General features: G+C 36.6%; 1 protein-coding gene across 1 annotated transcript; it reads right to left on the reverse strand.

Annotated features, from left to right (window-relative positions):
* Nucleotides 1–14,643: 14,643 nt before the first annotated feature.
* LOC126811809 (proto-oncogene tyrosine-protein kinase receptor Ret) lies at nucleotides 14,644–121,380 on the reverse strand. The gene is made up of 21 exons (XM_056099175.1): nucleotides 121,049–121,380; nucleotides 89,810–90,052; nucleotides 86,135–86,410; nucleotides 73,822–74,075; nucleotides 47,719–47,905; nucleotides 46,136–46,248; nucleotides 37,187–37,291; nucleotides 35,571–35,808; nucleotides 34,722–34,934; nucleotides 33,325–33,558; nucleotides 32,680–32,954; nucleotides 28,419–28,566; nucleotides 27,817–27,924; nucleotides 25,896–26,110; nucleotides 24,223–24,345; nucleotides 23,032–23,102; nucleotides 22,339–22,379; nucleotides 20,638–20,734; nucleotides 18,691–18,790; nucleotides 18,137–18,187; nucleotides 14,644–14,777 (listed from the first exon to the last, which is right to left on the reverse strand). Exons 1-21 carry the CDS (start codon nucleotides 121,098–121,100, stop codon nucleotides 14,769–14,771), a joined length of 3,153 nt encoding a protein of 1,050 aa, XP_055955150.1. The 5' UTR covers nucleotides 121,101–121,380; the 3' UTR covers nucleotides 14,644–14,768.
* Nucleotides 121,381–121,896: the final 516 nt, after the last annotated feature.

The raw sequence follows: 121,896 nt of genomic DNA on the forward strand, positions 1-121,896 counted from the left end.
TATTCCAGATTGACCTTCGGGGAGGATTTCTGTTAAAGCGATCTAATTTTTTTTATGGCCGACAAGGCTTGGCAAAAAGGTCATCAAGACAGTGTACAAATTTTGATTGGTTATTTTGACAAAGAACACCGATTTTTTCAAACGAACGTTATCTTGTTGACACAACAATTTCCAGAGTCATTAATCATGTTATGCATAAGATTTGGAAGCTGTTCTATTGAGCTTAAGGACAACAACATCAACAGAACGGAATGTAATTGCACAAGGCTGCAGAAGTCAAAGCACAAAAACGCATCGCATGGTTTCCTTTCCTGTGCAAGCGACTATAACGAACAGGTATTTTATATACAATCAGCAATCGTCTATGGTCGATAAATTCCGGTAATTTCCGGCATATTTGAATTTATACAAGCTTTTTGGTTATTTGAATGCTGGATATTGATAGGGTGATATTGTACCATTTGACTAGATTACACCCAACATACCTAATAAAAGATTTATCATTTCCGATCTTTTTGATTAGAAAGAAAAGCTCATAGAAATGGTAAATAATACGACATAAAGTGGACATATGATACTATTTGTCACTATTACGATAAATAATACACCAGGTTCTACACACATGACTTGAATAAAATACCATCATACTAGAAAGAGTAAATTTCATCCAGACATCAATTTTTACATTCTTATACCTCATAAAATCAATGACACAAAACCGAAACTGCCCATTAGAGGGGTACCATCATGTATTGAGACAACAGGTGCCAGTCTATTGCTGGTATATAGAATCGTCCTAGGTTCTAATAATATAACTACAGATTAGAAAATATATCTAAATAGTCAGGAAAAAAATATTTTTCCTGGTCAATTTGTGGAGATTTCTTGCCTTTGCAAATCTAATTATACAGCAAGTAATTAGCTCGACTAACGACTTGAATGTGTATTTCTGATTCAGTAATGTGCTTTGATATGTTGCCCCCGTACGTAACCACTTTAAAACCTATACTGGTTGACAGGATAGGATACCCTTTTAAATCTGGCTACTTCAGGTATTTTGTTTTCATTTGTTATCGTGGCAGTGGTACTTGACAACCGAAAATATGAACAGTTGTCGGGTACAATTTAGATTCAAACATTCATAACTTCGCCCAGAATAATGTAATTTGGCAAAAGTTTTCAATATATTAATTTCATTATCGATTTGTAAACTGCTATCGAAATCTTACATAGTGCATCTTTAACCGTAGTCATCTATGGCGTATATTATTAAAGGTGTATTACGGAATATTATTTGGTAAATTAATTTATCACGCTTCGCCTGATATTATGCACATGTTTAAACTTACGCCTTATCTTAGACTGAAAAGGGGATCAAAGGCATGAGCTTTTGCTTAGCGGCAAGAAATAAAACTGCAATATAATAAAAGAGTTTTTAAAATACGATCCAATATTATCAATGTTATACTTGGTTTCATTTTTGATCATTGCTACAAACGGACGTCGTCATATTGATCTGATCGTTAGGTATATTATGGTCATTTATAACACAGATATAGCACCATTGCGACAATATAAAACTAATATTACTCAATATTAGAGTGTCAGCAGTTCGGCATTTCCCTACACTTTCAGACTTTATCTTTATAAAAATATATAATGATATTTACTCGGTGCCTGGTTTGACTCGGTGCCAGATATTTGTTTTTGCTATAAACGTTTAGCGATATACACCATATATTTGTCTACCCAGTGGGCGTTATAATATAAATTAGTACAATTGAAAAATATATAAATAAATAAGTAGCAGATACCACACCAAATCAAAGGTAAAGATTTGAGGTTGATTATATAATAAATACATGTAAAGATTTACATGAAAACAGGGTAAAGAAAGACCAACGGGATAAAAATGTTCTCGACTGCTGAAAAATCGATACCGAGGAATCAAATGACCTCGTTTGACGAGCTAGATACGGGTCCAACTCCAAATCATGGCCTTAATAACTTGAATTCTAAGGTTATTATTCGTGGTGTAATAGTAATGATGTCATACAACTTTTCAGTAATAGATTTCGCGGTTTTGTTTATTTAAGCATCAAATTACATGTACATATTTTTGCATTGATCGGGTATACTTGGTATTTTAGAAACAGTGTGGGGTACATAATTTATCAAACAAAAATGTTCCATAATACAATCAGTAAACTTGCACTTATGACCAAAATAATCTTTTGAAAGCAATCTAGGGTGAGATTCGACATATGTGCAAAGAACTCAACAGCATTTGAATACTGATTAAAGAAATAGCAAAGTTGAAAAATTCTCGACAAAGATAAGCAGCAAAGGCATTTTCGTTTTTCAAGAAGGCCCACAGCGACTGTCCAGCACCTTAAAGTGTCCATCGCCGAAACATAAATGGCCAAAATTAGTGTCATATGTTAATCTCATCTCTAATCTTTCGAATATACAATTGATCTATTATTAATTATTCGATCGATGAGCTATGAGCGAATTTCGGCCGAGTCGCTCGAACCAAACGTATTTGATATTTTCGGTCGATTTTCATTCGCCGCGTTTATATTCCCCGAGTGTGTCCAGTTCGCCGAAGACATCGTCCGATTGTAGAATTCATTAGCCAATCACTGATGTCGTTAAAGTCACCCGATTTTTTAAAGAAAAAATAGCGACGAGGAATTCTTTGTTGAGGACTTATAGCTTCATATATTGCTACAAAAAGGCGGTGTGTCTCGGCGACGGATCCATGTTTTCGCCCAGTCACCCCAAATCTCCGGCCTCTTTCTACGCCGACGAACACGTGGTCGCTGCCATATTTAATCATGCTACTTACGTAAAAGGTGATGCAATCGACTGGAGAATTCGCCAAGTGTGTCCACTCTATCGGCCGAATGAATTTGGCTGCAATTGTGTGCCGCTTGATTCGGCCGAATGGTTTAGGAAGAAATTCACCTAGTGGGTATGTCACTTAAGCAAAATATTATATAATACACCCGATATATTATCATATTTGTTTATAATAAAAAAAATATTAAATATTTTGGCAGATCTGGCTATCCATACAACCGTGGTGTTCCTTCGAGTGGATAGTGATTTCGTACGTCTTCAGGAACGTAGCTACCAGAAGAATTTAACCTATTTGAGTGTGTTGCTGAAAGATATTTCAAATATGCTCGTTTTAATTAATCTTTGTTGAAAGTTCACGTATATAAACTAAATTCTTGACACCCAGATCAGTCATTTAGAGACATATTGATCTAATACCTAACTCTAATCACGGAATTGCATTGGAGAGTGAGGGGGTGGGGTAGAAGCTTTCTTCACTTATACACGTTTTTTCGGTTAAAGTGGAAGCTTATTAAGACTACATATTTTAGATCATATATACGTTTTAATATAAATCATTTATAACTATTCTTTTTCGTCCAATGAAAATTATAGAGCGTCCACTTGACGCAAACACTAGGTCATTTCGGGACTAACACATGGTTCAATTTTATTTCAATAATTCCTCTGCGCTAGGGGTCTTTAGCATTGGGCGGAAACCGAAGAACCCGGCGAAAACCCTAGAGGTTGGACAGACGACCCTAACGCTAGTCACGTACAAGCGAAGAATTGAAACCACGGCACTTGACTTAATGAAAGATCGTGTGATTTCACGCACAGGCGTTAAAACACTAGACCACCCAAACCCCCCAATACAAAGAATTAAATGGTCTAAAGGCACGTTCACACTATGGGTTTAATCTGAATTGATTCAGAATAAAGTCTTATTCCGGTTGTAGGCGTCACACTCAATTTGCTTAAATCCGAACTGAATCTGAAATGACGAGTTCAGTCTGGAACAAGTTGCCAGCCATAGTTCTAAAATACCTACTTAATAGACAGCAGTCAGGGATCGTCGTGTGGAGTATTGGATTAGGGTCGTGGAACCTGGCACCCAGTCTCACCTAGGGATGGGTGTCAGTTGGGGCCCTTCTAATAATTTTTCAGAAATTCACCATTTTAAATGATGTAAAAAATGCTACTACAGGGAAAACATGCCCTCTTTGACCCATCTGGTCGGTGGGTCCTCGATCACACAGCCCATGCTGTCCAGCTCTGACATATATAAGAAAACATAAAAAGGATGATATATACAGTGCATATTATTGGTTATGTTCTGATATCTATCTGCCTTATTTTTTCTACTCACCAATTCGAAACCCGGAGACCGGCATTGAATGCGCGTGCAGTGTGAACGCAGCTTTTGTGTCCTTGATTATGTAAGATTTAGATAAAGAGCTGGCCATTTTTACTATAATAGTTCAAAAATAGATAATGCAAAATGAATTTATTGAAAATGTCATTCAAATTTCTCCCTTGCGAGCGGAGGTATTAACTTTTGAAGGCTTGACAAGATGTGTGCATTAATTGCAACCACCGCACTGGTTGTTCGTAGCTTAGCCTCGCTTCAACATTTTTAGATTAAATTTTAATAATTTTAATTTCATTTTCCACTCACTGTGTCGACAGTGGAAACATCACTGGTTTTATCTCGGCTATAGAATGTCAACAAAAACAAATCAGCATGTAAATGAAATAAACTCGACAATTAAATTTTTTGACCAAAATAACACAGTTGTATATCAATAATTGAACGTGGAAGGAAACCGGATGACCCGGAGAAAACCCACGATCCTACACTGTGACACGAATAAGCTTGGGAGCGAAACCACGCCACTTGGTTCAATGACATATCTTATGATCTACAGTGCACGCGTTAGACCACTCCACCCCACACTATCCTACCAAATGGTAGAAGTATAGTAATTTTAAATCGCACGCATTTACTTACACCCTATGTAATCCGATATTGCTCTTTAAACTATATTTTGGGAGCCAGGGTGCATCAGTGAGTAATACGCTGGCTCGCTAGCATGGCGGTCGCGGGTTCGCTCCCGGTGTTGGATTTTTTTTCCCGTCCGGCGTGGTTTACTCTTGTCAGTGATGCAGGATGGAGGGCCTATCATGGACAGCTGTCTAGTCGTTCGGATGGGACAAAAACCGATGGTCCCGTGCACACATTGGCGTGCACGTAAAAGATCCCTTGACAGTTGGAATTCGATATACGAGTAGGCGGTAGTGCCGCTGTCCGGACAAAATTTCCCTCATAGCTCAGTCGGGGCAGAACAGTAGGACGTTAAACCCTGTTTCATTTCATTTCATTTAAACTATATTTAGTATTGTAGTTACACAATATCTAAATGCGTTGTGTTACAATTATTTGTTTACTAGACCATATGGTTATCTGTATATTTATCTGTGCTGTATAGCTACAATTAATTGCCCTGTACTAATTTACTAATTACCACAATTGACCTTCTTTCATTCATTCATATAAAGGTCATCTCGACGGGGTAAACATGATTGAGCTGAGTATACATGCATTCGGAGTTAAAATAATATGCATATTATGTTTATGGTGATAGCTGTGTTTTTATTCGGAATATTGCTTATATTTTGTTTTCCACTGATGTCAGTGTATTTATATAGATTAATAATATGCTTACACAAAATACAAATAATTTTATGATATTCACCGAAGTATTTCCCATGAAAACAGAACAGTTTAAACAATGACTACTTCAAAACAAAGAGATCAATATTCGACATTTAATAAAAACGAAAAACGGGATAAAGTTTATCATTATTCTAATATACGACAATTATTGTCTTTACATTAAATATTATAATGTTATAATTATAATTATATTAGAAAACGAGTATCATATTATGGCCGTTTACCCTCTTAAAGATTGCGCGAAGGTGTCTTTGAGGTTTGTAAAATAATTATGTATCATTTTGACGCGAGTCGACAACGCAATTATGTTGGTGATGTTGAGATTAGAGACCAGTGTGCAGTCATCGCTGAAATTGACGTTTTAACTTTGTATATGATATTATTTAAAATTGTTTACAGTTAAGTAAAATTGTGTACATTTGATTAAAAGTGTTTACATTTAATTAAAGTTTTGATACATCGTTTGGAAAAACCCCAAACAAATCTGGTACAAAAGATTCCCTTTGTAAGTTGAGGTAAGCATAATGAACTGTTCAGAACAAAGAATGATAGATAAGTGATAATTCGGGTATTAAGGTCAATAGTTCATTAAACAATCTAAGATAATAATTTATTTGTTAGTATGACCTCTTTAATCTTGGGTCAGCATTTATTTCTTTTTTTTTCAAGCACAAAAAAGTTTAAGTAAATACGTCCCAAAGAAAGAAAAATAATTATAAAATTTTGAAATGTAATAAAAAAAATCGAATTAGATCTGGCTTTATCCATCTTCACCTATACATGGTTCACAGAAAAGTATTCTTTGAAATTATATTATCATGTTAAATATTTTACTATACGGATTACTGAATCTCGGTGATCTGTAGAAAGAGATCAATCATAGGAAGCTAAATGTTAAGGTAACATACGAAATCTAATCAGTATGTTCAATTGATTTAAGCTTGACCAACTTACAACACTTACTGGTTTATATAAAAGAAATGATAATAAAATTTGATCCTAAATAATAATAACGAAACCCAAAATGACTTGAAAACCAGACTTTAAACTAAGGACGACGTAAAAAGATGACGATGGTGTGATTGTGAATAACGTAAAGAAAGTTTAATATTCAGATGACATTTCAAAGGCGGTTCCGCACAGGGGATACGGTCGAGGGGTAGGTTGTTCTGCGGGGTGGGTGATATATGTGTATGTCAAGAAGTTGTGTTAGGGTAAAGGGTTGAATGGCCAGGTGCTCTGCTACGCCCGTAAACCAAATCAATGGCCCTTTACAATAGGATTGTTTTAATAATTTAGTGGATCCGCCTGGCTCCCGTTATTGTGCTTTTGCCTCCTCACCTACTTGAATTGTGATACAAATCAATTTCTATGTTTATTACTTTTATTATACCTGGAGGTAAGTGTGAGATTTTGAGGATAAAACTGTCTGCCATTTTCTTTCTCAAGATAACCTACTATTTTTACTATAGTAGTATTATAATATGCCCTGGGCCATAGAAAGTATCTTGCCCAGCACAAGTTTTGATAAAAAAATTTCAGTTACTTTGAGTTAGGTGCTAAAATAATAAGATCAAATTAGGATAATATTTTCCTTTTGATATAATGTATGTTATACCAACACTATCCAAATTTTAATAATTCTTCTTTTGTGATTTCGGTAATAAGAACAAGGTATAACAAAATCGTTAGATATATTTTCGATGTATGCAAGGAATTATGAGGTCAAAGTTACTGTTGGTAACCACTATTCGCCAACTACCCAATGTTCGCGATAGGCTTAATTTAAAAGATGATCGAATTTACATGTCAAACTATAGATTGATGAACTATACCATGTGTTAATTAAGAAGCTATTAATGTATAGTTGACCAACTTACTATAAAATACTCTATTTTTCTCAAAACCAACTGTCAAACATTGATTCTAACGATCAACCGTATGGCCACAACTGTGTGTGTAATGCGTTTTCGATATTTATTTCTTCAAACACCCCAAAAATCAAATAAGTAAACCTTTGGGTTTTTGATCGAGTACCAAGTACATCTCCTGTGGTTTACTGAAGGGCTCTTATTAATCCGATTGAATCCAAGTAAAAATAATTACCCACCGTTGGTGGTTTCAGGAACAAATGGATCTCTGAGTTATCGTTCGTGGTCGCGAAAACGTATACACGTTCTTTATATAATTTGCTGTGTATTTGCTTTAAACAACTAATAACCTTTTGGACTAGAAGCATGTTGGCAACTTTTGTTTAGTTGTACTGTAACGGAAAACGTATGTTTACATTTACATTAATAACAGGTATTTATTTATAGATTCATCAAAGACATGCTGTTCTGTGGTTTGGAAATAAATAGAAAACCAAATGTTTATAACATAAGGCACCTATAAACAACTAATACAACGTCTATATCTATTTTTTTGTATCTATTTATTACCACCAGGAAATTGGTATACAGACAGTGAAATGAATAGATTTCTATGGCAAAGCATGAATTATACTTTTTATTGAAATATAAAGCGCCGTGAAATTACTTTTTTTTTAATAAAAAGGAAACATTAATACGATTGACTCGACCGTCAAATTTCCGTCTTATAATGAGACGATCCGATATGAATCCAGTTTATTCAAGCGAATCTTGTCAGATATCATGTACAGAGATAAAATCAAAAACGGCCATAGGCGTACGGATCTATTTGCCCTGTGTGTTTGGGGGGGGGGGGGCTGTATCATTTTTGCCCGAAAAATGAACCTACATATCTTGACCACAAAATAACCGTAGTAAAATACCTGAGAAAAAAAAATAACGGCATATATACGGCCTAGCGGAGCGAATTTTCTGGAACTACAGTTTGAGTTTGAGAACTACACCCTGAATCAAATTCAGAATTGTGAGATTTTCTGAAAATCTGATACTCACTTGAGAATTGCATCACCCCCAGGGCCCGTGAAGGGGGTGGGGCAGCTGGGAAACTTGTTCAGGGGGCTAGAGCCTAAAGGGCCCGGAGGTATGCCAAGTATTTTTTTTTAAATTATTGGTATAAATTAATAAGAAAAGATACACTGTTATTAAAGTAGAAGAAAACCGGTGAGTTTTCTAAATTCAGGTACCTGGTGGCTTGGGTAAAATATTGTCAGTTGACCACGGCCCGTCCTTGTTCCGATTTTGGCTCTCGTCACCGTCAGGGTATCTGGACCCCCTTCCATTTGAATTCAGTTCAACGTGGGTATACGAATAGTTTCGGGGGAACACGTGGCTAAGTGGGTAAGACACTGGCTCGCTAGCCTGGAGGTCGGGTGTTCGATCCCAGCATTGGTCGAGAAAGTTCATCCAGATTTTCCGGCGTGGTTTCCCCTTGTCAGTGATGCGGGACGGAGGGACTGACAAGGACAGCTGTCTAGTCGTTCGGATGGGACGAAAACCCGAGGTCCCGTGTACGTAAAAGATCCCTTGGCAGTTGGAATTCGATATAAGAGTAGGCCATAGCGCCGCTGCTCGGGCAAAATTTCCCTCATAACACACTGTATGGCGTATGCCCGTCTTCATTAGCCCAGTTTAGGAGCAGAACAGTAGGACGTTAAACCCCATTTCATTTCATTTCATTTCACGAATAGTTTCTGTGAAAAAGTGACGGTTTTTGTTTTCCATTTGCTTATATACTTAGAATTTCCATTCAAAATCTATACATCTGATTATTATTGCATCAGTAAAACTAAAACGTAGTATATGTATTTAGTATGTCTTATGTTGTGTGAAATCTCAGTTTCTGTGTTTTAGTAAAGTGACCTTCAGTTACCCTAGATATACGCCAAAATCTTTCAAATTTCAAAAATTTTGGAGCCTGGGGGCCATAGACACCCCGACCCCCGACCTACCCACTTGTCGAGTTTCTTGTCCCAGGGCGTTGCCTCGGGCCCTGATCACCCCATACAATGGTCGGTAAAAGTCTTGGATTTCGGGCACTTCATATTTTGAGGGATGGAATAATTTTCACATTTTTCCTTTTATATACACTAAATTTAATTTATTTTGTCCCGACTCCGAGGGGGGTACAGAGGTTGCCCTCTATTAAATAACTTCGTCATAGACAATCCAAGTCTAAAAAAATGGCACATTACACATCGAACACATTTTTGTTTTGCTTTTAATGTATTGAATAATTGTGAAAATATTGTTTACAAGCTCAATTCAAGGGAGAGAAATCTATAATAGTAACCCATATCCAGGATTTAAAGCACCGTTCTTGCATATTAGCTTTTTTTTTGAATGGGAGTTGACTAGTTAGATTTGTTCATACAAATGGGACATGCATAGGCGTACGAGCCAGGGCGGCAGGGGGGCAGCTGCCCCCTAACTTTCGGGCAAGCTGACATTTCGGGCAGACGGGTAAAGTGAAGAAAAAAAAATTATTTCATCTACTTGGCAAAATAAAGTGGCCAAAATCTAATAAAACACTAATTTTACGGGCTGGAATAGCAGTAAAACGCGTTTACGACCGTCAAATATTCCAAAATTTTCTTTGGGGGGTCCATATAAGGTAAGCTCCGCTTCTTCGCCTCTCGAAGAAAACCAGCGCCGCTGTCTGTAAACCTGAAGTTTTTTCGGACATTTCTTGTTTTCCTTCTCTGTCATCGAGCCCTAATAAAACACTAATTTAATATTTATTTTAATTGAATACCACGAATTTGTACTGAGTTGGCTATGGATTAAAACATTTTTTCTGGAGCCACTCTACTTTGTGCGACATTTTTCGAGCATCGATTATTATTTGTGAATGCAGCTGCAACAGTCTGATTGGATGGTTGGAATTCAGAATGGGATTTCGGTTACAAAAACATTGGATACTTTTGGAGTTGCTTACACGGGTTACACGTGCTAGAATAGCAGAAAACGCATTTGCGGTGGTTAAATTTTCAAAGATTTCTCCGGGAGGGTGAGACACCCATACCCCGCGACGATTGATTGCTTGTTTGGAATTCGGGTCAGCCAGACAGGCTATATTGGACCAAATTGAAGTTGGTGTATTCACAGGCTGGAATAGCCGGAAAACGCGTTTGTGGCAGTTAAATTTTCAAAATTTTCTCCCAACGGTCCCGTCTCCGTGGACTGTAAAAAACGATTGATCTTTTAATTGAAATTCGAGCCAGCCATCTTAATTAGCTTATATTAGACCACTTTGAAGTTGCATTGTTCACGGGCTGAAATAGCAGGAAAACGTGTTTGCAGCCGTCAAATATTCCAAAAATTTTTGGGGGGGGTTTCTGTAAACCCGAAATTTTTTCCGGCATTTCGGGTTCCTCCCCCCCCCCCTAACTGTCATCGAGCCCGTACGCCTATGGGGACATGGATGCTCTAAACTATCGTATCGTTATAAATAGCATTATTCTGAAGTAGAATTGCAAGGTATAGTCTATAGATTCTTATTACTAATTTCATTTAAAACAAGAATAAACATGTTTATTACATTTTTACTATTAAGCACTATCGCACGCAAATTAATCATTATCCACTCGCTGTATGTCGGTGTCTAGTGCAGTTTTCTTTTTCATAAGGGATGTGGCGTTTCTTCTGGAAATACATTCAAACAGGCGCAGGGTCATTGAAATATTTGAATTGTCTGTGATTCTTATTACTATTATATTTGCCAAACAATCAAAAGTAGTAAAGGTCAATAAAATTCCAGCATAACCTGCCTCGTTCACGAAACCTGTCAATATAAGATACTATGTGTAAAATGTATGGATAACTATTCCTTAGGTTTGAGGGGTGTTGAGCGGCCAAATGGATTAACGGGTGCGCTTTAGATCATTGGGTCAACCCCGTGAGTTTTCTCCGGGACCTCCGGTTTCTTTCCATTTCCATCGCAAGCGAATTATTGATATTAAATTGAACCATATGTTAGAAACAAAATGACCTAGTTTGTGTCGAGTGGACGTTAACGCTCTCTCTCTCTCTCTCTCTCTCTCTCTCTCTCTCTGAAGGTTGACTGTGACGATAAACCAGATATAAATAGAATCAATACAATTTTATTTCTTTTAGCAACAATTTGTAACATATATATTTGTATTGAAGATGAAGAATAGATGATTACTTGTGACAATATAAACTAGAGATTCATTTTAATATTTAATGTAATTATATAAATAACTTTAAATTTATTACAACCGGTATCAGTAACAAAAATATAAGACATAACCATTTGGAATTATATAGAATGATGCAAAAGGGAATGTAAATAAATTTTCAAGATGAATGCGATAAACAATACACGTTGGTTGGTCAACATATCTTATATTTACAATTAAAATGAAATTTAAATATATATAATATTTCGGACAAATTTAATTGAATAAAAATGTATCTGTTAAAACAATGGCCAAAATGTCCAGCCAGAAAAAGAATTGGCTAAATATCTGAGAACACTGATTAAAAGATGTGTAATTGTGAACTTTAAAATATTCTAAGTTTGTATAAAGCAAGAAGGAATGCGAACGCATTTACTAAAATTTGTTAGCTACACCAACTTCTCAAATGAGACGATGTACTTGGGTTTTCTAGTACGAGGCAGATCTGAAATGGTATTAGTTATTCAGCTAAGTCAACTCCTATGATGAGAGATACTTCTAGTAAGGAAAAGATCTAGAGTGCTGGGCTACTTTTGTTTCCTTCTTGTTTCCTACAAACGTAATTCAAAGGTGTGATTGTCGTGTGGAAAGACTTCACCTCCTGACAATTATTTTATACGAAAAAAGCAAAATGGGAAACCATCCTAAGGCCTGGACACACCAAAGATTATTTTGCTAGTAGCCTGCAAATAATGATATTTGTTCGCCACAAAATACATGCCGATGGATGTCGGTAGTGAATTACCGACTCTATGTAATGTAATGTAATGTACTGACTTGGCCGAGAGGTCGTTAGTGTTAAGATGGTTATTTCCGAACACGTACTTTGAAATCGGTAAGATGAGAACTAAGTTTTTTGAGCGACTGATTGTTGGGGATGTCTCTTTGGTGTGTACAGGCCCTTATACATGTATTTCAAGAAATGCTTATGTGTGATTTAATTTCTACTTTTTTACAGAATAGAAGGCACGTGATAAAAGTTTGGTTGTATTCAAAATAAATAGAGTTAACTACAAACTATTCAAGTGACCCCCACCACCCACTCTTAATGCAACTCCGTTAGGTGAGATTCTATGCGTAATTTAGAATTACTTAAATATAAATTAATAAGTGAACAATTAACAAATAAAAAAGTTAATAACTAGTATACGATTCTAATTATCATAATATCCTTAATATCGGCACTTATTAAAATCAGTTAATGCATATTCCTTATTATCAAGGGTTGTACATTATCGTGACTTCAATATTATAAGTTTAACAATGTTCAATCATTGGTGATCATCCCGATCGAAAAGGATTATATACATTATAGTCCCGAGGGTTGTTATCTCATTAATCCAATAACTAAGTATTATTCACCAAACTAACTGCGATGTATAAGAAACCAAAAACATCATACCCATTGTGAAAAAGAAATTTATTTCAACACATCAGCAAGTCGGTCATGTTTTATTTTACCCCAACAAGGCACCCTCTATGCGTCTAGTCTGAAATTTATAATCAGCACCATTTCTACAATTCATTCTAGTTGGATCGTTTTTCTAATTGACAGAAAAGCGGTATATATGCGCGTGGGGTGGGGGTGGGGGTTACGACGAGTTAATAAATTGCAAACTTTACTTTAATTTGACAAAAACTCAGCTCAACAATAATGATATAAGCATAACGATAAATATATAACACTATGATATGCGCTTGGCTTGGCTTGAGAAGGGTGTTGGGTTGTTACTTGACAGACACTTATGTATTTCTTTAATGCAGTTAATTTGTAAAGCTAAAACAAGAAACCATTGATGACAATCCTGGTAAAATTATTGTATACATGTATTGCAGGAATTGATAATAATCCCCACATGACATGCTGGTGCACATGAATGAAAAATAAAATGGAAAAAAAATGCGGCCAAATTATGATTGCAATCGAAATGCTAACCCTATCAATCTGGATATCTTTTCATATAAATAACCATTTTAATCCACTCCATACACGATTTCAAATCGAATACAACCGTCCCACCCCTCAAACGACTACTCCAACAAAATCAGTCTACATGTACTTCAAATAAGCACAAAACTAAAAACCGATAGCGTTCCTGATTATGAACAAAATATTGGACCGTCACATTCATGGTTGAGAAGTAGCTTCGAATTGTAAGAACCAGTTATTATTAAACATACATTATGCAAGAGCTAAATCTGCCTATTGCAGGTCTTTCATTAGGCCTGAAATGTTATCTAAATTATTAATTAGACATCAGTTAACTTATCCAGGCCGTAATCTACTCGCTGCGATGTTTATTGGATTACGTTCCGATTTGCTGTTCAACTCCATTCATAATTAAATAAAAAAAGTAGAGAATCGAGGCTATGTTTTTTATCCTACCGATTTTAGTAATGACGATCGAGGCTAGCCCCAATATTCAATCGCTAAAATCTCGGTTCATAGTGGATCAATTTGACTGAAATTTACAGCAAATTGCCTTTACATTATTTAGTTTTTAACTATAACAATGAGAATTGCCAGCTCTTTATCTAATCTCCCATAATGTATCTTTAATTAATAATAAAAATCAACCACCATAACCATATAATTAATTATGTTATCACAATGGAATAGTCTATAAATTTCAACAAACAAAAAAGAAATATTAAAAATATCTTCTAAAAGATTATGGTGTATAACATCATAATATCAATCTGACAGTAATGGGAACACTTGAAATTGAAACAAGCCGCTCGGCACGCATTTGGCCCACCATTGGTATTAAACATCCCAAGTGTTCCGATTGCACTAAAATGATTTGAATTTTGATAAGGTAAGACACTAAACACTGTATACGTTAGAAATAGACGTGTCTTTTTCTTTACCATTAGATTGCAACAAACATTTTCTACTTTCGCTTTCATCATCGAATCTTAATTTATTGTGACTGTCGATCATGTCATCATCACTAAGTAGTTCCTCGCAAGCAGTATCAATGTTGTTTAGGTCTGGTTTTACAACAGTAATGCTACCATAATCGTCTTCATATAGATGCCATGGATTCTTCATTTCTATAGAACCTACAATATATTTAAAGATTTATTTTCTCGACAGACAAGATTCTAATATATAGTTGTTGCTAATCAAATCAACATTGATGTTGTGATCTTATCGGGATAAGGTAGGCCTCTGATATCCAATATTTAAGACAAAATAAACATTTTACCATTGGTACACGAATCGTGTTTTATAGTGGGTTTCAGCGTCACTTGTAACAAGTGACCAGAAAGAACGAGTCTAGACATATTCCACAACTCCTGTCAAACGGTAACGCCATATCTTATCTGGCGAGCATGCGCAATAGACTGGAATAACCAGACGCTAGAAATTGAAATTCGGTTGAGACTCATGCCGTATTTCGCCGGGCATAACTGATTTGAAATTAGAGTCAAAACGGAAACAATTGAATGTAAATCAGTTTATATACATTCATATTACATTATTATATGCGTTGTGACCCATTTGTGTCAATTTCTAGGTCCTAAATATTACCGATTTAGTTCCTTTAAATAATACAAATATTAACCATGTTTTTAATGTAATGCCACCATAACACTTATACCCCATTGACACTTTCACGCATTTTGAATCCGCAATGGTAATCATTAATGCGTACCAATGCGGATGGATATCATGTATATTTCACCTGTCAATCAAGTAGTTCGTGCCGTTGCTGACCAACCTTTGCTCATAGTATGCAAAGTCTGTCGGCACTGGTGCGCATTCGTACCATGTTAGTTGTCTCTCATGCATCCCGCATCGTCCATCATTGTCCCGTTACAATACGCAATATCTGCGGATAGTTTGCGCACAGTTTGCGCAGGTGACCGCGCACTTGCGCTATGGTACGCCAGTTCCTACACTGTCAGGTATTGGTTACGCCAGTGTACTCAGTTTTAAGCATGCGTGACCATTTTGTGAGTCATTTTGTGGCACGCACTGGCACGCTTCATAGAAATAGTATATATAAAGGAAAGGTATTGGGATATGGTCCATTCCGTCGGCAACTCTTCAAAATGATGAACTCCAGAACGTCTACCTGCAGCAAGAAAAGAAAAGTCAGGAGACTCTGGGTGAGGCAATAGTTGACAAGGAGACAACATTTTGGCCATTATGACCAGTTATTGTCGGAACTACACAAGGAAGATCGCAGAGGTTACCGGAACTTCCTACGTATCACCCCCGAACTGATTCAAGAGATGATTGAAAAGTTGACCCCACACCTGAAGAAGAATAAAACATTTATGAGAGAACCTCTTGAAGTTGGCCTGAAGTTAGCAATCACACTCCGCTTCTTAGCCAGTGGCGATTCCTATGCAAGTCTCCAATACAATTTCAGAGTTGAACTTAGCACTATATGCAAGTTTCTACCAGAAGTATGTAAAGCTATCGTCAAGGTCTACAAGCCAGAAGTATTAGTTTGTCCTAGAACAGAAGACCAGTGGAAGACTATTGCTGAAAGTTTTAGTAGCAGATGGAATTACCACAACTGTCTTGGAGCCGTTGACGGCAAGCATGTTGCTATGAAGAAAACCCCCTCGGGTGGATCCTTCTACTTTAACTACAATAACTTTCATAGCATCGTGCTCCTTGCAGTGGTGGATGCTGGGTACCAATTTCTGTACCTTGATGTTGGAGCGGAAGGTGGAGCTTCTGATGGTGGAACATGGAGCAACTGTACGTTACATGAAGCTGTTGAGAACAAGAGAGCCAGACTGCCTCCACCCGCTTCCCTACCCAATGATGACAGGCCTGTCCCCTACCACTTTGTTGCCGACGACGCCTTTGCACTGAAAACATGGCTCATGAAACCCTACTCACACCGTTCATTGGATCAAAGGGAGCTCATTTTTATACAAAACGTTGTGAAAACGTGGAGGCCTCTGATTGGTGCGGCGTCTGTGAGTGAAGCAAACCTGCCAATGAGTATATGGGAGTAAACTATGAGCACCAGTGAGTAAATTATGAGCACCAGTGAGTAAATTATGAGCACCAGTGAGTAAATTATGAGCACCAGTGAGTACACTGTGAGCACCAATGAGTGACACACGTCAAGTGGCGGGAAGAATTCCTGACCACTGGCAGATACCTACATCAACCCATGAGCACCATTGCTGATCTTGCTGTACCGGTGATGAACCTTGCGCACCAATGCGTGACATTGAGTACCCCTCAGTGCGTGACAGTGCGTGACATAATTTCCATTGACACTTTTACGCACCGGGTACGCATAGTTTACGAAAATGGTACGCCCTGGTACGCCCTGGAGTGCGTGGCATGAGCTTGGACAAATCCAAGGTTTTGGGTCGGCACTGTCACGCATGGTACGCAATGGTACGCAAAGGTAAGTATAGTTTACGACTGTTTCCCGCGATGGTCCGCATAGTTTCCGTCTTGGTACGAACTTTAGCGTACCAAAGCGTACCACGATTGCGTGAAAGTGTCAATGGGGCATTATACGATTTTTTGTTCCCGCTCGACGGTGCTTATCAATGCGTGTCAGTGGTGACACGCAAAGCCACGCATTGGCACGAACATTGATCCATGTCTGGACAATGCTAGGCGATCCACAAAGACAGCACGAAATATGCGTGTTGTGTGTGACACTGCAGAACATTGCGGCACAATGCGTTACGGCAGACATTAACAATAGAGACTTTTGGCAAGCTAAATTCCTGGTCCGTATCGCGTGTCCGTATCGATTTGTCGTGTTACGTCATTAATTTATGTGTACATGTAGTTCGCATACGTTACGCCCCATACGTACACGGCAGAACGTATCAAACACCTTTCACACCGTCGTCTTATTACCGTATTTGCGATTTTATGAATCTATGTGTATCCTAGATCACGAAATATGATGTGGGTTTAAACGTGATAAAGACAGTAATTTAATCACCGAAAAAGTGTGCCCCAATGGTGAAAATCGGTACTCATACGTACGCGGCGCGAAAATCTGTCAAAGCTGTAAAACTACATTGACGCAACGTATCACGTCAAGATACGGATACGTGATATGGGTGGGACAAATTCTGCTTGCCAAAAGCCTCTACTGCGCGAATAATAGTTAACCTATGCGTAAACAAGTAGTGGCATTATGTCTCAATGCTTACCAATGCAGCTCATTTTTAGTCGCGTACCTTATACAGGGCGCACACACGGCTTCACGCGTACCACCGAAATGGCACTCCTAGCGTGACGCATTGCGCGGCATTGCGGTGACAAAAATCGTGCAGGTGTCAGGGTGGCATATGACTTAATGCTAGGTTCCCACTGTCGTGCCATGCGTTACGAACGCGACGATTGGCACTGGCAATTGCACGATTTTCTTTGATACTGATACTGATGATTTAGTAGTACATTAAGACTTACCACTTACAGTAGTTTTATCTTGTAGATATTCACAATCCCCTTGTAATTCTAGATATCCCTAAAATATATATAAACATACATATATAGCCTAAACAGCTAGCATCCAACATTATTTCAATGATACATATATAGCAATATATCTACTTCTATGTTATAATACTACCAGTGTAACATTCTGTCTATGACATGTATCATTCTATCTATGTTATAATATTGTTCTTACCAGTATGTCTGTACATAATACATACTCTATAATACATGTACTGTCCAAAATATTACGTCACATAAATGTTTTACCACTTTATTGTCTTTCATTCTGCTATGTCATATAAATATCCTTACCACCCTACCATTAAATATTTTGTCTATGACACGTTATATAAATGCTTTTACCACTCTAAACTGTTACATTATGTCTACGATATACGTTATCTACCATATAACATTTTGTCTTTAATATGTTATTTAAATAGCAACAACCCGTCTATTTGATAAACGTTATATAAGTCACTTTAACACTTTTACCATGTACCAATTGCTAAGTTACATAAACGCTCTTACCACTCTGAACTGTAACATTCTGTCTAAAATATATGATAACGCTGCAAAGCTAGGTCTGTCTTCTGGTTTTGCTTTCCAGCATTTCTGCATAATGGCATACCTGGTTTTAAAAAAAGTAAGTTATAATAAGTTAATGTGTGATATATGCCAAATGTTTAATATTTTATACAGAATATGACTAATATACCTCATTTTTCATTCAAAACTCTTAAACCCAAAAGATATTATTATACATTACAATGAAAAATGAAATGGAGTTTAACGTCCTACAGTGTGTTGGGCACTGCGGGATACTCTTATTTCGGATTCCAACTGTCAAGGGTTCTTTTACGTGAACACCAATGTGTACACGGGACCTCTGTTTTTCGTCCTACCTGAATGACTATAACATTTCGGTACCAAAAAAGGAAAACAGTTTTCTTATCGATCATTTTATAGATTAGCAGGGAAAATGGCAACATTATATAGGCCGTGGTTTATATTATAGTTCTAAGATACCGCCGCCATTGCTCGATATAATCCGAACCTCTATAGATAATATCCATATAACATGATTAGAGTATTCATCAAAACTGAAAATGTCCGAATTGTGACAGAAAAAAAAACGAATTAATCACTTGAAAGCTATGTAGTGTTTGCTTTTTGTAACGCTGAGATCCATTTCCTTTTGATGGCTGGTAATTCATGTTGTCAACAACATAGTCACGTTCACATATCCTGTTACCAATAACAACCACTTTATCAATAATGGTCACAGAATAGACCAAAGTAGGTAACATATAACTAGTTTGGGTTGGACTTTAAAGGAGCTATTCTCTGTCCTTTGGCACCTAGAAATGGACACAAATGGGTCGCATATGAATGCATATAAACTGATTTATAATCAATCTTTTCTGTTTTTACTGTAATTTCTAATCATCTATGTTCGGGGAAATACGCGAAGAGTCCAAATTAAACGGCAGTCTTTGGCGTCTGGTTATTCCAGCCTACATCGGTAGTATTTTCCTGTGGGATCTGTTTAGCCTCGTTCATCGAGTCGAAAGCACGCTCGCATGCGATTCGTGTGCTAATTTTAAAATTTTCATTTTGTCTTAAATATTGGATATCAGAAGCCCAACTTTTTCACGGCAAGATAACAATATCGATGTTGATTTAAATTGACCAATACGTCGTGTTTGCAATGTCCAAGACTGCGCGGATGATATTGAGTTAGAAACTTGCCTCCTTTAAGTAATGTAGATCGTGGCCCTATAAGTCGATGCTTGTACGACAACCATTGGTTATCAACCCGATGTTCGTCCTTTGCACGAAAAACACTTCACTGACGCAGGAGACGGATTTCCGAACATCGTGGCTTCCTCCCATTCGTCTTCCAATTCCAATTGCCAAGGGTTCTTGTACGTACAGACACGGGCGAACCTCAATTTTCCGTCTCACTCGGACGAGTCAGCACACTTCCCTTATCTTCCCCGCATCTGCCAACCCTAACATGTTTAACCTGGATTGAAATGTCAGTAGACACCACTGAAACGTTTAATAGCTACCACCGCCTTACCCGTGACAAGCCGAAGACACGAACATCCAAAGTGCTTGAGGAGGAGAGGTGGGGGGGGGCGGTCAGTGAAGAACGAGCCGAGAAGAATATTCATAATTTTTCAATAAGCCCAGTTCCAACTTGTCAGGGGTGGTGACTGCACGGCTTTTCAAGAGAGTTTATCTAGTCGTTAGGATGGTACGAAAAACATTTGCAGTATATATACGTAAATGATTCCTTGGCAGTTCGAATTGGAATTAGAGTAGGCGGGTAAAATTGTCTATGTTGCACACGTAGCCATAGAAACAAAATGTCCCGCATATAGCAAACCGTTTTTATTAGCCCCGGTGGTGCGGAATGTAAAACGTTAAACCTCAATTCAGTCATAATTATTTTACATATAGGCTACTTACAGTTCATCTGGACAGTCATCGGGTCTATCCATTCTATAACCCGTCTTTAATAAATTAAACAATCGTTCTGGTGGAATACCAGGATATGGATTGGCACCTGATAATTATACATATATATTATTGTCAATCCATCATTCCTCATTTAATGTCTTTAATATTATACTAGCAGGATACCCGGCTTCGCTCGGGGATCAACTCCGAAACTGGAAGTGGTAGACTAACGCCACCTGGCCTATGTTACTCCCCGGTCCGAGCTACCCCTATACCCCAAATTTCAGACTCGGGGCAGACCTAGTGTAGCCGCCAACCCCAAACAGACCGGCTTCGCTCGGGGGTCATAACTTCGAAACCGGAAGTGGTAGACTAACGCCACCTGGCCTATGTTACTCCCCGGTCCGAGCTACCCCTATACCCCAAATTTCAGACTCAGGGCAGACCTAGTGTAGCCGCCAACCCCGACTTCGCTCGGGGGTCATAACTCCGAAACCGGAAGTGGTAGACTAACGCCACCTGGCCTATATTACTCCCCGGTCCGAGCTACCCCTATACCCCAAATTTCAGACTCGGGGCAGACATAGTGTAGCCGCCAACCCCGACTTCGCTCGGGGGTCATAACTCCGAAACCGGAAGTGGTAGACTAACGCCACCTGACCTATGTTACTCCCCGGTCCGAGCTACCCATATACCCCAAATTTCAGACTCGGGGCAGACATAGTGTAGCCGCCAACCCCGAACAGACCGGCTTCGCTCGGGGGTCATAACTCCGAAACCGGAATTGGTAGACTAACGCCACCCGGCCTATGTTACTCCCCGGTCCGAGCTTCCCCTATACCCCAAATTTCAGACTCGGGGCAGACCTAGTGTAGCCGACAACCCCGAACAGACAGACAGACAGACAAACGACAGTCACAAATATATATATAGATTAAAATAATCTGTCAGGAAATGAAACATACAGTGATGATTCTCAGCTCTGGACTTAAGAGTATAAATAAGTTAAACCTCGATGATTTAGGCCAAAATAAAGTGTTGAATTGAGTTGATCTATACCATAAATACATCGAAATAAAAAATATTAAGCGCAAGTCAGTCGGTTTATCAGCTATAATTACGTTTTCTAATAAAACTGTCGACGGGTTATTAAAACAACTTCAGTTCTGTGTGTGGATATATTTTTTTGTAAGCAAAGTGATATCAATTTCAAAAAGCAAATGAATACATCAAATTTAATTAAATCAACACTTTCATAGTTTACCAGAAACAAAGCGGTCTTATCATTTAAGGTTGCATTTGGCGATGGTCTTTTGTTGCTGTTTTAGATTTCCGAGGTGTCCCTACTAGTAATGTTCAGGTTTTCGAAACTTAAAGTGGGCTCACTATTAATGTTTTAGACTTCCCAACAAATGCATTAAAATGTATTCTTACAAGTTATGTTTTGAATTTCCAAACTTATGGAAATGTTTCAAATTTCCAAACTTATGGAAATGTTTCAAATTTCCAAACGAATGTTTTAGATTTTCTATTTAGTGATTAGGTTGTTCCTACTAGTAATGTTTTAGATTTCCTATACATGTGATGTATTAGGAGTTTATAGTCCTGTTTCATCTACTTTTATATTAAATAGCTATAGATTTACCATTTTACAAAAATTGTTTTGGGGTTTTGTCCTTTAATATTTAAAAGATATTAAAATAAACTCACCTAAGGTAACTATTTCCCACAACACAACACCAAATGACCAGCTGAAATTAAATATGAAAAATAAATAAAATAATAGAAAACAGACTTTAACCGATTTATATCTCTAACTTTTTAAATCAACTGAACCGATTCCAACAGAATTCAATCTAAATTTAAATACCACTGGATATATAGACGATGCTTACAGTTATCGGAGGATTAAGTAATCATTTTATATACGAGCGTATGACATGAGAAAAGATATAATCGCAATAATGAAAGAGATATTTTGTGAAGCATTGTTAGCCTATTATTAAACATCAATAAGCCCGACAGTAATGATGTTGTACATTAATAGCTTATTTCTAAACAACCAATGCTATCCTGGCGTCCTTCAAGGCAATCCTATTCCAATTAATATTCGACTTTAATCAAAACCAGTAGTAAACTATATTATATATAGTAAACTAAACTTTTATGATTATAGACAGTACAAATAACCAAGAATAGAAGATTCATAAATACATATATATGGTTATTATATATTTATATATATATGTATTTATGAATCTTCAATTATTGGTTATTTGTACTGTCTATAATCATAAAAACTCAAATTATTAAATTGGTACACAAGCTACTAGTAGGAATGCCGTTACCAATAACCAATAAAGTTAAATTTTTGTCTTGGTAAAATGTACAGATATAACTTACATGTCTGATTTGGCAGTATAAATTTGCGCATATAGAGATTCTGGGGCCATCCACTTTACTGGAAGTCGTCCCTAAAATAATATATTACTTAAGATGATCAACAATAACCAAAACCTGATCAAAAGTATAATACTGCATTTATAGAATACTTTTACTGTACCACTGACCCCAAAAAGGCAGAGCAGCTGATTCTACTATACACCATGTGTAAGCTGACTTCAAGAGTTCTATCCAGGTTTCCTTTTGTCACTGGTGCAGGACAGTGGTCGGTCATTCGATGAGGCGAAAAACAAGTTTCTATATGTACCATTGGAAGCACGTTAAAGGTCGTAGCACAACTGTCCGGGAAAAATGAACCCTGTCTTGAAATTAGGAGGTGAGGGTCTAACCGTTAGATGGATTTTAAGTTCGATCAGGCGTAAAAAAAATCAACGAGTGGAAAATGTTGAAGTTATAAACACGTATTTTTCACTCACTTTTACACTAGGTTTGCTTCACATTTCCCAACGTATATGGGACTGAAGTTAATTTAAAACTGTCATGTGTATATCTAGTACAAAATACCATTAACACAGTTTTAAGAGCCACAAATAAGTTTTTTGTTTTTGCAAAGCTTCATTAGATTAACATTATGGATGTTAAAGGAGCTAAACCTCTAACTCAATAGTTTCCATAAAATTCGAAATTAAAAAAAAAAACACGAATTAAAACTCAGTATTGGCCCATTTCAATCAATATTCATATTGTTATCTTGATATGAAAATATCGGATAATAATATCCAATATTTAAGACATAATGAACATTTTAAAATCTGTACACGAGTCGTGTATTTGTAATGAAGAAAGAAAAACACATCCTATAAGACAATGCAGAAGTAATTAGTAATGGTTGATTCATTCACGACAAAATAATAACAAAATAACCTGTATTAGAACGGACTAAGCAAGCATATACGGCAGCCGTTCAATTTGGACTATTCACGTATTTTACCGAACATAATTGATTAGACATATATTACAATATCTAAATTATATACATATAAATTACATACAATCATATTACATTAATATATGCTTTTAGACCCATTTTTGTCTTTTTTAAGATTCCAAAGAGTAAAGCCATACACCCTTTAATGTCGTATGTTAATATTTGTTTTTGTCTATTTTATAATATAATGCTGGTTTTCTAACCTTGCTCATCTTAAGATATGTATCAGCTTCATATACATCACGACTCAAACCAAAATCAGATATCTTAAGCTGCTTGCCTGTAGTCATTAATATATTTCTTGCTGCCAAATCACGATGCACTAACTGTAAATTAGACAAGACTTTTAGATGAATTGGGAGTTAAAGCTGCTTGTATATCTGCTTCTGTATCTTGGCAAAAAAAGATAGACAATGGTGGCCGCTACCCGGATCTGGTGTTAAAATATTCTAGGTGCCCATGTTTAAGGGATATATTGAATTAAGGAATGGGTTAGTGACGTAATCAATACTAACAGATCTTTCAATCGTTTTTAATAAATAGGCATATTGGTTTATATTTGTGCGTGTTTCTACCATATTCAAATTTTTAGTTCCGATACCGCCATTGATCTCATAAATACAATCATTCATTTAATGTGGTGGGATGTCTAGAAAGTTTTCAAAAGTTGATTCTAGTAGCGGTCATATTTATCTATCTAGTGTTAGAATATAGAATTTGGGGTGGAGATCTTCTTTAAGTTACAATTTTCCAACCATTGAATGCTACGTTTATTTCTTATTATTTTTCTCGCCTTTTGTGATCTCTTGAAAATCAACTTTTCTTATGGATAAGAAGATCCCGTTTGTGTAAGTGTTACCGCTCTAATTTATTTTGTTGCGTAACTACCATAAACTTTTAAATTGTTATTCCGGCTCAAGCGCGGCAAAGTTCTCTGTTTTAAAATTATATTTGGAATGTGTTGGACCACTTCTGAAAGGGTAGTGTGAAGTTAAATCATGTTTCGTTATTATTTATTGGCGAATAACGAATAGCTAAACAGAACGTGTTTCGTTATTCGGGATTCAGATTTTGAATAACGAATAACGAGACAGAACTCGTTTCGTTATTCGGGATTAAAGTAAAGTTATCATTTTTGCTTAGAAATTTCATATCATTATTGTAACAATATCCAAAACTGCACTAAAAGATAATCAAAAATTCTATACATCAATGACAGCGCCAATATGTTCAATAATGTCTTTTGCTTTATATTACATATTAGATCATGTTTATGAAAACTATCGATCAATAATGTTCTATGATATGTTGAATTCTAACGACATACAATCACAGATTCTTAATAGTGCTAATTCAAATGTGAAGAAGGTTAGCTATCGAGACAGATAAATTGTTAGGTTATCAAAAGTTCTGCAGTAATCTTGACGACACCTGCGGCCTATGATTACTGGGGAATTTCAAAATATTTCGCTGGTGAATTGCGAACTGGTTTCTAGGAGATATTTTACCGTTTAGATTTTTTCCAATAAAGATTATGAATATGATGCATTGCAGACCCGCGCCCCACAACCCCTTGCTGTTCATCCCTCTGAATACAGTCCTACAAGCAAGGTTTAATCAATAAGGTCGGATGAGGACTACCTATTGTTCATATTTATTTTACTTTTGATTAGGATTCACCAAATCATGATGTCCGATTGAACATATTTCAGATAGGACGTTCGTCAACCCCTCAAGGACATGTGAACCTGACATATACATTCATTCGGTTAGACTGTTTCTAAACCAGTTTTAGTAACAATATATATGTATATATAAATATAGTGGGGTTTTTTATCGCAAAATAAGATGGCGTCGTTTTGGGACTAATAATTACCTTCATTTGTGAAAGATATTCCATCCCTCGTGTCGTCTGCCAGGCAAACGACAATAAATCACGTATTGTTAAGACGACACCAGTCTCGTTTTCATAAGAGCCGTCGTGTTGATTTTGTTTATCTTCCCAACTTCGTCTTCCTCTATATTTACATTTTCTTAGATAATTTTTCAAAGAACCAAACTCACAATATTCAACTATAACATAAAAAGGATCTGGAAAAAAATGATAAATGTTCAAATACACGAATTTGAGTTTTATCAAATTCTTGTGATATATTTTGCAAAAAACGTTATTAGGTACTTTCAATATTCAGCGTATTATGTGCAATAACATTTATCTTAAATATCATCCTTTCTCTCACCTGGAGCCAGTGTAGCTGTTCAAGCACAGAAGAAATATGTTCACATAATTTAGTTTCACTTACAATCAGAGCTGATATAATATTGATCTAAGTGTCGAAATCTATGTTTTAGCACTCACTGAATTCATCAGAAATACTTTCATTACCATATTAGCAAGTTTAGGTACCGAAAACACGTTATTAAATTTTTGGACCACTGCGATAGAAATTCTTTGAAATGTCAATTCCAACTATGCATTTTTACTTGTGACCCCTTTATATATTACTCCGAACTACCGGGAAATTGAAATCGAAAGTGAAATTTTGTGGGATCGGCTATCAGTCATAAATTCAGGAAACGGAACATTTCAGTGAAAATCTTCCATTTATTTAGGCTTTTTGTTTCCCACAACTTATTCGAGAAATACAAATCCAGGGGCATGCGCATACTTCCATCTGTGTATGTCTATCTATAGCCAATATTTCTTATAAAATAAGGAATTGGACTGAAACCGACAGGGAGAGGACATGAAGTCCACTTCTCCAGCCATTTCATTTCGGACACCAAGTTTGGTTTTTATGCTTTGCGGAGTATATGTGTCTCAGTTAGTTCGATACGCGAGATCTTGTTCCTTTCATTCCGATTGTTATGTAGATCGAGGCATTTGTCATCTAAGCTTCAACTACAGGGATACTTGCCCGCTAAACTTAAACAAAAAACCTTTAAAAAGTCTTATGGCCATCATGACTTGATTAGTAAACATGTCTCTCTCGGCTATTATTCTAGATATGTTTATACTGTTTTCCTGATTATGTCTGCGACATTTGTTACCACTGTTCATCATGTACATTTTGTATACGGAAAGTCCATTAGCTAATTAGGTTATTTTACTGAGATTTCGTCCAATGGTTTGGATGCAGCGGCCATGGCGGGTGGCAGGGTAAGCTTAATCTTCCGGACACCTGTTACCAATGTTCATCATGTATTTTGTACATGGTGAATAGTTGATTACACTATTTTTTTAGGACTTCAAATTTTGTCTAATGGTTTGGATTGTTCGTACTTGGTTTTATTTGATTGTATTATGTGTGCAAAATAACGAATAATGGACTTTCTGTGCAAACTCTTTACAATAGCAAAACATATTGAAAAGTGTTCACATTCATCGTTATTCCACAGTAATGGTAACAAGCATTTTCAGTTCATAAATCAAATATCTGAAAGACTAGTCGATACATCTCCTGGTGTATTTCTATATTAAACCTATAAAAGATATGCATGACTGAAACGGGCACCGATTAATTTCATTTCAAGTCTACTATTAACAGAGAAATTGCGAATTAAAATGTTAAAGTTAATATCAAGCTTTAACACGTTTGTTTTCGTGTTTAATCTATATCTAAATCAATGTGGGCACCAGGCTTAGGGAAGTTAACTAATCATTAACACCATTTTATAGTTCAGAGTAGCAATGGCTCAGAAGCTCATCCTCCTGGTATTTCATCCTCCTAACCTCTGAATATGAGATTAAGATACCACCTTATTGTAAATATGCGAAGAATATTAAGCTATTTAACCTTTTTTAGTACATGCACCAAGTAGTCGAATAACATTAGGATGATCTACTTCCTTCAATAAATTCAATTCCGACATAAGATCTCGATATTCACTTTCTGAAGCATCAGCTAAAATGAAAAGAAAAAATAAGAAGAAAAGTCTCAATTATTTTTCCAAGATTATATTTATTACATGGTACATGGTAGTACACTGTAGGGCACATAACGGGTACTTGGGTGTCATGAAGTATATCAAAGGGTTTTGAATGGAAAGGGAATATTATAGATGCGGGTTATTTTCACGAATATGTAGAAATTGTCATACATTTGCATATGCAATTAGAACTGGGAGCGGCAAGTGGCTCGCCTTCTCGAATTCCCTTACTTACAATCTACAAGTTTTTCGTTCCAACCAATCGACCTGAACATATATTGCTTATCTTGAAGATTAAATGACGGTTCTGACCCCAGCATTTATGGAAAACGTACTTTTGTGAGCATTGTGATTTTTATATCCATGTTTCCTGACTGATAAAGGATGAATTCGTCTTTTAATTTTATACGAATAAATAAATTGAAATCACTTTGAAAATACCATTTTAATAAATGCATGGTATGCTTACGTTTTAGCATTTTGACAGCGACAGTCGTATACACATCTTCTACATCTAGACCATATGCCCTTCCCCTAACTACCTGACCAAATTCACCTTCTCCTAGATTATCCTCTAATATAAGATTATCACGTGGAAATTCCCAATTAACGTCAATCTGCAATGAAATATAGTTCTTTGAAACACCTGAACATGTGACAACATAGCGAAATATTTCTTTTGCATCGCCAATGGCGTACATATGGGTGTCGGTGTTTGGGGCATCTTTAGAGGTATTAGGCTGTAGTGTTTTACACAATCACCAATTAGATTGCAGTATGCCAATAAAATACAGTATACACAAAAGACAACCATGTTCGAAGTTGTTTTCAACCAACCGGATTGCACCAATTTTATCAAATATGTGCAGTTATGAGGAATACCAATCAAAATATTGCGTTTGAAGTAAGGTTATTGCGTTTCATAGATATAGAATCGACAGAAAAAATGGCTCTAAATTATGCACGGATGGCGTTGAATAGGTGTGTTAATTCGATTTGATAGGACAAGACGTGCGATTGATTTCTGTGTATAGTTTTCAGGTGCCAATTCATATCCTGGTATTTCACCAGACCTATTGTTTAATTTATTCATCGTAAGAGTTTTAATATTTTCATCTTGTTTCAATTAATATAATTGAGAATGAGTATGTTCGAGTTTAAGACGAGATCCTTTGAATTTCAATACACCATAACCTATTTTGTCATGTGATATACACAATCTGATTAAAACACAGATTCAATTTCGTTTCGTTTTTATAGTTCAAAATTTCGATTTTACTTGTCTTTACTACACTTGGATCTGGAAGCGTTGTTATTTAACTCATGTTCTGCTTGAAATGACGGGTCAGCCAATCAAATGGTCTGTCGAATCGAGCGTTTGACCCTTTTGCGCGGAACTGTGGGTAGACATTAGAAATCAAAACAAAGCAAAAGTAGATAAAAAAATACATGGCGGTCGCTAATTGGTTAATCGAATAACTGACGTAATCGGGTCAAATGTTGCTTGCTTGGTACCTGACGTCATAGAACGTGAACTCCTACTATAACTTGTTAGATCTACATGTAGTGCAGGCCATCGAAAGTATAATAAACGAAACGAAATATAGATCTATATTTTAATTAGATTGGTTATATACACAGCGTATGCACAATCAATTTCTCAAGAATTTCATTCAAATTCATGTTCTCCTTGCTCAAGCTATTTAAACGAATATGTGTAACTGGGCATTATTTTTGCCTCGGCCATGTACTACCTACCGATGGAAATTGATGTAGGTAACCCGGACCTTCCCCTAATATTGGGAGCCGCGCACGATGGTTCAGGGCCAGTCTTCGGGGGGACATTCCCAGAAGCTTTCTAACCATATGTACCACTGAACGTTCACTGGACCAACCCCGATGCCTAATAAGTCCCATCAGATGCTTTGTGGCCATATCCGAAGCACCCGTGAACGTTCACCGGACTATTCTCATGGAACTATTCAGTTAGATTTTCCCCAGTGGGACATAGTCATAGCTAAATATTTTAAAAAAAACTTCGTCGGATCTATTAAGAAACTATTTGCCAACGCTAACTTTGAAACTTAACCCATGCTGGCTGCAGTATGTAATACCGTTAATTTCAATATTGTCAAAATCATCTTCAGAACCAGATAAAATGGTAATCGAATAATTTCATTATAAAAGGTTTGGAGAGCTGCGTCTAATGAAACGACTATTAGAAGCCATGGTCGTGAACTAATTTCCTTTGGGAAAAAAGAAGCAGAGCGAATATAGGTTATCCATAATTAAAATAACACCCGCCATGATTTTCGAATGTAGGGTATTTTAAAGGGACTCTGTCATGCACGCATAGTGAAATAAAACATTTCCTGTAAAATTCAACTTATCATAACGCGGAAAACACAAAGATGCTTTTACTCCTTCATTGGCAATGGCACGATTTGAGAAAAATAAAATGATATATTTCTAATTGAAAATAAACTTGTTATTGCTTGTGTATTTAGTTGCAATAAAGTTGCCATCACTTCCCACATCAAGAAAATAAGTGTGCATTTAATCTTGTAAAATATATTCAAAATAACCATATTCATTCGTCATTATTTGGCAGGGGTGTCTTAAAACATTAGACTTAAATTTGAACATAATTTTAGGTGGGTTATTTCTAGTCTGGGTATGCGATGGTGTAGAGGAATGGAGGTATTCTCGGTTGTTATAATAGCGTATGCAAAATACTAATTCAACCCAAACTGTGGGATTTGATTCAAATGTTACCCCAAAACTAATACATATGTTTTTACTTTGTTTTTCTTTTAAATTTGTTGTCTTAGTTGGTACCAATGTTAGAGAAAGAACAAAGACAAAATGGTGTTTTGACGATCATAGAAATTACAGTGTACACGCACAATATTATTATTAAATTTTATGTACACTGAATGCTGTCGCCACTGGATGTTTTGATATGCAATAGATATATTTATATCAATGCCCTAGCTAATATCGTAGGCTTGGTGTATTAAAAACAAAATTTTAAAATCGGATTCTATTGTATTAGGTATCATGTTCCATTTAGGCCTCTTTACTCATCGCCTTTGAATTAGTAGTGCACATCCCATATACTTCGGTGGGTTTGTTAAGTATGTTTGTTCAAATGTGATATTTGTAATTGTATGCTGCTCCCCGTGGGAGCGTTTATGCAATAAAATTTATCTTATTTTATCTTACACGTGTCTTGCTACTTGTGCACATGAGTGGGTTAGTGCCCTAGTAAAACCCTAGTAACTCAATTTGAAGTGGGTAAATGTTTATGTCTATAGATCGAATAACTCAACACTCAGCACTAACTGTTAACTAATTCAACACAAAGTTAACTCGAAACTAACTCAACTTTAGTCAACCGAAACTTGAAGCGGAGTAATGAACTAATTAAATTACGTATATTAGAATAGTTCTGGGCCTTTTTTTATCTGACAGAGTCCTTTTATTCATTGAAATGTCACATCAAATAACTTGATTCGGGTCAAAACTATAAATTCAACGGGGGATAAATCGCGACTTTAATTATACTTGAGTCTAACTGATATTCCTTAACGTTCGAAACATTATTCCAGTTTTGTTGCGTATTTCATTACAGGCATGTGGAAAAGGGGGAAACATATATCACAGGAATCCGTGATGTCTGTGTAAGTAAAAACGATTTATAGCAACGCTATTGATTCCTTTGAAAATAGATTGTCTAAAAGTTTCATCTTTAAAAATCGAAAAGGATGGCTACATTTGCTAATTTAAGGTATTCCGTTGTTTAACCGTTTTGGCGACTCGGTAATGACATCGATCATTTAGCACTATAACTTTATGTCAGTATGTTGCAAGTATGTACACATGACAATCAAGGCACCGGGGTATAGTGTAGAATCAACTGACGCTATGGACCGAAAGTTTATATTTCTGTGAAAAAGTATCACATATCTTCAGATAGTTATTTATGGCTAGTCTTCCATGTAAAGTTAAACCATGTGGGTCATTAAAATATATTTAATTGATGTAAATCGATTTTTTTTAAAAAAGATCACAGGTTATCAGGCAACAACACATACGCTCGACAGTCGCCACGTCATTTGAGTCATCGTTATTGGCTAAACAACTCGTGCAAATTGCAAAATGGTTAGATCATAATTGAAGCATCTAACGAGGTGCTCACGAGATTTCGTAACAAAGAAATACAACTCGATAATCGTTTAACATTAATAGGTTCTTTCCTTTCAATAAGATATACAACCAATATAAATTTTAGAAAGGTAGGTTAACAATTGCAACCTATAAATTAAGAGAAGAATTAGGCAAAACAATCGTGATGATTATTGAAAAACGTTGAAAATTAGCAGGCTTCTTTATTTTAATGATATATACGACCAATTTCAATTTAAGAAATACATATAGATATATCGTGCTAACAAGAAACATGAACGAGGAACAGGGGGGGCAGACAGGTATAGTTGATTGCAAAATACTATAACATTAAGATTTAATATGTAAGAGCTAAATCTGCCTAAGTGTTATATAATTCATTAATTAGACATTTATTCACATGCCAATCCCAAAATCATCTCTCCAGTGTCAGCTCTTTAACTAAATCATACAAAATGCATTTTTATTACGAGTATACAATGCTTCTCCAGGCCCTAAAAATACATGATCAAAGAAAATTCAAAATATATTCTGAGCCCTACCTCAATATCACGTGATTTGGGTGACGACGACCTCTGTGGTGAGGAAAATGATAGACGCCTGTCCATATCAGCAACATAATTAGACGGCATAGCAGTCATTGATAGACTACTTCCAACATGTTTCAAGATTCGAGACTGTTTCCGCCGTTTTTTCAAAATTAACCAGACCGTTACGAGTAGTAATAATATAGCTAGTGCACAACTAACAGCTGCGGCTACTGCTGTACGACATGACGCATCGCAACTTTCACTGCTACCTTTATCTTTGGGTTCAACTGGAAAAAAGCAAAACAAACATACTAACAAATACATTCCCACTTTAAACATGGCAGCAGAAGCATGTTAATTCATGTATTGTTCCCCGAAAATATTTAAATTGCGCCCACATCCCTGAATTAAAATTGACCGAATGAGTTAATCCAACTGAAAACAAAACAATTTTGACTGCAGTATTACTAAATCAGTTATTTGCCATGTATTGCAAGTAAATTAAATTGGTTTGGTCACTTTCATAAACCGATTTATTACTATTCTCGAACATTAATAAAAACTATAACTTTGTCTACGTTGTTTGAAACCCAAACCGATTCCCTTCAGATAAATGCAATTTCTGTTATCCCCCTGCTAATAGTCTCTTCAACCTACCGTTTCTCATAACGGTTGCTTGTTTTGATGTTGATGATGCAGGCTTGTTAGCTGGTTTGTGTTTAACCTCCGTTTGGAAATCTGATGTTAAATTAGGGTTTATATGCGATGGTCTTTCTAATCCACACGAACACTGTACATTGCCATCCTCTCCATCACACCAACACGGACTCTTAGCTAAACCAATACCACGTCTTGAATCCGTCTTGAGAAATCCTTCACCCATAGGCCGTTCTGAAACGGGGAGTAATTTTGGTCAATATTAATTATTTTAACATAGATCTCTATGGCAAATATTCAGTAGTGTTTCTATGAATCTCTTACAGAGAAGTGACCCGTTGGTTCATTAAAACATTTATGAGACTACTTCCCAATTTATATATGAATAAGCGTTAAATCTATATAATCTGCAGCTTCTTCAGTACCATTAATTATAATTCTAGCAAGACTAGATTCCTGAAGCTAGTTGTTATCGAAAAAGACAAATGAATATCTATTGTAATCAAATTAAAAGGAGAAGTCCGGCCGTAGAAAATTAAATTTATTATAATTACTAGTGTCTAGTATTAAATTAGATTCAACCTTGTATAACCCAAAGTACAAAGCATTTCACCCTTAAATTAACGGCCGACGTCAATTGCAAACTATATCAAGGACTATGAATAAACAAGGAGGGTTGGGTGACCGAATGGTTAACGCGTGTGCGTTGCTACAATCTCTGTCATTAAGTTAAATGGCGTGGTTCGATTCTCCGCTTGTTCGTGACAAGGAATAGGGTCGCCTTTCCAGCCTCGTGGGTTTTCTCCAGCCCCCCCCCCCTCCACTGCTAAAGAACCCTAAGCGCAAGAGAGTTAATGAAACAAAATTGAACAATTTAGGCCCGAAATGACGTTAAATCACATTTCTCTCTCTAAATATACGCTGTTGAAAGATTAGGTACCGTGAGCAACGGTCTCTCGGTAAATATAACGCTGGCGCACTAACCAGGAGGTTCATGTTCGATCATGATATTGGACTAGACGGTGGGGACGCAGGGGGGGGGGTCAATGAACATAGTCTAGTCCTTCGATTGTGACAAAAACCCGAGTTCCTGCAAAGAACATGTTGTCGTTCAAGTTAAAGAATCTTTGACAGTTGCAATTCTCTGAAGAGTATATGATCTATTCCTTAGCCAGGTTGGTGTAGAAATGTAAGGCATAAAACCCCATTTCACTTTATTTCGCAACCACACTCTTTGAACACTCTAAGCGCATTTGATGTGGGTGAATATCTAAAAAAAAGTCGTTCGACCCAAGACCATAATTGTACGTACGCGGCTTTGTTTACTTCGGGTTGAGCATTTGGAAAGCAGTTTTAATAATAGATATTAAGACTTTCATCTGATTTTTTTTTCTTACTTTTAACACAATCTTGAGGACAAATCAGTTGATTTAGTTCTTCTAGATCATCACAAACTCCGTCAGGGCAGGTCTTAGTGTTGGGTCTACACGTGGCATACTTTCGGGACAAATTGTCTTCCCCTTCTCTCCAATGACATTTGGAAGCAGGTGCTCCATATCCGCATCTTGATTTGCACGTTTCTTTGTTCTGTGATTCTGAACATCCATTATCTGAAAAGGAAAACAAAAGTTAGCCACACTAAGCTTGGAAATACGCCAACATAGCAGCAATGTCTCGACAGCAACTTATTCGAAAGGAAAACTTAGATATTGATTAAATTTTATAAATCGACAAAGGGGAGTAACTCTGGAACTGAAAGTCGCAGAATGCTGAATATCGATAGGGTTCGTCCCCTCTTGATCCCAATGCTTTCCACCAAATTTGAAAAGAATCCATTAAAAAAGGCTTTCGGTAAAGAGGATAACTCTAGAACAGAAAGTCGTGGAACGTAGAATATCGACATGGTTCGTCCTCTTATGATCGCAATGCTTTACAGGAAATTTGAACACTGTAGCCTCTATCGCGTCCAAAAGGTTCTCGGCAAAGGGATGGAAAGTCGTAGAACTCTGAATATCGACATGGTTCGTCCTCCCATGACCCCAATGGTTCACAACTAAATTTAGAAACTGTAGAATATATCGTGTTCACACGTTTTTCGACAAAGGGGGATAATTATTGAACGAAATGTGCGGAATGCTAAAACCCAATAGTTTTCCCACGAAGAGTAGGTTTCCATTAGTTTTACAATATTAGTTAGATAATATACAGTTATTGCAATATAATGTTTTATAAAACATTTCCCTTACCGCACGTTGAATAACCGGATTTAACTCCATCAATTTTTATCGTTACCACTGTTGCATCTTCCCCAGACCTCGAAACGTTAAGATCAACAGTGCTTCCTACAAATCCAACAAGCTTAGTTGTGTTTTTGACATATATGATACCAGTACGAGTTATACCCAGCATATGATCTGAGCCCAATAAACTGTACTCCACAGCTTCAGACATGATTCTATTGCTAGCTGATGATAATACTAGCACCTATTGTATAAAAACATGTGCATATTAATCAAGAGTTATTGAATACAAACACATTTAATGCATTTCTTAAATATTGAGAATAACATATAACGAATTTCTGGATGTACGAATGATTTAATAAAATAAATTAAGTTGGACACAATTGAATATTCAGGGGTTAGGTTACCGGAAGTGAATCATATCAATGACACCATGATTGCTATTTTCATTGCCGAAACTAGATAAGTTCGAAATTGTATTAGATTCATGTTTTGTTGATCACTCAAATGTAAATCCACGAATGTAAAAACGTAAACGCAAATGTTTAAATCATTTCTGAAATTGTTAAGTGTATATGTATAATTGTCGTTTGCATTTGTTAAGAGTTGAATATTTGTTACCAATGTAGCAATATTCTTTCAAAATGGACTTCAATACGAACTGCAATATGGATTTCATTATGAACTTCACTACGGGCTACAATATGATTCCACGATGTGTGGTTTTAAATACGCAATAAAGTGACACTGTGTGTGGATGACACCACACTGAGACGAGGTCGAAGTTATGAATTTGATATCTGAACTTCTGAAGTGTTAAATTCTATCACACTTTAAGAATCTCACTTCAAATCTTCAATAAAATTAAGAAGGCAGAAATGATATTGAAATGAGGATGAAGCCATATCAAATATGCAAATTAGGCTTCCACGAAGTGTACACTTCACGAACACCTCAATTACCTCACTTCAGCCGAGAAATGTTGGATTTAATTCAATGATGTCCCCAACACTCACGCTGTCGATCTCCATTTCCGCAAATTGCGATAAAAGGATAATTTTCCTTTTTTATAGCCGCAATGACAAGTTTAGATTTCCAGTCCGTTACAGTCTATTGCGCTTGGTTGAGTTAGTTATCAATCAATAAGGTATCAATAATAGGGCTATCTTTTGTCTATTAATTAATCTTTATGTATTTACGGTAAGAGTTGTAATAAACCAATTAAGAGACAAAAGATTTAATTATTTGTCTTCAAATACGAATCGGTTGCTTTATTGATGGTTTCTATATATAAACAAAATGGCGGACACAATATGAACAATACTCGTTCGATTTGTTTATGCCTCCTGTATGATCTTTTTCTTACTGCAATTGCTGGTACCGCTAATAAATGAAGCCAGATTTGTTGTTACAGTTTATAAATGCATATATATTCTTGGTGTTTTCGAAATTCAGTTATTATTAAATCATATCATTAAATAGGTCGTAAGCGAAAAATTAATTGAAGAGTGTCAGATTATTTTAGTATGCCGCCACCAAAATGCTCCAAGACTCCAGATGATACCCTCGTCCACCTGATGGTGTTATATTCTTGGATGTTGAAGTGACATAAAACTTACCTGTGTATACTTGGCAGCATTTCTAGAAAGTTGAGTCTGAAACGGGGGTGTATTTGCGGCGGGAGCCACCTCCCCGACTTCATCTAAAATGAATCGAAGTATCGCCTGAAAAAACAACATAAGAAATTAAAATTAGTTATTACAGTTGCTTGTAACCCGTCGGTGCAGAAAAGTATTACGTTAAAGATACATTAGTTAAGATTTTAATAAAGAATTAGTCATTCTTGATATAAAAGTTTAAAAATAGATGATAAAAAAGAAAATATTGAAAATTTCAGTCAAATTATTTTATTCCGAACATAATTATCACTGTTGGAAGTTTGGACTAGAAATAGGCATCAACTGTCTCTACACCGTCTCCGACAATTGCCGATCCTTTGATTGGTAGACGATAACTCCGCCCACATATTCTCGATTATCAAGAAACATTTTCAATGCCTATGGCACCCTCGATTGTCAGTCCTTTCATCGGCAGTCTCCGGTAGTGACGTCAGCGATTAACGGTAAATGTTAGCTTGGCCTGCCATTTAATCCAAGCTGTATCCAAGCCACCCGAGGGTCTACCGAGTTGATTTTAAGTCCTGTTATGTAAATAAAGGTCTAATTAATAATTTCTATAACATCTGAACCCTATAGACAGACTTGCAATATTCGGGGATACCTCACTTTCCCCACATCTGTTGTTTAGAGTCTGTGTCCATCAGGCCATGACTAATTAATCAACAAAGGGGGTTTAAAGTATAGTCTATAACAAGTTTGTGGCACTTCAACAAAATGATTTAAATAATATTAGTGAAAAAGATTACATGTAAAAAAAAATATAATATAGATTCTTTTATTATACCATAAACAGAATGTTAATAATATACAAATTAATACATATATAAATTCTGACCACCTTTAGTATTAGCAATGTGATTCAGAGGAGCCTTATAGATCAACTGATAAGCTGTGAAAAAATATCAGTATTTTATTTATTTTTATTTCAAATTAATTATAACATCAAAACTGCTCACAATGTAAATTTATTAGTAAACTGATTTCACCAATTTGCCCAATCTACTGATATTTGGAAGTGTTCACCAGTAACAATAATTAGAGTGAGAAGTTTACACCAGTGATACTAATTAATTAGAACAGACTATAGTCCTACACCGACAGTCTAGTAACCTCCTAATCCTTTATCAAAACAATCAAATGTGGGGAAAGTGAGATTAAACCCAATAGGCATACTTAGCTCTTAACTGTATCGTTAAACCCCATCTGATTGCTTTTATTGCCCCCCGCCTTTCGAAGAAACAACTCTGCTTTTAATTGAGGTAGAAGGTTTAAACCTGATGTTGATGTTCGTTAGGTTGATTCTATCTGATAGAGAGTGACGAAACTTAGTGTATAATTGATAATCAGTTTGATTGCTCGATACTTTTGAAAAAGATAAACGTGCAATGAATTAATATGTGTGATCTATTTATTTCGAGATTTCGGCGGGGGGCATCCGCCTCGCGGTTGGCTTGTTATACTTGTTATATACGTCAATTTATTAGTATTTCTTGTGTTTTATATCTGCGCAAATTTTATATTGTTGGGAACCGCTTTAAAGCTAAAAAGAAAACTACAGATGTATGTATGTCATCACGAAAATGCACTCCCGATATCGCGTTAACACTCTTTGAAATATTGCATTGATAAATAAACCCATTTGGATCGAAGTCTCACGAACTATTGAGCGCAATTGTCCCCGAAGGCAATATTATCAAAATTGTTACACTATTTAAATGAGATGATATTTATAATGATAGATCGATAGTAATATGTTTCTCTCATAGACATACACAGATAAATGTTAACAAAAACAAGTAAACTCAAGAAGAACAAAACGACAGGAAAAGAAATACAAAAGACGAATACGGAAAATAGTTTTTGCTATTAAGACTAAAAATGTGAAAATGCGGTTCAATTTATTTGTGAAATGAATTTCTTATTTCGTATAGCTACCAAGATAATTAATGGTATTGTTTCCATTTTCAAGACTGAATACTTAAATATAGGACAATTCCATTAGACTGATGCAGTTAAGAAACAACGAAAAACAATCTGATATTCAAAGATATACAAAATAGACAGCAAAAACCTCTTGAGGAAAACAGTTTACGTAATGAAACTGTGTTTAAATATTATTTTTTTTAAAGAATTGAATAACCTTTTCTTTACACCAGAGTGTTTTTTGAAATTGTTGAGTAACATTTATACCACTTTGTCACGAACATTTAAGTACCAAATTGTTTTTTTAAAAAATAAGGCACGATTTTATAAAGGTAACAGTTAGTGTTTTGAAAATGCCAAATGTAAATTGGCAACATTTCTGTTGAAATTGGACTTAAATTTTACTTTAGATATATATTAGTGTGTTTAAACTTCCATATATAAATTGGCAAAATTTCTATTTAAATTGGACTTAAATTTTATTTCAGATATATATTCTGGAACGTCACCAGATACATGTATGGAATGCGACTTCTGGCAATATTTTTATTAGTTAACACAGCCACATAAGAGCTGTGGTATTCTAGCTATACTGTGATATGGCTTTTGCGTTTTAAGTTGTTTGATAAAAAGAGAAGTCTGCGAGCCTTTTAAATAGTTGAGAGCGTCCTTTAATTATCTGTATGAAGTATATAAAGTCTGCCATTGTAGGCCTATGTAATTATCCAACTGTCTAAACGCATCCTAACAACAGTACAAGATAAAAGACATAATAGACAGTCTTAACCTAACAATAAATTATATTAATTACATACTCCTTTAAAGTACAAAATCATGGCTGAAATGTCGTTCATGTCAACAAGAATTTAAGAACGAAGAATAATACAGTAAAAACGGCAATCTGATAAAGATGTGGTGTAGGGAACGGATTAGCTTATGTTTTGTTTTGGTGTGATTTCGAACTCTGATCTTTTGTTCATAGGGCACTATTTTAATAATTGAGGGAGCCGAGTGAGTGTGTTGCTGGCTCACTAGCAGGGAGACCCCGGTCTTGGCTGAGGACGTTTCCTGTCAGTTGGAAGCCCTGACAAATGAAACTACCAGGTCGTGCGGACAGGACGGTCAATCGAGGTCCACCTGTGTAGTCGTTGGTAAAAAATGAAATGAAATGAAATGGGGTTTAACGTCCTACTGCCCCTATACTGGGCTAATGAAGACGGGCATATGCCATACAGTGTGCTATGAGGGAAATTTTGCCCGGGCAGGGGCACTATCGCCTACTCTTATATCAAATTCCAGCTGCCAGGGGATCTTTTACGCACATTCCAATATATACACGGGACCTCGGTTTTTCGTCTCATCCGAAGGACTAGACAGCTATCCTTGTCAGGCCCCCCATCCTGCGGTCGTTGGTAAAAGAACCCTTGACAACTAGAATTCGATAAAGAGTATGCTCAAAGGTGTATGCCTGTTTTCATTAGCCTGACTGTTTCAGAAAACTAGGACGTTAACACCATTTCATTTCATTTTGTAATTGAATGTAATAATGTTTTAACTATAAAAGGACAGAAAATTAAAATGTTTTAACTATAAAAATACAGACCAGCGGCTGCCAGGCAAGATGCATCCACTTTTTGCAAGAGATGGATAGAGAACAAGCTAAAAAAAAGCGATTTTTCGTACAATCAGGGGTCGTAATCCAGGAAGTTATAGTCTGAAATGCGCGAATATCGAAATGGATTGAGATATTTGGCGTATAAAGATATATTTTAAGTTTCATCAAAATTGAGATTGTGTCTTTTAGCGGGTCCACATACTCATCGCAGTATTTCGTTTGATTAGACCTAATCCCACTTAACACTGCTGTAATGGAAGCAAATTTTTGTTCCAAATTATGACTGGTCAATAGTCCGATTAACAACCAATAACTAACTGCGTACTAATATCATTCGACTTTAAACAGAGCTCCAAATGGGACCAAATATGTTTACATAACGTTACGTCTATACTCGCGAAATTTATAACGCCCAATAGCAGAATATTGCAGAAAAGCTAATTGCGCGAGAAACGAGGCTATCAAACAGCTACAATGTAAACGATACTGTTAGGAGACGAACAATACTTTCACCGTTTTTAATACCTGAATTAAATGTCCAAAGTTTTAGGGAAGACCGCAGATTAAACGAAGGGCTGTCGTGTTGCTGTACTTGGAATAGATTTGATTGAACGCGAAGAATAGACAGACTCCCTCAAAAGCTCAAGTATCAGAGGCCGATCCAGCAATGGCCAGAAAGGGATTTCCCGGGCTATTGCTTCAGGAATATGGAGGGTCCACAAACTTGATATACCATATATTTGCGTACGAGGGGCGGCCACTTTGTCCGGTAGTTTTGGTCCGATTTTCACGAAATTCGAAGTCAACCATCATTACAGTGTAACGTTGATACATTCAAACGTTTTTTTTTTAATCGGATAAAAATTGTCACCTATAGAGGGACCACAAACTAAAAACACGATTTTTCGTACAATCAAGGACCATAATTCAAGAAGTTACGATTCGATATACGTAAATATCGAAATGAACCAATATCTTTGGGTTATAAAAATGCAATTGAAGTTTCATCAAAATCAGATGAAAATTCTGACATCTAGAGTACCCACAAGCTAAAAACGTGATTTTTCGTATAATCAGTGGCCATAATCTGTACATGCCAATATTGAAAAGAACCGAGATCTTTTGGAGATGAACCTATATTTCTAGTTTCGTCAAAATCTGATAAGAATTGTGACCTGTAGAGTGTCCACAAACAAATTGTGGACGGACGCACGGATAGGGCCGACGACAATATACGCACACTCTCATACGGACTTCTCTTCTATCAGACAATTTAAACGCAAAAGCCATATCACAGTGTAGCTAGTGGCCCACGCCCCTAATCTGGATCCGTTAGTAGTCTGATATTGGCTGTTTGGGCTGATGGAATAATATATACTCTTCAAAGGAAGTAGGGGATATTGGAATGTAAATACCTATGCAGGTTGTGATATGATAAATAGTCATGGACACTTGACATGCTTTGAGAGTATGTTCGCAGATGAAGAACTTATCGCCCCAACAGAACCACTGAGCTGCACATGCGACACACAATGGCGCCATACACGTGGGAGGGGTTCATTGTCAAATTTGACACTTCAAGGAAGCGTAGATGAAAACTGCCGCGTGCTGGTTTATCTATCCATGTTAGCATTCCTATCGGTTCTTGCATAAGATTTACTGTTTAGCGTATGTTTGCTTTGGTGTGTTACTTTCATTTCCATCGGGAGACGTGTTCGTCGACGTCAACGTCAACCGACAACAAGAATTGGCCGTGGCACTGCAAGGGGATTGGGTCAGATTGCCCCAAATCGTGATTGGAGGGTTGATTAGGAGCATGTCACGTCGAATTGCTGAATGTCCGAGGATTGGTGGAGCAATTACCCGTTATTAAGACAAAAATCAAAAACGTACATTTTCACTTTTGACGGTGTATCTGTTTGCCGCCCATATGAACTGTTTATGTTCATGTGTAGGCAATTGGCCTGTTATTAACATGCGCTGGTTACCTCTAATAAAAACAGCAGTGCATTTCCGCAGTTTTGTATTGTTTCTGAATATCCCCGGAAGTCCAATTTAAAATGGGAGTTTCAAGACACGAACTGTATACCCTAATAAAATCGTGCCTTATTTCTAACCCCGTCTTCATTAGCCCAGTTCAGAGCAGAACAGTAGGACGTTAAACCATATTTCATTTCATTTTACTTGTTTCAAACCCCACAATTGGGAACTTAAATGTTCGTGACAAAGTGATTTACAACAATTTCAAAAAATACTTTGACATAAAGAAAATGTGTATTCATTTCTTAGGAAAATGATATTGAAATACAATTTTGCGCAAGAAGTTTTTGCGGTTGAAAGTTCAGCGGAAAAGCTTCATAATTTCTTTAAATAATGCAAGGAATGTATGTCAACATATCCTTTCCATAAGTGTGACACGATCCCAAATGTCAATGTTACCTGCTACAGTTAAATTTCAACATGTAGATTTCCGCTGCTGTAACTTTCCGCGCTTTTTTTTATTTTTTTTATATTTTAACTAATTTGATTTCTTCGTTAAAGATACCTTTCCGCATACAAACTGTGTGATTTGGTGCTATATTTGGACTTAAAAAATATTCAAACTAATTAGCTTCAAATCACTCTCAAAACTTGTTGGTTGTTGGTTCTTGTAATTTAAAGGAGATAAATCGCTAATATTTTTTACCTAGAAATTGGCACAAATGAGTCGCAACACACATAATAATGTAATATGAATTTATATAAACTGTTTTACATTCAATCGTGTCCGTTTTACTGTGAATTGTAATCAGTTATGTTCGGCGAAATACGCCAGAAGTCTCAACCGCAAGTCAGTTTCTAGCGTCTGGTTATTCCAGTCAACACCGATATTATTTATTGCGCATGCTCTCAAAATAAGAATATGATATCACCGTTTGACATGACTTGTGTAATATGTTTAACCTCATTCTTTGAGCACCTTGTTACAAATGGCGCTGAAACGCATTATGGTACACGATTCGTGTACCAATGGTAAAATGTTTATTTTGTCTTAAATATTGGATATCAGAAGCCCATCTTTTCCAGGTAAGATCACAACACCAATGCTAATTTAAATTGCAAAAAAATTCGTGTTTTCAATGTCCAAGATTTCGGATGATATTGAGTTACGGACTTAGCTACTTTAAGTGAACTATATTCATTTTATTAATTAGTGAGTGAGTTGAATTCTGATAAAAATCAATTTAAGCGAACTATATTAATAATGACTGGTCCCTGCCTCATAAACGCTTTTAATCCGTTTTTAACCCATCAAATAGTGCCGCGGTCGACTTTCCAAATTCTGGTGAGTCGCCGATATGGGAAGACCCCCTCTGTAGACCTACGGATGGCTTGGATTCGGCTTGGATTTAAACAGGATTTCATTGATTGATTAAATTTTCAAATGGTGTCGTAAGCGGCGATTAACCGTTACGTTGACGTCATACTCCCGGAAATTTTAGATCGAGGCTAAATGATAGAGTGTACGAAGCGAGGCCGCCGTTGAGCGAGGCCGCGTGTCAGTCAATTTGATTGAAAGTTCGATATATACGGCCTTGATATTATGTTTAGTTGTGGTTAAAATGAGAGTTTGGATGTCGGTATTATACGCTCTTTTGTCACTTGTTTTACAGAAAAATTATGGAAATTGATAAACATCGCAGTTAACATCACCTCCAGTTACAGTACAAGAGTACTCAGGCTAACAATAAGTCGGCTATAATTATGCCTCAATGATTTGGTCCGTTCCTTTCAAAGTTTCGCTTCTTATATTAAAAGTCTTATTTTTGATTTGTAGTAAAAATAAATGTGATACGAATTGAATTGCAACCCCGTCTCAAACCGCATATGCTTAACGGTACCACAGCCATTGAAAACGTTACTTGATAAACGAGATTATGTAGGTGGAGTTAACGCCTGTCAATCAAACGATCGGCCATTCTCGGAGACGGTGAAGAGAGAGTTGACTCCTATTTCTAGTCAAAAATTACAATGGTGATAACTTTGTTCGGAATAAAGTAATTTGAACGACAATTTTCAATACTCTTCTTTCATCATCTATTTTTGAACTGTTATAGCAAGAATGGCCAACTCTCTATTAAAATCTCCCATAATGTATCTTAAGCTACAAATAAACTATTGTAAGACGCCATGTCTGCCACCTCACTTTGTTAAGCAGGGTTTATTTTTTTATTTTTCATTACTTACCGTCCATTTACAATACATATTGAGGCCTAAGTAAATTCTTAATTATTTTCTGTCTACTTCCTTTTGCACGTTGACACCCCTCAATGTTCCCCAAACCGCCTAACCATTTGCTCAAGAAAAAAAAACAAACACCACTCAGTCAAGGTAGCACACAATAATCTGGCAAACAACAGTCGGTTTGCCAGTTAGTAATACCTTGACATTTTTAACAAGTGCGTGTCCCATGGGTGTTTTAAGGGAAATCCAGTATTTGCCAAATTTGCCATACCTTTATTTGAAATAACCACCCGATAAATAATTTCGGGACAATGTACCTTTAAATTCGATAGATTTTTACAGATAAACAACATGCATCATTTAATCCATTTTGGACTATCCTGTATTTGCATGAAAAACCGTAATGACTATCAGTGGAATATTACTGTGCAACAACATGTTTAATATGTTCTCGTTAAATCTGATACGCAATATTTTCCAATTTATGTACAACAATATTGTTAAAAGTATTAACTAGAAAATAAACTTAAATAAATACAGAAAAGATAACAAATTGCAAAATAAAAATCGTTTAATATCAATTCACCATTAGGCCTACATTATATAATAACGGGAAAACTAGAATACTGCGACGAGATATTAAAAGATTTCCGAATCTGAATACCGTACCCAAGAAATTAAAAAAAAACCTTAAAATATTTTTTATAAAATGGGATGGGATTGGATTGTGAATACCCAGGTAATTTTGAAATTATTCGCTTTAAACCCGTCTGTCTACTAAAGTTCTCCGGCTGATTAACGGGCCTGGATTATCGATAATGAACTGGGGTTTAACGTCTCAGTTTTCTGCATCAGCCGGACTAATGAAGACCTGTGTACGTCATACAGTTTGCTATGTTGGATATGTTGCCCGGACAGCGGGGTTTCCACACACCCTTGATCGAATTCTAACTGCTAATGGTTCTTTTACGCGCACGACAACGTGAACACGGGCCTTGAGTTTTCGTCTCACTAGAGACTATTTTTCCTCCATGTCTTCACATTTAGAGAAGTCGGGGTGTGGAGTGGCTGAAATAGACCACCCCACTATTGAAACTGGGGTCAATTAAACAGAATAAATGTCTTACCGTATTAGAATATTTTGAATCCCTTCTCTTATATTTAGTATCTGTTATATGAACATCAAATGATGAAAATGGTGATAATGATGACAACGATTCCCCTTTCTTGACTTGCAGTTCTTCAAAATATAAAATGGTTCATTTACATTTAAAAAAATACAAGTAGTTTACGGTTGTAGTGGCCAAGAATTTAATTCAAATTGAATTTCAAAATCATCCCTTCAAATATCATAGTGTGTTTATGCCCCCGTCAGACCGCGGTGGCGTCCTTACTGAGCTGCTGCGACCGTACGGCGACCAGAAAATGCACAAGGTCGACGGCAAACGTGAACACAACACGAGAAAATGTTCAAAAAATTACAAACTTGAAAAAAGTCGCATCCTTATAGCTTTCCACTTCAGATCGCAGAACCTTGGCGTTTGTTGTGAACATGCTCAAAACAAACGCCGTGACTCGGCGATCATTGGCGACCATGGAGTCCACAGCACGTTAGCTGGCGTTTCTACCACGCTTATGGCGATCTTGACGCGTTCTAAAACTGATTTCCATCCCTGTAGCAGCGCAGTAAGGACGCCACCCCGCTCTGACGGGGTATTACCGACATCGAATTTTGTTTTACCTCTGGAAGTAAAACTTAATCCGCCTTCCCTAATAACGAAGATCTCGCTACGCCCTTACTAAGTGTCACGCGTTATCGCTGCGTTCTTACCAAGCCCCCACCCCCACCGCCAGCACGACGCTCAGCCACGTCCCTACCTCGATAAATGCGCTGTCACAACGACCTTTATACATCGATTATATAGCAGAAGTACTGAGCCTCGTCCATCAAGAAAGGTAAAACAGAAAAAAAAACAAAAAAAAACCCCCGTAAAAAACCTCCACACTTGAACACAAATTCGTTATTATCTAAAACATCCATCAGGTCTTGCGAGCGTAGTAACCGACTGATGGGGTCATGTTAGGAATGTAGAGAGCGGAAGAGGTCACGACTTCACCACGCGGGTTTGGAACATGCAACATACCGGAGTAGCGAGGTCGTGTTGGGAAAGCGTGGCGAGAGCGGGAACAGCAAAGTTCTATAGAATGTTTGTCCGTGGTAATCGCGCATTGAGGACTTTTTTATGTGTGAAGGGGGCTTTACGAAAACGTAGGAGCGTAGTGAGGGCGTAGCGCGGTCTGATTAGCCACAGAAGGGACACGACCATGGACGTTCTCCCCGCTCTCGGTACGCTGCAACTACGCAGTTTCCGCTTTCTTTTCCACCACGACTTCCGTGTAGTGAGGTCGTGGTCTATCACGCTCTCCACATTCCTACCATATCCCCACCACGCCATAACTACCCTGACAAACGTCTTGCCACGATTTGAATGAAGTTTAAAGTTCTCCGATTTGCAAACAAAAGATCATCAGTATAAAAGAAACCGTCTAATCACTGAGATGTTTTGGTAATGTAAACAAGATACACTTCATCAACTTCCATCCAGTTCAAATTAGGTTATTGGATTAGATTTCCGACTTTTTGATGAAATGTCGCCAGTGTAATCATTGGTAAATTCACAGAATACAGGGAAAACATTAAAACTATTACCTAAAAAGAATGTTGAAACTTTAGGTTTGTCACACTTTTTACTTTCAACACATCTGGTAAAACTCAAGAACCTCTCCACTTTAACAACTTGGTCAGCACCTTTAGTGAAGCTGATGTTATAGGTATCTTTATCTACACCAACGATATCTAGGTCCAAGAAGGGCGGGAGCTTCTTGGTTAATTCCCCCTAAAAAGACACAATATAAAAAACATGTCAAGTTATACAGTCATTATTTTTTTCCCTGTAGTATTGGAGACTTGTTCTCAGTGTACACGTAGAACTCACTAGACGGTATGATTGTTTTACAAAGAGTGCAATGCAAAAGTATGAGTATGTAATTGTCCCCTGTGTTATGACGTACTACAAAGTGCGGATTATGTTTTAGAGGATTTTGTAACTAGACAGAGCAACAAACTACAGCACATGAGCCTAGGAATATATAAGTAATTGGTTCGTCTTAAAATATTATGTTACTTTACCGGAACATTACATCGACATGTAAAGGCTTCATTTACATCACCATACACACAATAATACCGTTTAGTAATAAAACACTTCGCCGTTTTATAAACGTAAACAGTTTTTAGGTAACAAGCTTCCTTCCCAAAATTTTCAAACGTCATAGACCTTATTCTAATATCAATGAGTAATGTGTTATTTTAAAATACAAATTTTTAAATATTTAATTTAAACAACTACTGAATAAGATTAATTCATTAGAATACAAATGAGGTGTCGTTTACGTGATTTAGTAATATTAAAAAATAAATCATTCATGAACTTTTTAAATGCAAGCAACATTTCCTGTATGGCGGTAAAATGAAATGAAATGAGATTTAACGTCCTACTGTTCTGCTCCGAACTGGGCTAATGAAGACGAGTATGGAGGTAAAACGACACAGAAAGGTAAAGAATGATGTGGTATATACATTTTGACTTATACTGTCACGATCATCGATACATCAGGCGATATATCGTAATATTATAGACCATTGACCTTCATTTGCAAGAACCGTCACTTCTTTTAATATCAGCATCATAGTTTACAAAATTTGTTGTAGTGTATAGATTCAGGCATCTGTGTCAGGTTTTGTGATTTCCTATGTTGTGTTGTTTACCCTGTAGCTGCGCAGTGCAGAAGGGTATATTTGCTTCATATTTTCGAAAGTTGCAAATTTCAAAGTCATTATTTTTTTATTTTCATCCATTTTTTTTAATGTTCAGTATCATCTCAAACAAAATACAGGAACTAAAACTGTTGTGAATGTCTTTTTGAGACCCCCTCTCACCCATTTCAGGTGTTGTGACAATTCTTGTTACTTTACCTTGCCCTTAACAAACTCATTACACATCTAGAGCGAATTTCCTACACAAAAGTAATAAAACTTAAATCCACGTCAGTCAATCTGAATACATACTTCAATATAAGGAAAGTTCCCAGTGTACAATTAGTTCACAAGTTCTACTTTGAAGAAGCGGGTCATTATTTGTTTACATTAAACAATGGCGGATATTAGTCACTAACTTTGGTATTGTTTACAGCCTCACGAGTCCAGGTTTACCTGAAAGATCAAATAAATTGTCTTCACTCAAGCGTAATATCAGGTTTTTGAAATGCAATTCATTGTTACATTAATACCAAAATGTAAATACTGTAGTATTTCTAGTGTTCTATTTCTATATAAGGTCTTTCATCTGAGGTTGTCAAACAGTATACGACACGGTAATCTGAGGTGGCACAGGGCTATAGGGACAAGACACGCTACCGTATTGCTTAGCTCAATTAGTTCAATGGGAGAACTCTAGCTTTAATTCCGACAAGACACGCAATAACTTAATTATCTGGGAAATAAAGTTAAGTGTATCTAAATGAATGTTATTATTAAACACTATACGAAAACTTTCCATTAAAATGTGCCAGTTTACAAAATTCGTTCAGACGATAGGGGCAGCGGATGTTGGCGTCTACTCAACTTAATATATATATATATATATATATAAAAGAGAACGTTTGCCTGTATGTTTGTTTGCTATAAGAAACCAAACAGTTGAACCTATCAATTTTAAATTAACTTCGCAATAACTAGTTTTCTTACACAAAATTTAATGGCGCTATTTATTTTTTTATTTCGGTGCTGTATTAAATGATAAAAAAAACCCAAAACACACAAAAAAAACCAAGTGGTTAAATAATCGGTTCCATGTGTCTAAGGGAGAAAACTTTGTGATATTGGGTCGTGGGAGTTATCACAATAAACATAATATATGAAATTTAATGGTGCTATTCATTCTGCATTGGGTTATTTTATGGCAGACGAGCAAAACGTATGACACTTTACTGTCATATAATACCGTATTTAATGGTTAGCTAGTCTAGGATCGGTACCTTAATGCCTCATCTCTTATAATAAGCACGTGGACCTTTGCTTCGCGATCAAAACAATTTTTGCAATGAGAAGTTGGGAGAGGAATAAATATCGTTTATCGAGAGCAGCCCAACCGTACCAAGGACAGTAGCTGAATTTAAGATTTATTACTACCGTATTGCTATTACTTCTCAGAAAGTTGTGACTGTCTGGTTTTGTTTCTGGATGATTAGATAAAGTTTCTGCGTTAGGGATTGAGCTTTATACTGTATTTTTGGTCTAATACCGTGATGTATTACCACTGTCTGTACATAGCATTTGTATGTTTTTCAGACTTTTGAAGGCTATTGTCAGTCAATTGAAGGGGCGTTGTCACTTCTTTGAATTTAAACATTAGATAAAGAATTACTACTTAATATTGTTGGCCAAGTTAAAGGAGCTAAACCTTAAGTTGACCTGATGAATTATTTTGATGGACCAATTCTTATACGTGTTTATTTTTTGCATTATTGTGTCGACAGTGGAACACACAATACGTCAAGGATCATATACGTGAGGTTTGAATGAATGACTCAGATAATTAATATTTGACGTTTGTTTTGTACTCTGGTGACTCGCAGAATTTTGTGCACATCTCACACAAAACTAAACTAATCCAATCATTTCAACGGTTTATGAAAAGATTATACTAGGTCCCACTGTCTTAATGAAGCATATATAACGAAATGGAATATGTGCATTAATTCTATTGTTTCTATAGATGTCACTTTATTAAATGTTTTCATCGTTACGACTGGGTGGCAGCAGACAGGAAATTTTCCTTGGTCTCCTACTGTTGCCAATACAGCGACTCGACGTCTCTGACTTAGAAACATGCCTATAATCTCGATAGCTTATCAATCCAGATACAATTTTCTCACGACAATTGTCTTGGGAAGGATTATACGCGGTTCAACTGACATCAGGGAATATTATCGTAATGTGTGGGGGTGTATGCTAGTAAATAAAAGATTGCCAGAACGCATCCAAATTTTAAAAAATAGGTGAAGCTAACAAAGAACACAAGCGAGGATGGATGACATACCTTGCCATCATTAAACGTATAGAGGCTATTTAAAGAAGTAGTCTGAAATATGAATTTTAAAGACCATCGTTGGAAATTTACTGTTAAGTCCCATGTTAAACTGTCAACGACAGTGCCTTCATCAACCTCTCTGATACTGTTATCACCCTGGGTTGTGTGTGGGTGGAATGTCGTCGTGGTTCACAACTTGATACACTGATATTTGAATTTGTCTTGATGAATGGGGTAGCCCTCTGGGGTCGCTATTACTATATTTATTCGTACTGCCGTTCCCTGTTATTTTTTGACTTATAACCAGCGCGCATGCGAATTATGGAATTAAAATATGTAAATTTTCTTTGTTCCGAATTACCTAGTTTGTGTTCTGTAGACGTTCTCTAGAATATAGCTGCCTAGATTATTAGCCAGACCGGTCAATATTTGGGTCTATAATAATGTAGTTCAAATTTGAGTTTTGCGCAGTTAACCCGAAGGTGATCATTTAGCTACACTAATAACCACTTTTCTTCGCTCGTTCTATTAAATTGATGGCATGGTTATTCAGATGTTATATTAATAATGCGTGCTATAAACATCTATTTCATTGTTTTATTATCTAATCTGATCACTGTTTAACGTTTAAGAATTAATTATTCAACATGATGATCGTTGAAATCAACCTATATAAGATGTTACGTTCTCGCGAATCCATTGTCTGAAATGATGATTTTCTATAATGTTTAAAAATATATCTGGAATATGACTAACATTTAATTAAATTTACACCAAGATTAGAGTCACTTGGTTAAATATTACGCACCAATTAATTATGATTGTACATGAATTACAAACAACCGTCACTATTTGTTTACACTATCAAAGTATTAGAAGACTTAAATTTTATATTTTGAGTTCTAGATGAAAGATGATGACTAAAACACAAAATATGCGAAAATTTATCATAGAAATATAGGCAAGTTGTCCACTAGTATGCCGAACAGTAACAAAGTCATCTGTGCTAGCTATAATCATTGTCTTCAAATTCCAGATGGCAATTTTTTTAGACACTGTGAACTTTGTCCCAATCAAATGAGGAACGAAAGATAACTATGCAAAACTCGTTCCAAACTTACGATTTGAAGGTATTTATAGCATTTTACGACTCGATCAACAATTCAAAATATTTTATAAATGGGGGAAGAACTTTTGGTTTTCCCTTAGGCCCAAATGAACAATTCCACCTAGTTAGTCCTGTATCACGGTCACAAGCCCAAAGGCCAAAATATAACTTCCCAAAACGCGTTGGAAAATTTACTATCTGCAAATCGACAGGGTTCTTTCTTTTACCTTAATAAACAATCCCACTGAGCTTTGAAAAAAATAATATCGAGAATCCTGACCTATAATATGCTCACAAAATTTTATAAATTTTGTATTTTGATATATATGTCCCTGCGAATTTTGACGAAAGAAAAGCCACAAAGCATTCTGGCCTGAAGAGTGATTACAAAATGAGGACAAACGACGGTGACAAGATACGTCCATATTAAATATGGGCAGATAAAATTAGTTTATTCTATTCGACTACTTGACTGATTTAGAAATGGTCTATGTCCAGATTATGTTATTTTAAACACATGGACATGGTGCTGACTGTACGACATTCAATGTCTAAATCAAAGATGAAGCTTCCTTTAGAAGCTTGGAAAACGACAGGCAATTGCTTGTAGTGACAAGGGAAAGACATGTTTTATGTATAGCCAAGCATTCACTATCTTTTTTAGCAAATGCTTGAAATACAAAGGCCATACCTTATTAAACACTTGCCTTTTCTCATAACAACTCGTTATTTTTATAAATGAAGATTTAACGAAAAAACTTAACGAAACCAAATGTTTCTTGTTGAAAGTCAGTAAAGGTGGGTTGCAAAACATATGCTCAGCTACTTAATGTCGTCCGGCCAGTCCCTTTTTATTCTTTTGTAAGTAACAGGATTATTTACAACATAAAATGATAAAGGTGCAAGAAATTAAGTGTCATCTATGTATTGGCGATTGAAGTTGGTGACATCAGCCTAACGGTTGACTTGTCATATTTTCTTATCTCACTATACCATTCAATTCGAAACCGTCCCAGTTGTCTACATAATTTGACACAACAGACAATATTTTTTCTCTTCGTTTAATCAGCGAAATAAGTAAACTGAATTTCTTTATTGGTGTTGTTAGCATTGTAAAGAATCGGCTTGTAGTCGTAACAAATGTGGACTGAAAATTATCATTATCAAACAGTGCAATAACTCATTCCTAATTATCAGTATTAGTTCTTGTTTGTTTTGTTCCAATGCCAACATGCCGTCATAAGCGAATATTAGCTGCGTATCACGTAAAGTAACACTAGAGCAGTCACGTTTATTACTGGTTATTTCCCTTAAGGATAACACGGCTTCCTAGTTTCCGCTTTATTGATACTGTAACATAAGGGGGTAATAGATCACCATATTGAAATGTTTTTGTCGACGACCAGCTCACGTCTAAATATAGCAAAAAGAACAAGATATTGGCATTATGTAAATTGGACACACACGTTCAATAACAACGACTAATATTAGAGTAACCACGTTTATTATAAAAGCAATCCTCAAATAAACGAAATTTAAATTAACTGAAAATGGACTGTTTGTCTTTACTACTGCGCAGTTCAGTCATTCCTGATCAATCTGTGTTGATGCCCTGTTGTATTGAGGCTTCATAGCCGGTTTTTAAATGTGAAAACACTGATTTTGTTGGAAGTACCGATACATTAAATATATGTTTAATTTTACATTTCTATTCCTGTTGGCTGTGTAGACCGCAATACAATGCCTTTACCCAGCAGTCTATTAATGTAACTCATTCTTTCTCTTTCCGCACTTATATATATCACAGTTTCAGCTAATAAGTGAGTGTACAAAACACCCGATTCCCAACTCAGTAAGCCGTTGGGCAAATACATCTCAGTTAAAAGTCTACTATGATCCCCTGTCGCGTGTGTCTGATACAAAGAAATATAAAACTTTAAAAGCTATATTTTATAAGAATATCTATAACACAATGGTTCCCGTTTCAAATTAAATCCTTCATATCAAGTAATTAATAAATTTATGCAAGCTAAAATTATTTGTCATCAGACAGCCTTTAACCACAAATTGCTCAAATTCAGACATTTTAACAATTTAAGATTCGTTAAACGAAACCTTTCAAATAGTCGGGGTCGGCGCGGGGTGTTGGGGGTCTAACGAATGCACTTTAGATCATAAGGTCTATCAAGGAGTAGGTTCGACTGTCCAACCTATTAGAGTTTCCTCCGGTTTCCTGCCACATGGCGGATACCCAATAGCGAATTATTGAAATAAAATTTACTAGTTTGTGTCGAGCGGACCCACATGTGTAACAAAAAATTTTAATTAGACACATTATTGTTACATAAAAAAGATAACAGTTTAATTTCGTGCTGTCTTCATTAGTCCAGGTTAGGAGCAGAACAGTAGGACGTTAAACTCCATTTCATTTCATGCACAACATGTATGTTTAACAGAAACGCAATTATACATCCGCAAAGAAGATATGTGGCATATATCAACTAAAACACTGAACTGCATTCGGAATTCTGTAGCAACTGGAGGTCGCCACAACTGCAATTTGAAGTGCTTCGTTGGGTTTAGTAAACTGCAGCTTTGCAACATTCCTTCATAAGAATGTATAAAGAAACGGTTTGTCCAAAAATGTCAAAATGATGTACTTTCAACCATTTGAGACAGACTGCAATTAAATATATTTCAGTATCCAGAAGAGTATTTACCAATATTTTAACTAATTAACAAATACATTGCCGTGTATCAAATAGTATCTGATAATTAGTATTTTGGGATTGACCTTATAAATAATTCGGATTATTTAGAAGTTTTGAAATAGATACCCTCAAGGGTTCCGTTCCTTTTAAATGCCAATCATGAAGTTTTAGACTGTTGTCGCCCAGCTCTGAATAACCGGATAACCAAAATGCTATTTCACAATAGTAATATAGGTTACAAACAGAATAAAAATAATTAATAACCCATTTGTGGGAAAATGAGCAATGGATGTCATTTGCAGACATCTTTATAATGTCATGGTTTTATGAAATATGTCTGACTGCCCTCGGTAGCTTTATCATCCGAGCCAATAAAATAGTCACAAATAGCTAAGATTTATTGTTTATACGGGTTTCAAGCCAGGGGGGTCTTGTAAGAGATTATTGACATCCAATCTGGCTTAATCTTTAAATTTCAAAATGATAGAATGACAATTGTAGTGGTGGTAGGTGGATTGGTGTGTGGGGGAGGGGGGAGGTAGAGATTTACTGAAACATAATTCTTTGATAAAGATACAGAATTGAGCAAAGATTTGTAAATGATTGCGGTATCTTGGGTGCTAACAAGATTTTGTAACAAAGAGGTGCTAACAAGATTTTGTAACAGAGAGGCCCGCCGTGTCCCGCCGCCCCCCACCACCACCCTCCACAATACCAAAATAAATAGATGACGCATAACAATTAATTGCACATTTATCTTTCTGTATGCTAAAGTTTTAGTGTAATAAAACTATACACCAAGTATGATCACTCTCTCTCAATTTGAATCAGTGTTATCGTGTCCTAAAGCAGCTACCAATCAAATTACATTGCCTTCGCGGAAATCCTTAATCGCCCAACCAACTCAATACATTCACCTAGTGAACATCTAAATCACGTCTGAACATTCTACCTCAAGTTAACGTGTTCCAAAGTATTGATTAATCAAATCGTTTGTCGCATTTTCTTAACCAAAACATCGCCCAATTAGAATGATTTTCTCTGCTTATCCTTATCGGACAAAAAACTTATTCAAGATAGTGATGTATGGAAACTATGCACAAACTGTCACTCAATTACAAACAAAGTAATTGTGCTCCAAAGTTTTGACCAATTAAATTGCTTATCACTCCGATCATCTTGAGTATAAAATGCTCATCACCGAATTTAGTCGAATTGCGCCTTTAAATGTAAATAACGTAATTGCATTAACCTGTCCATATTATCAAATTTTAATCATATTTGGACGTTAAATTTGTATAAACAATAACAACATTTAGTCACGGAATGTTGTATATACCCCTTCTCAAAATTTTAGCTCAAAATATTGAGTCGTTTGGACGTGAACTTCAAAACTGCTTATCCGGACACGTAACCCTTTTAAGATTTCGGGTCAATTTTTCGACGGGTGACCTGATAATCGATTCCCATTCCTTTTGAGGTTTATACAGTGAATGACCCATGTGCTATACTTGATAACGAAAGGTAAATTTCACCGACACATTATTTTTATAAAATAAAAATCTTGGTTTTATCCAGACACCGCATAATACAGCTTGGGACGCTGGTTTCCATTTCCAGATGAAGATTGGCGGATTTAAGTTGTTTGAAAACGTATCACATATATTGAGTTAGTTGCTCGGCCCTAAGGTAGAGAGGCTTTTACGGGATTTTAACCCAAAACTGAGCAGTTTTATTCTCCTAAATATTATCGGGATTGGCCCTTTAAGCAGAAACGGTTCATCATCGAACTCAGTTTACCACAATTAGAAACAGAGTTATTGCTTTCTTCGAAAGGTGGGACATAACAATATAATTAATTGCAACAAACTGAATAGCCCGGACATCTTCGATATATCTGACAATGGAAGTCGTTATAACAAAATTGTCTCACGCTCTTGTTAATTGATAGATTGTAAAACTTGTAATTAAAATCGCTTTAATAATGTGTCTGCTAACTGTGTCGACGATCATAATATACGCGGTTAATAATTATATACCATTTTGTCACATTGTCCTTCGTATAACAAAAATACGCGCAATATTATTACAAGTGGTTAAACGTAGAGAATAGAATGGGGTTTAACGTTCCGCCAACCCAATAATTTGGTCATTTTAAAACTAACAATTTTCATATCAATGCTAGATGGGCTAGGTGGAATTTTGCCTTTCTGTCCACTCTTCCTATAGAATTACCACTTCCAAGGGCAATTTAGCATGCAGGCCAACGCGTCTCTTTTTTTTTGTCCCAACATGCTTTAAGTCTCACAGGGGTCACCGACAGGAACCGGGCTTAAAAAGCACAAGGCACAAGGTACTCCTAGGCCCACATCGGGATTTGATCCCTTGGATATCCAAATATATCTTATTTAATTTTCCAATTAGAATGTTGTATCTTAGTCGTAATTTCTGTACAATTTTAAGCATAAAGTCATTCTTTTTTTCTTAATTTGTAGAAATTTGAGAGCAACTTTGGGTATTTTATGTTAAATGACAAAAATGATCTGAATATCAAACCATTTTGCCTAAAGCCGACTAAAAAACTGGTTAGTGGCTATACCACAAACAGATGACGAAGTAGATTTTACCACAAATTTAATTGAAGAACCCTCGCACACAGGTCACTAAGATCGAGTAGGCAAAATCTCAGTCCTTTGCCAATTTCAGCTCTCTTACAAAACGATCTTAATGAGCTCACTTGAATGGTATTAGGCTTCGGTATGTCAATCCCTCTGGTCAGAAAACGACAACGCGGTCACCGAAAACCATTAGATTATCAATCATGTATGCATAATTATACGAGGTTCTGTCGATATTGGTCTGGTTTATACAGAAACGTGCTTTATTCGTTGAGCTTATTCTGAATATATGTTGGCAATATCGACAATAACCAAACATTTTACCCAAGGCTACAATATCATATCTGACAATTATTTTACTAGATAATTACATGCATGCTGAATGATTTCAAGTTTTTTCAACCTTCGATTATGTTCTTTACCGTTGTCTATTGCATTTTGAATTCGGTTAATTAGGGGTCTATGACATCTCTTTCCTGGGGAACTTGCCTGGTATAATGATTATCTTTGTTACAATCTGATTAAAATACAGATTATATTTCATTTTGTTTTGTTTTTTTATATTTTCCGATAGCCTCTACTACATGAAGGACTAAATATATTTATTAGGGTCAGTCTAATTTCCGTCAAGGTCGCTGAGATGTAAATACGGTTAGGGCACGTGATTGGTGGCGAGATTGTAGGTTAGGGTTAAGGTGAGCATTGGGGCTAGGTCCAGGGTTAGGGTTGGGATTAGCGCTAGCCCTGTTTACATCTCGTGACCTTTGACCAAACTTGAAGTTGACCTTATCTAATAGATCAAACCTTACATGAAGATCTGACCGGTTGTAGTGGAAAGTCGCGTCAGAGGTCAAACTAGCGGCTTTTGACCCTATGCCGTCAAACATTTGATTAACCAAACAGGATACCTACAGTTGCGTGCCGTACGGACCGTTTCATTGGCAAATCCCCCACACCATCCAGAACGCGGGTTATTTAACAACTCTTCCAGATGATAGTGTAGTAAAGACAAGTAAATCGATATTTTGAACTGCAAAAAACGAAACGAAATAGGATCTGTGTCTTAATCAGATTTTCTTTGATGGATTCATTGTAATTTCGTTTTTTTTAAAATAGAGGCATTATTCAAGAGCTGAATCTGCCTGTGCCATATGATCGCTCCGATTTTAAGTAGATTAGAACGGTTCGGTCATTTAATGATTTAATTTAAGAATGGAGAAGCTAGCTAATAAATAATCAATGCACACATCATGTCAAAACTACAAACATTGATAACTTCGCTTAGAATAAAGTAATTTGAATGGAGTTTTAATATATTCATTTTGCATTATCTATTTTTGAACTATTATAGCAAGAACGGTCAGTTCTTTATTTAAATCTTACATAATGCTTCTTTAAGCGTTCTTCATGAAAGGATTTTATGCTTGTCAGATTGGTGTTAATCCAGATTTTTATTCCTTTGATATCCGAGCGCAGGATATGGCCATATTGATAGATCGAAAAATTAAAAAATTAGTGTACTTTTTTATGCAGTGCTATTTCGTTTTACATCTTGCATACACACGACGACTAAATAAATGTTTTCAAATATGAAAAATTAAGTGGAATAAATGCTGGAAAATTTTTCGAAGTATACTTATTATTTTTGACTGTAGTAATTAAAATTTCAATCAACTAGCTTCGGGGTCTTTTGTCTGTTCTTAAGCGGAGCTAATTGTAGATAGACGGCGTAAGCTTCGTAGGATTTTTGTTGTCGTTAAATCGTCTCAGCGTTTAGTAATTAGAAACCTTTTACATCGGTAAGAAAACGACCACGTTAAATTTTCAAAAAGCAACGTATCGATATTACGTAATAAAAGCACTTTAATTATAAATGAAATGGGGTTTAACGTCCTACTGTTCTGCTTTAACAAAGTATTATTCCCATTACTTGGTCAGGCTCGTCGTTATACTAATTTTTCACCGACAAACTGAGATGTAGGGGCCTTTAGCAGTAGAAGGAAACCGGAGGACCCAGAGAAAACGCACCAGGTTGGACAGGCGAACCTACTCCTTGTCACGCCGAAGCGGTGAATCGGAACCACGACACATGACTCAATACCTTGACCTATGACATGGAACAAGTATTGATTGATATGATATGATATTTACATCACAACCATTTCGTGGGCGATTTCTTTCCGATTCTGAATTCTACAATTATTTATATCGTTAACACTAGTTCTATAATCCAAGTTATGCATGAAAGTATGGGGAGGATTAGTAGATCAGAATTCTCAATAACAAGTGTTTGATAAAGAAATAAAAGGTGCACGTTGATGGTATAACGTTTATTAGTCCTGTGGGGTATTTCATTAATACCTAATTAATACACTTTCTCTAAATGCAATAATGTACCTGTAATTTAAAGCTGAAATTAGCTGCCTAAATGTTTTAAACTGTAACCAATTTTCTTTAAATAAAAGGTCATCATCGCATCTGTTATAAGCCGTTTCTCAAGATTGGTTAATTAACCCAATGATCATTGAACTATATAATCACATCAATCCTACCGTGCAATATGCCCAGCTATTAGCCGTAGATAAGTTGGGATTATTGGTAATTAATAAATATTTTCTTAAAGTTTAATTACTGTTTGACGAAAAATATTAAAGGAAGGCTGTTTACATGTAACTACTCATTTTTATATTTGACTTTCAAAGATGTATACGTCCTAAGTCCTGAAAAAAATCAATATGCAAGCGTTTAGTGAGAGAGGAAGGCGAGGTTTTCCCACAAGTTTTAGTAATGAAAATTTTGATTGTCAATGGATCTTTATCATGCTGGTAATGGTATTAGAAAAAAATGTTTTTGATCCAATAGGAAGGACTAGACGCCTTTCTTGCCAAAGTTAAACCAATCTGAAAAATACCATGGAAATTTCTGGGTCAACACCAGGTCGAACCCTGGACTTCTTGGTTAGTGGACCAGTACCATTCCCATTGGGTGATTATTCTTAAATAGTCACGAGACTGTCGTTAAATATTAATTATTGATTGTAATAGAATATATTAGGCTTAGCCAAGTTTTCAAATAATTCTAGAATAAGATTGTCAAACGAATAGGCTAGCCCTTCCAATTTGCGACTTTTCTGTTTATATGCTTAGTTTGGTTGAAAAAAGCCGATGATCCTAATTTTAGCTTCATCAGACTACTAACTCAAATTTGTCGATTTCGACCAAAATGGGCATAGTCGCCGACAATATTCAAATCGCCACAGCTACGAGGGCTGGTTGAAAAGTTCTAAGCCTGAAAAGGATGGATCAGTTGGGTTGAAACCAACTTTTGCCACCAACAACTAAAATCATTGAATGAATCATGGACATAAGAACTACAACTGTAGTGTTGTTGTCTTAGTACCAGACCATTTCGTGAACCTACCCATTGAAATCACCAGAAACGGACAAAACTGCCTATAGGGCAATCATCAAGTAACTGAAAGGACTAGCCCCAACACAGATACATGCCGACATCGTCTCCACTTTAGGGGATAATGCCCCTTCTGTTTCCACAGTAAAGAAATGGGCTGCGGAATTTAAGCGTGACAGAGAGAGCCTTGACGATAACCCGCGTCCTGGAAGGCCACCAACAGCAACCATTCAAGAAAAGATTACCCGGGTGCATGACATGGCGATGGCGGATCGAAAATTGACCGCTCACATTATTACAAGTGTTGTGGGCATCTCTCATGAGAGTGTTGAGCACATTAGCGCCAATGAGTTAGGAATTACAAACGTTTCTTCAAGATGGTTGTCAAAACACTTGACTGCGGAAACGTGTCAGATACCTGACGTCCCGTGACAAGCTGTTTCGTTTTACAACAGATCCTGATAATTTTTTGCCCCGTTTTGTAACCATGGATGAGACTTGGATTCCAGACATTAAAAATTAACTAGCCGATCGTCATTTTCCTAGTAATGATGTCGGAGCCCACTTTTTAGGGTGGTTGAAGAAAATGTCTTCCTGACTGGCATCCAGGCCTTGCAACATCGTTGGAGAAAGTGTATACACCTCGAAGGAGACTTTGTAGAAAATTAAATGGAAACCATCGACTTTGTACAGGTCTTTCACAGATAGGCTTAGAATTTTCAGCCAGCCCTCGTGAGTATCCGATTGCTCAAAATTGCCGGCCATGCCCATTTTGCCCGACCACCCAAAATAAGCATCGAAAACAAAATTTCAGCAAACTGGAAGGGGCACTGTTTACTTTTTCCTTTCTTTTGTTTTGAGTGATTTGGCACGGAATGACCCAGAGAGAAGTATTGGTTCAGTGGTACAAAAAATGTTCAGACTCACATATTGTACCTGTAGGTCCCTTTAAAGGGTGTTAAACCCATTGACGGGATGTACATGAGTGTTTCCAGCGAGTCACCACTGATTATTGTCATCTTTCGAAATCAGGTTTCGCTTTAAACCACTTGATTAATTGGCGACACGATGGCTCAGTGGGCATAGGGCTGGTTCACTACCCAGAAGTACAGTGGTTCGATCCAGGTGTAGGGGGAGGAGGGGTGGCTGCACCACAAAAACAGTTACACAAGACAATTGAGCGGAAAAGACGCAATAAAACGAAATCACAAACAAAAGAACATCAGATTTAGTGAATGGATCCGGAGGGCGCAAAGGTGTAATATTTAAAAAAAATTGTATATGATTATATTTGTATACCTAGATATTGTTAATTATTTTGTTGCAGGATAGACTTTGTTACTAAATTAAACTCATTTGTGTGACGAAATATGCCATTCTAAGCTGATGAATATGTATTTTATTTTCAGTTATTTACTTTATTCATAATCATATAAACCATATGAAGTCGAATAAATAAAGGAACACATTTTGCCAATGATTGTTCATCAACCCAAAGTGTCCAGAATCCAGTAATGTTTAAGAGATTTAACGAATGGAAATATATCTATAATCTGTCAAACAATCACGAGTTTGAAAACATTCTTCAACCCGGAACTTACTTCCCAGGGGCAACGCCATGCAAAGCTTACGCTGTCTACAATTTTAGCTGGACTTAAGAACAGACACGAAGTTAGTTGATCGACAATTTAATTCTAATTCCAAAGATTTTATATTAAAACACCAAGCATACCTCTTGAATTTTGAGAAGTATTTCATTCCGCTTCCATTTTCATATGTAATGTTAAATATTTATTTAGTCTTTGTGTGTATGGAATGGATTTGAATCTCGTAACAAAATAGTACAATAATTCTTTAATATGGCGTCCATTCCGGACAGAGATCTATTCTTAAAGTAGATAGTTCTCTGTGTGCAGAATAGCAAAGTTCCATTTATTTAGTCGCTCTGATCAGACAAATTGGTCGCGGGCACGTAAAATACCTCCTGGTAACTGGAATTCGAAAAGTACACTATACTATATCACCACTAGGTTAATTAGCAATTAGCTATTTTTACACATCAAAAGGCACCCTATATTCCGTATTAACTACACTGTATTTATATTCACTATTATTAAAGTATTTCCTGTTCTTTGAAGGTAATGTAAATACCAAGATCTAATACAGATTGTGGTTCTTTTTCTTTCTTATAGTAGCATGGAGAGGGACATCAAAGAAGAACAATTTCAGAAGACTTCTCTTATAACTTTAACATATTTTAACAATACAATGCTATAAAACACCTACTCAAATAGCAAAATAAGGTTATAAGTTATGTTGCTATTTAAAGATACATTAGTTAAGAGTTTAATAAAGAGTTGGTCATTCTTGCTATAAGCATTCAAAAGTAGATGATAAAAAAAGAACATATTGAAAATGGCATTCAAATTACTTCATTCTCGGCCAAGTTATTGTTTGTAGTTTTGACATGATGTGTACACAGTGGTAACCAGGGCACTGGTTAAATCGGGTCTTAGCCTCGCTTTCCCATTTTTAAATTAAATTTTCAAATAGCGAACCGTTTTAATCTAGTTAAAATCTCGAGTATCCGATGCCATCGAGGGTCGCTTATGGTCTTGTTTTGTTAATAAATGTCTAATTAATAGTTTACATAACATTTCAGGCCTATAGAAAGACCTGCAATAGGCAGATTTAGCTCTTGCATAGTGTATGTTTAAGTTAACTGTATTATAGTCGATTGTGACATACCATATTTTTCAAAATATGTGTTCGATCCCTGCATTGGCTGAGAAAGTTCATCCAGTTTTTCCGGCGTGGTCCCCCCTTGTCAGTGATGCAGGACGGAGGGCCTGACAAGGACAGCTGTCTAGTCGTTCGGATGGGACGAAACACCGAGGTCCCGTGTACACATTGGCGTGCACGTAAAAGATCCCTTGACAGTTGGAATTCGATATAAGAGTAGGCCATAGTGCCGCTGTCCGGGCAAAAGTTCCCTAATTAGCCCAGTTCCGGAGCAGAACAGTAGGACGTTAAACCCCATTCCATTTCATAATTTGGATAATTATGAGATCAGTTCCAAAACTGTTCTAAAACAGTTACATTGGCTACCGGTTAATCAACGCATCATTTTCAAAATTAACACAATCACTTTCAACTGTTTAAACGATCGTTTGACACCATCCTATTTATCCGATTTGAGTAAACAATCTGTACCTTCTCGTTCCTTACGTTCATCTCATAAAAACCAACTTGTATATGTCAAGTACAGAAGTCAAAATTTGGTGAGAGGGCTTTTGCGTACACAGCACCAAAAGAATGGAAAAAATTGCACCTGGAAGTCCAAAATAGTCCAAACTTGACTATATTTACCCAAACTTTTGAGCTAAAAATTTAAATGCTTTACTTTCCATTTGTATATTGTAACTTAACTATTCCTTTGTATTCTTTTGTTTAATTTGTATATACATGTATGTTTTATACATACTAAATGTTCAGCGCTATTATTTTTAGTTCCTCCGTTTTCATAATCCAATCACTTACTAATAAATATATTAAAGGTGTTATTCCATCATACAGGTTCTAGATTGAGTTGATAATCTTAGCAGGTATTCGATTAACTCGATTTGATATATGTTGCTTATTTCTTGCAATGTCTGTGTGGTTTTGTCTTGTCCGCAGGTTGGTCTTGTCGGTTTTGTTTGCCTGTAGCGCGGTCTTCTGTACTTATTATTTTAGTCCTTCGTACTTCAGAATGTTCTCGTTGGTGGTCTTTTCTCCTGTTTGCTCACAACCCTTTTTAGTTTTAGCGTTTTCCGAAATTCTATCCTGATTATCGCCCTTATTATTACCGTTCTAACCCAGGACGTCAACTGGCAGACGATTGCCATTCAGGAGGCGACCATTGTCAAGACCGGTCGCATTATTTCTATTGCGTCTTTCCTGCATATCATTTTTGTGGGGTTTTTTTTTTTGGGGGGGGGGGAGTGAAGCCTGTACCATTAGAAGTGCAGTGCAGTGCAGTGGACGTGGGCGCTCACGGGTGAATATCCAGATCCATTCGTTTGATATTTGTTGTTTGTGTCTTTGTAGTTTGTCCTGTCCGCAGGTTTATCTTATCGGTTTTGTTGGTCGCCCGCCATATATCAAGAAAACACATCACAATGTTTATATACAGTGGTACCTGCTATTCTAGGAACTGTTCAGTGATTATACTTAAGATTCGATATATTGGTCTGTAATTGATCTTCCAATTCAAAATCCAGGTTGCTTATCTATAAGCTTTACAGCTAGCGCAAGTTTGATCCTCTAAATAACCCGTCTGAATCTTTTGCTTGGCAATCATATATACTGAATTCATTTCCAGCTTTATTGTCGGTAAGGTCGTCCTTTTGTAATAACATCAAATCTTTCGTGTTTCTGTAAACTGGTTGTTTACCTGCAAGATCCGCCATCAGCTTAGTTACAAATTGTGCATGGTCGGATCTCCCATTTTCTCCTCTGTATTTCTCTTTAAATTATTCTACAACATGAATTATCTGCCACTGGCCAACTTTGGCAATACGCACATTCGGGAGTTTTTCTGAAACTTTGAATAGAAGCAAACTGTTTGGGATCCCCGCTATATCTGGTTCGCAATCTATATAGCTTCTTGCACACTTTCTTGTCCTTTAACGAACACTCCCGTTACGAGGTCCAGAATAAACGATAATGTAGCATTTCCCCTAGTACCAATACTTTATACATATCCATTTATTTTGTAACTAGTTCCGTCATTCCGGTTTTGACGTGTTTTCACATTTGAAGCTCAAATTAACGAGGTGGTTTTGGAGAATAGAAGGTTCATCAGGGAACTTTTAGTTCACATCATACGTTCTGCCACGGGTCATTTGCTGCATCATGTAGAGTTGCACAGTTTAACGCAGCCATGTTGTCAGCTTCCAGGTCTTCCAATTAGTCAAAGTTTGTGTCAAAGTTATTACATACAATAGGGGCTGACATTACATTAGGGGTTATACGGTGTCTAAGTGTAGTAAAAGGTTTGAAAAATGCTATCAGTAGGATTATTTTATCTAATATGCACACGGAAAAGATGATCAAAATCCTCAGACGACAGATGTTTCAGAGAACATACTTCACGTTTATTTAAATAACATTTATTACATTACATTAGGGGTTGTACGGTATAACATCTATTTTAATAATTTCTCCAATATCCGTAACGGCTTTTAAACATGTTTCCGGTGGTTGCATTTCATAATATTCTATGTCGTTTAAACGTATACCAGTAGTCTTATATTCATACGGAAATAATCAAAATATATGGACTTTTAAATGGGATGTCGATTTTATTGTATGGAAAAATATATTAATTACAATAGGGGTGAGTATTACAATAGGGGTTAAAAGACATTTAATACAAGTATTACATTTATTACTATAGAGGTTAAGAGAAATTGTATTACGTTTATTACAATAGGAGTTGTTATTACAATAGGGCTTGTAAACGGGCATCATCTGGAGGTTGATTCGAGAATCTGTGCTCACATATTGATTGATTTAGGTGAACTATCTCCTTCAAAAGACAAGTGGTACTACATGTTCTAGAAAGAGCAAACAATTCCTGCATCGTGTGTTGTATCCATACACAAGCTCTAATGTAATATGTATAAATGATCAAAAAAGATAATGATTGTCGACTCAATTGATATTCCTACCGATAATCCATGACAGGCATTAATACAATGCACAGATAAGAACTATAAAATGTCATATTAGAGATTTTAAATCGATTTTTATACAACTACTGTCGATATTACCGATATGCACAGAATAAATCCAAAATGATATTAGAATAACCTTTATAACGGGAAATAAATAACAAGCCTGTGCCAGAGTATAGGATGTGGGCTTGGGCAATATTATCAAATTATTTATCGCTTAGTTTACTTCATTAAATTGGTAAGGTTTTGATAAAAAGGTTAATTTATATACATATTTATTTTGTTTTTAAAAAGATACGTTGTGAAATACGATTTTTTTTAGAATTATTTTGTGGGGTTTTTTTTGGGGGGGTGGGGGGGGGGGGTAGGGGATGGAGGTAAATTAATTCCATGGTTAGTTTGAATTTAAACCAGCCAACAGTCAGCCTGTTGGCTCCACTTATCTCTGCATAGCATCAGCGGAAATGTTAATCATCGAACTCCGTCAAGACATTCGTTTGATGAACATCGACACCACATTACATCCCAGTTAGAAGCTATTGACCTATCAAAATGTTTATCTCTATTTAGCTTAAGCAGACAATGATCATCATCGAACCAAGGCAAGATATTGATGTAATGCAACTATACACCAAGATTACCTCTGAATCAGTTGGAATCAAATTGCTTACAATTCTGCATTGCCTAAGCTGTGATCGAACTTAGCCAAATATTGATGTAACGAAACTATACTCCGAGTTTCACCATCTCACACAAGTAGAATCAACGTTATCGTTTTCCAGAATCTCAACCAATCAATTTTTTTTTATCGCTGCTTAGATGTAGCATAAATTGCCCATCATTGAACACTTAAACCTAGTTTCACCATCTCACCTAATTAAAATCAATGATATTGTGTTCCAGAGTCTCAACCAATCAATTTTTTTTTTATCTCTGCTTAGATGTTGCAGAAATTGATCATAATCGAACCCAGTCAAGGTATTACCACACCAACACTTACACCGAGTTTCCGAGTATCACCCAATTAGAATCAAAGTTATCGGGTTCCAGAGTCTCAACCATTTAAATTGTTTATATCTGTTTAGATGTAACAAAAATTGCTCATCATACCGAGTTTGCTTATTATACCTCAATTAGGAGCGTGTTTGTGTTCCTAGGGTGTTTCACTTTTCACTTTTTTTGGAATTTCTAAGGTTTCTCCCCTCACCGAAGTCCACTCGGGGTCAAACTTACACCGTAATATTTTCAGAATTTTCTTGCCGAAAATGGCTGCCGGCGGCCATTTTTTCCAAAATTGCGACTATTTTCTGGATTTTCGGACGTTTTGAGCTTGACAGATCACATAGAAAGGCCAGGTATGGCTTGTAATGTGTCTATTTTATGCTTTTCAGGTATGTAGAGTCCATTCCCACTATCTTAAATAAGATTGTCAGAATCCAAGATGGCGCCCCAAATCTTCTATTTTCGTGACATGGAAAAGCAGTTCAGAATGACACTGATCTACCTTTGGTTGAAAATGGCGCAAGGTAATGACTGAAGGTGAAGTTCCGATGGAGTATATTCACAACACTATTAATCTGGCAGAACTATGACTGAACCTGGAAATTGTTTACAAAGCTTTTTTTCATGATTGATTTTAGTAGCCTAAGGTGTCCTCTTTCAGAATGTGCCGGGTGAACCTCGGTAACCCTTGAGCGTTCTGAGAAATTCAAGATGGCATCCAAGACGGCCGGCATTTCACTAAATACACTGAGCTCGTTCATTATGTTGTGACGATTATTTCACCAAACCAAACTATATCTAGAGACAAATTATATATTTCTTGATATAGTAGCAAATGAGTGATACAATAACACTACATACATGCCTATCAGGAGCACCAGGACCACATGGATCGGCCCTGGAAAGGGGGGCACAAGCTGTTTTTTGAATATTTAAAAAAACCCAACAAATTCTACCCGTAAAACACGAAAATAACTAGGTAATATTCAGTTTAATCGTCTAGTCATGTTTCTGGCTGCAACCTGCAAAATACTGTATATTCTAAGCCATCCCTAGTGTAGCTACAAACACGCGTACTACATGTCACTCTTGCATCCACATCTGATGAACCACGTAACAGACTCCGGAGCACGTTGACCGGTTGTAATGTTCTCAATTTAGTGTCCTTAACCAAGCAATATAGTTCCTGCGGACTACGATCTTCCAGTCAAGGCCACACAATAGCTTGGTGATGACATGTTTTTACGTTCCCTACACATGCATCATTCTTTGGAGCAAGACTACATGGTTTAGGTGGGGATGATGACGACAGATTTCCCGTTTTGGATGCCTATACCCTCCAACGTGTTTCAGACAGCGATTTGCAATAGCTCTGTCTATAACAAGCTTCTTACAATGGAATCACCAATCGAGGAAAGAACAACCGTTGACATTGGTTCAACTTCTGAGAAACATGTCCAGTACCATTGAAATCCTGTCAGCTCATGTTCTTACTGGATGTGACACAGTTACTTGCTGTTACGTCTTGGGGAAAGGAATAGCTTTGAAAGTGGTGAGAGCTTGATTGTATTCTCTCTCCAGACGCTCTAATAGAATCTGTGCTTGTACAGGCCACTGTACATGTCAGCTGGTTATGGACAAAGTTCTAGCAAATCGATGTCCGAAACACGCTGGAGGGTATGCACAATTGAACATCCAAAACTGAAATGTATGGTCAGCACCCCCCCCCCCACCCAAACCATGTAGTCTTGCTCAACGAATGATGCATTTGCAGGGAACTTGATCCGGAACTGTTTTGCTGGGTGAAGGTTACTACAGTGAGAACATTACAACCGGCCAACATGCACCAGAGTCTGTCATGTGGCCCTGGAGCTCCTGATAGGCATGTATGTGGTGTTATCATATTACTCATATGCTCCTATGTCCAGAAATATAGATTGTCTCTAGATATCATTTGGTTTGGTGAAATAATCGCCCCCAACCGCCGCTAACGAGTTAAAGGGCCATATTATCTGGTATTTTGGATTTTACTATCATCTAATCACCCCACAACATAATGAACGGTTATAGTGTATTTAGAGAAATGCCGGCCGTCTTGGATGCCATTTTGAATTTCTCAAAACGCTCAAGCGTTACCGAGGTTCACCCGGTACATTCTGAAAGAGGACACCTTAGGCTACTTAAATCAATCATAAAAAAACTTTGTAAACAATTTCCAGGTTCAGTCATAGTTCTGCCAGATTAATAGTGTTGTGAATATACTCCATCGGAACTTCACCTTCAGTCATTACCTTCAGCCATTTTCAACCAAAGGTGGATCAGTGTCATTCTGAACATCATTTTGGCCCTGATAATGAATTTTATGAGTGCAAAATTTATTATCAGGGCCAAAATGATGTTCAGAATGACATAGTCTTTGAAAAATGCTTTTCCATGTCACGAAAATAGGGAATTTGGGGCACCATCTTGGATTTCCACCATCTTGGATTCTGACTATCTCATTTAAGATAGTGGGAATGGACTCTGCATACCTAAAAAGCATAAAATAGATACATTACAAGCCATACCTGACCTTTCTAAGTGATCTGTCAAGCTCAAAACGTCCAAAAATCCAGAAAATAGTCGCAATTTTGGAAATAATGGCCGTCGGCAGCCATTTTTGGCAAGAAAATTCTGAAAATATTACGGTGTAAGTTTGACCCCAAGTGGATTTCGGTGACGGGTAGAAACCTTAGAAATTCCAAAAAAAGTGAAAAGTGAAACACCCTAGTTCCCATGTGTTGGCCTATCAAATTGATGTCTCTACTTAGCCTGAACAGAAATGCTCATCCTTGAACTTAGTCAAGGTATTGATGTAATGAAACTATACGCCAAGTTTCACCACTCTCGCCCAACCAGCATCAAAGTTATTGTGTCCTGAAGGTATCGTGCTCCTTATCACCCTGGTTACCCTGAGCAGAAAATTGCTGTAATTGATGCATCAATTTTCATTCCTCCAAATCAATTAGAATCAAAGTTATCGTTTTCCAAAGCAACGACCAACCATATTGCTTAATTATCTCTGCATACCTAAGCAGAAAATGCTCGTCTCTGCGTTCCATCGAAGCATTTGCCTAAATATACACTTACGCAAAGTTTGAACAGTCTAGCTCAAGTGTGACCGACATACTGACGGACAAGCCTATTTTAAAGATATATTCCCGCTTACAAACTGGGTGATTTAATGGTATATATGGACTAAAAACATATTCAAACTACATGTAATTAATTTGTCATAATTTTGCTTCAAATCCTTCGATCAAACCAGGTCATGTTTACGTCAAGTGACTTACCTTTCTTGAAAGTCAGAGGAGAATTCATTGCATACATAAGACGATGTTGTCTTTAATAGCTTACTATTTATTACAAATATCGAATCCTAATTAAATTCTCGGTTTATCCACTACCCGCGTCTTTTTTATCTCAGAAAGTGTTGTACGTTTAACTCTTCATAAAGTTTATCAACTTGTACATCAAGCGCTCAATGTTCGCGTGTGACCTTTGACATCACGCGTGCAGAAATTCCTAATCGTCGGGCTGTCGATTAGACAAACCCTTACATTTTTGTCCTGTATACGCTCCATGAGTCTTTTTCGGGTAATCCAGTATTTTTCTAGTAAGATTTGATATCTCTAATTTCCATATATACCAAAATTGCCATACTTTTATTGGAAATAACCATCCGATAAATACTTTTCTGGGAACCCATCTTTAAAAGTCCCCCCTATTTTCAAAAGGCGGGGAACAAAAATCCTAAAAAATTCTTAAAATTTTAATAATGTAAAAGATACGAATATAATATAAATTTGTCTTGCGTAATGATAAGTAGCGTGAACATTTTATGTTAGTAAAAACTAAATGTTATCATAAAAATAATTCATTTACACACCACAAATCTTTTAACAACACAAAATGTGAGACATTGACTATTTAAACGGTTGCCTTCCCCGGGGGTTGATCTTTGTGTTTTTTTCGTATCACTTAAGGCCGTTTTCGCAGTAATCATCTGCAAAATATTCAGAATAATTTCTTTTTACTAACAACTAAGTATAAATTCTCAGTTGGTAAAAGATTTTCTGAATGTCAGTATAAATTAATCTGGAATTAATTCGGACTTTTGCGAATATTAAAAACATTGAAATTATTAAAAGACTTCCCTTGCGGATAGAATGATTCAAAGCCTCGTCAGAGATATACTTTTTCTGCTGGCGGCAATATCGACTTGTTAGATTGTCTTATTAGAACCCGATGACAGATGGTAGCAGAAGTGTGAAATAAATCTTATTAGAAGTATGTTGACATTTCAAACTTCCTTATTTAAGTTTCCGCTGTGTGTCAAGCAATCAGAGGAGGGAGATTTGTGTTCCCAATGCAATTAGTTAGAAACTTCGAAGTTATATTTAACAATTTATGAACTAGTCACTAAATAATACAACATGTAATTGTAAAGGTGTGTTAAAACATGGGAACTGTGTCTAAATAAAGAAATAAAGAACACATAAAATAACCATTTTGAAAATCCGATAATCCTACAACTACCAGCAGCTTCTACTACGACTCCTAGAGAGAGTAAGAGTTTTACGTCCACTCGACACAAACTACGTCATCTCGGTACTAACACATTGTTCAATTTTATTTCAATAATTCGCTTGTGCGTAGGGGTCTTTAGCAGTGGAAGGAAACTGGAGGGCCCGGAGAAAACCCACGAGGTTGGAAAGGCGACCATATTCCTTGTCACGTACAGTCTGGGAATCGAAGCAACGCCAGTTGGAAAACCAAAGCGCCTCTTAAACTCGTAAATTAGAATTGACACCAACACGAAATCTTTTTTATTACTAACAAACGAAAATCCCCAGAGGCCACTCTACAGAATTGTTGGCACTTTGGGGGGAAAAGTTATTTTCGATTTGACGTTATTTTGTCTATAATGTTACTTCGCGCCTGCTCAAGTTAGCTTTCGCACAATATTTGAGACTAATCTGCCAATCATCCACTGGGTTAGTTTCGGTCTGATTTCCAGTCTGGTGTTATCCTACAAATTTAACTTTCGTGTATAGGATATCAAATCATACCAAAATGTAAAATACCAAAAACTTCTATGTTAATAATTTATACCATAGTGAAAATGGGCATTAGAACATTAACCAACATTATAGGATTTAAGTTTATTTCCGTTTTATGTTTGTTGAGTTGAACTTACAGTGTGTTAAAACTTATAGCAAGCAGATGTCTTGATGACCTAACCTACCAAAGTTTTGATTCGGAGAGTTTGGATATATGCTCGAGTTGATGCCCTAGTTAAAGACTCTGGTTAACGAACACCCTAATAACTTAATTTGAAAAACAAAATGTTAAAAATGCGTGTGTAAATTTACAACCAAAGTATAAAAACTCAATAGTGTCTTGACACGAACTCGACACTAACTCATCTTTGCTTGACCCACAACTTGAAACGACCCATTGTATGGAATTTTCTTGGACTTCAAATATACTTTTATCAGTTCCACTTAAGTGTTCCAGACTACATGAACTAAATCAAACACAGTCCAACGTTACAAGTGACAGTAAATATTATCTTTAGACTACGATATCTGATAATATTGGTCTTGTCAGTACAATATTATATCTATTGTAAATTAGCCATATTCAGTCGTTTCGTGTGTTTATTTTACACTTAATATAAACGATTCGGTTGATAAAATTATACCGACATTTTGTTCCGTGTTATTATCTGATACATAGGTGGAGATTTCAATCGCGTAGTTCTCGGTTCATAGTGGATCAATTTGAATGAAATTTTCAGCAAATTGCCTTTACATTATCTCGTTTTTAACTGCCAACTCGTTATCATATCTCCCATAATGTATCTGTAAACCAAACGCATCAAAATGACAGGAACATGTTAATCGAATTATCGTATGACGGGCTACTTGAATTGCTGAGGTCTGTCAGGCCTATTGTCTAGTGATTCTTTTGTTAATGCCTTTACATCAAAATAAAATGAAAGAAATTAATCAATTTTATAATAAAACATATTGTAACATATGATACTTACGTTAGTTATATTTATTTCCTGTATTTGTAGGTTTGTTCTTTGGAAGAATGGCGGATTGTCGTCGACGTCGGAAACGACGACGAAAAAGGGTTGTTGGCTGCTTCCCACTGATTGGCCATCTATTTTGAGGTCACAGGTCACATTAAAGTTTATATTATCTTTTTCTTCTCTATCCAATTCCTGTTTGAGAATCAACTGTAATCCATTGTCACTAATACGAAAGTTTTTACTCAGGTACGAATTCATTGCCGTATCTTAAATAAAGAATTCGTGATGATTAAAAAATAAGTTCTCATGTTCAGTATAAAACATGCTGCCTCATGTAGGATATTTTATTTTATTTTTTTTTTTATATTTACTTTACAATATTGGGACAGCAGTCGACCTGTGAGAGCTCCCGACTAGAATGATGTCCGGATATTTCTCAAGCTCGGTCCCTACATGTAAAGGAGTGTCGTTCGTGGGACTGGCTGGAAAGTGTTGCCTAGACGTTCAGATGGGACAAACAAATCGAGGTCCGTAGGTTACTATCAAAATGGTTTAACGTGTGTACTGCGTAGATCATAAAGTATGTAGGTTACGTTGCAAGGGATAGGTTTTACCGGGTTATACGGTTTGTTGCTTAAGACCAGTACCCCCACTACACACACCACCACCACAACCTTTACTGCTTAGCGATATTGGTCATTATGCCGTTGAGTGTGTAAGAAGAATTGAACAATTATTCTACATTTAGTATGTATGTAATGGAGATATAAAATATGCCAGTCCCTACAAACTAGTAGAACTTAATTGTTATCATGTTACAATGAAAATGTCATGATTGGGGAGGGATTTATTTTTATTAATTTGTATCTGAATTCAGAAACGTTTGACTTTGTTGCAGTCTTTAAATGATGGCGTCATTTTGATGGGGTAATTCCCACGCGTGCAAATTGAGCCCATGTGACATCGGCAATAAATGTCTTCTGTCTTCAGCAAGATGTCTCTTGATCCTGCAGAGAGAAAGCCAATTGAACATGTATTTAGAAGACTAACTATAGTACATCCTAGTCGGTGTGATCTGCCCAGAAATGAAATTATGATACACAATTCATCTCACGTACGACTCTTAAGCATATTTGATGATCAAAAGCGGAGCTTAGTTTACAGAGATTGTTAAGTAGAATAAAATTAGACAGATGAAATCTATTTTTCATCTTTAGATTTATATTTCTTCTTGTGTTATCTCTTCTAACCAAGGGACAAAAAAAGTTTATAGATTACGAAATATGAAACTTATATTTATGGTATAAAATTTGACATGCTGGTGGTTAATCGCCAAGGAAGTTAACACTACAGTTTTTACATGTTGTACCTCCGTGAATTCTAGAGACCAGTGTTGCGCCATTACCTATCCTCGGATGGTTGCAGTGGGATGGTTTCCATCTGACAAGGAATAGGTTCGGCGTCTTAACCCCGCGGGGTTTCTCCACTATATCCGATTTTCACCCCGCGGCTAAGGACCCTTACACACAAGAGAATCATTGAAATAAAACTGAGCACATATTAGTCCCGAAATGTCTTAGTTTGTCACGATTTGTCCTGTCGATTATTTCAGTGGGTGTATTTTCGTTCTAGCACAGAAAATAACAACTTCCATAATTTAGATATCACAATAAAGTTAAAATCAAATATATCGTTTTTCTTCAACCTTCAAATGTGCTCTAATTGGTTTAACCTTGGCTTGAGCAAATATTTTTTTTATTGTAGTCCAATTAAATCATTGTGGCACTTTTAAACCATTTGTAAAATAAAAAAAATGGTTTCGTAGACATAAATATGTAGTGTTACAAATATGGCATCCCCAAAAAACAACTTCAAGACAACATGGCGGTATGTTCGAAGATTTATAATCTTATACATAGTTCGCCTGGAAGATAAAGTATTCTCAATGACCAAAAAGCGAAGAATAAAAGATGAAATATCCTGTCCTTTTTTACGGATCTCGGGTGACTTATTGTGTTTAGTTTGTAATAAACTGGCCACAAGAAGGCAATGCTAAATACGTGACTGTCGCTACGGAATGCCAATTTACCCTGTTTAGACCGGCCTCCAAGTATTATTTCCTATTTTTTGTAAACTCGGGAAATTTCAATTAAATACCCAGAGAATAGCCATTGAAAAATAAAAATTAGGACTAGTAGGTCTTATGTTTTAATGTACAAATGTATCTGGCATCAAGTAATATTTCTCATTGTTTTTAATTATTGTAATGATATTCCAATTGGACATACAGATATGGAAAGTATAAGAAAATGTTTGGCTTGTATACAGAAGGATATTAAAGGAAATCCGTATAATAGACCCTACCTCGGCAAATGTTTTGTTTTAACTCTGGTAATCGAATTAAATATAGGAAATGTCACATAGCACGGAACGAAAACAGTAATTAATATATCAGATATACGTACAGAAAACATTTCCGGCGAACTAATACTCTGGCTATAATCTAATGTCTATTACATTTCATTTCGCCAAGATTCAAAAGTTGTAATACTATACGTAGAAGCGGAATATGGTAACTAAACTAACTAAATCATAATATTTACATATATGGGCAATTCTTTTAATTCGTCTACGTGTGTTTTCTAATCAAAATAGTTGATAACCCTCTGGTGCTATTACTTTATACTTCTATTAAAGGTATGGCTGTTTTACATCATTACTGGAGGTCGGGTGTTCGATCCCTGCATTGGCCGAGAAAGTTCATCCAGATTTTCCGGCGTGGTTCTCCCTTGTCAGTGATGCAGGACGGAGGGGCTGACTAGGAAAGCTGTCTAGTCGTTCGATGGGACGAAAAACCGAGGTCCCGTGTACACATTGGCGTGCACGTAAAAGATCCCTTGGCAGTTGGAATTCGATATAAGAGTAGGCCGTAGTGCCGCTGTCCGGGCAAAATTTCCCTCATAGCACACTGTATGGCGTATGCCCGTCTTCATTAGCCCAGGTTAGGAGCAGAACAGTAGGACGTTAAACTCCATTTCATTTCATTTCATTTACATCATTAAAACTTGCATCGATTAAGCATCAGTTAAGCTTTTCGAGAAATCAATTATCAACGGTTATACAAAAATATGAAAACTATATAGGGTACCAAAATAGAAACATGGTTATGGTGTTTCAATGGAAACCGGATCAGTTGGATAATAACTAATCTGATACCTACTTTTAGCTAATACCATGTATTCAAAATATAACACAGATATAGTACATTTTATCCGTAACAAAGTTTCGAAGAATCGGAAAGTGACGCAAATAAAGGAAAGCAGTAATTGTTACCGACTGAAGAAGTAGTGGTAACAGCTAAACAGACGATAATTCCTGTGAAGACGAAAAGTTGTTGCAAGAGATTAGTAGAGGATGAATATGTTCGAAACCAACTATTCTTAAAAAGAATTGGCTGTCACGTGGTCAGAAATAACGAGAAGAAAAGAAAATTAAAATTCTATTTGGAATGTTTTTAACCAGATTTATCACATACGTAAAATTGGTGCATAACCCTTTAAGAATAAAACATCTAAATGTATTGGTGTCCGCTTTCTACATTTTCCATGTAAATGTAGGAAAGGAAACCCCCGTATATTTGAACTAATCATATGTTAATAATTTGTAAAGATATATCCAATGAAAATGTTAATGGGTGTATAGTTCTATTCTTTGGAACCTTATAATGTTTCTAAAAGCAAATATTAATATAATATGAGTGTATATAAAATGATTTACCTCAATTTTTAAATTCATATTGTAATTTTTAATCAATTAAAATCAATCAAATACGCGAAGAGTTTAAATTGCAGTTTGTGCCTGCTTAGTCCATTATTCACTTTTTATTTATTATTATTATTTTGTCGTTTGTGATCAGCCATTTTATTCATTTCTGCATTGTACACGAGGTCGTAGACTGATTTTGAAATGTTGAATGTGTCTTAAATATTGGATATTAGGATACCATATTTTCACGGTAAGATAACAACGCCAATATTGGTTAAAATGGATCAATATTAAATTTTAATTCGCATATTATATATAATATAAGATTTAGTTCCTTGGTGAATACTGATAGGTCGGGCTGAGTGTTCAGAATGGATTGTGCTTCTAGAATAAAATCAAGATTTGGATAGGCGGTAAGCAAGCACACCGTTAAATTCTCATGCCGTGTTTCTCTTTTATGTCCTTGTCAGGAATGTCATCTTCAAGCATGTTCCACAGTTGTCTCAAAGGCTACCATCTATCAGATGGCCCTTTCATCAGAATTACAAAATGCTCCCAATTATCTTCTAGTCATGCCGTCGATAATCTTACACAATGGATTTAATGACAATATTGATCTAACTATAGGAAATTACAGCATTAACTAGATTTAGCACTTAATTGATTAGTATTGTCAATTGAAAGATACGCACCCTATTGTCCAATACATGTTGTCCTCAAAAGAGTCATATTACCCTTCAATATTTTTTTTTTGGAATGTTTGCACGATAGGAACTCATATCACCACGACCTTTAGCAGATAACTTTTGTCATTATCAATGGGTTCTCAAAAAACAGATAAACGTACTCCAGTCCTCACATAGCTCACATGATGAATCTATCGATTTTTCGACTTTTCCAGATCATTTTCTGGTTCAGTCGGGGGTCTCGACAACGACATATTGAATTTGTGACAGAAAGCGCAATTGACCCGTTTTTTTTGTATATTTAAACGATCGTTACAATAACGGTGTAATCTATCAGTAATTGTGGTATGACTATAAGATTTATCATTGAACTGACCTCCGTCATACTATTTAAGTACTGAGGTCTGTATTACCGAGCCGCAAATAAAACAATCAATGATTAGTCCTAAACACTATTTTTTAGATAAACAGTGATTTGACGATATACATAATCTTCAAGGTTGATTGATTAAAGAACCATTATGTAAGATTTAGAAAAAGAGCTTTTCGTTCTCGCTATAATGGTTCACAATAGATGCTGAAGAATGAATATATTGAAAATTTCAATCAAATTACTTTATTCTATGCAAAGTAATGAGTGATTGAATTTTTTTACAAGATTTAGCCGAAATAATCTCGATAGTCAAGTACCATTGCCATGATAATAAACGAAGTCTCGGATGCCCAGTTTAATTTTTGCCAATCAATTGGTGCCGGTGATCTAATCCATTTTATATCTCGACCTTTCGATGATCTTATGAGAGTTGATTATGGGCATGTGAACAAATATATCATTTGTGTAAATGTATATATATCATTTGATACCAGAATAAAAGACCTAATGGGCAGGTTTAGCTCTTGCATAATACATCTTTAAGTAATAGTTTACCAACCCAATGTTTAGGTTTCAAGGGTAATTGGTACACTGGTAAACTGAAGTGAGTCGAATGCCTTTGAATGACTATATTAAAATTACTATGGGCCAACTTGATTTAGTTACTATTCAGTACATCGAGTACTACCCGAAAACAATACCAAATCAAGTGTATGCCACATAGATGGAAAGTGATGTTAGTAACCATAAACTAGTATCCTCTATGTACCGTTAAAAACAATTCTACACGCTATAATGGCATTTTTATCTTCAAATATTTTAGATATTTCAAATCCGCCCAACTTCAATTGGCTTGGCGCATATGACCATTATTAGTATGCTTCTTCGAGAGTACAAATTCATCGCAACGTGAATAAAGTGGGCTTATTTTTTATATCGAGGCAGTCTATTGATTGTGAACATCAACGTTTGATGATGAGATGTGTTGAAAATAAGATAAGCATGGGTCTGTTCTCACGACAATTATAGCCCAGACCAAATATTTTTTAGGTTTAAAGGAGAAATCCCGGATATGTTTTAGCGAATAAAATTTGGGTATTTGATTTTCATGCTCGTAAAAAAAAAACATTCTTTTATAACTACTGTTCGCATTCATTTGTTTATTGAGCACTGAATAAATTCTTCTGTCCCTAAATGTCATTTTTACAGACATGTTTATGCGATTCATTAAAGCACGAAATACTCCAGATTTTATTACTTCCAGTAGCGATTTACCTAAAAGTGGTAGTTCAGGCCAAATTAACTTTGGAAGCGGACTTTTTTCTTTTCCACAACTTTAAATGAAAAGACTGGGTGTTTGTGCGGGATCCTATTCTGGTACAAAATAGCCATGTATGACAAAACCGTGAATATCCTAATTATTTATATTAACAAAAATATAACGGATGAAATGTGTAACTAAACTACAATTCAAATAGTTCAGTTATCATACAAGAGCTTGATACAGCACACTTATCTATCAGTGTGTGCAGATCACACTACCCTTTTGCTTGGATATTACTTTCTGTCTATTGGTTTTGGGTGTGGTTTAAACATTATTTGATTGTAAATAATTGACAAAGGGATTGGGACGACATATAAAATTTTTTTAAAAATTGTCCCAGTGAATATAATATAATATGTTGACGGGTTTAAATCGGTTAAAGTAGCAATATTGTTATTAATTTAAACAACGTTGTCAACGTCCAGCCTTTGCACAGAGTTAAAAACATGCTGTATTCTATTTACAAATTTATTGAATTTTATGCTATGTTCCGACTATCCCGAGTCGTTCTGCGATTGAAATAGTGGTTTTAATCGTGGAGTAATCGTGGTGATCCTATCAGGTCATATATATTGAGGTCATTCATAGCAATCGTGTTGATTGTATCGAAAGGTATCCGATCATATCTGCACTTACCGCATCGTAGACTCAATAGCGACAATCCTATCGCAACGCATCGCCCGACAGTGGGGCCATAACATAACAAACCTCCACATCTCTCAAGTACAAGTCTTGAGAATGGGCATTATATAAGAATATTGTAAGTACTGGAGCTTAAACTATTACAATTTCTAAATTAATATCCATATTCAACAATTAGTATTATTAAAAGCTAATTTATGACGAAATATTATTCTGGCTTGCAGGTTTTTATTTCCTTTCACTCAATATTTCCCATAATATTCGAAATTAAAAACACGAATTATAATTCAATATTGGTCCATTTCAATCAATAATGATGTTATCTTGCCGTGAAAATATGGGATCCTAATATCCAATATTTAAGAAACAATGCAAATTTTATAATCAATACACGAGTCGTCCACTCTATGGTTTCTTGCGCCATTTGTAACGAATAAAGTAACAAATATCCTACAAGACAACGTGGAAGTAATTAGCAATGGCCGATTCACAAACGACAAAATAATATTTTTAAAAAAGATCAGAATGGACTAAGCAGGCCAAAATGACTGTCGTTCAATTTCATGTATTTCACCGAACATAATTGTCGCATATCTAGCATGCATTAAAATAGTGCCACTTTATACATTCCCAAATGGCGTTATTTTATTGAAGACAATTTCTCTTGTAAACATAAAAACTTCAAACCGAATGATTGCTTTAATGTTGCAATTTTCAGCTTTGTGATCATTGCATAAAATATACGTTTTTATTGGTGATCATCATTGGTTTTGTTTATCTCAATGCACAACGGAAACCAAATAACTGTTCTAAAACAATGATGGCGGTGTTAAAGTAACTGCGATAGCCATCATCAAGTCTGGAGGCCTTAAAGCTACCATCCCATATTTTACGAGTCTCTGAAATAAAAGTTCGTTTAAATCTGCATATGAAATGCCAAAGTGTATAGATAAAGGTTGGAAGTTTCAGCTCAAATATTCAGCAGACTGGACATGGTCGTCATTCCTTTGTTGAAAATCTTAATCTTTTAGTCCGTCTGGCTTTGTTTCTTCATCGAGTGACCTCTAAAAGGCGACCATTGTATATCTTTCCTAAACGCTCTATAGATCAAAGCGAAATTCTACTATTTGCTTGAAAACGACAAAAAATAACCCCAGAAGAGTTGGGAAAAGATGTCACTGCACACGGGTTTCAGTTATAGATACGTTTGTGCACGCAGAAGATGACTGCTAGTCTCCAACTCATACCTGACAACTGGACATTGATAAATCTCCACAGAGCTTCGGATAAGCATAATATAATTAACCAGTTCTGTTTACTAAAATATATATGGGATATTTACTTTAAATACAATACAAGGGAAAAAGGAATGTTGGAATTTTGCGTTTTAAGTTCTGAAAATCGATCACAACCCCTGTGAGCAAAATTTGATTTGATTTAATTTAATGATGTAAACAATCGGACGGGTTAAAAAAAATTCAGATTGTTGTTAATCAATGGGTTTTTGAGGATCTCAAAATATCTGCTCTTAAATGAACATCTCCATTTATGATGCATGCAAACTGTCATCTTAGCTTTCGAACTTTATCAAGACAAAGATAAATATCATATTACTCAAAGAAAGCAAGATAGTTTACGCTGGCATTTACTAAATTAAAAAAATAATGTTACTCAAATGGTTGGAGGGCAATCTAATAATTCGTAACTTTTTTTTATCGAAGCACAATAAAGTCTAAATTTTCATTAGAAAACCCCGGGGCAAATTACCAGAAAGGAAAGTTATCAGTCACTTTGTTTCAACATAAAAGTGCAATGAATAAATTAAAGTAGTATCGGGTGCTTTAGAAAGAGTATACTCTGTCTCTTACACGACTTGTTTTGCGTCAAGGAGCTAAATCTGTATGATTTTCGTCAAAAATGTGTTGAACTTGGCTAATATGTTTTATTTCAATTAGGGACGGGCTAATTTCTGTATGATAAAAAAATTGTTTCAGGGGGTTACGCGATAGTCAGCTAGTTTACTAATTTACTTTATTATAGGCTTGCTCTGTAGATAGCGGCTTTTATTTATAGGCGTAAAAGTTTTATAGAATATGTGAAATCGATTACTTTATGACCATTTTAAAGTTGTAATTAGACGCAGAATGCGGAAATTGTAGTCGCATCATATCAAGTAGATATTTTATCGTGAAACTGTATGATGCAAAACACTAAATGGATTTATCAGCAAGTAAGGATTTGTCAGGTAATAGAGACTTTTGGCAAGCGTAAATTCCTGGCCCGTATCGCGTATCGGTATCGATTTTGCGTGTGACATGTGTATATTTCATACGTGATACGGCACACGGATACGGCAACACGTATCGAACAGCTTTCATATAATAGCATCGACTTTTTGCTACTTTTAGACGCTGAAATGTTGTGCCATAACGCTTTTACGAATCTATGTGTATCCTAGAACACGAAGGAGTATATTTGATGTGATTTTAACCATGATAAAGACTGGAAATTAAAAATAATTTTTGATGAGTTTTTCTCTGAATTTTCATAGTTTTCCTGTCTGTCTGTCCGCATGCTGATTGATCTACGTGCTAAATTTAGGGAGGTAGGTATGGTGGCTGATTGTATCATGTCGTGGTGTCGAGTGATATGACGGAAATTTGTAATGGACTGTGGTATTTCTTCATCGAATTTCAACTGTAGAGTATTATTTTATGTGCACGGCAATGTGTACACCGGAGCTTTTTTTGTCCAATCTAAAATACTAGACACTATTCTTTGCTAGGCCCTTAGTCCTGCACTACCGACAGGGAGAAACCACGCGGCAAAATCCCGGGGGACCAGGATTAGTGTACATAAACATAGTATTGAGAGAACTACGCCGACATCACGACATCCCGACAATCACGACGTTTTAACCCGACAGTACGACAGTTTTACGCGAAATTACATTTTTAATGCCGTGGTGTCGGGTTGTCGCCTTATGAAGGGCAACGCCACGACATCACGACATGATACCAATCAGTCACTATAGGTAGGACATACAAATCTGTAAATGATGGTATTCTAGGGTAAAGAGGTACAAACTTTCTGAAATGATATACATTAGTGAAACCAAAGATTGCTGTGGGGCCAAAGTCGAAGATTTTTAATAAGATTCGACATTAAATGTATTTTGAATGCCTCGGCGACTATCGAGCGACTTTACTCCCTCCAGGAATTTGTAGGCTGGGCACTTGACTAGTACTGATGGTGATCTAATGTATGGGGAATGTGGTTGACGCTACTGCCGATTGTGTGGGCTGGCTTATAGTGTCGGGTTGTAATTAAATCATATTCACTGATATAAAAAGTTTATACAGCTTTTGACATTAAAAACGTAAAAAACAAAGCATAAAGGCTGATACACGATTGGTTACCAAGAATGAATATGTCTGATAGATTTCATCTTTTCCCCACTTTTTTTGCTCCAGGATTCTGTCACATTAAACGTTCTCGTGGGCTAAAAGCTAAGGTAATAAATTTTTAAATTAGTCAGTGACGTTCAGAAATATACGGGATCAATGAGAGGTTTTATCATATTTTGTCCAGACTACTGCCAGGGGAGTGCGCAAAATGAAAGCAATTGATCTGTTAATTATGGTGGATAAAACATGTCATAATACGTTAAAACATAATACCATAATGGAAACTAACAATTCTGTTATCCTAAATTTAAATCAAATTAAGCAAAAATAATCCGTCTACTACTTTTTATACAATACATGGAATTCCCGAGGAATATAATGGACAAAACGACCACCTGTTAAAACAGCACTGATAGAAAAACATCCTTTGTATTGCCGACCACCTGTTAAAACAGCACTGACAGAAAAACATCCTTTGTATTGTATTTGGATGCCAAATTTTAAAAGCCATGAGAAGTTATGTTTGTCTATAGGGTGTGTCACAGTTGCCCCCAGCCTCCCGATGAAAGCAGAATACTTTTAAAATAGGTATACGTCTGTCTGTCAGTAAATCTGTCTTTTTCTGTACATTATCGAACACAGTAACTTTAATAGCTTCTAATAGAGTTAGAATGTTCAAACTTGGTGTAGGTGTTTATTAAGTGAGTGAATGTTCGATAATGTACATTTTCTCTATAGGCTAAACAGAGATAAACAATTTGATGTGTCGATACTTTAGGACACGATAAAGTTTATTCTAATTGAGTGAGACTGGCATAGTGTTTAGTATAGTTTCATTATATCACTACCTTGACTAAGTTATCTGCTTAGTATAATACTATATATATACTGTAGAGGTTATTTAAGTTTTCTAAATGATGCTCTGTTTAATGTATTGAAGTCGTTAGCTAGTACAAGTGACAACGAGAACCGGGCTAATGAGAGATACCTTGTAGATTAAGATCGGAAAATGACATCATAGTCTGGTAATCCAAATATAATAATCCCATGCTTTAGAAACGTGAACACCCGCCCTCATTGGTGCCCATATTAATACATTGTATTTAAATACGGGGTAGCGTCTGAGCAGCTGACCAATCAGATAAAGGAAGTTCCTGGCCAAATTCCCGGGGGCCAGTTCATGACTCGTTCCTGGAGTTTTACGTCCACTTCCACCAAGGGTGATATCGTAGAGTCCATGACTCATTGACGTATCCTCTTTATAAGACCGAGTGGGATTTATGTTTCTTTAGACATCATTTAATATTCTCAGAAGGACGTTCCCACAGCCTCCTCGGCTTGGAGTGAAGAAATCATTCAGTGTTGCTAGTGAAGACATCATTCAGACATCATAGAGCGGTCCTAGAGGGACGCTTAGCCGCCTCGGCTTAGAGGTCGGAATACCGACAACATGCAGTGTTCCTAGAAAGAAGAGCTTACCGCCACAAAACACAAGCTAGTGGACAGGGAACTTATATTTAGCTTATACTTAATGTCATAGCTGTGTGTGTAGTTTCCTTTATATAACCTTTGTATTATGGATGTTATAAAGATATAAAAATATTGTTAAACCAACAAAGTGTTCCAGAGGCATTTGATCCTTGAAGTTGTATATGCAGCGTGAAAGTCCTACAGAGACGAAGGATAGTGTCACTGGTCGTTTTCTGGAGACCGCGGACAGGATATTGTCACAGTACCAACTTTCGGTGCCGTGACGACGGATAGTCACATCTGTCCCCGTAGTGTCACATCAATGTTTTTTTAGAGATCCGTGACCGGGATAATGTCACATTAGACTATCTAGTGTAAAATGATCTGACTGAGGTAGAATGTGGTGCAGATGTTCGTGGGATGAATATCTTGACAGCGTTTGATGGTGAGCATTTTCCTATCTAAGCAGAGATTATCAATTTGATTGAGTGAGATTATGTGTAGCACGATACATTGTGTCTAATTGGGCGAGTGGTGAAAATCATGCGCATTTTCTGCTTAGGTCGGTTGTAACAAATAGTAGGACAATTCTAAATGGATTATAATGCATACTTTTTGAAACAACCAAGTATAAATTATACCTAGTAGGATGCCTTACCTGTGCTTGGATTTATAGAAAACAGTAACTGTATTGGGTTGATGTCTTTTTGTTTTAAGGTATATAGTAATCTTTCTTTGCTGTTTTCCTCTAATTTGAACGAATACTCAGTCTCTGGCCAGCAAAGTTTGTTTACGGCGTCTTCTAGCGATTCTGCCGGGGCATTCTGTAATTGTTCCAAATCGAAAGATACGGACAGATTTAATGTAGCTAAAGCAGGTTCTACCATTAAAGATGCATCGTTACATACTGCTTTCATTTGAAACTGGGTGTTATCTGCAATGAATAATAACCAAGATCAAATTATGTGGACCTGGAAATCATATATAGAAATATAGGCGAATACATAAATCGTTTGTGTACCAGGGGTTAAGCATGAAACTTTATTCTTTATTATTAAAATAGATAATTATTTATCAAACCCACTTCGATGTGGACTTTTGCTTATGGATATGGAATATGTTTTATAAAGCTGTAGGGATTTCATGTTTACTAACCAAATGTAAAATTGGTAGTTTCCGGAAAACCACATCGTACCTTAAGAAACACAAACGAGTTTTCACGCGAAGACTTCGAATGATTGCAGTTGTCCTATATTTATTAATGGCGAATCGTCAATTTGAACGGTAAAATGGACACAGATCACTAAAGATTTCCCCATTGACTCCAATGTTAATTCTCGTATCTTAGACCGGCTCTAACTTTTTCCCAAATTTTCGTTGGGTAGAACGCTTTCTACCACAGATGGAGCAACATGTGGCAACCACTTGCCCAAAAGCACGTATGAGGTTCTTCATGAAAAACTTGAGATACACAAGCTGGAAGTAGAGACAAGTAAACATGCAATTTCAGGCCCTACATTTCAACCTAACCAACCTCTCAACTCTTGTATCCTTCCGCATCAAAATTATGAATATTCACCAAAACCTGGCAGAAAATGTATTTTCAAACCCTTTTCCTCTATTCTACACCAAAAAGTCAACAAAAATCGCCATGCAAAAGGGGGAAAAGGGAAAAGGGAGAGGAAGACTAAAAATAGCTTTGGCCCTTGTTTCGTGGGTGACGGCGTAGGAATATTTGGTGATCTGTGTCCAATTAACTCTGTAGGAACGGTTTTCTTTTCACTGTGGCAGTTTTGGAATCATCCAAGTGCACAATTTTTAAAGTCCAATTTAGATTTAGCTGAAATGTGTCACACATAAATCTAGGGTAGCTCAAGTATTGTTATTGGTTGTAATTTCGTCTTTTCTTTAATGAAGCTGGGTGCCATATTGAATAGACGCTTCAGTTTTAAAGACTGTTTAATCAGATACTTGAAGGTAACAGATTCCAGACGTTGGGACCAGCAGTCACGAGAGACATATTTACGCCCACTAATTATCACAAAGTATAACACTTCTGCATCCGATTGAAGATCTCTTGGCATTAAAGAAAATCTAAACTTAGAGATTGGTGTCAATTGACAGTAGAGAAGTATATAATAAGTCTTAAGCTGAATCTTGATCAAAGACATTTTATTTCCGTTTACAAAACAGTGCAACAACGTTCTACTTTTCTGCACCAATGAAAATTATGAAGATGAGCATAGGCCATATAATGTGCTATGAGGAAATTTTAGCGGAACAGCAATTTAATTCGCACTGTCGGGGGATCTTATGGAGCACGCCAACGTGAACAAGTGACATCAGTTTTTCGGCCCATCCGAACGACTAGATTCTGTTCTTTGCCATGTTCCAAGTCCTGCACCATTGGCAAGAGGAAACCACGCTGGAAAACCCCAAGGAACTTTCTCGTCCAACACCCCAGACCTGGTTAGTGAGCCAGGGCCTTACTCGCCGAGACAAATACAGACAGAAATCTAGACAAAAAGATTATGACCATGTTTAAAAACTTCTGGACCTATTTCAATAGTGTGGAAAATGAAAGTATCCATTTGATCAAATCGCATGTGTAGTTGACTTTCAAATAGACTCAAGGTTTCACTTTGATAAACATGAAATCTGTCCGTACTATGGACAGATCAGATCTAGACCATGTCTTCACCCAAAGGAATCAAATAAACGTAGCGTACATATATATTTCTTTTATATTGTATACGCCAACATGTCTTGGTGTGGAGCAGTGGGTTCATAAGCGAACGAACCCTATCGATTTTCAGCATTATGCGACTTTCAGTTCCAGAGTTGGGTAATTATTCAAACATAGTGTGGGGCATTAGGCTTGGGATCGGAGGATCCCCGTTGATTTTTAAATTTATTGTGAAGCATTATTGGGATCAGCATTCCGGGACTTATTACGTGTCCGGAAAAGCTAAAGCTTGTTAATATGATAGATATCATATTTCTTGAAGGTATACTGCCTTATCTAATTTGGTCAACAGCCTTCTTTCGAGACATGGCTACTGCGTGGGCGTAATTCAAAGCTCTGCTTAGCTATCTTTTAAAATTGTTGTTAAATGGGCATAGTTTACGTCCGCTTCCACCCCCAGGTGATATCTAATAGTTGTCCACAATTTACACAATCTTTTGTCAAAGAATACCGTTACAGTGTAGTCAGATCGGTAGAATGTTGCTCTTTGAATTAATAATAGCATTATATTATATCTTTAACTAAGTATTGGGTTCACTTACACACATTGTATAGAAGTCATGTCTCATATGCACTAAAGGGGGATCACGTGGCTAAGTGGGTAAGACGCTGGCTCGCTAGCCTGGAGGTCGGGTGTTCGATCCCTGCATTGGCCGAGAAAGTTCATTCCGATTTTCCGGCGTGGTTCCCCCTTGTCAGTGATGCAGGACGGAGGGCCTGTCAAGGACAGCTGTCTAGTCCTTCGGATGAGACGAAAAACGTAAAAGATCCCTTGGCAGTTGGAATTCAATATAAGAGTAGGCGATAGTGCCGCTGCCCGGGCAAAATTTCCCTCATAGCACACTGTATGGCGTATGCCCGTCTTCATTAGCCCAGTATGGGAGCAGAACAGTAGGAGGTTAAACCCCATTTCATTTCATTTCATTTCATATGCACTAAGAAAATGAGTGACGGGTTGACACATAAAAAGAGTTATAATTTGGTAAATATAACTGGTTCTGTAGGAATCCGAATATCATGTTTAACGCGTGATTGGAAATTTACTAAATGCATCATAAACTGTAACCATCCAATCAAATTCATTATTTGCAGAATTTTAAGTCATGACGTAAGCAAGTCTGCTGAAAAGCCAAACCAGCCATTTAAGATTTATATATCATTAGGTTCCGGACAGATACCATCTGGGTTCTTAGACCATATGATGTAGCAATATCTATCAGCAGCCTCGCCCCAGCGAGTCTGGGTGGAATGGGGCTGAGAGAAAGATATTAATTTTAAGTATGCTATTGCAATCTATTATGCACTCTAACCATATAAAAAGGAAGCCAAAGAAGACAATTAAACATACTAGACGATCACAAGGGCTGTTTCAAAATATGTAGTAAGAAAAGAGAGTATGGGTCATACGTAGGATGTGGCGACCAGTTTTAGTGCGTGTCCGCTTTCCACGTCTGACAGACGACCCATGGTGCTACAATAGCCGACATGTCTTATATCATGATTATTCGACACATTGAATTAAATATTTTTAAATATTGGACGACATGACTATTAACAGGACACTCATTAATACCGACATTATCTTACCTTTAAGTTGATAATTGTTAATACGAACTGTTTGTCTTATTTCACCAGAATCTGTGTCGACAGTTATTGCCTTCGATGGCGCCAAATTGTCGGCTGGTGCTATTGAGTATGAAATGGTGGACGTCTCACATGATTTATCAACGTGGTTAAAAGCCCGAATCTGGGTTATAGTGCTTCCTGCCATGGAATTGCCATTTATCAACACTCTGTAAGATTTCTTTGGAAAATACAGACTACAACTTCCTGAAATGACGGAAGAAAAAAATAACATTTTATCACATAGGACCCATTATAGCTTACGTTTAAATCATCTCATCAATAATTCCAAGACAAACGTTTCTGGTTATTTCTGGTTATCCAAGGTGTAACGCTGGATGACAAATGTATTAACAAAATGAAAGATAAGACTGTTTCAAGTAACGAAACTGTCTTCACTTCACACAAAAATATAGATGTAGAATGTTATTGATCTCTAAAATACAGATGTGACGCCATCCTTTGATGTTGGCGTACCATTATTTCTAATAATGTACGGGCAACTTGCCAATCGTACATTATCTATACTAGATGAAATATTGGACTCGCGTGACGTATTTCATTGAAAAGCGCGTGCGGGATAGTGTCTATATTTTAAGTCGTTTAATGGTCTCGAGCTAAAGACATTGCGTAATATATTGAAACAACACTCGGCTAATGCCTCGTGCAGTATCAATATATTACTTAATGTCTCGCTCTTGACCATTAAATAATACACAATAGTGAAACAATTGATATTATTTCTCAGTTCATTGTTTCTGTTGTACATTTGTATACTTAAACAGTGATTTGGCGGGGATGTGTTGTCTTGAGATTACCTAGTACAAAGTAATTTTGGTTTTTGAAATCCAAATCAAATTATCGTTCAAATTAAGCAATTACGAGTGTCCAACACGAAAGAGTGTATGCCTATTTCTCGCCACATTAGGAAGTTTGCATATCCAATCATTCCAGTTATATGAATACTATATGACTATATGACCTGAGAATTGTTCAAATTATATATTACTCCTACGCCACTCTGTTATCGTCTTTGGGGCTCTGTTTGAATTCAACTGTCGCAAGCAAGTAATATTGGCGACAATGTTAAATAAAATTGTATTTTGTCACGCGAAGTAAATAATTCACATCACTGCACTATTTATAATCTTTCATACATTTGATAAAGCCAGTAAAAGGAGGTTTAATGGAATTTATTGAGAATTATTGAGAATTATAATACTGTTATGTTATAAGCAACTTTTGTCTCGACATCTACATAATAATAAAATGCTCTGTTTTTTTATCCAGCCGTATTAACACATACGAGTGTACTGTGAACCGGGAACAGAGCATGACGTCATCTTGAATATCAAAAATATTTTAGTCACATTTCATTTGAATATGATTAGACGCGGGGTCGAGTCGATTTAGAAGGCGGCGGGTATATTATATGGTATATCTGTGGAATAATTAGAATTTGGACCAGCAACGAGAGAGAAATAGGGTTTAACGTCTACTCGAAGGTGGCGGCAATATACATGTAAATAAGTGGAATGGGGTTTAAAGCATCGTTAACACAATACTTCTGTCATTTTGAGACTATAACATATTATGTTAAATATCATTGCAATAGAGAATTTTGCCTGGAAAGCAGCCTTTCCGACTACTCTTCCTACTGCCAAGGCTTATCTTAGTTGCACGCCACAAATTTCCAATGACAAGAGAAAACCGCTCTTGAAAATTCCCGGAAATTCAACCAGGGGCGTTCTTGTCGAGAGGCCAGTACCTATCATTATAGAATTGTCAACACGTACGCGCTTCCAATCCCCCCCCCCCCACCAAAAAACCCCAGAAAATAACTATTAACATACATGGAAGTTGGATGTAGGAATAAAACTGCGTGAAATATGATGCTCAGACCCAAAAATGATTGGTAGCCCTACACTATTATAACTGACATTATTTAATGTAACGAGGCCATTTAACACTATCAGCATTAATATATACGTAAACCCATTTAGACATCTCGTGTGGATATTATATTTTTACTTCCTCCATGAACAGCACCTGACTAGCAGAGGCGTGCTGGGCGAGTGGGCAAGTTACCCTGCCCTCATCAATCCAAAAACAAAAGAAATCGGAAATGTTTGGCACAATATTCTGGAGCAAACGACGCAGACTAATATTTCTTTGATTTTTATTTCGGAACCAACATCCAATCCAAATCCAATGATGACTTCCAGATAAAACATCCATACTACTGTATTCAGAATCAGTTAAACAGTCTTTGTTTTATTTATTTCGCTAAATGAATTAAGGAAAATGAAAAAATATCGGAAATTGCAACACGGGCGACGGGAACGTTTTTAGCTGTGAGCCTACTCAAGGCCAAAAATCTTACCGTTACCACGAACCCTATTGACATTCATTCTGTCGTCATTAACTTTCTTGGCCAGGCTTAAAGTAAACTTTTTAACACAGAGACCACGGCCGGTGTCTACATCTTGATCATCTTCTCGTTCTTATGTCAGTTTACTCCTAATTGCTACTCCCCTCTCATTAGCGAACATAATGGAATGAAACATAGCAGGTATCCTTTGTAAGGAATACTCAATACCAGTCACTTTTGGTGCTTGTTTTATCTACTCGTAGGCCGCCAAGTTCTTTGTCAAGCTATGGTATGCCAGAACCAAATGTGTCCGGGGGCTGCTCACACCATAGAGTAAAAATACCTGCCCCTACCTACCTCAAAGTGCCCTAAAGTTGGTCTACCTACCCTTCCTCGGGGACCCCAGCACGACATTGCTGACTAGACGCACAGGGATAAATCTATCAGGAGAAGCGTTGGGTGTGAATGTGTGCGCATCTTCAATAGAAGGCTTGATCTCGCTTTAACTCCGAACATTTTTGAAAAAACTCACGGTCGTTGCTTCACAAACATGATTTGTGGATTGCTTGTGATCTTTTATAAGTCCTCTTCCTTCACAAAAGTGAAATGAATGGGGTTTAACGTCCTACTGTTCTGTACCAACTGCGATTGTGAAGACGGGCATACACCATCCAGCGTGCTATGAGGGAAAATTTGTCCACACAGCGGCTTTTCCAAATACTCATCATCAAATTCAAACGATCGGTTCTTTATGTGCATACCTACAAGTACAGAGGGGCCCAACTGCTTTTCGTCCTATCCGAACGACTAGACCCTTTAATATTGTCATCCCCACGGAAACCAGATAGGAAAATCGGCCAACACTTGGATCCAACCCTCATACACACAAAGCCACCGTGGCGTGTTCATCCTTAGTAAAACGAGTGTTGATCAAAAAAAAAACAAAAAACAAAAAACCACAAAATACATCGAATGCTTGTAAAAGATAAAAGTTGAAATCCATTACATTTTAAGAAAATCGTCGTATACCATTTGGATAGTTTAATATATATATATATATTAAATTTAGTATTTTTTTTTCCTTTTTATAAAGTCAAAATTGACAAAACTATTAAGAGATGGAATACGAAAACATACTTTATTGACCGGTTCTTACCAGACTTAAATGCTTAATTTCTCCCTTCCGACCGTGTTAATATTCTAATAATATTTAAATAAATCTTAAAATAGGTTTTTAACCTTTTGACTTCGACACTATATAAGGATATTTTAAATCATGTAATTCTTTATTTTTCTATTATCGGTTTTTTAGAGAATAAAATTGATATAAATGCTAAGTTTATAGCCAAATTACATAACTGATCTATTGACATTTATCTTCTCTTCTGTATTGTACTATTGTCAGATTGTCATGAACGTTTATGTCATCCCATTGTTCCTGTATTGGCTATTGTTAAAATATACCAGGAAGACTATGTAAATTAATGTCATTTTATGTACAGGTATTATATACTTTTAACCGTTTTTTTGTACGTTACCTAATATCATTTATAATCCATTGTCATGGAAATCTAGTATTGTAAGAATGTATATATGTATGTATTTCAATATTTTGTATACATTATTAATATCTGAAGACGCCTATAGGGGCAGACAGTTAGCTTATATAATTTATTCAAGAAACTAACCACTGTAAATACCAATATTCAACGATCAATGTGACCAACAACTCAGATTAAAGCAAATCCACCCGTGAAAATATCAGATTTGACCCAATAATACCCAATACAAAAATCCAAAGAGTAAAATATTATTAAAAGATGCCTTTCCATTAACCATTGCCAATTACTTCTCGATAAATTTCAATAGTGGTGACCGATTTCATAATTAAAAACAAACATTCCAGTGATAGGATTATATTCTTCAAAGGAAAGGCAGCTTTCGAAATCGTTATGAATGGGGCAATATTTGTTTAGTTAGTTATTTCGTTCGATTTATGGAAAACGTAAGCTCCTTTTGGGATTTTTAGGGTATTAAAAGAAAAAGCTTTCAGCAGAGACATGATCCTCCTTTTTATAACCTGTGTGAAAATCCGGAAGCTTTGTTTTTATGATGAAAAAAGTGAAATAATTGAGGATCATGGACTCTTCCATAAACGACACCGGTCCTATGATGATATATTCATTAAAATATTTCGGAAATACGGTGCATTGTTACGTACATCCATCTTTATTTCAATAATTCACTTCAGCACAAAGATTTTATCGGCGAGATAAAACCACACTAAAGTGCACGCGTCTGATCACTCGACAACACGCTTCCAGGGGCGGGTTGATCCAAACACAATTATTTTAAGGGTCCATTAAATTGTAACGGATCGTGGAAAGTCAATTTCGGACTGTTTGGTCATTGGCTGCATTTTAAAATTGTAAATTCAATGTACATGTATAACAGCTTCATGGAAGTTAGTATTAACAAGAAACTGAAGAAAGTGCAACCCGTTCACAAAACATGATTTAAGACAAAAAGATAACTTTAGAATTTACTACAGAAACCACTATGAAAAAAATCTATAGAATACTATAGTATTTCTCTATAGAAAATGTAGCATAAATCCGTAAAAATTATAAGATTTGCACCACAGAAACTGTAGAATATTAGGGCCGTTATTTCCTATAGACCCCCACAATTCTGTAGAATACTATAGCATTTCATCCTATAGAAACCCGCTAGAATGTTCTATTGAATTCTTCTATAGTAAACTACACTGGAATTCTATAGCAATTTTTGTTAGCGGTATACATCAACTGACAGCCGACTAATGCCATCGTTAAACAGATAACGGAGCCCAACACCTTCGTTAAAAATAACGGCGAGTTAACGACATGATAAAGTTAACTGGGCTTCCCGCAACAGACATTCTCTCCGTTAAAGATAGCGATCCGTTAACTCAATGTTAACGAGTCGTTATAAGTTAACGGAGCTTTGAACAACCGGGCCCAGATCAATAAACTGTGTATTAACCAGTAGGCCTACACCGGAAGAAAATGGCAAAGTCGAAACATATGCTTTTTTGAGTATGTCCCCGTGCAAACAGCTTAGGTTTTGCACATTATGTTTGGATACAGATTCTGAAAAATAACAGGATCAGTTTGATTAAAATATGGCTCATTGTTTTAATTAGATTGTAACAGCACATTAGTTAATTTCATCAGTTTCCATACAGGCCAGCTTTTCGTATTGTATTACTCAAAATACCGAATCAATATAGTTCCAATATGTTATCACCATATCCATCTTATTGTCTTATGTCTCTACTGAAAAAAAACAACCACCAGATTTATTCGCGTTCCGGGACAGTTTTATTGCTACATGCTGTACTGGTGTATGTTTTAGAAGACAATGTCTTCATTATTAACATTATGTCCAACTATGGCTTAGGGACAATCATTGTTGTTAGAAATTTCTTATCCCAGATATAAGAATTGCGTGTGTTATATATGTAATTTCTGTACATGCTACTGGCTGTAGAAGATTAATTTGTTGGTATGGTAGTGTATTAAACAAATGTAAAGGGCAGCGCAATTATATACATATAATCGAAGTCTCTACGGGCTATTATATATATTTAAAGCTATAAATACACAAATCGTCTTCACAGAGCACTTAAACATTCGCCCACCTTTCCAAGCGACACATTTTCATTCTTTATTAAAATCATATTACAGAGAGAGAGAGAGAGAGAGAGAGAGAGAGAGAGAGAGAGAGAGATTATTTAACGTCCACTCGACACAAACTAGGTCATTTCGGGACTAACATATGGTTCAATTTTATTTCAATAATTCGCTTGCGCCTATGAGTCTTTTGCAGTCGGAGGACCGCAGAAAACCCACGAGTTGGACAGGCAACCCTACTCCTTGTCACAAACAAGTGTCGTTCGTGATGGAGGGGGAGGTTAACGTCGTAGACAAATAATGTTCCTTATAAACTTGCCAGAATAGTCAGTCTGTTGAGAGATAAGTACAGCATAAGGTAAGCATGGGGCTTTGGGGCTATTGTCTCTAATGGGATCTTTCGTGACCACTCTACCACCTAACACCCACCTAATGTGTGCTTCTAACAACAAGTGATGTACCGTTTGTTCGTGTGGCGCAACGCCACGAATGGCACTGCTGACAAAAGGTGTTCTGTCAGTGAATACGCGCGCTGTTTATATAAGACAACCATACTAGGGTCACTTTAATATACTATCCACCGCAAAATGCAGCAACAATACATACACCTGGATTGGTCAATACGTTCCTATAATAAACAAACATTGAAATCGAATGTGGTTTAACGTCCTACTTGTCTGCATCAACCGGGAAAACGAAGACAGGTATACTTAATGTGCGATGGGTGTATGTTTTCGTCGATTCTTCATCGAATTTCATCTGTCAGGGGCTCATTTACGTGCAAGGGTCCTCGGTGTTTTGATCTACCCGAACGTCTGTGCGTTTATTTCACCGACAAGGAAAATCTAGCCTGGAGAATTCGGGACCCCCTGATGTGTCCTTGTTCACTGCATGGATCGGGTGGAATCATTCAGTAATGACCAACGTCTCTTGACATAAAATAATGGTTCATTTACTTATGAACCAGACAAATTAACACTTCGAGGGTTTTGTATTATTTAGAAGAATTAAGTAATCTGACACCAGTGTTCTTTTTGACCATATAAATTGAGTACAAGTACAAATAAATCAGTAGAAAATGTGAAATAAATTGAAACTGAATGAGTTTAATGTTTATTCTGATGATGGCGTTAATAATTATCACCATATTCCTTTATCAGTTATCGTTAATTCATTTCCTATTATTGTCCATGTGGAACAAAAAATCGATTTGCCGTGACTTGAGCTAACAATTACGCCGAACCTTTCTAATTCACGTATTCCCATACTTCTATTTATGACCATGAAGACAAGATTCAACTGACGTGAAGGACACCCCCTCACCCCACCTTTCCCCAACCGAGGTACTTACTTTTCAGGACTTACGTATCCTTAAATGAAATGGTATATATCCACCGTCCATTATCAAATTACTGCAAATCAAAGACAATCAACATTGTCTAGACAGTGACAATACTAAAAGTACTCCACCCCACCCCAGCAAACATAGGTCCACCACGCACACGGAAGCTTTAAATCCATGGTCAGTCGCGATAACTCCACACAAAGAAAACAACATTTCAAGATATTATGAATAACCGAGCCTAATACATGTACATACGCATCATACCATAAGATACGCATATTCTGGAAAGTAGGCGTTTATGTCAATATGATGGAGGTCATAAATTTACCGAACGTTTAACTCCTTATAGGCCGATTTATTCCGTTATTAGTATCCCATTCTAGGCAGTAATAATATTGGAACGGGTGGTTTGGAATAATAAACTGTAACACAAACCACAACGAATGACAGGGTAGACGACACAATTCAAATCAATGTGACCGCCACAATCGAACACGATTACTGTTCCTTTGTATCCTAGTAACATCAGAAAATGAAGAATTAAATTAAACACCATAGCTGTAAGGTATGGAACTTAATATTAGTCTGTCTGAAGTATCATTTAGTGCTAGGTTCCCATTATCATGTTTCGCGTTACGATTGAAATCGTGGTTGTAATCATGGAGTAATCGTGGTGATCCTATCAGGTCTTAGCATATCTTGAGGACAATCGTAGCAATCGTGTTGATAGCAGAAACGTTTGGACGGTTCAAAAACTTTTTACGATCAACACGATTATTTGTCAATCGTGATCATCGCTTCAGATCGTATTGGATTGTAACAAAGCGCGACAGATCGCATTTAATCGTGCTCCCAAATCATGGTGATCGAGACCAGCCTTGGACAATACAAACACCACGCTCTGTTAAGATGCTTGCGATCAATGTAGAAGTTCAGGAAACAATGAAGTCCATGGTCAGTCGGACTGTATATACCCGTCGGGGTCCAATCGTTGCTCAAATCGTGATCACTCCCGATCCCAATCGTGAAAGACTTCGCGACCGCTATCGTATTCTAACGCAAAAGAGCGCATCGGTTCCTGAGGATCGTATAGAAATGTATCCGAACGTATCTGCACCTACCAGATCGGGGACTCAATAGGGACAATCATATCGGAACATATCTGATCGTATCTGAGCGGGGCACCACATCGTGAAAGATCGATTTCGCCTGAAACTGAACAATCGTGACTTTATCGCATCCAAATGCACCAAATCGTACCATGACGTGAAATTTCAGAGAAGTAAATAAAAATTCCACGACCAAGAATGGCCAATAGTCGTGTTCGTAACGTAGAAGTGTATTGAAAGATATACTGCCGCGTTAGACCTCGTACAGTATGATATTTCCTGTATTACGACATTCTTTCTGAGCTAATCGTGATATATATTCCAGCTCTTTTAAAATGTGACGCCTATAACTGTAAATGTTCCAAAAGATTATCGTTAACTATATATCCTAAGTTAATTATTCTCAGTTTAGATGACACATAAATGAATAAACCACATTTACAGTCATTTCGGGACAATCGTAATTTTTAAATTCTACATGTATTTCAATAATTTGCATGCGCGTATTGGTCTTTAGCAGTGGGGAGAAACCTTGTCGCGTTCAACTGTGAGATAAAAACCATCACAGGAGTAAATTATGTAGACCAGTATGATTTAATTCATTGTCGCTTAACCACATCTAACCACCAGCATGTCATATTGTATATAAGTTTTATATTTCGTAATCTATAAACTTTTTATACGCCCACATTTTCATGTGGACGTATATTGTCGCCGCCCCTGTCCGCCCGTCCGTCCGGCCGGACGTCCGCCCACAATTTGTTTTTGGAAGCTCTACAGGTCACAATTTTTATCTGATTTTGTCGAAATATAAAATATAGGTCTATCCCCCAAAGATCTCGGTTCCTATTGGCAACAAAGTCTATAGATTTTTATACGCTCACATTTTAATGTGGACGTATATTGTCGTCGCCCCTGTCCGTCCGTCTGTCTGTCCGTCCACAATTTGTTTGTGGACGCTCTACAGGTCATAATTTTTATCCGATTTTGACGAAACTTGAAATATAGGTATATCGCCATAAAGATCTCGATTCCTTTCGATATTGGCATATATCGGACGATAACTTCATGGATTATAGTCCCTGATTGTACGAAAAATCACGTTTTTAGCTTGTGGACACACGGGAGGTCACAATTTTCATCTGATTGTGATGAAACTTGAAATGCATGTTTATAACCCAAAGTCCTTGGTTCCTTTCGATATTTGCGCATATCGGATCATAACTTCCTGAATTATAGACCCTGATTGTACGAAAAATCGCGTTTTTAGCTCGTGGTTCCCTTAGAGGTCACAATTATTATCCGACTTAAAAAAAACCGTTTGAATATATCACCGTTACACTGTAATGATGCTTAAGTTTGAATTTCGTGAAAATTGGACTAAAACTGCTGGACAAAATGACCGCCCCTCGTACGCTGATAGTGTAAAAATATGATATATCAAGGTTGTGGATCCTCTAGAAGTTATAATTTTGATCCGATCTTGATGAAACTTGAAATACATGTTTATAACCAAACGATCGTGGTTCCTGTCGATATTCGCGCATATCGGATCGTAACTTTTTGAATTATCCCTTGATTTTAGGAAGAATCGCTATTTTTAGCTTGTTCTCTATCCATCTCTGGCAAAATGTGGGCGTATCCTGTCTGGCAGCCGCAGGTTTTATCTCGTGGTTAAAAGAGATAACGCAATAAGAAATATAATGCTAAAGATGAAAATTACATGTCATTTGTCTAATTTGATTCTACTAAACAATCTCTGTAAAATAAGCTACTCTTTTGATCATCAAATATGCTTAACAGTCGTACGTGAGATGAATTGTGTATCATATTTTCATTTCTGGGAAGATCATACCGACTAGGATGTACTATATTTAGTCTTCTAACTACATGTTTAAAACCGCGTTTGAATGACAAAAGGGATGGTATTAATAAAGGGCCATTGTTCAATTGTCTTTCTCTCTACATTATTAAGAGACATTTTGCCGATTGGTTGGTTGTCGATGTCTCCCGGAGCTGCATTTTGCTCTCGAGAATTTCCCAACCGTAGCTTCCTTTTAAGATTTCGCTGCATCATAATAATATGTCGTAATAGAATAACCAGCCCCGCAACAAATTTAAGTGTTTCTGAATTCAGATACAAATTAATAAAACCAAATTCCTCCTCAATCATGATATTCTCAATGTATAACATTATTGCAAATGACAAATGAGGTTGGCCCTAAATCGATGTACCAGTGATTGTAATGTCTGCGTAAAATTCCAGCGCGGTCAATACAATTATATGACCACCTCAACATGAAACATGGTGTAAAATATAATTAAGCATGGTGGTAAAGTTCATGGAAAACATGCACTGTCGATAAAAACATTCTTTAAATATTCGAGACTGATTACGATCCCTATGGGGCTGGATACTGAAACGAAATGACGTTTAACGTCCTACTGTTCTGCTCCGACTGGGCTAATGAAGACGGGTATACGCCACTTAGTGTGCTATGAGGTGAATTTTCCCCAGACAGCGGCGCTACGGCCGACTCTTATTTCGAATTACAACTACCAAGGGTTCTTTTACGTGTAAGCCAATATGTATACGTGACCTCGGTTTTCCGTCCCATGCAAACGACTATACGTTTTCTTTTGCCAGACCCTTCGTTCTACAATACGCCGGAAATCGAACACGCGACCTCCAGTTAAGCGAGCCAAAGTCTTACTCACTGAGCCACCGCGACTACCCTATGGGCCCAGAGCACTGGCTTTTGATATTTTAGACCATATAAACCAAAACGGGATTAGTTGCACGAGACCAATTCTCTAATTTCTCCGAAACAGTTTTCTTACTATTATGATTGCGCAGACACTTTAAAACAAGCAGATGTTTCATAGATGACCCTGGAAAATTACATGTCGGAACTCTGTTTCCTTGACATCAATAATAATTAATATTGTATTTAAGTGGTATAATGCTATACGGTTATACAGTTCCGTCTAAATCACCTACTAATATTGCGGGAGTGAATACAAGGCTGTCGTTGTTCGTTTTCTATTATAAATATATGACGTATGAATGGCTTCTATTCAAGCCATATTAATCATATTGTTCCGTTCATGGTATTTATGTCCCAACAATTAAATGATGTCCTAGCTTAGTTGTTCTCAATTAAGGCAGTCCATTAGTGTTTAGAATAAATGTCAAAAAATGATCTTGCATAAAAAGGTGTATTCCCGCGAATTAATCCGTGTTGATTTTATATAATCAATTAGCTGCCTTAAAGATTATTTCTAATCCGCCAACTATGTTCAACTAGAGCAGTGGTTCTGAACCTTTTTTAGCCTTGGAACACATGAAAAATTGGCGGCACACCTGGCTAAATACATATAAAAATATTTGAATTTTGCAAAATAAAAACATGGCAAGCCATGGACGGTATACAACCGTAGACACATACTAGTCACTCATCGACACATAGAATGACTCAAACTAATTAAAGAAAAACACAGCTATGAACTTACTTTATTGCAGTGTTTTGAATTTCATCAGTCAAATAGCTGGCCTCCTTAGTGAGAAACTTTCAGTGATTCTCAACCAGTGTGCCGCGAGATCTTCCTAAGTGTGCCGTTCAAAATCTCGCGGCACACGTGTTGAGAATCACTGAACTAGAGCTATGTTTAATGAGAGTTGGGGGGCGGGGGGGGGGACGATGAATACTGATCAAATCGTTCCCTTTAAGTCAATGTGAACTGTATTAAGAGTTCCAAATTCATTTACTCCCAATCAATGTTTAAGCTTGAAGCTGTTTTAGTTGCATGGACTAATTGCTGTTCATATAATTCCAAGATGGTAAACGTACAGCTTCAATTTAATTCTCCACCTGCAAATGGGACCACTATGCGACAAAAGGTTCTAGAAGCAACAATTTAAAAAGGGGCACTCCGAAATATTAATAAACTTGTTTGAAAAGCCCGAACAAACATTTTCGAAATTTTATATTTGAGAAAGGAGCAATATATTAATGAAATCCAGATACATGAGATTCTCCGGTACACTGGAGACCTGGAACTACCAATAAAACAACACAAGTATGCATAGGCGTAGGAGCTGGGGGGCACCAAATGCTGGGAAAATTTGGGCACACAGTTGTATAAAAAATATTGTGTTCTTGAATGTGTCCAATTTAACAGCGAATTTATTATTATTATGTAACATACTAAGAACCTAACTACATTTTTTGGGCACCAACCACCACCGCCCCCCCAGTCAAAAATTTCCCCGTACGCCTATGCATGTGACTATGCAACATCCTACTTTTCTTCACCTACTGGGACAATGAAGACGGGCATACGCCATGCTGTGTACTATGGGATACGTTTTGCCTGGACAGTGACGTTACGGTCTACTATTATTTCGAATTCCACCTGCCAAGGATCCCTTTACGTGCACGCGAATGACTAGCCGCTGTTCTTTACTAGGCCTTCCGTCCTACACCACTGGGAAGGGGAAACCACGCTGGAAAATCCCAAGACGGAATACAGAGATGGAGTTCATCTTTTGGGTTGATTATTTGTTAAAAAACGTATATTTCACGTTTTCACGTTTAGTTAATTGGTTAAATCAGAGAGTATGTTAGGCTAACCACTTGTAATAACCCCTTTTAGTGGAATTTAGTAATTGAACACAAATTAAAAAAACCCTGTATATTATGGAAGAACATGCAGATAAACCATATATCCTTTTTAAGGATGTAATGTATAATAACAAACTATAGCCCTATTGAAATCCATCAATAGCTAACGTCTGCGGATACATTATTAACATTCAGTGATACCATTGTGTTAGACACTAATCCCAAACCTGCAAATGTCAACATTATATTGTAACACAAAGTAATGCTTCTTGGATATTAAAGTCCAGAACAAAATTCATTAATCAACATACCATTTTACATTGTCAGTGCCCGTATGTAAACAACAATCATTCTGGTCTCAATCTGATGATAGCTACAGATAAAAGATAAAAGCTGTGGATAGCTATTAGTCCGGGAGCTAGGTGGGTTTTGTTCAACATGGGAAGGTTTGGGATGCTATACTAGTGATGTATGGTTGGGATAGGAGACCCCAGAAACTGAATTCTTAAGTTGCGCCAGTGGTGGGTGTGGCAGGGTTCGCCACCCATAGTACCCCCCCCCCCCAAATTGATTTATTCAACAGTGGTATTTGATAGAGGAGTCTGCCCTGAACTTGGAAGTATAACTTAAACATACATTATATAAGAGCTAAATCTGCTAAGTGCAGGTCTTTCTTTAGGACCGAAATGTTATCTAAATTATTTATTAGACATTAATTAACTTATCCAGACCATAATCACATCTCGGTGGCATCGCTAGCCTGGGATATTTACTGGATTAGAACCCGGTCTGTTGCTTCTGATTAAATCAAAAAATGGATCATCGAGACTATGTTTTTTATCGTACCGAATTTAGTAATGATGATTGAGACTAGGCCCAAAATTCAATCCCTAAATACTCGATTCAGGGTGGATCAATTTGACTGAAATTTTCAGCAAATTCCATTTTACATTTAATTTTCTGTAATTGCAGTCAGTTGAAGTCTCTCTCCCATATTCTCTCAACACAACATAATTATAATAATTTAAGATTTTTTTTGTGAAGCTTTTCGTTACATGGTATCTCCGAGTGGTATCTCCACATTACCGTCAACACATCTTAAACATAACAATTTAACCCGTTTTTTTATAAAAGTTTCTCGTGTTTATGTTCTGTTTAAAGATATGGTGTAACAATGCGATGAAAGCACTAATCGCAATAATGTCGAACAAAACCTAGGGATTGACAGTGCAGTATCATTACCACGGATCTGTTTTCACTTGCACAACATGACAAATAAAATGAAGTTAAACATAGTGAGGGTGTGGTATTCCACGCCCAAAATGCCATGCCCCCCAACTGGGCTAGATTAGCTCAAAAGTGTACCTCATGAAAATCGTACAGTGGTGTAACGTACATCTTCAGGTATTACACAAACACTTCTAGTGGTAGGGTACCCCTGACAAAGCTATGTAATTGCCATACATTTGTTGTGGGGGAGTATCCCTGACAAGAGTTATCTACTTTCCAGACCACAGCTAGGCTAGATTAGCTGAAATCTGTACGACCTAAAACAGCTTTGGGGTTGTTCAGTACCACCACCGGAATCATGAATAACCAATGCCAGACAGTTTGTGCGGTGGGTTACCCCTAACAGACACGCCCCAAAATCGTATCGACTAAATATTCCAAAAGGTTTTAATTTGTTAGTAAGTAACTCAGCCACTGTGTATATTTGTACATATTTTAATTATTATTTAATTTTGGTTAATTTAAAGTAGAAACTGACCAATGTTCCCATTAATATCTCAACTGAGGTGATACTTAATGTATATAATGATATATATTACATAATTTTTGTTAACACGCGTTCTTGCTATGTTAGGATTATCTTCCCTATTTAAACTCGTTTCTGAAAAGTTACAACTGAGTTATCGTCGCAGTACCAATGACTTTTATCTGTATGTATTACATACAATGGATCATTTAGAAAATGCAAATGGCCCTGATAAAATTTTACAGCTACATATTATTTCCTGGTTTGAGCTGATGATTTAATAAACTAATAAATGTAAAAGAGACGTTCACCACGTAAGCCCATTTACAACAGTAGGACGTTAAACCCCATTTCATTTCATTTCCATTTACAACACAATTTGTGTTGGAACTTTGAACTAAATATATTGTCATTCCGCTTGTTAACGTTTGATTTATAGCAGCAGCGACATGATTTGTTTTCGCTAGATGATTTTTTCTTTAAATTGTGAAATCTTCAGCAACATTCGAAGATAATCCACATATTTCAATAGCATGTTTCGGTACATTTGTTCGTTTCGGAAAATTTTATATATCAATTTAAATACAGTGTTATGATATTTGATATGTGATATCTAAGCAATGATACGATAATGATATAAATTGATTAATATAAGGAATGTAATTATTAATAAGAAAATTATCAATGGACATCACACAATTTCATCACGTCCTTCCATAGACCACAAAACGGAGACCGGAAACAGAACTTCCTGTAAGCAGGATGGTATTGTTATTTTATCCTAAATTGAAACGCGTCACGGAAATTAAAGAATAATTTGTTGTTATTACATGGTAGACCTTTATAAATGTGCAGCCAGAGGTATGTGGCCCTTAGAAAATAAATCTCCACAAAAGTGTAAGTGCTCTTTTCTATCTATCCAACCAAATAACAAGTACCTAAGCCAAAAATAACAAAAACATTTACTGAAAATCTTTGACGATTTGTCTCTGAAGACTTTAATAGTAGACCGGTCATAGTTCAGAAACAATGTTCCACCTTCCCGGCGTTCAGTGTACATTCACTAAACTAAAAACAAAGACCTGACATGTTTTGCGGTTGATATGCTATCGTCGTTCAAGAAAACACTTAGACTGGCCTTTAGAGTACATGTACGCCATTAAATTAATGACAAATATGATCTTTAGAGTACATGTACGCCATTAAAATAATGACATATATGAATTTGGCTCCAGATACATAATGATACATTATAGGCCCCCTAATGCGTGCCACAATTATAAGCGTTGCAAATGGGCACTGTTTCCGGACTTGAGCATTTATCGCCCATAACAACAGACAGATGTGCTGTGTCTGTTCGGAACAAGAGGCCATTATAGCAGTTTGACAGAATGCATCCTACACACTACCATGTTATGTTGTATAAAGTAATTAATTATATTGTTATGTTTTTATAAAGTAACTGATTAAAGCACACGCAATGTTCCGGTACAGGTGGGGAAAGATAACTCGCACAACATTTTTCTCTATTTTCTACGTTGTATTAAATCTGCAAAAATAAAATCCACTCTGAACACAAAAACGGAAATACAGCACCGCCGAATCTATAAGGTGCCAACAAAAAACACACGAATGCCACGATGACATCGCTCTCACAAATAGAATGAGCATATCCTATCTGGTTGTGGTGTGTGGTTGTGGTGTGTGGGTGGTGGGTGTGTGTGTGGGGGGGGGGGGGGGTCCCCCGATAAGAAAGAGTGTGAACCGGGCTGGAAAATCATAGCCCGGTGACTTACTATTAAAGTAATTATTTGTTATCTTTGATAATAATAACAACAGGTTTACTATCTAATTTCATACAGATGTCTGATTTGTTATGCAATATTATCTCGAGAAAATACTATTATAACCCATTTCTGAAAAGGGTAGCATTTAGTAACACATAGCACACTAATTATATGGAATACAAGTTATTTGAAAGCTTATTTCTGGCGACGTTTCTTAAGTTTATTACTACTCAACCCTTATGGCTTCACAACCCCTTTGATGGTTTCTAATTGATTCTTGAGCTCTCGTTGTATATTAATGTTTTCGTTGTTCCATATCGTGTGTATATTTATATATTCACTGTACTGTGGTTGCAGGTGTGTGGGTGTGTGTGTGTGTGGGGGGGGGGCTAGAGTGTCGCGCTTCGAGCTCTAGCTGGCCGGTCACCTGTCTTGCGGTCGTGGTTTCTAACCCGGGTGTGAGTGTATGTGAATTGGAGGCAGGGGCGCCTTTTCAACATCGTGGGTTTACTCCCCCTCCCAAGACACACAGGAAAGACATCTACGCGTGGAAGCGGACGTTAAACACCAAGAACAACAACTGTGATTGTCGGCGATATCACTTCGGTGTAAGCGGAAGTTAAATAAAGCTATTTCACACACACACACACGTGGTTGTCATGCTTTGCTTGATAAAGCCGAGAAAACAACTTGTAATCCATAAATTGCGGCATGTATTAACCCTATACTTCATAATGTCATCATTAAAGATTATTCCAGCACGATTTACCTCCAGGTCACATGGGTATCAGAAAATCTGATACCACTTCCCTATTATTGGTAGTCCAGACACCCGATTAAAGGACTATATCGGCGTATACAGATTTTACATTTCAAATCTTTCCTATGGTTCATCCCTCCCTAAACGCTATTTGCAGATTCTGGAAGTGATGCAAGAATAGAAAATCAGTTGCTGTTGGTGTTCTGAAATTCAGATCCAAACCAGTGCTTCCGTTATTTATAAGAAGTTACCGGCCTGTTTTCTCATTCTAGAATACATGCAGCCATTTGAGGAGTTAACATTACTTACACATTTTTCTTTTTCTTTTATATGTATTCATTTTGAATCGACGATATTGCTGTTTATACTTATGCTGAAATGTACTCAATAATTTGGTTAGTGATTCGGTCAAGCGACCATTGCTCGGTGATTATTTCAACTATTGCTCAAATTATCTAATTGTCAAGACGGGTGCCGTGAACGGTACAGTGTATCATACTTTTGTGGTGACTAGGGCTATAAGATTACAATCTACGCATATTACACCAGTTAACTGAGGGCTAGTAAACGTATGTAGTATTTTAGTACATGAATTATCTTTCTGTCTGATATAGACAACAAAGATATGTATAATAGATAACATTATTGCATATTCATCATTAATGTTTTGCAAAGTCATCGCATCTATAACTGTGATAACAGTAAATAAAGGGAGGTTTCGTCCAGGTAAACAAAACAGCGGAGAAATGTTCTGCTCTGGACACCAAGGTTCTGGGAGGGAGGGGGGAGGGGGGTGGTCTGAAAAAGATAGTTCGTGAAAAATATTGATTTAAATTTGAGGATTACCAAATGTTATGTTTGAACGTTATTGGGTTATATTAAATTTAAATATCAGAATGTAAACACGGATATTTTTAATTGGTCAATAGATCAAAGATAAAAGCTGTGGATAGCTATTAGTCCGGGAGCTAGGTGGGTTTTGTTCAACATGGGAAGGTTTGGGATGCTATACTAGTGATGTATGGTTGGGATAGGAGACCCCAGAAACTGAATTCTTAAGTTGCGCCAGTGGTGGGTGTGGCAGGGTTCGCCACCCATAGTACCCCCCCCCCCCCAAATTGATTTATTCAACAGTGGTATTTGATAGAGGAGTCTGCCCTGAACTTGGAAGTATAACTTAAACATACATTATATAAGAGCTAAATCTGCTAAGTGCAGGTCTTTCTTTAGGACCGAAATGTTATCTAAATTATTTATTAGACATTAATTAACTTATCCAGACCATAATCACATCTCGGTGGCATCGCTAGCCTGGGATATTTACTGGATTAGAACCCGGTCTGTTGCTTCTGATTAAATCAAAAAATGGATCATCGAGACTATGTTTTTTATCGTACCGAATTTAGTAATGATGATTGAGACTAGGCCCAAAATTCAATCCCTAAATACTCGATTCAGGGTGGATCAATTTGACTGAAATTTTCAGCAAATTCCATTTTACATTTAATTTTCTGTAATTGCAGTCAGTTGAAGTCTCTCTCCCATATTCTCTCAACACAACATAATTATAATAATTTAAGATTTTTTTTGTGAAGCTTTTCGTTACATGGTATCTCCGAGTGGTATCTCCACATTACCGTCAACACATCTTAAACATAACAATTTAACCCGTTTTTTTATAAAAGTTTCTCGTGTTTATGTTCTGTTTAAAGATATGGTGTAACAATGCGATGAAAGCACTAATCGCAATAATGTCGAACAAAACCTAGGGATTGACAGTGCAGTATCATTACCACGGATCTGTTTTCACTTGCACAACATGACAAATAAAATGAAGTTAAACATAGTGAGGGTGTGGTATTCCACGCCCAAAATGCCATGCCCCCCAACTGGGCTAGATTAGCTCAAAAGTGTACCTCATGAAAATCGTACAGTGGTGTAACGTACATCTTCAGGTATTACACAAACACTTCTAGTGGTAGGGTACCCCTGACAAAGCTATGTAATTGCCATACATTTGTTGTGGGGGAGTATCCCTGACAAGAGTTATCTACTTTCCAGACCACAGCTAGGCTAGATTAGCTGAAATCTGTACGACCTAAAACAGCTTTGGGGTTGTTCAGTACCACCACCGGAATCATGAATAACCAATGCCAGACAGTTTGTGCGGTGGGTTACCCCTAACAGACACGCCCCAAAATCGTATCGACTAAATATTCCAAAAGGTTTTAATTTGTTAGTAAGTAACTCAGCCACTGTGTATATTTGTACATATTTTAATTATTATTTAATTTTGGTTAATTTAAAGTAGAAACTGACCAATGTTCCCATTAATATCTCAACTGAGGTGATACTTAATGTATATAATGATATATATTACATAATTTTTGTTAACACGCGTTCTTGCTATGTTAGGATTATCTTCCCTATTTAAACTCGTTTCTGAAAAGTTACAACTGAGTTATCGTCGCAGTACCAATGACTTTTATCTGTATGTATTACATACAATGGATCATTTAGAAAATGCAAATGGCCCTGATAAAATTTTACAGCTACATATTATTTCCTGGTTTGAGCTGATGATTTAATAAACTAATAAATGTAAAAGAGACGTTCACCACGTAAGCCCATTTACAACAGTAGGACGTTAAACCCCATTTCATTTCATTTCCATTTACAACACAATTTGTGTTGGAACTTTGAACTAAATATATTGTCATTCCGCTTGTTAACGTTTGATTTATAGCAGCAGCGACATGATTTGTTTTCGCTAGATGATTTTTTCTTTAAATTGTGAAATCTTCAGCAACATTCGAAGATAATCCACATATTTCAATAGCATGTTTCGGTACATTTGTTCGTTTCGGAAAATTTTATATATCAATTTAAATACAGTGTTATGATATTTGATATGTGATATCTAAGCAATGATACGATAATGATATAAATTGATTAATATAAGGAATGTAATTATTAATAAGAAAATTATCAATGGACATCACACAATTTCATCACGTCCTTCCATAGACCACAAAACGGAGACCGGAAACAGAACTTCCTGTAAGCAGGATGGTATTGTTATTTTATCCTAAATTGAAACGCGTCACGGAAATTAAAGAATAATTTGTTGTTATTACATGGTAGACCTTTATAAATGTGCAGCCAGAGGTATGTGGCCCTTAGAAAATAAATCTCCACAAAAGTGTAAGTGCTCTTTTCTATCTATCCAACCAAATAACAAGTACCTAAGCCAAAAATAACAAAAACATTTACTGAAAATCTTTGACGATTTGTCTCTGAAGACTTTAATAGTAGACCGGTCATAGTTCAGAAACAATGTTCCACCTTCCCGGCGTTCAGTGTACATTCACTAAACTAAAAACAAAGACCTGACATGTTTTGCGGTTGATATGCTATCGTCGTTCAAGAAAACACTTAGACTGGCCTTTAGAGTACATGTACGCCATTAAATTAATGACAAATATGATCTTTAGAGTACATGTACGCCATTAAAATAATGACATATATGAATTTGGCTCCAGATACATAATGATACATTATAGGCCCCCTAATGCGTGCCACAATTATAAGCGTTGCAAATGGGCACTGTTTCCGGACTTGAGCATTTATCGCCCATAACAACAGACAGATGTGCTGTGTCTGTTCGGAACAAGAGGCCATTATAGCAGTTTGACAGAATGCATCCTACACACTACCATGTTATGTTGTATAAAGTAATTAATTATATTGTTATGTTTTTATAAAGTAACTGATTAAAGCACACGCAATGTTCCGGTACAGGTGGGGAAAGATAACTCGCACAACATTTTTCTCTATTTTCTACGTTGTATTAAATCTGCAAAAATAAAATCCACTCTGAACACAAAAACGGAAATACAGCACCGCCGAATCTATAAGGTGCCAACAAAAAACACACGAATGCCACGATGACATCGCTCTCACAAATAGAATGAGCATATCCTATCTGGTTGTGGTGTGTGGTTGTGGTGTGTGGGTGGTGGGTGTGTGTGTGTGGGGGGGGGGGGTCCCCCGATAAGAAAGAGTGTGAACCGGGCTGGAAAATCATAGCCCGGTGACTTACTATTAAAGTAATTATTTGTTATCTTTGATAATAATAACAACAGGTTTACTATCTAATTTCATACAGATGTCTGATTTGTTATGCAATATTATCTCGAGAAAATACTATTATAACCCATTTCTGAAAAGGGTAGCATTTAGTAACACATAGCACACTAATTATATGGAATACAAGTTATTTGAAAGCTTATTTCTGGCGACGTTTCTTAAGTTTATTACTACTCAACCCTTATGGCTTCACAACCCCTTTGATGGTTTCTAATTGATTCTTGAGCTCTCGTTGTATATTAATGTTTTCGTTGTTCCATATCGTGTGTATATTTATATATTCACTGTACTGTGGTTGCAGGTGTGTGGGTGTGTGTGTGTGGGGGGGGGGCTAGAGTGTCGCGCTTCGAGCTCTAGCTGGCCGGTCACCTGTCTTGCGGTCGTGGTTTCTAACCCGGGTGTGAGTGTATGTGAATTGGAGGCAGGGGCGCCTTTTCAACATCGTGGGTTTACTCCCCCTCCCAAGACACACAGGAAAGACATCTACGCGTGGAAGCGGACGTTAAACACCAAGAACAACAACTGTGATTGTCGGCGATATCACTTCGGTGTAAGCGGAAGTTAAATAAAGCTATTTCACACACACACACACGTGGTTGTCATGCTTTGCTTGATAAAGCCGAGAAAACAACTTGTAATCCATAAATTGCGGCATGTATTAACCCTATACTTCATAATGTCATCATTAAAGATTATTCCAGCACGATTTACCTCCAGGTCACATGGGTATCAGAAAATCTGATACCACTTCCCTATTATTGGTAGTCCAGACACCCGATTAAAGGACTATATCGGCGTATACAGATTTTACATTTCAAATCTTTCCTATGGTTCATCCCTCCCTAAACGCTATTTGCAGATTCTGGAAGTGATGCAAGAATAGAAAATCAGTTGCTGTTGGTGTTCTGAAATTCAGATCCAAACCAGTGCTTCCGTTATTTATAAGAAGTTACCGGCCTGTTTTCTCATTCTAGAATACATGCAGCCATTTGAGGAGTTAACATTACTTACACATTTTTCTTTTTCTTTTATATGTATTCATTTTGAATCGACGATATTGCTGTTTATACTTATGCTGAAATGTACTCAATAATTTGGTTAGTGATTCGGTCAAGCGACCATTGCTCGGTGATTATTTCAACTATTGCTCAAATTATCTAATTGTCAAGACGGGTGCCGTGAACGGTACAGTGTATCATACTTTTGTGGTGACTAGGGCTATAAGATTACAATCTACGCATATTACACCAGTTAACTGAGGGCTAGTAAACGTATGTAGTATTTTAGTACATGAATTATCTTTCTGTCTGATATAGACAACAAAGATATGTATAATAGATAACATTATTGCATATTCATCATTAATGTTTTGCAAAGTCATCGCATCTATAACTGTGATAACAGTAAATAAAGGGAGGTTTCGTCCAGGTAAACAAAACAGCGGAGAAATGTTCTGCTCTGGACACCAAGGTTCTGGGAGGGAGGGGGGAGGGGGGTGGTCTGAAAAAGATAGTTCGTGAAAAATATTGATTTAAATTTGAGGATTACCAAATGTTATGTTTGAACGTTATTGGGTTATATTAAATTTAAATATCAGAATGTAAACACGGATATTTTTAATTGGTCAATAGGTAGGAATTCGTCTCAATATTCACGCACTTATAAATTCGTATGTAATGCCAAATACTATATTGGTATTACTATTAGAAGTAAGCTGCGAGTGAACGTGACTCTCCGTTTCAAATCAAATAAACTGTCTTTGTAAAGCCATTATAAAGTAGAGAATTTATTTGTTATGTGTGAATTTGTTTTAAACAAGTTCTTTCTCAAATGCGAACGTACCACAAAAATTTATGTGAACCCCTAAAAAGATCAGTCAAAAAATAATCCAATCAGGGTTTTTTTTTCAATTTGGTTTCAGCCACCAAAACTAATTTGAGTGTGTCTGTGTGTCCCTTTAATTTTAAGAGCATTTTCATGTATCCTGTAAAAGCATCCCTTTACTCCAAACATTTAATGTTTCTGTTGGAAACTAATTGTAACATCCTGTGTGGTGGGAACATTTACAGATGACTAGACAGACATAATCAGAGATAAAATATGTTACCCAAGGACGAAGGATTCCTTACACCCGCAGGAAGTCTTGATATTTAATGTCTAATGGAATCTGAGTAACACGTAGTGAAATATACATATATCCATCGCAACAATAGACTAATGCATTCTAATGCATTTTAGACTTAAAATGCATTTTGGAAGAATCGTTAGTTTTTTTAAATTTTGACATCCACAGTTAATGAACAGTAGTTATTGGAGACCGCCATAAATGGCAAGTAATGCCTATAAAAATATGGTATATTTTTTCATCTATTCGCCCACAAGGGTCTTTCAAATGTTGGAAGAAATAAGAGTACCCGGAGGAGATCAATGATGTTTGACAAGCCGCCCACCTCTTTGTCAAGTATAAGTGTGGTATCGAACGAAAGGCATGCGGACAGATGAAACGATCATAAATGACAAGCCTATGCTCTTTTTGGAGTACCTATACCAAAAACAGCGTTATTTTGATTGATTAGGTCATGGACATACTGAACAAAAGTAGATTGGAGGGGCAGATTTCGGGTATTGTTGTTCTTCTTTTTAGTGTTTAACGTCCGCTTCCACCGAGGGTGATATCGCAGACTAGTTGTCTTATTTTATGTTTATTATCTTAGCGCACGCGAAGTAGTTTTTCCTGTGGAAGGAATCCGGAGTAACCGGAGTAACCGGAGTAACCCCACGAAGTTCAGAAGGCGCCCCCATCTCCAAGTCACGCTCACACCAGGGATTGAAACAACGATCGTACGCCAGCGGTAACACTCTAGACCACTAGGCCATCCCAACCCCCATTACTGTGGGTCACGAGCATAGCGTTCTATGTATAACTCTATGGATCCTGGGCAAGAACCGGCTTGGGCGTAACTGACCTTATCTAATAGTAAATTTATGACCGTCTCAATCAATAATCTGCCACATGTTAATACATTCAGAAGTGACATCGAACGTTATTCGATAGTGATTCACCTAGTGAATGTATTACTGCTTCCGGAAAGCTAATGCGGTGAGCAATATAGTTCCATTATACGTCGTTAAATTACTCTGTGCACAAATTGACGAATTCTACAATTTTTTTTATGATATTACAACGTATGCAATGCTACATCTGTAAAAGGTTTTATATTATTTTGGAGGGTCTAAGAAAAGAATAATTATTCCGTTGTAATTAATCCCTTTCGGTGATTTTAACAATTGCGGCAATTGTCTTTACAAACAAATTAATTGTTATCTCTAAAGATTTGAAATTTGCTATTGCGAATAAATATGCTATATGGTAACAATCTGCTGAACTATATTTCGTTTCGGTTTTTTATACTTTCCATAACCTTCATTGCATGAAGATCTGACCGGGTTGTAGTAGGAGGTCGCGTCAAGGATCATACGAACGGCCTTCGTTACCATAACGTCAACCATTCGGTGTTTTAAGTGGGTATTCCGTAATACAACTTTTGTTTTGATTTGTTTTCTATCTATGTGGATGTCTACAAACAGTTCGGCGTGTCAACAGACCATTTGATTGGTCAATCCCCGAAAACAAATAGAACGCGGTTTATTTATCAACTCTTCCACGTTCAGGTCCTAGTGTAGTCTGATGAAGATAAGTAAATTTTGAAAATTAGGATCTGTGTTTTAATCAAATTGACATGGTAACTGTTGAAGTAATATTGAATTCAATTCGACAAGACATCGTTTTTTACAATAAATATTTCTATTATTTGTAAAATATCAGTTAAATGACGCTGAGAGAGAGAGAAATGGAGTTTAACGTCCACTCGACACAAACTCGGTCATTTCGGGACTAACTTTTTTTTAAAATTTTATTTCAATAATTCGCTTGCGCATCGGGGTCTTTAGCAGTGGGAGGAAACCGGAGGACCCGGAGAAAACCCACGAGGTTGGACAGGCGACCCTACTCCTTGTCACGTACAACCGGTGATTCGAAACCACGCCAGTCGACTCAATGACAGACTTTATGATACAGCGCGCGTAAATAACGCTGCTACAATGATTACTGTAGCTGAAGTTAACCGAGTACATGCATAATGACGTCCTAGGTTGGCCTAAACTAGTCTTTCCCAAGAGCCACGTATTGATATTACATGGCGATTCAAGCCAGTCAGTGAAAAGAGAATATTTTCAACAACGACTTGCATAGCAATGGAGACCCGCCTTTTGTCAGTGATAACAATATCGACCAACGGTATAATTACGACCAGATCGGGGCGGTACCAATGCGCAAAATGTACAGTCTATGCCGAGAGATTTTAAAAAGAACAAAACAAAAATTACTATTAAAGATACATTATGGGAGATTCGATAACGAGTTGGCAGTTCTCACTATAATAGTTAAAAACTAGATAATGTAAAGGCAATTTGCTCAAAAATTCATTCAAATTGATCCACTATGAACCGAGAACAAAGTGATGCCATCTAGAGTTGATTATGGTCTGGATAGGTTAATTAATGTCTAATTAATAATTTAGGTAACATTTCATGCCTAAAGAAAGACCTGAAATAGACAGATTTAGCTCTTGCATAATGTATGTTTAATAATAATGATCGCCTAGGATATAATTGTCACGTTTAAAGTTTTTAGTGGGTCAAGTGATAGTAGTATTTGTTGAGATAGGTTTGATTTTTTCATTTTTTTCCAGATGACCTTGTTTCTAAAGTAACAAGATAAGATATAGATAAGATTTTATTTCATCTGTCATTGTTTTGATTATAGCTTTGATTATTGTGTTGTTTTTGATAATATAAACACTTAACCGTATAACATAACACGATTATATTGATGTATTACTGCGAGAACTTGGTATGTTCGTCAATCGTTTCAATGTGTAGCCTTTATATGATATAAATCGATACTATCCGGAATCATTTAACTGTAAACAAGTCATATTATAGTTGTAAAGATAGGTATCCAGGCAACGAAACATATCCCTAGAACATCTAATAGGTCCATCCGGTCCACACAGGTTGTCACGTGTTCATCTCACGAACATTAACAATGTGTTTAAATTTCAAATCAATTGGGCGATGACTTTAGCCTCTATAGCACCCAAAAGACATTTCGAATAGATTAAGAGTTATAACTCCGAAATCGTTGAAAGTCTATACGCTTCTTTGTATACAGTGTGTACAAATTTGAAGTCAATCGGATTATAACCGTGGCATCAGCGTCCACAAGTTTTTGGGGTTTTCTTTTTCAAATTGACCAAGAACCATAAACCGAGAGTGTCATAACCGTGAACATTGTGTACCAAGTCAATCGATTGATAATTTTAGTCTTTTATAGTCTTTTATGGGTTACATAAAATGGGTTACATAAAATCTGTTAGTTCATCCAAATCACTAAAATGATAAGCTGTAACAATTTTCCATTACATTTCTTTAAAGAGCTTTGTTGTATATTTCTTTAAAAAGATTTTTCCCAGCATGATCCCCTACGTCAGCTGTGTCATATTATTTATTAAGAAAGCTCAGTCATACTGTGATAAAGTATTTTTGGTTCGTAGTACAAACTATTGAACAGCATTTCCCTTTTCCAATAAGATTGTTCTCTTTATATAAACTATTCAAAAAAAGTAGGGGATATTTGATTTTTAAGTGTTATTAAAGTCACCTAATGAAACTGACGAAGAAACAAATGACAAAATGAAATGAAGTTCACATTCATCGATTTATTCCAAATGATCGTTAGACTAAGTAAGGCACAGACTGACCATTATCAGGGTAAAATGATACCCGGGGTCAAACAGCAAAGTTACCACAGCATCACAACCAAGTCAGTAACGGGTAAATCCTCCTCTGTTTGCCAAACAAGCATTGATCCGACGTGGCATACTCCTAATGAGACGTCTAAGGTCATTTTGGTCCAGATTGTCCCATTCCTGTTGCAACGTAGCAGCAAGTTCTTGGACATTGGCAGGACGTTGTTGACGTTGACGTAACCTCTGTCCAAGCATTTCCCAGACATGCTCGATGGGGGAGAGGTCGGGACTCAGTGCTGGCCAAGGTAATGTGGTGATGTTCTGTTGTTGGAGGTAACCTGTAACGATCCTGGCCCTGTGACATCTTGCGTTGTCATCCTGGAAGATGAAACGGCGGCCATGACGTCGTGCGAACGGCACAACATGGACTGCCAAGATGTTGTCCCGGTAGTACTGGCCTGTAACACGCCCTGCAACAACATGTAAAGCCGTTCTTCTAGCAACAGTGATGCCTCCCCACACCATAACAGAACCACCCCCAAATCTATCATGTCTGATGACGTTAACGTCTTGGAAGCGCTCGTTTCGACGACGCCACACCCTCCTACGTCTGTCCAAAAAATCAACAGTGAATCTTGACTCATCTGAAAACATCACATTGCTCCAGCGTCGATTATCCCAGTGTTGACGATCCCTACACCAACGACGTCTTGCCTGAATGTGATGATCTCTCAAACAAGGGATCACGCGAGGACGTCGGGCGCGAAGGTGACCCCTATGCAGTCGATTCCGAATCGTCTGGCCACTCACTCTCACACCAGTGTCTGTTTGAAGACGAGCGCTGATCTGATTTGCTGTGATGACACGATTTCTCAAGGCCAAGGTACGGATAAATCGATCCTGGGCTTGAGTTGTCGCCCTTGGTCGACCTGAGCGTGGTCTGTCCTGTACAGATTGTGTATCACGGTATCTGGACCATAGCCTGCTTATGACAGACTGAGAAACATTCATCGTCCGCGCCACAACCGCCTGTGTTGTGCCGATCTGTAGCATGCCAAGGGCACGTAACCTTTCATTTTGGGTAAGCCGACGCATATCAAAATTTGTTTTCTGGTCACTAAAACAATTAAACTGATGTTTCCACCCTGGAATTCAATGCCACAATGACTGTAACATTCAAAGTCAGAGTCGTGCAAATCTTGGGTTGGACCCCCATGATGATCCCAAGCATCACCTGCATTCCATGCGGTAGCTATTGGTGCGTTTGGGCGTCACATGTAACTGGAAATGTTTCTTCTGTTAGGTTCTATAGTGACTTTTTTCGTAGTCATTTGCATATTTTAGTATTATGCCCCCAAAATCAAATATCCCCTACTTTTTTTGAATAGTATATATATAATTCTGTACAATATAGACTTAAATAATTTCCCTAACAAGTCAAACAAATCATTCTGTTTTTAAAATAATATCTAGCCGTTCTAAAATCAACTACAAGGAAATTTGAATCCAGTGGTGTTTCTGTGGTAAGTAGTGCTTGTGACTGTCTTTACATTAAATCAGCTCAAAAATATCAGTCAATTTCGTTAACCATTTAACTACAAATTATGGCACCACATGAATATTACAATTGCACTTCTCTGCAAGAGAATTTACCTATTAATGATAGATTGAAACAGACACTTAACTAACAGCTGTTTAATTATATTAATTTTTTTGGGGGGAGCATTTATTATTTTTTTTTTTTTTTTGTGTTTTTGTATTAATGACACTTACAAAAAAAATTAGAAAAAGTCATATCATTATATTTAGAAATATGCAAGATACTATCGATAATCATGTCGTCAATCGGATAATCATTGTCTGGAACTGACATTACACTAATCTAACAGATTAGAAAATCTAAATCAATGTGGTATTATGCGTAACATTAAGAGATAACTGATAGGGTATAAAACAAACTTTTGCATTATAACAATGTGATGAGATTTAATGAATAATAACGTAGGTTTTTTGTTCATTTCTTGCTTTTGTATATCACACGGGATTCGTCAAGTAGTGAGAGAGAGAGAAATGGGGTTTAACGTCCACTCGACACAAACTAGATCATTTCGGGACTAACATATGGTTTAATTTTTTATTTCAATAATTCGCTTGCGCGTAGAGGTCTTTAGCAGTGGGGGGAAACCGGAGGACCCAGAGAAAACCCACGAGATTGGACAGGCGACCCTACTCCTTGTCACGTAATACCGGGGATTCGAAACTACGCCAGTTGACTCAATGACAGGCCTTATGATACAGCGCACTGCTAACCATTCGGCCATCCAACCCCCCTCGTTAAGTAGTTATCCATGTCGTCGAATCAACTGAAATTTAAAACATTTAGAAAATAAAATAAAGGCCGTCATATCTTTCCAATCCTTTAGCCTGGGACGGTAGTGGAGTATCACATATAGGTCATTTTGGGCCTAATATATATATGTAGTAAATCTATACTTCAATAATCTGCATGCTCTTTAGCGCTGGTTGAAAGCCGGACTTAATGAAAATGCACGACTTGCGATCCTCACAATGCCCTTGACCAGTCGATGAAGCTCAATATGGTCTAACGTCTGCGATATAAATCATGGGTAGAGGCCAGAGTTTATATATGTGGCAAGGAGTAGGGTTGCCTGCATAACCTCGTGGAGTTTTCTCCGGATATTACAATTTTCTCCTTCGTCCGTGTCGAGTGAAGGTTAAACCATATTTATCGCTTTATCTGTGATCATTCAGTACCGAAAATCACGGTGAATAAGTGAGTAAGGAATTTTCTCACTAACCTCCCGGATTCAATCCCAGTGGCGGTCGAGAAATTTCCCTCTTATCATTGATCGTCTTCGTTAGCCCAGTCGAAGCAGAAAAGTATTATGTTAAACCCCATTCCATTTTATTTCCTTGTCAGTTGTGCAGGAATGACCCCTATAGTTATTCGGTTTGAAAGAAAAATCGGGTTCTCGTGTACATGTATAAGGCCCATGGCAGTTGGATTTCGATGAAGAGAAGATGAAAACGCCTCTGTTTTGGAAAATTTTCTCTCTTAGCACACTGCATGGCCTATGTCTATCTTCGTTTTCTGATGCAGGAAAGTATAAAACGTTTAAAAACGCCATTTCATTTAATTTCCATTCAATACACCATTTCATTCAAATTTTTATGAGTTATTTTATTTTTGATGAGTTCTGCTGTACGTAGACGTGTATCTATAGATTTCAAATCCTGCTATTTGAGTTATAAAATTTGTAATTGCTAGGGTTTGTTTTCGCTAGCGACAATAATTTTAGAATAATGATACAGTTGGATCGCGTCTGAAAGTAATGTATTATCTGTACCGATAAAAATGAAATAGAAGAGTTCTATCATGATTATCAAATCCAGGTGTTTATACCTCAAGGCACTGTTTGAAAGAAAATTTACTCCACCTTATACACATCCAGAATAACCAAATGTACCCCTTGGGTAGCCGTGTAAATTTAGCCCCGGGTGGGAAGACTTGACCTAATCACATCGAAATGTCTTGTAGCATGAGTTTAAAAAGCACATGGCTAACGAAATGTATGGGGATATCCATAAGAGTAAAGCTGGAGAAAGCCTTTATCAACGAAAGTGTTTTTTACGCTTAATATACTTTAAACACACAAATGAGTATGACGACATAAGTTTTTCCTAAGTAATGTTGATGTATAAGCTATAACAAGTTTAAATATTGATCATAATAGTGACATTTATAATAGTAGTCTGATATGACAATTCAAAAGAATTAGACAATAAATATACATACCTTTTATCAAAATTAAATTGAAGAAAATGTATATCCAAATTTTTATCTCCATCTTTAATTATAACAGTAACGACTATGTGAATTTATAAACAACGTTTCGGTATAGACATGATTTATCGATTTGATTTTTTGTCACCTGTAAAACTACAATGGTAAGCGTATCTCGTGATGTCCAATTTACTTCACTGGTCAAATTAACATAAGCAAATAAAGCTATGCGGAATGGTGATTACCACAGTTTTATCAAGCGACAAGTGAATCTAAGCGAAACATGTGGTGTGCTTTATAGGCTTGAGCCACGCCAACTTTTTATCAATATCGAACTGCGTGGCCTATAATGTTGATAGTATTTCATTGTGTTGAAATCGTAATCATATGATAGAAATGGTAGTTGACTATGACATATCAATGTAAAACGTAATCTTCCTTGCATGAAACTGACTGCCCACGGCTGATATTGACAAACGTTAGCATCTGATTAGCCGTTATGTGAATCTGTCAACTTACATTGCTTTCAATTTCACCAATCGGAATTCACTTCTGAAGCTTTTATTTCCGTCTTAATTTTAAGGGAGCAGGCGGTCTAAATCTCTGACTTCTTTATTTAGCAAGTTGTAACTGATCAACACAAACTAGGCCGTTTTGGGACATACAATTTATTTCTATCATTTGATTGGGCTATTGAGACAATTTGAATTATCCGTGCTTCTTTATATATTTTATTTATTACCGGTGCTTGTATCACAGTTACTTTCAACCCACAATTGATATGTTTTAATTTCTCATCGTCTAAACCCAATGATAACCCAAATTTAATACGCACGAAACTTCTAGTATGGGGCGCGTAC

Source organism: Patella vulgata, chromosome 2 (genome assembly GCF_932274485.2).
Source record: "Patella vulgata chromosome 2, xgPatVulg1.2, whole genome shotgun sequence".
NCBI classification, from domain to species: Eukaryota; Metazoa; Mollusca; class Gastropoda; family Patellidae; genus Patella; species Patella vulgata.

Bases quoted from the DNA above. Each gene is read 5' to 3' on its own strand.
- LOC126811809 (XM_056099175.1), bottom strand. From the start codon at position 121,100: ATGGAGATAAAAATTTGGATATACATTTTCTTCAATTTAATTTTGATA. The intron at 46,249-47,718 runs GTAATAGTTTTA...TATATTTTGAAG, and splicing joins AGTTTCAACATTCTTTTTAG to AACTGCAAGTCAAGAAAGGG. The intron at 28,567-32,679 runs GTAGGGCTCAGA...ATTTCATTGCAG, and splicing joins CCAAATCACGTGATATTGAG to ATTGACGTTAATTGGGAATT.